Source organism: Acomys minous (genome assembly GCF_964271855.1).
Source record: "Acomys minous genome assembly, chromosome: 6".
Taxonomy (NCBI): domain Eukaryota; kingdom Metazoa; phylum Chordata; class Mammalia; order Rodentia; family Muridae; genus Acomys; species Acomys minous.
The window spans coordinates 65,446,504-65,562,787 of record NC_140487.1 but is presented as its reverse complement, the minus strand read 5'-3'; the positions used below and the strand labels follow the sequence as shown (position 1 = coordinate 65,562,787).

General features: G+C 47.3%; 4 protein-coding genes across 14 annotated transcripts; 2 read left to right on the top strand and 2 right to left on the bottom strand.

Moving 5' to 3' along the window:
- Positions 1–4,030: 4,030 nt before the first annotated feature.
- Positions 4,031–33,151, top strand: CLCN1 (chloride voltage-gated channel 1). Of its 2 annotated transcripts, none has more exons than XM_084784850.1 (23): positions 4,031–4,289; positions 7,099–7,219; positions 7,688–7,819; positions 8,411–8,539; positions 8,742–8,875; positions 9,937–10,014; positions 11,094–11,172; positions 16,871–16,996; positions 17,314–17,398; positions 17,613–17,714; positions 17,981–18,065; positions 18,306–18,455; positions 23,076–23,145; positions 23,320–23,430; positions 24,853–25,066; positions 25,297–25,430; positions 27,758–27,993; positions 28,341–28,461; positions 28,721–28,800; positions 29,024–29,062; positions 30,927–31,031; positions 31,108–31,194; positions 31,692–33,151. In XM_084784850.1, exons 1-23 carry the CDS (start codon positions 4,110–4,112, stop codon positions 32,058–32,060), a joined length of 2,967 nt encoding a protein of 988 aa, XP_084640976.1. In that variant the 5' UTR covers positions 4,031–4,109; the 3' UTR covers positions 32,061–33,151. The 2 variants fall into 2 exon arrangements, with proteins under 2 accessions (XP_084640976.1, XP_084640975.1); XM_084784849.1 differs by having other exon boundaries at positions 27,758–28,005.
- A 110-nt stretch (positions 33,152–33,261) lies between these two features.
- FAM131B (family with sequence similarity 131 member B) lies at positions 33,262–70,493 on the bottom strand. 4 transcript variants are annotated; one of them, XM_084784861.1, is made up of 7 exons: positions 70,180–70,493; positions 39,993–40,102; positions 39,669–39,704; positions 39,304–39,397; positions 38,845–39,042; positions 36,818–36,961; positions 33,262–36,581 (listed from the first exon to the last, which is right to left on the bottom strand). In XM_084784861.1, the coding sequence occupies exons 2-7, from the start codon at positions 40,044–40,046 to the stop codon at positions 36,109–36,111; spliced, it is 999 nt and encodes a 332-aa protein (XP_084640987.1). In that variant the 5' UTR covers positions 40,047–40,102; positions 70,180–70,493; the 3' UTR covers positions 33,262–36,108. The 4 variants fall into 4 exon arrangements, with proteins under 4 accessions (XP_084640987.1, XP_084640985.1, XP_084640988.1 ...); XM_084784859.1 differs by lacking the exon at positions 70,180–70,493 and adding an exon at positions 42,525–42,681; XM_084784862.1 differs by lacking the exon at positions 70,180–70,493 and adding an exon at positions 42,585–42,602.
- Positions 69,045–78,660, top strand: ZYX (zyxin). 6 transcript variants are annotated; one of them, XM_084784853.1, is made up of 10 exons: positions 69,045–69,263; positions 69,813–70,032; positions 70,506–70,708; positions 70,865–70,957; positions 71,069–71,596; positions 76,060–76,180; positions 76,303–76,472; positions 76,580–76,758; positions 77,540–77,660; positions 78,108–78,660. In XM_084784853.1, exons 2-10 carry the CDS (start codon positions 69,825–69,827, stop codon positions 78,210–78,212), a joined length of 1,728 nt encoding a protein of 575 aa, XP_084640979.1. In that variant the 5' UTR covers positions 69,045–69,263; positions 69,813–69,824; the 3' UTR covers positions 78,213–78,660. The 6 variants fall into 6 exon arrangements, with proteins under 6 accessions (XP_084640979.1, XP_084640983.1, XP_084640982.1 ...); XM_084784857.1 differs by lacking the exon at positions 69,045–69,263 and adding an exon at positions 69,366–69,382; XM_084784856.1 differs by lacking the exon at positions 69,045–69,263 and adding an exon at positions 69,368–69,382 and having other exon boundaries at positions 69,810–70,032.
- A 167-nt stretch (positions 78,661–78,827) lies between these two features.
- EPHA1 (EPH receptor A1) lies at positions 78,828–94,013 on the bottom strand. 2 transcript variants are annotated; one of them, XM_084784852.1, is made up of 18 exons: positions 93,852–94,013; positions 92,861–92,928; positions 88,057–88,338; positions 86,309–86,603; positions 85,841–85,996; positions 85,205–85,549; positions 84,954–85,081; positions 84,565–84,715; positions 84,180–84,276; positions 83,910–83,968; positions 82,908–83,033; positions 81,995–82,180; positions 81,815–81,876; positions 81,522–81,728; positions 81,234–81,383; positions 80,769–80,962; positions 79,203–79,358; positions 78,828–79,111 (listed from the first exon to the last, which is right to left on the bottom strand). In XM_084784852.1, the coding sequence occupies exons 1-18, from the start codon at positions 93,931–93,933 to the stop codon at positions 79,033–79,035; spliced, it is 2,823 nt and encodes a 940-aa protein (XP_084640978.1). In that variant the 5' UTR covers positions 93,934–94,013; the 3' UTR covers positions 78,828–79,032. The 2 variants fall into 2 exon arrangements, with proteins under 2 accessions (XP_084640978.1, XP_084640977.1); XM_084784851.1 differs by having other exon boundaries at positions 78,829–79,111; positions 86,201–86,603.
- Between the last annotated feature and the right edge of the window lie 22,271 nt (positions 94,014–116,284).

Here is a 116,284-nt window from a genome sequence, read left to right as displayed (position 1 = left end):
GTACCCATTTTCAAGATGGCAAAGACACAGGAGGTGTGGTGTGCTGGAGGATGACGGCAGTGCCAGCCTGAGCTGAGGTCCATGTCCTTCCCACCCGCCCTTGAATAAGGGTGTCAGATTGAATTTCACAGCTCTCCTCCCTTCCCCCACTTACCTCTGCCAGGGGATTCTCTTCTAAAATTATCCCCCTCCCTGAGGTGGGGGCCGTCCTCTGCTGCCCTTCCCCATCCTGTTTTCTCAAACAGGAAAGGAAAACAGGAAGCAGTGAAAGCACTGTTGAGGAGAGCAAAGCAATAAGAAGGGGAGGAAGTGTCCAACAGAGGAGGAAGACGAAGCTGAGTGTTGCAGGCACCAAGCTAGGAACCTTTTCTGTCTTCTCTGGGGTCCCATAGGAAAGTCACTTCCCGCTGTTTTTCCATAGAAGACACAATAAGACTCAGAGAATTTGAGCTGTCAAAGAAAGAAAGAAAGAAAGAAAGAAAGAAAGAAAGAAAGAAAAGAAAAATGCAGTGTTGGGAGTATGCCCTCTAAGATCACATAGATCTGACTTTATGATAGAGCTGCATTTAGTGATGCTGAGACAGTAGGTAACAGTCTCCATTTGCCCTTACCTAAAAGTAAGGAAAGAGTTTTGTCTTAAAGAGTCATTGTAATGGTTAAAAATGATGAATGCCGGGATAATACTGTGCTCAAAAAGATGGAAACGAGGTGTGACCCCTTTGGGCATTGCCTTATCTGCCCTTGAGAGTGCTTTGGTTGTAATGAACTGCCTGTCTCATGCACAAACAAGTGATGGTTGAGAATAAAACTCAGTAATAGCATGCTTAACTAGCATGCATGAGGTACTGGGTCAGCCAAACCAGCAGAGGTTGGAGTTGGAAAACAAGCATAAGCTGGAAAGAAAATCTGTTCTTAAAATTTAGGGGTAAAGATGCCTCAAGATAGTCTGATACACCACTACCTGTATCCACATCTTGTATAATACGGCTTTTAATCTTAGTATCCTGGAATATAGACTGTTTAAAACTTTCAAAGAATACACATGCATGCTTGCTTATGAATTTCCTTTCCAAGTTTAAGACCTTTGTAGGACTCCCCACAGCCCGTCTTAGGGCCTTAGGGCCGTCCGAATCAGAACCTAAGCACTGCGCCCGGTGAGATGCTGGAGTAAGGGGGGCGGACACGGTTAACGTGTAGTACTCCTGTAAAACGAGAGCCCAAGGGGTTCGACTCTTAAATCCTCCAGTCTGGGACTGTAGCCTGTATACGTTGATGCTTCTGCTTTGAGAACCTGGGTGTCCTAGTGGCAGTTGGTGTGCATACATTGCCATCCCTGTTGGTCTCCACTTTCAAATCTCAGTCCATGACCACACTGCCCTGTTTGGGGGCACTAAAGTGCTCGGGAATACTTCGGAAGCACCAGTCACATCTGTTACTTGTTTCTGAAAAGTGTCCTAAGAAGTCAGTTACCTTCAGAGAGCCAAGCTCCACAAATGGGGAAAATATGTCTCTGAAGCCCTTCAAGAATACAGTCTCTGTTCTTAGTAGGAATCCCTTGATCCCCGATTTCTGTTATCTTCACCTGACCTCTCCTGTCCCACGTTTGTAATCTTCATGAGTGGATGGTAAACCTTGCAATCTCAGGGCTGATTCTAGAAACGGTGTTTTTTACTACTTAGGTTTACTATATATTATTAACAATTAGAAATGGCATACAAAGTGAAAGTATAGGACCTGGTGTACTGGCATCTAGGTGTTGTGAAGTGATCCCCAGGATCCAGATTCTTTCTGTCACCTCACATTACCTATATGTGTATATGTGGGGACACTTGAAACCTACCCTTGGCACATGTCAGGTACACATTGCAATATTGTTAACTGTAACCACCATGTATGTTAGCTCTCTACAACTCAGCTGAATAACTGAAGTGTGCCCGTGACTAGCATCTTCCCAGAACTCCCAAAGCCCACTCCCATCTCATGCATGGCCTTGGACTCTGTATGTATTCCACTATTTTTATTCTGCATATAAACAGCATGCACAGTATTTGAATATGTCTAACCTCTTACTTATTAGCATTGCCTAAAAGAAAGTGTCATTTTTGCCGCTGAGTCATGGGTGTATACTTCGTTTATGCCTTCACCTGTTGACAGCCATGGAAGTGGTTTTTGTATTATGGCTGTTGTGAATATGCCACAGTGAACAGAAGAACACAGATACCTGAGAGACAGTGGTTTGTTTTCCTCTCTCTAGACAAACAAGAATAGGACTGTTTGTTGTATGCAGTAGTTCTGTTTCTAACTTACTGTTTCCCATAAGGACCATGGCAGTTTCTCCCTCAGTACCTAAGGGTTCCCTTTTCTCTGCATCCTCACCAGTGCTTCCCAACCTTGTCCTTGGTGTCACTCATTGTAACAGATGGGAGGTGATATCTCACTGTGGTTTTTATGTACATTTCGCTCTGATAATTGATATTTAACACCTAGAAAAGGCACTGTTGGGCCAGCAAGTCAACTCAGAGGGTAAGGGTGCTTGGAGCCAGTGACCTGAGTTCAAGCCCCAGAATCCACATGGTGGAAGGAGAGAATTCCTCAAAGTTGTCCCCTGACCCTCACAAATGTAGACTATACACACGCACATGAACACGCGCGCGCACACACACACACATACACACACACATTAAATGGTTTTTAGTTTTAGTTTTTAAAGGGTCCAGAGAGATGGCTCAATACTTAAGAAGTTACTGTCTTGTAGAGGATCCGCCAGCGTCCATGCCACTCATAATTGCTGTAAGTCTAGCTGCACAGCATCTGACACACTTCTGGACTCCACGGGCATGTGTACTCAATTGTACACACACACACACACACACACACACACAAGTGCACATACACAAAGACGTAATTAAAATGATAACAAAAATTAAATCCTTTTTTTTTATTTTAAAAGAAAAGGTAATTTTAATTGTGTCTGCCTTACTTTGAGCAATCCCAGTTATCACACTGACCAGATATCCAGTGTCCATACCTTTCAGTCTCTGAACTTGGGCTTCTAGAAGAGACCCCTCTTGATCAGTTTGCCTCAGTTTCTTCTATAATGAGTTCATACAGAAAGAATGTCTTAGAAAAAGAAAAACCAATGGGAAGAACACACCTGATGGAGTACTTTGTCCTTCATCAAATGTAATTTATTGACGAGGAAACAGAAGGCTACTTCTCCATCTTGGTTATAAGGTTTCCACTCTCACCTTCCCCCATGGCTCTAGCCTACTTCCTCTTCCCACCTGTTATCTAACCTCCCTGGTAGAGCTGTCATGGGCATCACAGTCCAGCTGAGAGCTCAGTTCCTTCCTATTGATGTGCGCTGGTGGTGGGGCCAACACGTATGCCTGGGAAGTGAGAGGCATTACAGAACCCAGGGTTATTAGCCTGGCTTCCCACGGCATCCACACCCAGGGAGTGATAAGAGTGGGATGAAGAGGAAGGCAGAGAGCTGAGGGGGAAAGCTTGAAATGGGGTGCATGTGGAAAGCTGACCACAGAAGAGTTCAGGGTCCAGAAGGACTGAACTCTCAGGAGATACTAAGCTGAAAACATCCCAGCAGGGCGAGATGGCAGAGCGGCATCAGCTACTCTCCCAGGTGAGTTGCCTTTCTAATGGTACCAGAACTCTGAGTGGCTTCCTTCAACACTATCTCTCCCCTTATTTTCCACGAGGTCTTCAGGGTAGGCTCAGCTCTACACACAGCCTAGAAATATCACTAGGGAAATTTTCCTTCTGATCCTAATGACATTTATAAAAGGACCAGTGACCCGGAGCTGTGAGCTGCTGGCTGGCAGAGGGAATTCCCTGTTGGACTGTCCCACAGGTTTTCATCCTAACCCCCACCCCCACACTGCACTCACACCTGCTTCGACCCCAGAAGGATCAGATGTGGCAGGGGGGGGGAGGTGGTCATGTGATGGAGAGAGACAGCTATAAATAGCTGGAGGTGGGCATGTTGCCCCAGACGCCTTGGGGACAGGCGAAAGCAGAGGCTTAAGGAGCTACTGGGGGGGAGATTGGGAGCAAGCAGGCCAAGGCCTGGCTGGGGCTTGGGGGAACGACACATGGAGCGGTCCCAGTCCCAGCAGCATGGAGGTGAACAAAACTGGTGGGGCAGCGCCCCCCAGTACCAGTACATACCCTTTGAACACTGTACCAGCTATGGACTGCCCTCAGAGAATGGGGGGCTTCAGCACCGGCCGAGAAAGGACATGGGTCCGAGGCACAATGCCCACCCAACACAGGTAAAGTCCTGGGGTATGGGGAAGGGAAGCAGGAGACGTGTCTGTGAGGCCAGGGGTTGGTGAAAATTGGCTGTTAGGTGAGAAGTGGGGGGCGGTATTTATTGTGAACATTAAATGGTCAATGTATTAAAAATATGAAAACCTTTTAAAGATCTGTCTACTTAAGAATTGCATGTACGTTCACGTCGTCTTTACTAACAATATTCGAACCATGTGGGAAACCAGCAGAGCCGTACTTAAATGAAGAGTGCATGCTCCCATGCTTACATAACCAGACTGGGTCTTGCAGGAGCTGCAAATGCTGAGGACCTCCACCTTTACTCACATGAAGGCACCATGGGCATTTTCCACACAATGCCCTGTAGAATGTATGCACGCACACACACACACACACACACACACACACACACACACACACACACACACACAATTATAAAACAAAGCTTTCTGTGAAACATAAGACACTTAGGAAAGTACAGAGCTGTGTCCAAAGGCAATTACCCTCCAGGGCTTGAGGCTCGGTAGTAAATGGACAACTAGAAGAGAAATAGGATTGGCACAAGACAGGGAAGGTAGAGTCGCCTTGGGAAATTTACAGGTTAATTTACTTATTAACCTAAGTAAGTGTACCTCTTAACTGCAGAGGATGTAGAATAGAACAGAATGGAAGGAGAAAGAGATGATGAGACTTTAGAATTAGAGTTTTGCTTCCAGGGCTATGGCTCCTAGAGTCAGACTAGGAACCTGGGGGTCGGCTACGTGGGTGATGGCAGCACAAGGGTCCTGAGAGTCTGTTCTCTGAGCAGTTGCTAAGGGTAGGTACACAGTCAGGAGGGAGCTGTGTTAAGCAGGATCTGAATGTTAGAGCCAGCTTATTCTCACCCTAGTTTCTGGAGAAGGCTGACTGACCAGTGAGCAGAAGTACAGTTGGAACTTTTTTTCTTTTTTCTTTTTTTTTTTTTTTTTTGTGGTGGTAGTTGGTTGGTTGGTTGGTTGGTTGGTTGGTTGGTTGGTTGATTTGGCTTGGTTTTGGTGTTCATTGGTTTGGTTTGGTTTGGTTTTCATGACAGGGCTTCTTTGTGTAGCCTTCCTGTCCTGGAACTTGCTCTGCAGGTCAGGTTGGCCTCGAACTCATAGAGGTCCACTTGCCTCTGCCTCCTGAGTATGGGGAATAAAGGTCTGTACTAGCAAGCAGCTAATTAGAGCACTTTCTGGTGACAGGACATTTGGCCAAAGGAAGAATAGCAATTTAGGTTGGGAATACAGTCCATCCAGATTCCAACCTGCCTTCAAAGCAAGCAGGAATGTAATGTTTTCTTTGTGCAATGCTTGTGAGGGAAAAATACTATACTTACTTACACGAACAATAGACAAGCGTAATGACCTCCCAGGACACAGCAGTCACCAATGTTTTGCCAAGGTAGTTTTGTCCCCGATTTCCACCTCAGTCCTGCACACACTATAGGACTCTCAATACTTTGCAGACAGTTCATCACTTATACATTTGGATTTGGATTTCTTCCTCCCCTCCTCTAAGCTTGGGATAATGTGATAGTTATCTTGCACCAGCAGGATACATATGGCTCTTACAATGTTTTCCCAGACTGAATGTTGGAAGAGAGCACACCATTTCCTCATTTCTCCCAGTCTGCAACTCAGAGAGCTGAGGCAACCCCAATAGTTGATCTTCAAGGGAATTATTTTCTGGTGTTTGTTTGTTTGTTTGTTTGCTTACTTGCTTGCTTGTTTTTGAGATAGGATTGTATTATGTATCCCTGGCTGGCCTGGTATTCTATGTAGACTATGTTGGTTTCAAACTCACAGAGATCCGCCAGCCTCTGCCTCCTAAGCACTGGGACTAAAGGTGTGCACTACCATGTACAAACTGGATGTATTGTCTATCTGGGTTACCAGTAGAGTTCGAAGAAATAGGCTTTCCTCAGTCATTAATCTCTCATTAGTCTGTGCCTGCTCAGGACCAAAACATCAAACTACTGCTCATATTGTGAAATAAGATCTCTTCTACAGAGAGGCTCTCCCAGAATCAGCCACATGGCCTGGCCTGACCCCAGAGGATGAGTTAGTGTAGGGTGTGTGGGGCTAGCACGAAGCGATTAGTGCTCTCATACAACTTTCACAAGTGCTAGCATGGGGACAGATCTGCCCTCTCCACTTGCTGGTGGGACCCAGTTAACTCAATGTGGGAAGCAGATTAAACTGCCATCGTGAGCCCAGTCCCTGTTTGTGTCTACAAGCTCTGGAGTGTGGCATGGAATGGGCTTTGTGCAACGTTAATAAAGAAGTTGAGTGTCCCAAGACAGGCAAGCACATCACGGTAAAATGCAAGCAGGCACCATCCGGGCTTGTAATTATATAAAGTCAATTGCTAGCTGGATTGGTGTGGCCTCTCTTCATCTAAGTTGGGATCCTGAGAAGGTAAGTGAGATGTGCAGAACACAGAGTGATACATGAATGCCTGCCTGATACCGATGAGTAATTCTCACACAAGTCTTGGTACCTTAACTTCCAAGTAGAAGTTAACTCCCCTGATAAAAGCTAACTATGGACCAAGACATGTCTAGGCTGGGAAAAATGATGAAACCGGATCAGGGGTGGAAGGTCAGTGGAAAACACTAGACAGTAGAGAGGTGAGAGAAGGGATGACCATAAAGTCCCCTGCATGCAACCTTCAGTGCCCAGGATTTAAAACAGCTCTCCTTTTCTCTGTACCTCTACATTTATGGCATGCCTTCTGTATTCTTTTTGGCTCTCCAACAAGGTAGACACTGACCATTCTTTATCCATACAGATATATGGCCATCACAGAGAGCAATATTCGTATAAGGAACAGGACAAGGACATGCCCAAAAAGATGGGCTCCAGTTCTACCTTGGACAGCTTGGATGAGGACCACTATTCTAAATGTCAAGGTGATGGGGACTGAGGAATAAAGGAATCTGGAATAGGAGGTACAGGGATTGGGAGAAGAACTTAGATGCCCCGTTAGACAGCTCCCAAGAAGCTTGTGCATGTGCGCATGCGCGCGCGCGCACGCACGCACGCACACACACACACACACACACACACACACACACACACACACCACTAAAGCCCTTAAGGGAAGGAAGTGAAAGACACCTCTCCTTCACCTTTGCCTTCCTTTTTTTTTTTTTTCCAACCAGAAGAAATGAGAGTTTTACATGGACACTCATGTGTTAGTGGAGAGTAGGGTTGTTGTGCTTTCTGCAATGACAAGGGACAGCAACAACAGGCAGAGATGAGACGAGCTGTCCACTGATTTAATAATACACAGATGACTCCCGCCTTCCCTCCTCAACCTGCTCCCAAAGCAATGACCAGCGCTGCTTTGTTCCTTGTTTACCCTTACCTCTTCCTAGATTGTGTCCGCCGCCTGGAACGTGTGGTCAGAAGGAAGCTGGGGGAAGACTGGATCTTCCTTGTGCTCCTGGGCCTCCTGATGGCTCTAGTCAGCTGGTGCATGGACTATGTTAGTGCCAAGAGCCTTCAGGGTAGGTTCTCCCTTGACTGCTTGCCTTCTGTCTTCTCCGTCTGGAAACTGTTTCTGAGCTTTTTTTTGCCTAGAGTAGACCAGGTGTGTTTGGGCTGAGCGAGTTGCACGAGTGGTCAGCTGTGACTCTGGCTCCAGATAAAACTAAACTTACTGAGAACCAGATCAGCCCCCATGCCTTTCCTGCCAGCTGTCACCCCAAACTATGAGTGCCCCCCTCTAACAGGGTGACTGACTTGAGCAGCTCTCCCAGTGTTCCTCTCAGTTTTACCACTGAAATTCCCAAGCCTCAGGAACCCCTTTGGTTGTCAGGGGTCACCCTATGGCTTCTAGCCAGGTGCTACAGTCTCCTTACTCAACCATGACTTGTCCTACAGCCAGGAGCTACCTCGGCCAGAGGGCACTTGCAGAGATAGCCAACCCTTTCAGCTCAGAGTTCCTGTGTGTGCAGTGAGAGGAGTGCCCTGGGGGCCAGGCAAATAAGATGCCCAGGGCATGGAGCAAGCCAGCGTGCTGTCAGGTGGTGTGAATGCTAAGATGGGTCTCACTGTCAGCCTCCACTCTAACTGACCCAGGGTCTGTGTTCCTGCAGCCTACAAGTGGACCTATGCCCAGATGCAGCCCAGCCTCCCTCTGCAGTACCTGGCCTGGGTCACCTTCCCACTTATCCTCATCCTCTTCAGCGCTTTGTTTTGCCAGCTCATCTCACCCCAGGCTGTGGGTGAGTGTTTTCTATAGGATGACACGGACTGGTTTTTGTGGGGAGTTTTTCCTTTTTTTTAATAGACCTTCTACTCTAAACTCCATCCTCCAGACCCCCGTGAGGCCTCAGCATGGTTACCTCCCTCCTATCTCTACTGTCCTCTCCCATTTAAACTCTACTGCGAGCCTGTACTTACGCCATCCTTTTAAAACCCCTTTAGGCTCTGGAATCCCTGAGATGAAGACAATTCTCCGTGGTGTTGTCTTGAAGGAGTACCTCACAATCAAGGCCTTTGTAGCCAAGGTGGTGGCCTTGACCGCTGGGCTGGGCAGCGGCATCCCTGTGGGAAAAGAGGTAGGTTTGCATAGCTGAGGGAATGGCCAGCAGAGCTGACTAGAGTCAGCCAGGGCTGGAAGCCCTGGGAGTTCCTTACCCTGAGTTTGGTGACACAACTGTTGCTCTGTCCTGTGAGATGCTAGCGTTATCCTTGACTTTTAGCCATAAGCAGTAGTGGCAGGCCTGAGTTAGTGACAAGAAGAATGTCCCTAGAAGATGTCTGCCCACTGCATAATCTGAACCAAAATTCTTGTCATGCTTATTATTCATTTATTTATTATTTTTATTCTGTGTTTGGTCATTTGCTTGCTTAAAATAGTCATATTCTGTAGCTCAGACTCACCTGGAATTTATCTGTAGCCTAGGCTAGCCTCAAAATGAGCCCAGTCCTTGGGTTTCTCCCTTATTTTGGCGTGAGAAAACTGAGACCTAGAGTAAGACATGTTTTTTCAAGGTGACAGCGAGGCTCCTCCAGCTTCGTCCTCTGGTGCACACTTGTCCCCCTCCCATCACCATTCTGCACAGTAGCCAGAGCATCTTTCAAAAAGGAATCAGACACCTCTGGCCTCTAGTCAGGAACATCCTGAGAGTTTCCATATCACTTAATGTAAGATCTGCACCCCTCCCAACCGCGGCCAGCCCCACAGCCTGCCTGCTTCCCTCTGCTTGGACCACGAAGCCATGCCGTACCATGCTACCCACTCGGGCCCCCTGCAGCTTCTGTTCCTTCTGCCTAGAACACTCTCCCTCTGATACCCATGAGGCTCATTCACCTAACTATCACTCAAGGCACTTACTCAGTGGTGACAGCCCAGGGAAGGCCACCTTCTCCAAGTCTTTGTCCCCACCTCCCCTCTCTTGCCTAACTCCTGTTCGGTTGCTTCCTAGGCTCGGGCACTATCTGATAACACATGTTTATCACCTCTTCCCTCCTGAAAGGAGGCTCCTTTAGGGCAGAACTTTTGCCTGGCTTCTCCATTTCCATCAACCAGCCCAGGGTCTGGAGCAGGAAACCGGTTCAGTGACGTCTGCAGGCTTCTCCTCCACCGCTGAGCCCTGTCTCTCCTAATCTCTTCCAGGGTCCCTTTGTTCACATTGCCAGCATCTGTGCTGCTGTCCTCAGCAAGTTTATGTCCATGTTCTGTGGTGTGTATGAGGTAAGGCTGAGGCAGTACAGCGCAGCCGGGGGCCAACTGATAGAAGGCAGCCCTCAATGTGCGCAGGGAGCCGGGGAGGGGTGCCTGCTCTGGGCTGGCCTTGGTGCTGAAGGCGGCATCTCACTAACCCGTGCTCCAGTTCCCCCACGTCCCCGCCTGCTCACCCTAGCCATATCCTTCCCTCTGTCTAGCTTCTGTCTGTTTCCTAGTGCCTAGCCCTTCCTGACCTGTGTCCCTCTGTGGTGACCTGAGCCAGCCCTTCCCCATGTTACCTTTCTACCCACACGAACAGTGTCATTTCCTTCCCGTGTTCCCTCCTGTGCTGCTGCCATCCTTTTGTAGTCCCCGACACCCACCCACCTGGTTTACGTGCCGCTTGTCTTTCCCCCTCTGCCACCTGCCTTGCCCGTCCTGCTTCTCTGTTGCAGACCGTGCCTGGGCAGCTTGATCTCCTGGTGCCAGCCTGTGCGGTGGGCGTGGGATGCTGCTTTGCAGCCCCTGTTGGAGGCAAGTTTCACTTCCTCCCTACCTGGGTTGCCTGAGCCAGACTTGAAGGGATGGGTGGGTGTCTGCTGTAGCTTGGGTTAGAGGGGCCATGCTCAATGAAGGGACTGATGGGTGGGCCACCAGGGAGTGACTGTGGATTGCAGCCCCTGCTTTCCAGGGACCCATGTGTTTCTGCCAAAGAGCTGAGTGTTCTTTTGACGCAGGCTGCCCTCCACTGCAGGCTTTACTGCTGCTTTTCCTGTTGGAGTAAAATCCGTGCTGCCTCTTCCTACTTCTCCTCAGCCTCTTTTTGTTTGGTCATTATTTGTTCATTTGCCTGACATCTATTTACTTACTAAGCATTTTCCTTGGTTGATTGTTGGCCTTGGAGCCTATAAGGTCACTTCCTGGTTGCCAGACTCACTGAGTTTCTCCTGGCCTGGGAATCACAGGGATGACGGGGCCATGTTCATTACTGTGACGTAGGCCTCTCATTCTGTTTTGTTTCTCATCCCTGCTCATTCTCTTCCCATTTCTCTGCCCCTCCCTTCTCCTCCTGTCTGTCTGTCTGTCTGTCTGTCTCTCCCTAGTAGCAGCCATACTATTACACTGACATCCTGACAGTGGGCTGTGCCGTGGGGGTCGGCTGCTGTTTTGGAACACCACTTGGAGGCAAGTCTGCCCCGTCCCCAGTGCATGGGCCCATTTGCCTGGTCTTGTTCACCGGCTGGTTCTTGCTTCACCCAGTGCTGCCATTAACCATTTCCACTACAGTGAAAACTGCCACTCTTAGGCAGCACCTGCCTTGCACCTTGTTCTAACCATTTTACATGGATCCCCACCAAACACTGCGAGCGAAGTGTGACAGAACTGCATTATAGAAAGACCAGTGAACAGGGGCGTGCTTGCAGCATGTGCGGAGCCAGACATTAGAACCACAGCCACTCTCCTGGTCCCCACTGATGCTAAAGCCTATTTGCACTGCCAATCCTTTTGCTTTACCCACACTGCCCTGTAACAGGAGATTCCGTGTACTTCCTTCTCCAAGGGAAAACTTACCTCTTGTGATTTACTAAAGACACTGGGGTTTCAGTAGACTGCATATAGATAAATGATGAACTTTAGAATGTGAAGTACTTATGGGAGCTTAAAAAAAAAAGGTGTTTCTTAGCCAGGTGTGGTGGCATATGCCTGTAATTTCAGCACTCGGGAAGGCAGAGAAACGAAGATCTTTGTGAGTTCAAGGCCAGCCTGATCCTCAAACGAGTCCAAGACAGCCAAGACTCCACAAAAAGCCCTGTCTTGAAAAAACAAAAACAAAAACAAAGCTGTTTCTTGATATGCAAGCAATTTATAAGTCAGTTTAGCTCTTTCTATCCATATAAGGAAAATAGTGATATTATCATGGGTTAGTAATGACAGGGCGTGGTCACAAAGGGCAGGCCTGTTTATTCCGTTATCAGAGTTGAATCACAGCTATGTTAACAGGGCAGGGAATATATGGCTCGTTGACTGACGTCACTGATGATGAAATTCCACGTCGACAATTGAATAAATACAGTTATAGGAAGGGCGTATGGTTCTTAAACAACCAGCTGCTAGATGCCTCTTTTTAACAATGAAACTGCAGTCTTTTCAAGAGGAGTTTCCCAGGTGTCTAAGATGGCTTGGCTCAGAAGTGATGTGTGGAGGACAGTTTAAAATCAGTGAGCGCATGCCCGGTACATGGCGGAATGATGGTCCATAGGGTTTCCTGGAAGCGTGTACACCGTTGGCGGGCCAGGCACACTTCTTCCGTAAGCTCCAGTCACTAAAGCCAGCCAACGGTGGGGTGTTTGAGTTTCTGCTCGCTAGACACTCACACCTATGTTTTTACACGCACTGCCTTTATTTGCCCCTTAGCCTTCCAAATAAAAGGCAAATTTGTGTTGTTTCAGTTTTGTTAGAAACATTTTAAAGCGAAGGGAACCTGCGTTCTCTTCCTGACACTGCGGCTTACAAGGAGGCAGAGGTTCTCTCTGGTCCTGGGACCGGAACCTCACCTTAGGAAAGTTACAGGAACGCATTGCTCTTGACACAAGACATTGCTAAACACTTGAATGTGAAGGGAAGGGGCTGTGCTCAGGCTGTTTGCCTTATGCAGCCAATGACAAGCCTGCCTGCAGGTGGCAGTGCTTGTTTCTTTCTTTTTTTAATGACTACAGGATACCTGAAAAGAAAAAAATTGTAGTGTTCAGATCTTTCACCCACAACATAAGCAACTCCTAACTCCTTATACTAACCAAAGTAATATAATTCAGCATCCTACTAAAGCAACCAAAGCTGTTTTGCTCCCATTGTGTGCCAGGTAGTGAGGTTGGTCCTGCGCTCTCAAGGGGCTCAGGGAGGCAGGCAACACAGACCATCACAAGCTGTTAAGTGACCATGTGACATTCCTAGGCAAAGTGCAGTGAACCTTCAAGGCAGCCTGGGGGAGCCTGTGAAGCTTTATGAAAGACACAGCGTTTGTCATGGGCATAACCAGTAAGTAGGAGCCTGCGAGGAGGAAGGGAACCCCTGGCAGAATGGACACTATCCAAAGTCAGTCGCTGCTGCTACAGTACCAAGTGGCGCTAGGAAAATGAGAACAGACAGCTGTGGCTGAGTCGTGAAGGCCTGCAGAAGTCACGCAGAATAACACAGGTCTCAGCCTCTAATGTAGGATTTGCCCAAATACGTTTTTTCGGAGCACAATTCTTCCAAGTGTTTATAGGTGTAATGAGTAAAAACCAATGCAAGTTCCAGTTGGTTAGAAAATGAAAGACTAATAGGAATAAATAAGTAGTTAAAAACAAATGAACTGGAGCCAAGCGTGGTGGCGCACGCCTTTAATCCCAGCACTTGGGAGGCAGAGGCAGGTGGATCACCGTGGGTTCAACGCCAGCCTGGTCTACAAAACAAGTCCAGGACAGCCAAGGTTACACAGAGAAATTCTGTCTTGGGGAGGAAAAAAGCAAAAACAAAAACAAAACAAAAAACAAAAACAACAACAAAAAAAAACAAAAAACAAAAAACCAACAACAAAAACACAAACAAGCAAACAAAAGAAATGAACTAGAAAGGTTATCAGAACATCTGAGACATTGGAATGCATTGTGAATACCCAGGGTAGCTGCAAACAGCATTTCCTACCTAGGCCTCCTTGCAGAGACTGTCATAGAGCTTGTGTTATCTCAGCGGACTGACTTGGTGAGGCATTGTCATCTGTGAAGTGAAACCATGGAAGGATTTAAACAAGGAAGTGGCATGGTTAGCTCAGCCTTCCCATCCAATCCCTTTGGCACATGTGAGCAGGATAATATTGGCTGTGGCTTAACAGGATTGATCTAAGATTAACAAGAAGACTATTGTCATCGTCCTGGTACTACACAATGACAGACAGAACTGGGCAGCAAAGGAGGTAGAGGGAGGGGCTGAGAAACCGGGTGGTATCAAGTCAGACCGATGCTGCCTGATAGCTGGTTTTATGTGAAGATAGGACAGAGAGATCGATGCCAACACCCAGGCTCACAATACAAGCAATGCAGTAAATAGTGCTATCAGTGACCATAGGAGAAGACATGGGAAGTGAACAGATTTTACTTAGAGGATACTGAGTTTAAAGTTTCTGTGGCCTGCCCAAATAGTATAAAACAGGCATCTAGACTGATGAGTCTACCATCCAGGAATTGAGCTGAACCTAGTCAGTGTCCATGGCTAATGCCACAGGCATAAGTGAAACTGAGAAAGACGCTGTATCTGTGAGTAGCAGGAGATGGAGACCGCGAGCAGCGCCTTCCCTGGACAGAGGTGTTGCCATGGGAACCAGAAGAGTAAATAGAGGAGGACCAGAGTGGAAGGAGAGAGCAGTGTTCCACACCTGAGGCAGCAGAGTTTCTAACAGCTGCTCATGGTTTTAAAGCTCTGTTTGCTTTTAGCAGCATATTTTATGTTTGTCTCAGGCTAATCGGAAAGTTAGCTCTCTCTCTCCCGAGCACACTGTAATGTTACACACCTGAAATCCCAGCACTCAGGAGGCAGAGACAGGCAGATCTCTGTGAGTTCGAGGTCAGCCTGGTCTACAGAGTAAGTCCAGGACAACCAAGACTACACTGAGAAACCCTGTCTCAAAAAAACAAACAAACAAAAATCCCCCAAAACAACCACAACCGAAAAAGTCTCCCAGGTCTACATCATGGAGGACATTCGGCTGGAACATGCAATTGTCAGTTGGAAAATTCCACCCAGGAAAGCAAAGCTGGTTTTACTTTTATTATGGCAAAGGAGTGAGACCCGTTCCACCTGGTTTCTGTTGTGGACTTCTGCCCTTAGATTTAAAGTGCAGGGCAGGAATAGTGTCTAGCATAGCTCAGCATCACTGGCCTCCATTCTTAGACATTCCCTCTCTGTGTTTTTGTCTTCCTCCGTATCCTCTCCTCTCCTGTCCATCCCAGGATAGTCATTGAACCCCAAGTTGGTGCTCACTATTGCACCAGGGCTTAGTTTCTGAGGAACCTCCAGTCCCAGGACTCAGCAGTGTGAACAAATAGCTACATCTGAGAGCAGGAAATTCAGGGAGAGTGGAGTGTGAAATGGATAGTTTCTACTTGACAAGAAAGATAGGTGACACCAGGTCTCCTCATCCAGGGGACGTGGTCAAATACGAGGCTCCAAAGTTCATGAGAAAGTTATACCCCACTCTCCACTCAACTGTGGAGAATGTCCTGTCCATTGGCTAGATCTGGGTAGGGGTTTGAAGTTTACGGCCTGTATTGTCCTTGGCTGGTGCCATAGTTTGAGCGGGACCCCTTGGCCCAAATCTGCCTATCATAATTTTCTTCTTGTAGATTTCTAGGATCCTCTGGATCCTTCTACTTTGCCATTCTCCCATGCTTGTCTCATCTAGAGTCCCAGTGGCACTCAGAGGAAGGATAGCCAAGAAGAGACTTGATACCCTATGAGCATATACAGGGGGAGGAAGTCCCCCTCAGTCATAGTCATAGGGGAGGGGAGTAAGGGGAAAATGGGAGGGAGGGAGGAATGGGAGGATACAAGGGATGGGATAACCATTGAGATGTAATATGAATAAATTAATAAAATAAAATTTAAAAAAAAGATAGGTGATGGCTTTCCAGGGAAGGAGATACCAGAGAAACCCTCTGCCAAAAGCAGCTGTGGCTCCAGAAGAAAATAGCCTCATCTATGTACCGTCTCCTTGGTACATACACTCAATGTGACTAGTCACTGACCCCTGCAAGAGAGGTGGTGGAGACCATGAGGGGTTTGAGAGATGTGACTTTTAAATAGAGGATCGGATTGAGAAAAGAGAATTCCTATTGTGTGAGCTGCTGTCTGAAGCAGGAGGGAATGGCCAGCCTTGAGCAGACCAACAATGTACACCGCGAGAAAAGGACAAAATTGTCCTTGTTTGTGTTTTGTTGTGTTTTCCTGTTGGACTAGTCCTCATCCCCATCTATTCTCAGGTCTCGGTCCTGTTTGATGTGCATGAGGCTGGGCCAAGGTTTAGGTAGTGTTACTAAAGATCAACCCTCCTATCCTAAAGCATGCAGTCTTTTCTTTGTTGTTTTCAATGGTGCTTTTCTGGCTCGTGTAGCATTGCTTCCTTTAGCTCAGCACTCCAAGAGAGACAGACAGACAGACAGACAGACAGACAGACAGACAGACAGAGAGTGTCTGCTTCTCCTCACTGTACTTGTACCGCCCTCCTCAGAACAGGAACTAGTGACTACTAGCCGCCATTTCCTTTTACCTCCCTCACCTTTCTAAGCCTATTTTACCTTCTTCTCACCATGGTTGTCCTCCTGGCTCTGGTTGGTTCTTGTGAGGCACATTTCATAAGTATCATCATGACTTTTAGGAAGGCTTCTCTGCCATCTTTTCTGGAAATATTAAATCCTGTAGACATGCATAATGCCCTATCCTGTTTTTCTAATTTCTCATGAACTTGCCCTAGGGAGTATCAAGGAACATGCAAATCCTGACCTCGCTTTGGCAACAGTGTCTGCTCTGGAAGCTTCTTCCTTTCTTATAATTCAGCAGAGCTGTTTCACCTGTCCATAAGTCCCCATGGATATTTGACTGTTGTGAGCCCCATTCCATCCTATAACTTAAGTACACAGATCCTTGAGCTTGAAGTTGAGGGCAGTAAGAGTCTATCCACTTCTCATTGTCTCTGTATCTCACTGGTCCACATTCTTGGGCCATAGGTCGGCGGGGGGAGGACGGGGGCATAGACAAGTTTATAGTAAATATCACTTCACTGTTGCTCATGGGGTCCCAGCAGAGGGAGGTGTGGGTGTGTGATCGCCTGACCTCTCTCCCTGCCCCACAGGAGTGCTGTTTAGCATCGAGGTCACCTCTACCTACTTCGCTGTTCGGAATTACTGGCGAGGCTTCTTTGCAGCCACATTCAGTGCTTTTGTGTTCCGTGTCCTGGCGGTGTGGAACAAAGACGCTGGTAACAGGGGACATCTGGGGGGAAGGGGGGAGACGGGGATGGTGGTGACATGGCGGAAAGTGTAACTCTGGAGCACATCAGAAAAGGACTGGATGGTGCATGGGAAGCAAGGCCAAAGCTCAGGGTATAGGGAGAAGTTGGGTCATGGAGTAGAGAGTGTAGCCATGGAGAAATGCTGTAAGAAAATGAAAACTCAGTGGGAGAAAAGAGGTTGGGATTTAAGGAAGGGAAGATACTTTGACACGACTTCTCGTCCTCTCTCTACGACTGTGGCTTTCTGTGAGCTCCTACCCTAACGCTGCCTTTCCATCCTACAGTCACCATTACTGCTCTGTTCAGAACTAATTTCCGAATGGATTTCCCCTTTGACCTGAAGGAACTCCCAGCGTTTGCTGTCATTGGGTCAGTGGGACCACTCCTTCTGGGTGCGGGGAGCAGGGACTGGGGTACGGCCTGGACTGGAAGGGGCTGGAGCCATGAAGAAGCTGTGGAGAGCATACGTAAAAGCATGAATTAGCTGTGAGGCAGCTGCGTTGAAAAGAAAGGGGGAGGCAGCTTGCTTTCTCCCCTGCACTGTCTGGGTCAGAGCTTCCAGCCTTGTATCTTGCACCCTCAGGATTTGCTGCGGATTCTTGGGAGCTGTTTTCGTTTATCTGCATCGCCAAGTCATGCTCGGTGTCCGAAAGCACAAGGCTCTCAGCCAATTCCTTGCTAAGCAGTGAGTCATTGCCCTTCCCTTGCCCCGCCCACTTCTTCTGGTTTCCTCCAGCAGTTCTCGTTGAGGTGAATGCCTTTAGGTGGAGATGCTGTGTGCAGCTATGGGAGGCTCTGTGTGCAGGCCCAAGTGGTCATTCTCTTGGCAAAGAGAATATGCTTTGCTGAAAGAACAGAAGACTACGGGAAACAACAGCTTGGAAGCTGAGTTGTGGATGCGTTGTGGACTGGCTAAGTAGGGGAACAGGGTTAACTCTGTTTCTCTTGCAGCCGCCTGCTATATCCTGGAATTGTTACCTTTGTCATCGCCTCTCTCACCTTTCCTCCAGGAATGGGTCAATTCATGGCTGGAGAGGTCAGCTCTAGGGGGCGCCCGAGAGCAGCGGGGTTAGCTCATCTCTGTGGCTGTGTCTCTAGGCCAAGGGTGGGGCAACTGCTCAGACTGGGAGTTTGCACGGTTTTGCCCAAGGATAGACTTTCTCTCAGAGAAAAGAACAAAAAGCGTCCTGGACTAATAAGATGGGGATGAGCTCTCTAACACTGGAGGTACAGTGCATGCATGGAAAACCTGCCTCCTCCACTTCTTCCCTCACAGCTTATGCCCCGTGAAGCCATCAGTACCTTGTTTGACAACAACACATGGGTAAAGCACATAGGTGACCCCAAAACCCTGGGCCAGTCAGCCGTGTGGATTCACCCCCAGGTCAACGTGGTCGTCATCATCCTTCTCTTCTTCGTTATGAAGGTACCCTGCCCCGTTACAGCCCCTGTAAGCTTCGTCTGTTCTCAGTAGGGGAGCCCAGGCCTTGTACAGGAAGGGTAGACTTTCATCTGGACCGTGTCTACCTAGACAGAAGTCATGAGGAAACCATAAGTTGCCTGTCTATCAAAAGGAATTAGGATGTAGCTTAATTGCTCTGCTCGTGACCACTTAGTGGTGTTTGCTATAATTACAATAACCCTTCTAATAGTTCCATTTGTTATCTTTTTAAGGCATCAGAACAGTCAAGTAAATTGGAGTAAGACAGAGTTTAGCAATATAGATAACTGTGTAAAAGCCTCAGACTAATTAACCAAATTCCTCCCACGTGTTAGATAATGAGATATTTAATCTCCATGGATCCGTTATTCACTTTCAGGTGATTTGCACACAAACTCTCTCATCACTTTTCTGGAATTTTGAAGGTGATGAAATAACCAAGTCAACCTTATTAATGACTATAAATAATTTTTACAAATGTAATTATTCTCCATGCAGGCAGTGAGAATATGAGGATATTTCTAGACTAGTGTTTCTTAACTTTAATTAGGAAATAAAAGTTGAAGCCTTTACATTCTTTCTTGTTCAGTTCTGTCCTTGTTCTTTTATTTCCAAACCTGGCTGTTATTCCTTTATAGATGATGATTGTCTCTTGTTTCCTTTGGTGATTTCTCTTTTACTAATAGCATGCCTTAAGTAAGCAAACCAGTATGCCCTTTGTGGGCTAGGGTTCCTATAGGTATCTCTGTCCAGCCTAAACTCTCATGCTTTTCAGTACCTTGCTGTTATTTATAATGCTTTCATGATTCTATGTTCTACAAAATGTGAATCACTAATTTATATTGGTATTGTTCTTAAAATACAGCAACTGTCAATTTTTTCAACAAATGTTATGATATGCCATGTACCAAGTACATAGTTCTTGGTCATTGGCTTTTGGGTAATTTGACATTTCCTTATTCGCTGCTGCTGCTTGTTAATGTCCTTTTCAGTGATACTATTATTAAAAATGCCAGCCATGTCACACACCAGGTCTCAGACCCCAAGCTTGGGCTCCCAGGGTTTGCTGTGGCTTCCTTCTCCCTCACCTCACTCGCTGAAGGTGGACTAAGCAAACACTTCATTTATTTTACCTTTTCTGTTTCTTCCTTCAAATACGTGCTAATTTTCCCTGAAGACATTTTCAAGAATCTTGTTAAGGATTCAGTGTTTAGACTTTCATTTATAATTTTCACCTTCTCTAATTTGTAAGTTTTGGATTTGGTCGAGCCTACTTTACTTGGGAGTAAATTAAGGTTTTATTTTGTATCCCAGCCTAGCCTTGAACTTGTCCTCCTGACACTATAGTGTAAGCCACAACACAGTAACTCTGAATTGACTGTTCAGTCTATAATCCCATCTGCCATAACCCAGCCCATGGTTTGATAGTATTTCAGAATCTAGTATCCAGTAATCATGCAGCTTGGTGCAAGCTATATGTTGCCTTTGGGGTCCTGTAGACTGTTAATATGTCAAGATTTTGAAAAGTTTTCTAAAAATAAAATATTTTTTAGTACTTACTCCTTACCTTATCCACATCCCCATATTTACAGTTATATGTCTTCACAAAGTCAAGCTTATTTTCAGCACCCCACTTGGATGATATAGAAAGACTCATCTGTATGTCACTATAATTAACTTCTCACTGAATTATATCCTAAAGAACACTCATATTATAAGTATATAAGAAAAAACCACATTCTGGGCTATATTTCAAGCCCAACAGTTTGCAGAAGGTCTACAATATTTTTTAATATTTCTAATTACAAAAGTATTCCTTGCTGAAAATTCAGTTTTACCAATCACTGCTTTCCAGCATTTTTATTGCCTATTCATTGGATTCATAACAGTACTCCTATTTTCTTCAAATGGGAAAAATAAAACATTAGCCAAATTAAAATATAGAATAAGTGCTTATATTCATCTTGGGTTTTTTGTTATTCTAATTAAATATCTGAGGTAAGCTACCTGATAAGGAAAAGAGTAATTTTGACTCACAGTTCTGGACATCCAAGGTCACAGAGTCACACTAGCCATGACACCTTTGCCAGCTGTGCTGAACATCACATAGCAAGCAACAGGAAGTTCGGGTGTATCTATCTGTTCTCCCTTCTCAGAAAGTGGCCAGGAAGCCATTACTGATGTCTCATTGTGCCTTGTCTAATCCTAGCAAATTTCAGAGGCTTCATTTCCAAGCCCCACAGCTGGGTTAGGTCCTTACCCCTTGACATCTCACAACATCCATGAAATTTCCAAATGGAAGCCTGGGAGGCATCCAAACTGTGTTCTGCTCAAAGTAGGGACTAGCACTATGTTTCTGCAATTGGATTTAAAATCTAATCCTTGTGGCCTCTGGCAGGTCACAGGCTCAGTTCAGCTGTTCCTTAATATTGGTGAAAGGAAGTCCCACCTCTCCAACTTCCCCATTTTTAAGGTATGCAAAGAATCATCAGAGATTTTCCAAGAACATGAATATAATTCTAACATCTCTGTTCCCTTTTAATGAGGCTAACAGCATTGCCTGGTGGTGTTGAGTTTCAGCAGAGCCTGAGGCTCCGTGGGAGGCTTTATATTATTTCTTCTTGTGATGGGTCTAAATATAATTAAGTCAGTGATAACAGGTTTCTAGTTTCTCAGTTCTTTAGAACTGGGTCTTTAACATTTTAGAAGTTACTTCTGTGCCACATCACTCTGGGTTTTTTTCCTTTCATGATCCAATAACTAAAAAAGTTTGCTAATCTCAATCACCCTACTTTGTGCCATGGGAGTTGATAACTTCAATACCCCTTGGCTTGGTCTTGGTCTAGTTGTTATACTTACGTGGGAAGATAATCTGCTTTACCCTCCAAAATTAGCCCTACCCATCACCCATCGTCTGGATCATTGGTACTTTCGGATCATCTGAGCCTACAAAATTCCTTATGACTCCCATGAACTTATTCCAGACAATACATGGGAGTGCATGGATTCTTGATGTGTTAAATGGCATCACTTAAGAAGTGTAAGCGACAGGTGCCTGCAGATTGTCTGATGTGCTTGCCTCCAAAGGCATCTGCTCATCTGCTCATCTGCATTTTCTGTGGATGACCACTGCTTTGGAATGTCTTAGTGACTATGAAGCTTTGAGGGACCTCCACTGTTCTGCATGAATATCATGCCACCGATGGGTTGTCTTTCTTTGTTTCCTACCTACATTTATGGAGCACTGTGCCACTGTAGAGGAGGCAAAAATAAGAAAGTTCACCCTCTTCCCTCAAGAAGTCATCAGTCTGTGTTCTCTTCATTTTGAAGATTTAACTTGGCAATTCTCAACCATCTCTATGATCTGGCATGAAGAGATATTTTGCTTCATCTCACACTTCTGGGGCAAAGTTCTCTCTTCATTGCCTTCATTTTCGCCTCCTTGGCTTAAAGTGATGCTCCTTAAGTTCCTAAAATTAAGAAATTTATTTTTCAATTAATATATCATACACATGGTTCAAGGAATTTCAAATACTTTAATCTTAATAGGTTGCTATACTTTTGAGCTGCTTTCGCTGTGTACCTAATTAGTTGGTAATCCTTTCCTAAAATTTATTAACTTACATTGAAAGACTTTGAAAACTACGTCTCAACAGTTTTTTTTTCTTTAGACTTTAATGTTCAGCCATTATTCCTGTTCTGCTCTATGTCTCAATCCTTCTGCATTCTTTGCCTCAGAATGTACATGCTGCTTTTGCTATAATTGCCCCAATTTCTGTTGGAATAGTGCCTTGCAAAGTTGACCTTGAATATCTTTTCTGTTATATTGAAAGACTCATCCAGCTCTCAGTTTGCCCTTGTGGTTCAGCCAAGACAGATCAATGGTTTGTTTTTTTTTTTTTTTTCAGTACTGGGGATTGAACACTGGGCCTCACAGAGTCTAAGAATACATTCTATCATTGTATGTCCCCAGGATCCAGATACAATTTTCCTCTTTGTTTAAGGTGGTCTGATATCAAAGACAAAGGCTAGCAAAGGCTCTAGCGGAACAGTCCTCCCTTCTGGTCCCCTGTGAGGCTTACCTTCTGTATGGCTTTGTAAATGGTCAAATCAAAGCTAAATTAATCATACAAAAGTTCAGTAGACGTTAAGGTATCTACTGCATTGTCTGGAGCCGTGTTATAGAAGTGTAAGCTGAGCAGGAAAAAGCCTCTTCCAGCTTAGCATCTCAGACTACTCCACAGAGGTAAACTTCCTAGGCTGGGTGAGGGTCTTTTTGGAACAGTGAAAGGGGATCCCCTGGGGCTTCCTTGTTCTGGATTGCCAAAAGGAAAATATAGTCACTCAAAGTTGGAAGGGTTTGTGTTAGCCATCTGGAGGAACTTTCTTATCCTGATGTCTTTGTCGATCTCTCAGCCTAAGAATGCCAAGTTTTTCAGGCTCTGGAGAATGCTGACAGACAAGAAGGCTTCCAGAAGGGTTGGCTATCCCAGGATGCTTCTGTTATGACTCTTGAAACAGGAGGGAGCAGGGCAGAGAAGAGAAAGGGGCTTCCTTGGGGGTACTTTTGGAAACAGTACTCTAATGTTTCTTTTCTGACCCTAGTTTTGGATGTCCATTGTGGCTACCACTATGCCCATCCCCTGCGGAGGCTTCATGCCTGTCTTTGTGCTAGGTAAGGGTTGATGGCATCATACTGACAGCTGCAATCTGGGTGGTTGGTGGGAAAACAAGGAAAAACCTAGGATATCAGGAGTTTGTACTCTTAATGCCTCAACACAGATGAGGCTGAAAACATAGAGACAAAGAAAATGCATGCTAATATTTTTCTTCTTTATCTTCCCTCTAGGAGCTGCATTTGGAAGGCTGATAGGAGAGATCATGGCCATGCTATTCCCTGAGGGTATTGTATTTGATGACATCATCTACAAGATCTTACCTGGGGGCTATGCAGTAATTGGTGAGACGTACTCCTAACCTCTATAACCAGACATTGAATATCCCAAGTACCTATAGTTAAAGTCTGTTAATACATCTTCTTTCAATGTACAGCAATTTAGCTTAAATACAACACTAATTTAATTCAGTTTTTGATCGAACAACAAGCTTTTGGCTCTGCCTCTCACTGTTTCTTTTTTTGTAAGCCTAAGTTTCCTCCCGTGGAAAACAGACACAGGAATCAAATGAGAAAATAAGGAGAGGGTACTCTGCATTGTCTTTGCATGTTCAGAGGCTCTTTCTTCCCTGAGAATCATGGAGCCCATAGCCCAGGTGATGGCCCCAGTGCATCCAAACTGAGCTGCGCTAATGTTCATGGAGACAAATAATATGGGAGTAAGAGCTGGGAAACGTGAGCCCTGGACTTCTAAAATGACTTCTGAGGTAGACCCATGTATGGCACTCTACTGCCTGGTCATAGTCCATTTATAAATGCTTCCTTTGTCAGTATAGGAATCTTCCATTCTCTTCATGCCTCGCAAGTGCCTCTAGCCTTCCATAATGTACAGTTCCCAATGGACACATGCTCTGTAGTTTATGATTTGAGCTATGCTCTGTGAGTCACCTCCGAGGATCATACATCCTAATACTAGACTTCTATGACCTTTTATTGTCATATTTTCACATAAGCCTTCTCCTGTATCTTCCCACAGGATATTTACATCATTTTTAAAATTAGTTTTAGGGTTTGTTTGTTTTCTTTTTCTTTTCTTTTCTTTTCTTTTTTTTTTTTTTTTTTTTTTTTTGAGACAGGGTCTGTGCTGAAACTTATTATGTAGATTAGGCTGGCCCTTCTCTCATATTTGAATAAGAAACACAGTTAAAGCATAAGTGACTATTGAGTTGATAGAAAAACAACTTTTAAAATGTGTAAGATTGATTCTACCTTTGGCAAGCTTATAGAATCAATTATTTAGGTCCTAAGACTTTTAGAAGTTATTTAGTAGAGTGGATGAAACATGGTATCCCAGGGAAATAAACTTTGTTCGTAAGCAGACCATGATTCTTCAATTTTCATGCTTTTCAATCATAATCTTTTGACATCGACACGAGTGTCAAAATAAGACCATTGAGTTTTTAAATGTTCCACTGAAAAGCAAAGAATGGGTATGATAGATATCACTCTGTTCGCATTATAAATGAGAAACTCTGCATGTACATAGATTTTGTGACTTGGTAATATTATATATAAATTAGATCAAAAGGATAATTTTCGAATAGGCCAGCATTCTAGCCCCTACTCTTGAAAAGTAGTAACCCTGGAGTTGTTGATGCTGGCCAAGGTCCTGTCTCCTATTCTGTGCCCCACTCGTTCTATCTTCATGTGTTACCCCCATGCCAAGAAAGACAACTCTAACCCATTAATACATTCCTGTCATTCCAGGAGCAGCAGCTTTGACAGGGGCTGTTTCCCACACAGTCTCCACAGCTGTGATTTGCTTCGAATTAACTGGTCAGATTGCTCACATCCTGCCCATGATGGTGGCTGTTATCTTGGCCAACATGGTGGCTCAGAGCCTGCAGCCCTCCCTCTATGACAGCATCATTCAGGTCAAGAAGCTTCCCTATTTGCCTGACCTTGGTTGGAACCAGCTCAGGTCAGGGCCACCAGCTGGAATTAGTTTAGATATGGTGGGGTGTGGGAGGTCCTGAAGTGGAGAGCCAGGCTAGCATCAGCATTGGGAAACACTTTTAGAAATTATTTTCATGTTTACATATATGTAACAAATACTGTGAATGAAAGAATGCGAGGCAGACCTTTGGGGAAGAAGGAAGGGCCAGCATAGGCCTATAACAGGCTAACCTAGGATGCCTTCTCCCTCCTCAGTAAATTTACAATCTTTGTCGAGGACATCATGGTACGTGATGTGAAGTTTGTCTCAGCTTCTTGCACGTATGGGGAACTGAGAAACCTACTCCAGACCACCACAGTCAAGACTTTACCATTGGTTGATTCCAAAGGTAAGTGGGAAGCAAGGAAGCCAGCCAACTATCCAGCTGGTGACCAGCAGGGTTGTACAGTGGCAGAGAGAACCAGCATTACTTTACTTTATTACACTGATATTAAAACACCTAATGTAAACTGAGTAAGGGAAGAAATGTTTATTTCAGCTCATGGTTTTAAGGAGTTCAGTCCATTACGGTGCAGATAGAATGTTTGGACAGAGCAACACACATCATGGCAGGTCAAGATCCCCAGGAAAAGGATGCTGGTACTCAGCTGTCTTCCCTTTTTTTGGTCCTATTTTTTCTGGGATGCAAAGCCAAGAGATCATGCTACATATATTCAGAGTCGATCTCCCTTCTTTATTTAATCTCTAGAAATGTCCTCATAGACACACCCAGAGGTGCCTCACCAGTCTCCTGGGTGATTCACAATCCAGTTAAGCTGACAGTAAGATCAGGTATAGACTCGAATTCAGAGCTACCCAAATACAAAGGGAAAGTCATCTTATACTTACTAAGGAGCTTACTCTCCTTCAGGAAGTGAAAAACAGCCATAACACAGGCACACAAAGGCAGTTAAACCGCAATTAAGGAAATACGGGCAATTCTTACTATTCATGGCAGCCGTGAATTGTAAAAGCTACTGAGCTTGGAATTAGTGAACAGTTTGGAGAACAGTGTTCCAAGGGGGAAATACAGTCACAACACTCTTGCCAAGCAGTCGATACATAGCCATGTTTTCTGTGTGGTTCTGTTTTAAGACAGCTTATGTAATACTCTTTTTCATTTATTAACCCTGAACTCATGGCCAACAAACGGCACTGTAATCTTACCCAGATGAAACTCACCTAAGGTATTTTCTCAACAAGGCAGAGCACACAGCCTTCCCTTCTCGTGCTTAGGAACAGGAGGCAGCACTTCGGCAGTACATCTGGGGGACATTTTACACCACAGAGTCACCGCACAAAGCACAGAGACTCAAAAAAAAAAAAAAAAAAAAACCAAACAAACAATGTGGTATTAGACAAACTGCTAACAGAACACTTGTTTACTCCGGCTGAGCTGAGAAGGCTGAGTGCTGTTTGTGCAGCCTCAGCTGGGAACATGAGATTCAGGCAGCTCACTTTGTTGTTGCTCTGTGCAAGGCTGTGACTCACAGGCAGGGTGCCGCTGGTATTGGGATTACAGACACAGTCTGGTGGGTAAGGGAGTTCACAGGTAGAGACTTCATAGACGGTGGGGGTCAACTGTAAATCTTGGACCCCCTTCCTACTTAACTAAATTCTGTCATTAATGGTCTTTAATGGCCAACCTAGAGAAGAGTGAAAACTAGCCCTGCTGGAGGAGCAAATGGCATTTGTAAATGTTGATTTCACGTTTCCTTTCAGTCACCATACTTCCTGCCCTCCATTGGCATTTCACTCTGGTGTGCATCTCTTCTTACTGTAGTTTCTCTTTTTTATTAGATTGGGTAATCTTTGAATGTAGAGACCATAATCTCTGTATTTTTAGAGTTCTGTGTATTAATTGGACCTTCAGCACTCATATCTCTAGTCTGTGAATTACTGCAATAGAAAATACACATGAGGGGCTATTTGGAGTTGGGGATAATGCTAGTTTTCTACTTCAGATATAAAGACTATGCAAATTTCTCAACCTATATTAGTTTAGGCATTCCCCCTAAGTTTAGCGACCTTCTCAGGAGCTCCTGAAGCCACGACTCTTTCTTAGAGCAAGGATGCATCCAGCAGGGCACAAGGCTGTCACGACGATGACAAAGACTTAACAGTATGAGGTGCATCTAAGCCCTAAGTGTCACTGAAGCAGTGCTATAGTCGTTAACGTACAGCACTGTAGCAGAATTTCTATAAACACATACAGGACCTCGTGAAGGAACATTTTGCCTATATCCTCTTAGGGCCTAGGTGCTTTAAGGGGCAAAACTTCTTCCAGAAGACAGGACACAATGCTAGTGTTTCTCATAGGCTTCTTTCAGGGTGTGAAGGAGTCTCAGGCATTACTGTTGCCTCTCAAGTTTCATTACTATTGGATCAGGGTGATCAGCCTATTTTGGTTTGCATATTTGCAAATATTATATTAGGGCACCGTACAGATAAATTCAGATTAGCACCAATTAGTGTGCTGCCAATTGGGTGCATAAGTGGTGTTAAATGTGTGACAATAAAGCGATCAAGTGAGGCCACCCTGGAGAAGTTTAAAATGAGTTCTTAGTGAGGAAAGGTAAGAATGGAGTAAGGAAAGGTTCTGAGCTCTGGCTGCTCCTGACCTGCTCACCGTGAAGGTGTGGACCAGGCCTTCAGGAATACGCGATTGTCCCATAGATTCAATGATCCTGCTGGGCTCTGTGGAACGCTCAGAACTACAGTCCCTCCTGCAGCGCCACCTGTGTGCTGAGAGGAGGTTGAAGGCTGCCCAGGACATGGCTCGCAAGTTATCAGAGCTGCCCTATGATGGCAAGGCACAGCAGGCTGGGGAATGGCACCCTGGTGGCGGCCGACCTGAGTCCTTCGCCTTTGTAGATGAAGATGAAGATGAGGACCTCCCCAGGAAGACAGAGGTAGCCAAGATGGTAGGGTAAGGGAAGCTGACAGAAGGGAAAATGTCAGTGACATTGCCAGTGGTAGCTCAGCTGGCCTGGGGTGGGCTTTACTCTGATGGGCTGGACAGAAGGAAAAGGGAAGGCAAACACTGACAAATGAGAAAGCGACTCCGTGTGGGTGCGCGCGCGCGCATGTGTGTGTGTGTGTGTTGCAAAAGAGACCAGTGCCAGGGTGATGTTTAAAAAGGAAAAAAGGATTTGGGGTGGGGCAGGGTGGGGACAGGAGCTAGTTAGATATCCCAAGGTGTCATGTGATATGGTCTCCTCTGAGACTGAGAGTTTTTCTTTTCTTTTTTTTTTTTAAGCTTCCACTACCTCCTCCTCCTCCTCCACTTCTGCCCTTTCCTGCTGCTCCATCATACCCTGAAGAGCCTAATGGGCCTCTGCCCAACCACAAACAGCCACCTGAAGTCCCAGATCCTGCAGGTAAAGACCTCTTAACATGCCTTAGAAGTTATGTTGGGACTCACCTTTACCTAGCAGCTACTCTTTGTAAGGAGATGTGAGGCTAGGTGATATTGAGAGCTGACTCTCACTGATTAACCCCCATAATGCTGTCCTCGGGAGATGGGACAGAGGTAGAAAAGAGGAATCCGTTGAGGTGTAGCATTGAGGAAGTGCAGTTCTTTAGTGGCACAGTGTCAAACCCTGGCCACTTCCCCCATCTTCTCACTTCTCCTTTCAGGTCAAAGATCATCCGTCTTTCAGCGCCTGATGCCCTGCTTACTGGCCAGAAGTCACTCCACAAAGAAGAAAGCAGCCCAGGTAAGGACCGTTCAGAGGAAGAAGGACAGCCAGAAGATTGTCTTTGAGGAATGAGAAAGCAGAGTCCTTAGTTAGACAAGTAGAGGTCCCACCAAAGATGGTGGTTTGAAAAGGTGGCTGCTTGGGACCTGCCCAGGAGGACATAGTTTTTGCTTCACTGAGAATCATAACTAGTTTGAGAAGAGAAGGGAAGAACTTGGCCGTCTCTCTCTTTCTTCCCTAGGACTCAACAGACATAGTGGATAACATGTCACCTGAAGAGGTAAGAAAATCCACATCCTGCAATGGATTGTTTCATCCAATGAAGGTATTGGGTTTTGTTTGTTTGTTTGAGACAGGGTCTTACTATGCAGCCCTGGCTGGCCCAGAACTCAATGGCCTCAAACTCACAGATACCCATCTACCTCTGCCTCTCATATGCTAGGATTAAATGTGTGCACCTCCATTTCTTATTGTACCAAGAAGACTGAAAACCAGCCAGTCAATGAATATGGCTATTTAATGCCTGTTCTAAATAAAGTGCATCCAGGTACAAAAAGATTTCTAGATAATAGATTTCTAGTGTATATCTTTCCCAAGACAGACATAGAGGAGACATTTTTCAGGAAGAAAGTCCAATAAAAGTAAAAATTCAGAATATTTCGAGAGATGACAACCTTGACAATATCAAGGTGTTGATTTTTACAAAATCATATTGAGCCAATACAGAAATTATTGAAAGAATTCCATGTGTAAAGAATTCCCCTCTGTCCCTGCTGTGGTTTAAATCTCACATAATGAGAGCTCTGGCTTCTAACTGGTACTGAGCTCTTTGTAAGACCCTGTAGCCACCTCCTCCTCCCCCTGGACAGAATCTGGAGTGGAGTTGTATCTGGGATGTGCTCAGCGCACAAATAGTAGAGTCCACCAATCGCTGCCTATGGAGCCCCTGGCAGACTTAGCACGGTGTGACTGTACTTAATCTGCAATATGTAGATGGAGACAGGGTTGTTAGGAGGATTCAATGAGCTAGGACATGCACAACAATTAGAATTATGTCTGGCACAGAGGAAGTTCTTGGCAATTGTTTTCTGAAAATGTTGCTACCACTGTTACCGGGAAAAGGCAAAAGCAAACAAACAAAGGATGCTGAAACCTCTTGATATGATCGCTGAAGGAGCAAGAGAACAGATCCTATCAAAATCCTCTAGCCCCGTTCTCTTTGCAACAATTCGGATAAGTGTCCTCTTATGCAAAGAGCCAGTTAGGCTACACGTGAACCTTTAGTCGGGACCTGAGGAGTTTAGAGGATGCATGGCTGTGTCCAGAAATTTCAATGAGGCATAACACATGGAGGCAGCTTGACTGTGGACTCCATACTCAATCCTAGGACAAGGAGCTCACTAAGCTCTCCTAATAGTCTCTGAAGGTTAGAGGGCAGATCTGGACAAATCGGGGATTGTAGTGTGGCCTCACTTAGAAAGTAGAATGGAACAACGTCTTAGATTTGTTTATGAATGCTGAGGAGAGTGGTTTATCTGGCATCTTGAGGGTGTGGGTGTGTCGGTCGAGAGGAGAGCTGGCTTTGTGCCTTAATGGTTTGGCTAATAGACTAGAAAACAAAAACAGGCAAACATAGACAGTTCAAGGCAAGTAAATACCAATTGGCACAGGGAGTCTGCTGAGATCAACAAAAACTCCCTCTGCTCTACACATAAGGGGCAACTGCCAGCTCCCTTGGTCTCCCACTGTTGATATCGCTTAACCCTCTGAGTGACTGTTCATGCAGTAGGGCAGAGGAAAGGCAAGTGGCAGCGTAAGGCTGAGAACAAGCCATGACTCGCAAGGTGTCATGTCTGATACGAGTTATTAGACAGAAAGACATGCCTGACTGTGAGTGTCAATAAGACGCACAATGAAGGTTGGAAATAAATGTTTGGAGACCCAGGGGGACTTGGAAGACTACAAGTAGGAGCCATGTTCTGGGTACCTGAAGGTGAAGGGTACAACTTGAGGCTAGGAAACAAAGGAGAAGGAAGCTGCGGCTCTCTGAGGAGAAAACGTTTGCCTGTTGATCAACAGTATCTATGATGGTTCCTGTGGGACGGCGCTGAGTTGAAAGGGTCTCTATGATACTCTGTCAACAGATTGAGGCCTGGGAACAGGAACAGCTGAGCCAGCCTGTGTGCTTTGATTGCTGTTGCATCGACCAGTCTCCTTTCCAGCTGGTGGAGCAGACAACGCTGCACAAGGCAAGCCCTTGTTGACGGCTTAGGGATTTAGGGAGGGCACAAGTGGGGACATGCTGACCTGTGCTTTCCCCATCAGACTCATACACTCTTCTCACTTCTTGGCCTCCATCTTGCCTATGTGACCAGCATGGGGAAGCTCAGAGGTGTCTTGGCACTAGAAGAGGTAAGGATGGATAGGCCCAACTTGACTAGAGAGAGGGAGGAATAGACAAGGGAAAATGGTCAGGGAGCAAACATACAGAGCAGATTTCCCTCTAACAGGCAGAGACTGCAAAGCATGTTGTGTGCAACAGTTCTATAGGTGACTACAGAAGGGACCCCATGTGATCTTCTCCCAGATGGCCTGGCTCGGGGAATGGGCTTTAAGTGTGAGCTGTGGGGAGGGAGGTGGGAACATAAGGGAAGTGTGAAGCCATCACTAGGAGGAAAGGGGTTCCTGGGGGTTACTTTCTCAGAGGGAGCTGGGAAACAGCTGCTCTGTAGGGATGCCTTTGTCCTGTCTTCACCTGTGACTGTCCCCTGTCGGCCTATTTCTCCCCTTCTTACCACTCTTTCCATTTCTGTGTCTTCCTGTTTTGTGTTCTTGCAGTGTCTCCTCCATTGTCTTCCATCTCGTTTCTCTTCCCCATGATCTATCTCTTTCCTTCTCTTCCTCCCCAGCTACAGAAAGCTATTGAGGGCCACACCAAATCTGGGGTGCAGCTCCGCCCTCCGCTTGCCAGCTTCCGGAATACAACAACTCGAAAAAGTCCTGGGGGACCACCCCCTCCTGCAGAGGGCTGGAATCTGCCTGAGGGTGGAATTGGGGCTCCTGGAACAGAAGCCATGATTCCTACCATGCCAGAGACTCCTGTCCCACCGCCATCTCCAGAGACCCCTTCTTGCCCAGCGCCAGCCAGAGAGGAGGGGGAGCTAGAGGAACTGGAGCTGGTGGGTAGCCCAGGGCCCGAGGAGGAACTGGCTGACATCTTGCATGGCCCCAGCCTGCGGTCCACTGATGAGGAAGATGAGGACGAGCTAATCCTTTAAAGAACCCCCTCTAAGCTTTCTTCATAACAACTGTAGGGCCCATGCCAGAGAGTGGGCTTATGTATGATAGGGGTGCCCTGAAGTTGGGGAGGCCTCCATTTCATCTTGCTCCTACCCCGCAACTATGATGATCTTAAGGAGAACTTGATCTTGGGCAGGGAAGAATTTGGGTCCATCAGGCCCCCTCTCCCATTTCCAGGTGGGGTTCAACACCCCATGCTTAAAGGACCCCTGTGTTTTCCTGCTGGGCAGGTTCGGTCCCTGTTACTCTTTAACTCGCACACACACACAGCCCCGCCACAGTTCCCAGTGTTGTTCAGTCACCATCCTGGCCTTGCCTACATTTCAGTGTCCACATGGAGAGAGTGAGTGGAGGCCCAGATTGACTGACTCTGCAAGTGTCACCTTGGAAGGGAATGTGGGACCACAATATTGCCCTGTGGACTGACCGCCCTACAGTGTGCCTCCAGGCCTGCCAGCCCTACTCTCTACCAGCCTGCTCCCCTCAATCCGTTCCTAGACCCCTGCCACAGCCTGTTTCCAGGCCATGCCCTTTGTCAGGGCTGAAAAAGCCAACTCTTGTTTCCAGGGAACCAAGCGCAGTTCCCTGGAAAAGAGGTTGATGAAGGCTCTGTGTGGAGAGGCCAGTGTCATGGCCCCGTCCAGGTGTCTGTCCCCTGAGGCCAAAAGCAAAAGTTCTTTTTTATTCCAGGCTCTCTGCCTGGTTTCATGTTACCCATAGAGCATGCATATTCCCTCTTGCCCACTGCAGTCGCTGACTTAGCCTGCTAAGAGTCAGCTCTGCCTCGGGGGCCACTATTACTGTAGCTCCTCCCAGTGCACACCAAGTGCTCCAGCAATGGGTCATGCAGATTCCAGACCTTTATAATGGCTCCTTGGGATCTTCCAGCATAGACTTGGGGGCACCCTTGGGTGGCAAGCTTTCATTCACCCCACCCCTCCCATCTTTTTCCTTCCAAACCAGCAAGAGCTTGATAGTTGTACTGCCTGTTTCAGTTAGGAGATGCTAGGTGTTCTGAGCACCCTCTCACCCCGGTTCTGCTCATGGGCTGTTCTTCCCTCACTGTATGCTGTTAGCTCAGCAGCTGAGCACTCAGGCATTCTCACTCTGCCCCTCCCTCTTGCCCAGGTCTCTTCTGTCGTCCCCCCCCACCCAAATAAGACACTCATAGTCAGAGGATGCCACCACATTCTGTTTAGTGTCATTGAACACAGCCTCTGCCTTCTTCAACATGGGTACCTTCCACCACCCCAGGCCAAGAAAGACAATGAGGCCTAGGTAGGAGGATTAGCAGGGGGCATCCAAGCCCACGCCCATGTATATATATAATCTATAATACTTATATATATTTATATATTTATATAGAATTCTCTCTGTAACATTATGTCATAGAATCCTTCCTGGGCCTGGGACGAGAGTTTCACATTAAGAAAACATGCTAAGACTGACCATAAAAATGGGTATTTCTCAGACCTGGAAGACAGAGTGTAGGCTATATAAGGACAAGGGTAAGAACTTGTCCTTCAAGATTCCCTCCTTAACACAAGGAAAAGAAGGGGGGTATTTCAGCTGGGGGAGGGCAATGGAAGGGAAGGAATGGAAGGTTTGGATTTTCATTTAATAAAGTCAGTTGGAAATGAAAGTGTCCGCCCCCCCCTAAAAAAAAATCATTCATTCAGCAAGAGCAGTTTCATTCACAAGAATAAAAAATAAAATAAAAAGTCCTGCTCCCCAGCTGCTGTAAAACGTGCTGCACAGCCTTAACCCCAAAGGAAAAGCAACCCTTCCCACCCACCCCTAACAGCCTCTTCCTTGCACATGCCCCACCCCTCCCCTTAAAGTAGGCTAGAAGCAAACCCCCATGCACCCTGCCCCAGCACCAGAGAGATGGTCTCTCCCTCCAAAAGAGTTCAAGATGGTTCTGGGCCATCTCCTCGAGTCTTCTCTCTTCAGAGTGGGGTGGGCCTCACCTGCCTCTGTGGCAGTATACCAGCCTCCTGGGGAATCCAAGCCTCTGCTCGGGTACAAACCCTACTAGGTTCCTTCAGGTCTTTTGTGGTCTTCCATTAGGGACCATTTGGCTTCCTTGAGGAATGGAAGGGGCAAAGGAAACTGCTGTCGTTTACTCTTCCTAACTCTCCAGGGCCCTGAGCAAAAGGGAACTAAAATGAATCAACCTGATCTCTGGACTCGATGTCAGTCATCTCCTGGGGGAAGAATACGGGGCACTGAGATGAGACAAACGTGTTGATAGAGCAGGACAGACAAGGCAAAGAGACCCTGGGAGTAAGTTAGCTTGGACATGCAAATTCCCAGGGGGTTAGGACAGGAGACCAGGGGTTAGGGGCTGTTGCCCTTCCTAGTCCTAGAAATGAGGTCCCAATATGCTAAACCACAATACACGAACAAACACGAGGTATCTTCTCCCATTCAGGCAGCATCAGATGAGTTAGGTGACTGTTCACCTACCTTAGCTCTCTAGGTTTATTCCCATGTTTCCTACATTAACAGACCCCAGGACCGCTTGCTGCCTCCTCCCCCGCAGGATGGGGGACACCTACTCTCGTTACACTTCAGTGTATGGATGTGGTATACAGGGTGGTATCTCAGGTGAACAGAATCACTCCAACACTGAGCCTCATCATTTCTGTGGGTGAGGGAGTAGCTTAGGACCCCTGGCATTATAGTAGGACAAAAGGCCTTGGAACTGGAGCCATGGACAGACAGGAGGAAGGAGAAAAATGAGGTGACAAGCTTGGGCATCTCCTATCAAAATTCTGCTTTATGCCAAGGGCCAGATTGCAGCTGCAGCACCCTCATAGCAACACCGCACTGACTCGCTATTGCTCCCTGTCCCCATGGTCTACTACAAATCAAAGGGAAAAGGAGGTGTGGGTGGGCAAGCTTATGTCCTACCACAACCAGTCCTGTAAGGAACACTGGATTGAGGACCCCTGGGGATAGCTGACAAGCAGAAGCAACCAGTGTCCACCCTGGCCCTCAGCCACCAGCCCAGCCCAGCCAAGGCAGTGACAGCACCAGACTTCCCACTCCACTCTGCTCAACCCTGAGTCCCCAAGAAGTTATAAAAATGTAGAAAAGGCAAAGAGAAAAGTGTAAACAGCTCCAGAGAATTAGGGGAAGGTAGAGGGAGGCCCGGCCCCCATGATACTCCCACTGATGAGGACACTGCATCCTAGGTCAACAATTTGAGGCGCTCCCTCCCCGCCCCCCATCAGGGCTGGGCGCCAGATGGAAGAAGGCAGAAAGGGAAGGCAGAACTGGAATAGCGACCCCACTGGGCGTTCTCCCAGATCCTTAAGGTTCTCCTTCCAGCCACAGGACATTCAAGTGGCCTTTGTCTTATCGGTGACCCTCTTGTCTCTGGGTGGGCCTTGGGATAAAGAATGATACTGCGACCCCTATCAATCCCAACTGCCGCATCCACCTCATCCTTGGCTCCTGATCCCAAAAGCCAAAGGCTGCCTGAACAGGGCCCAGTGTCTATGCTGAGGACAGAAAGAGCCCTCAGGCCACTCTGTTGTACCCGCCAAGCCATGTCCAATAGCCCCCGAAGCCTGCTTCCCGTGGTGGGGATGCACTGGTGCCATGGGCAGAGAAAACAGAATCAGGAAAGCAAGAGTGAAATGGAGAAAGGAGGCATTCAGACAGCACAGCCAAGGCTCCTGGAAGACGAAATCAGGGGTGTAAGAACTGAGATTCAGTGTTCAGCACAATGGACCGAGGCATGGACCCAAGAGCCATAGTCATGGCCTATCTCCTGCCACCATGCCACCTAATTGCCTGGGTCCAAGTTCCTGGAATGATGGTTTCTGAAATGCAAGCCTAGATAAAAAGCCCCTGCTGGTCCTTCCCTTTTCATGGCTGCTAGCGGCCTGATGAAGGCTGGAAGCTCCCGGTTCCGGTTCCCTGCTGTCTTCTGCCCAGGTTTCATCTGTGCTGCTGGAGCTTGGGAGGGTATGAGTTGCAGCCATGCCCCTCAGGTCAGAGTAGGGCGGGAAGAAGCTAGTTGTTGGCATCCCCATCCTCCTCATCAAAGGACTGCACACCTGAGGATGTGACGTCAGACACTTTCCGGCTGAGAGCAGTGGACATCTCTGGATCCTCTCGTGGGGAAAGTGACTCCAGATCCCTGCATCCTGCATCCTCTTCCTCCTCAGGGGCCAGCAGTCTCTTCTCTTCCTCTACAGGTCCCCTGGCCAGGTCCACCCCACCAACCTCTGGTGCCCAGTCAGTGTCCACCCCCAACAAAGGTGGAGGCTCCTGAGCAGAGTATCCTGAAGCAGGTTGGGAAGGCCCCATGTCGTGCAGGCTGGGCTGTGAGTCATCAAATGCAGGGCCAAGATAGGATCCTGTAGCTGGAGATGCGATGAGGGACTGATCGCTTGCTTCCCAGGCATCCGATGACCCCAGACAGTACATCCCCTGTGACACATAGGAGTGAGGCCATCCATCCATGGGGGCTTGAGCTAGTGCATCTGTGAAGAGAATAGGGGGGAAATGAGCAAGGTGGGAGGAGCCACTGGACACCGTAAGCAGGAAGAGGAGCTCACAGGCCCCCTATCTCATACAGTTATGACACAGGTGCAGGGGCCCTGGGGAAGTGGAGACAAAAGGGAAAATCCTAAAAGAACAGAAAAGGGTAGAGGGAAGGAATCAAAGTAGCTGGGAAGCCTCTTGGGCTTCAGGGTTTGACTCTAGAACCGTCTCTCACCCTGACTCTCCATCAGCTCCTGGTAGTTGTCACTGTAGTTGCAGTCCAGTGGCTCCTGGGTAGAATTGACACTCATGTCCTCACCATCCATGGAAGACCAGGCCATAAGTGTAGCCTCAGAAATAGCAAACTGTTCCATGACACCTAAGAGGAGAGATGAAATTATCCTACGAGTCTCAAATAACCCCTCGACCAGTGAAAAGTGTATGGTGGGAGCCATTGCGCAGCACAGCTCAGTAGAGGTAAAATAGAAACCATATGTGAGATCATTTAAGAAAAGTCAGGAACAAGTAACATCACTATTAATAATAGCACTTACTTAAGTGTAACATATAAGATTCTCTTTCAACATACAATCAATATAAACATTATTAATGAGGTGTCTTAAATTCTTTGTATGAAGTCTTTGAAATTTGGTTGGTACTTTACTTACAGCCCATCTTCACTGAGACAGGTCACCTTTCAAATTCTCAACATCCACAGGTAGCCACTGGCTACTACTCTTTTAGTCTGAAACAAGGCTAGGCCATGGGGGATTTTCGAAAAGGTCACTCTTAGGATTTGTAGGGTTGGTGGGGGTGGGGGAGGGGGGAATTGGGCTCTTCTGGTCAATTAAAGTTAGATGTCCCAGAAGCTTGCTTTTGGATCTTTTTAGAATTTGACCCTGGAGTTGCAGAGATGGCTTATCAGTTAAAGAAAGCTCACTGCTCAGGCAGAGGACCCGAATTTTGGGTTTGAGCACCCATGCCAGACAACTGAAAATAGCCTGTAACTGCAGCCTCAGGGGATCCAACACCCCTGGCCTCCACGGTCTCTTGTACACACGAGGAGCAAGCACATAAACTTCAGGCAAATACACAGGAACATAAATAAAAGTATATCTTTAAAAGTGCTGCCCTCTCTGCCTGCTGATCCAGATGTAGGACTCTTAGCTCCTTCTCCAGTGCTATGTACACCCGCATGCTGCTGTGCTTCCCCACATGACGATAATAAACTAAACCTCTGAAACTGTAAGCCAGCCTTAATTAAATGTTTTCCTTCATAAGAAAAAAAAATAAAAATAAATAAAAAGAAAAGGATAGACATTGGGCCTAGTTTCAGGTGGTCTAAGAGACAGGAATCTAGACGCTGGGTTTCAAGATCAACGAAGAATCCCCAAGGGAGCATCATGTGAACGTGGACCCCCCAGTTACATACGACACTCTATGAAAAGACTAGAAGAAGGTAGGGCGCGGCAGTGAGGATCTGAGGATCTGGCATTGCAGGGCCCCCATTCTAGTTAGAGCCACGAATCAGCTGCAGCTCTTACTGCAATTATCTTGTCCTCCCTCTCGGCCCCTCCACGTCGATCACCCAGCCCCACCCAGACTTCCTCCAAGCATCCACCACCCCACACCAACAACACTAAACTCCTCCCTTCTCTTCAGACCTACCCCTCTTCTTGGCCATGGTCCTGACACCGGCCAGCACGATTAACTGACCTTTGTTATGTATACCATATACTCATACTTGTCGCCGGACCTATACTACTTTCCTGGACCCACGCCACCATCTCCAGGGCCGTTCCCCTTCATCACCCACCAGCTGTCACAGTAACGAGCACAGTAAGTCGATTCATGAAAGCAGACGTCTACGAACACGGCTACAAGAAATTCCCCGGGCCTCTTTCATTTTTAGAAAACAAATATAGGCAAAGTCATTTGAAGCCCAAGGCCTCTGTGGTTTTCTCCTATTCTATGAGAGGCTGGGGAGAAGACAGTACCATACTAAAAGAAAAAAAAAAACATCTGGGACACATGGACTTACACATTTCATCCGAGTCCCAAATTTTAAAAAACCACGTTGGAGAGCACTTATTAGAATGAACCAATCAAAAAACACTTGAAATCAAGGCCGGTGGAAAATGTGGGCCAGTGGTCAATATGCAGGGAGACAATTTTGCCATAAAGGAGCAGACTGGAGGGGCAGCCTCTGACCATGCAAACAAACAAACAAACATATCCTTTGACGGCTTTGGATACAAGTACCTGCTAGGAAACGTGCCTCCTTCTCGCCATCGCTGAGGTCTGAGTAAGCATCTGTATCCCTGCGCACAGCCTCATGGCTATGTTGTGGCTGAATTGTCGGGGCCTTCCCCCAGCCCTGCCATTCAATCATGTGGGCCACCCGGCCTTGCCCCATGGCTGTAGGCTTTGTCACATGGTCTTTCATGCTCCTCGAGATCCCTATGGAGTCAAACAATACCAGTACCCTTCAGAATATTACACAAAACATAGCAGATCCTCTGGTCCTCCCCACCCAGGTCCCTTGTGATTGTGTGCACTGAGGAAAGTATCTCAAGGATGCTATGGATGATACCCAGGACAAGAGAGTCTCAACAGAGAAGCAGATGTCTCAGGGTTGTGGGCCTGAACCCCATAAGGCTTGAGGAGCAGGGGCATGAGGAGAAATTTGTCATAGTCCCATTTCCTGGTTTGGAGTCTCACCTGAGAATGATGACTTGGCCAGGGCCCCAATGCCATAGGCGTTAGAGTTTCGCTTAAGCTTCGGAAGGATGGAAGTGGTGTCCTCCATGGAGAGCTAGGACAGGGAAGGTTAAGAGAGTGGGCAGAGGAGTAAGAAGGCCTGGGGTGTCTTACATACAGAATGGCAATTTTTGGCTCCCAGAAAGGCAGATACCCAAGGCAACAAGTCACAAAGAAAAACCAAGGAAGTGTATACCTGCTACACCCCTGAAAACTGGGGGAGGGGGGCATTGTCAGCAGAACAGCCTGTCTACAGAGGGTCCCAAGGAACATAAGAAAAGAAAGGTCAGGGTAGATTAAGGAGGGCTAGGGTTGGCTGCACTCACATTGATGCCGTCCCAGGAGAAATCTGTTCGTGTTTGCTGTAGGAGAGAGGAGAGGGAATGGTATCTGGGTACCTCTAGGAGTGCAAAATAATCCTGCCTTCGTCTGATGGACTTCGAGCTATGCATAGAGAGGCTGAGAAAATGTCAGTGTGAAGCATTTGATGTGTGTTTTGGGGAAGCAGGGAGAAGTGGTCTGTTTCAGTCTAAAGGAGTGTTTGGGATGTTGCCATAGAATTCATGGGATGATGAAATGGGCCAAGCAGCTAGGAACCTGGGGAGGGGAGGTTGTGGTAGCTGGTGGGCTTCTGAAGCACCCAGCCTTACCTCCGTAGAAGGCCGATGGAGGCTGCTGCCATGCAGTGAGCTGGTGCTGTCCATGTTGATCTGGTCCACATCCTTGAGGCCTTTCCAGTCCACTGCAATTACCTCGTTCCCTGAAGCAGGCAGAAGGTTAGCTACTCACTCCTGTACCCCGTACCCCTGGGTTTCTGCTCCCTTCCCATAATAGGCAACAGCCACAGCCTTTCTACCCCAGCCTTCTGACTATTCATTTCCTTCTATTTCTCTACTGTCTCCAAATTTCTGGAGAGAGAAATAAGTGAAGCAAAGCACTCCTTGTCAGCTCAATAGGGGAATAGCACACTTAGGGGGAAAAAATGCTTCCTGGCTCTATCTGGTGCTTACACAGAGAGGGAGGGGGTCAGAGGTTGGGTTGAACCAGGAAAACCATTCTCTATTCTGTGCTGGGGAACCTTTGAACTTGTCTTGCTTGACTGGATCCAGACTTCTCACCAACTACTGCCCTGAAAACAAGGACACATCCTTCTAGGGGGAAGTTACTCCACTTTGCAGCTGCCTTTGATATTTTGAGGGCTGAGAAGAATGTGGCTTCCCCCTTTGGGCCTTCCTAATAGTCAGGGAACTTGGTTGACAGGAAAAGATACCGTGGGCATAAAGGCAGGTAGTAGGTGAAAAACGTGAGACTGTTTCCCCTGGAGCCAGAGGACTCCAAGAACTGGGCTTTGAGCCCAGTTCTCTGGGGGGGGGGGGGGGAGACAGGAAATGGATTCAAAAGGAGAGAAGGAGGCAGGAACAGGAAACAAGAGGGGTTCGTGATTTCAGAGCAAAAGGAACAGAAATTTAAGGTGAGAAGACAGAAAACAATGAGGGAGGTGGACAGGACACTTGGAGACCTGGTGCAAAAGTAAGGGATCAAGAGGAGACCCCTGACCTGAGTGCAAGGTGGTATCTTCAGGAAGTCTTGAGGCACAATTACTTGAGTATTTATAAAGAGGTTCAAGAATCAGGAGGCAGCCAGAGCCTTTTGCCCTAAAGCCATTGCATACTTGAATCGTTGCCTTTGGGGTTTAGCATCCTAGGTGCCTTCTCTGGAAGAAGTGCACTGGCCTGGTCTTGGGCATAAAGAGGCATCCAGCATGCAGCACTACAACTGGTGAAAAGGGGGACGGTGGTCCCGAGGATTGAGAGGTAGCTCTTTCCATATACCCCAAGTTGTTTTGCTCTCTCTTGGGATCTTGTGAAACGCGATGGGTGGGACCAGGACCTGTGGCTAGGTCAGAAAGGAATGACATCTAGACCTAGCAGTAATGGGACAGGCAGAGCAAGCTCTCTCAGAGAAGAGTGGGAGCAAGGGGAGCTGGGGGAGGTGGCCTTTGAGGAAGAGGGGGAGCTGAGTCAGAGCCTTAGGGGGCAGGGAGATGGAGGGAAGGAGAACAGGGAAAGAGGTGAAAAGCAGAGGAGGGTCGCCATGGAAATAAACTGGGTCTCAGAAACCAGGCTTCCTGAGAGTGAGTTTGTTTGTAATAATAATACGAATTATTCTCTCAGCCTGAGGTCACTAGGGCGTGTAGGCGGGAGAAATTGGGAGTTAGGAAGGGGAAAATTGGGGGGTTTGGAAAAGGACTGTACTAACGTGCAGCCCTAAAGTGGAATGGATGCGTGGGGTGGGAGTAGAGGGGGCGGTAGTAAGGCAGAGGCTTGAGGGAGAGGATCGTTAAGGAAGCGCCTTTCTTCCCTTCCCTGTCAAAGGTAAATAAAGAGCCGGCCCAGCCCCGCCTGCCCCCGCTGACAGGTGCAGGCGGGTCCCGGGGTTCCTAGGTGGACCCCACCCTTCTGGGAAGCGGACTCCCGATCCCTCTTGGGGCAGTCAACCTCCATCTCCTCCCTGAGTCCACGGCTCCTCGGGAGCACTCCGGCCCAAGCCCATTCCCTCCGGGCGTGGAACCCGTTCTCTCCCGATGGCACAACGCTCTTCCCGCCCCCGCCCCAGAGGAAAAATGCACGTGAACAAAGCAAATCGGGGGAGGCAGGAGCGACGGAAAAAGGCTACCAAGAGGGAAATGGTTGGGGGCAAAACACACAAGCCATATGGAGTGGAAGGTGAAATGGGAGGGGGCTTGCGGAAGAAAGTCAGGGCTGAGGCTAGGGAGGAGGTTCTGAGAAGAAGGGCTGCTCGAAAAAGAGGGGCTTGGGGAAGCGCTGGTCACAGCAGAGTAGACGCGGATGGCCTGGAGGTGGAGGGATGGGGCCACCGGGAGTAGGGAACAGCGACGGAGCAGCTAAGGAAGCTGGTGGAGAAGCTACCAGGGAAGGACCGCGCCTGCAGGAGGGCGATGGAGAGAAGGCTATGTAGGAGCCAAGAAGGATGGAAGCCCTGGAGGCGCGAGGGCAGAGGGATGGAGGGACCACAGCGGATGGAGGGAAAGTGTAGGCGCGAGGCAGGGCCGGGCAGGCACAGAGGGAGGTCCCCAGGGGCAAAGATGGGGATGGGGGAGGGGGCCGGAGGAGCGCCCCAGGCGAGCTAGCCCCTGACCCGTGCCCGGCCGCGGTACCCACCCACAGTCCGGGAGCCGATGCAGCCCATGGCTCCGGGGGCCGCCGGGGCCCGGCCCTCACCGACTCGGGGCGCGCGCCGGGGGGAGCACCGGGAGCCGCGCCGCCGCCCCAGCCGCTCTGCAGCGCCGCGGCTGTCTCCGCTCGGCTCCGCTCCCCCCTCCCCTCTCCATCCCTCCCCACGGCAGCCTCCGTCGCCGCCGCTGCTGCCGCCGCCGCCTGGTTCCCCCGCCCCGCTCGGCTTTCGGCGGCCTTGGAGGGGGCTGCTCGGGGATTGGCTGCGCGCGGCGCCTCCCCGCCCTGCCCCCGACCCGGCACCGCGCTCACCGCGCCCCTCGCCCCTCGCCCCTCGCTGCGCTGCAGCCCCGTCCCTCTGCTTGTCCTTCGCAGCCCCCGCCCCTGGGCTCCTCTCTCATCCCCGCTGTGTGCTCCCGGGAGATGCTGGTGGAGAATGGATAACAAGCCGGCTTCGGTCTCAAGAGCCAGGTCAAGAAATCAGAGCCCACCCTTAGGATCTGCTTGATGGACTTTGAGGGCTGCGTTATGAGAAGGCCGTGAGAGAAAGTGGGGCGGAGTTGAGAGGACATCCTGCCGAATGGCCTTGGGTACTAAATTCCGCAAACATTTGTTTTCTTCCTGAGGCTGTATCTGGGACGCACGAATCGGGATTGGATGCTGTTCTGGCCCTGCCTTTCACGTGCGTTGCTTTGCCCACCCAAACAGATCGTGAAGTCTTTGCCTGTGGATGTTGTGAGATGGTTCCCTGTCCTCTGGTTGTTCTGGGATGGGTGTGGGGCTGATGCAAGTAATCTAGCTCTAGGCCTGGGCGCGGATGGAGAGAGAATAGGAAGAATTCTATTGCAGCTATAGGGAGATTAAAACATCAGGACCCGAAACTGGCAACAAGACATGATTTTAAATCAGATTTAACTTTTCTGAGCCTTGGATGGATGTACGGAAGCAGCAAAGGGAGAATACTGCCCCCTGCTGAGAAGGATCAGCACTACATCAAGGGCCCTATGGGAAAAGAGGGAGAGCTAAGTTGCAAGAGTCAAATGGGGCACTGTTAATCACAACTGGCAAGAAGAAATGAGAAGATCCACTAGAAAGGCTTTGTATTAGCCAAGCAAGTAGCAGCAAACTGTGAGCAAGCAGGTCGGAGTGGTACCACTGAAGAGAAGCAAGCATTAATTCGGGTCAGCTTGCTCTCCAAAGGTTTTTTCTTTATCTTTCCTGGGGCTAGAGAAGGCGAGGACAGTGAATGGGCCAGGGGCCTTTGTGGGAAGAACATGTCTTATAGATGTAAGCTTGTGAAATTTAGATTATGATTGAGGAGTTACATCCCATGAAATCCCGGATGAAGGTGTGGAAGAGAATACTTTTGCTCATTTTCTGGTGCCATAACAAAATGCCTGAGACCAGAACGTTTATAAAGACCAGAAGTGTATCTGGAGGCTGGGAAGGCCAAGAGCCTGGTGTTAGTAATTGCTGCAAGTGTGGTAATGGCCTTGATGCATTTTAACACATCCTATGGTGAGACAGGATGAATATGTTAGCTTCAGCGTCTTTCTCTCACACAGCCATTAATGCAGACTCCTGTGACCGGCTCTAATCCTTATGATTGCTCTAAAACCCTGCCTCCAAATACCATTAACATATGAATTTGGGGATTAAGTCCAAGTCACGGATTTGAAGGGCCACTTGCAAACTCTATTGGGTACTGGCATTAACCGTATGTAGGTCTGGGAGGTAGACTTAGAACAGAAGGTTAGGATTAGTCCTGGCCGGGTTGCTTTCTAGTCCCTGCAAAGACAGTCACTTCTTAGCACTTAGGGGCATTCTTTCCCGTCCTCTGACGCTTTTGAGCCAAAGCTAAACTGTTCCAGTTCTCAGAACCAAAACAAGCTTCCTGGAAGATAATTTGACAGTACTAAATATATATATATATATATATATATATATATATATATATATATATATTTTTTTTTTTAAATTGCATCTGCTTTTGGAGTTGTATATACCTTAACACAAGCTGTTCAGGAGGCCTGGTGAAAAGAGTGAAAGTTCAGGCATGGCTAGGCTACAAGAGTGTTCAAGGCCAGCACTAATAACTTTGTGAGACTTTTAAAAAAGGTCTGGGTGAGCACTTGCCTAGAATATGCAAGGCCCTGGGATCAATTCCCAGGAACACAGCCATGCCTAGTTTGCTGTCTATTGCTGTGATGAACACCATGACTGAAAGCAACTTGGGCAGGAAATAACTTCTTTCAGTTTACAGCTTGTAGTCCATCATCCAGGGCAGTCAGGGCAGGAGGAGCTCAAGGCAAGGACACCCAGGCATGAGCGGAGGCAGAGGCCCGGGAAGAATGCTGCTCCTTGGCTTGCTCTGTCCACTGTCCTAAACAACTCAGTATAGCCTATCTACCCAGAGACAGCACCTCCCACCGTGGGCGGGATGCCCAGAAGACTTGCCTGTAGGCCAATCTGTGCAAAGAGGCATCCTCTCAGTTAAGGTTCCCTCTTCTCAGATGAGTCTAATCTGTGCCCAAGTTGACAAAAACTAGCACGCACATAAACTCTCTCTCTCTCTCTCTCTCTCTCTCTCTCTCTCTCTCTCTCTCTCTCTCTCTCTTTCTCTCTCTCTTTCACATGCACTTCTTAAATCCTTATCATGTGCATTGTTCTTGTAAATTATTTTACAATTATTCTTTTTACACAAATAGTCTATGAAAATAAAACATACAATATAGACTACAGCACAGTTTACATTATACCTGAGATTAACCAGGTAAATCGTGCTCCATATCTGTAGCAAAATACTATGTGACTCTTAATAATGTTACATTAGTTGGCATGAAAAATCATTCATAACAGATCTTAATATCATTAAAAAGCAGGTTTTAATGTAAAATTACTAGTTTTTAGTTTTTATTTAAAACAATGAATATCCTTCCTACCTTCTATCAGTCTTTCTATCCAAGTAATTGATGGAGTTTCCTGAGAAATGCTCATGTTTTACACAACTCCAACTCAACCAGACCTTACAGTTTAACCCTCAACAAAGCTAACATCAGTTAGCTCATTTCCAAAGTCTTAAAATACAAGGCGCTGGCAGGGTGCACCCATGTGGTACCTCCTAACTGGTTTCTTTTGGGACAGAATCTCAACGTGAAACCATGCCTCCCCTTCTCTTCTCTTGTTAGTAAATGCCTGTGGCCCCTTAGGGTGCCTCTTGGACAGAAGGACACATCAAGTTCGATGACAGCACTGTGTATTGTGCAGATTCTTGTCCTAGGATGCATGGACAGAACCAAAAAAATCCATAACTTTGGTAAAAAAATTTTTAAAAAGTCTATAATCACTAGCAGGTAACTGAACTTCTTCACTTGCCTGAGCAAAAAGCCAGTAGTGTTCCAGAGAGTGTGTCCTCATCACCAGTCAAAATCGCAGATGCTTATATTATAAAACAAGTCCTTCACTTGCTTGATTAGAGTTACTCTGCGATATTTTATATTGCTTTTGGCTATCGTGAAGGGTGTAGCACAGTCATTGGAGACTTTTTTCCTAGGGTATTTTTTTATATTCACCACACCCCTTCTTTGAAGTCAATAAAAAAATTAAAAATATTTAAAACTACATCTGCCTAAAGCCTTATATTTAATGATTTTTTATTGAGAAGCAATGAGATCGGGGGTATAAAGCAGTGACAGAGCACTTGCCTGGCATGTATGAAGCCCTGAGTCTTAATTTGTTTTTATTTAAGCCAAAGATAATATTTATTTATTTTTGAGAGTTTTATGTACATATACAGTGTACTGTAATTACATTTAGCTCTCATTACCCTCTATTACCCCTTTGAATCCCTTCTTCTCCCTAGAACCCCAGGGGCGATATCATTGAAGAAAATGGCACTCTGCCCCCAATCTAGTAACAATTATCAGTCAATAGCTCCTCAGGAAAGACCCTGCAGGTACCTTCTCTATCTGTGATAGGATGCTGAAGGGCCAGTCTTTCTCTTTTTTCTTTTTTAATTAATTTATTTGTTTACTTATTTATTCACTTTACATCCTAATTGTAGCCCTATCCTGCCTCCTCTTCTCCTCAGAGAACAGGATGCGCCCTACCAACCCACCCCGGCAAACAAGGCAGATGAGGCCTGAGCGAATCCTCTTCCCCTGTGGCCTGGCAGGGCAGAGACACCAGGGGGAAGTGACCAAAAAGCTGGCCCCAGAGTCCACCTTCCCTCCCCTCACCAGGGGTCCCACATGAAGCTGTAGCTGCCAATCAGCTACATCTCTGTAGAGGGCCAGTCCTTTTCTAGTTATCCATAGCTGCTGTGCGTTCATAGTGCCAGCAACCATGGAAGGCAGCATTTCATAGAACTTGTCTTCTTCTTCTAGCTCTTGAATCCTTCGTGGCCACTCTTTCCCAATATCTGGTGCTGGGTATGGTGGCAAAAGCCTGTAATCCCATTTCACTGGAAGAGGCTCAGGAATTCAAGGTTAGCGTTGGCTATATGGCATGTTCATGGTTATCTGGGCTATATGAAACCCTATCTAAAAATAAAGAAGCATCTGTATTAGGGACCAAGGGCATTAAAAAAAATATGAAGCCTCCTGAACCCTAACTAATATACATAGTGATGGATTCTCTTGTTCTTTGAGATTTTATCTGATTAAAAGTCAGAAATGGAATGACCAGGTAATTCCCAGTGGGATTTTCTGGGATTGGTGGTATGTACTGCCTTTCACTGGGAGTACTGTGAGAGGACTCAGAGGTTTAAAAGTTCCCACAACACACATACCTTCCCTGCCCCGCCCCTGCCCCTGCCCCTGCTGCACCACCCACACCACTGCCACTTGATGTGTCTTTGTTTCAATGGGAGACATCCAGTTATGTTAAAGGGCTAAGAAAATTAAAGCTCAGAAGGAGACATTCAAAGTCCAAGGACAGGCAAAAATTTAGTTCCCTGCGCAGGTAAGAAGGCTCATGCAGAGGGAATCTTCACTGCTTTCCTTCATCCCAGTAGCGGGGAAAGCAAGCCAATGCTAGCAGGTCACATGGCTTTAGCTTTAGGAAGATGAGGGATACCATCGGGTGGCTTCCCTTCCTGAGAAGCAGAAGACAAGCTCACTCATAAACTGAGCCAGGGTGTGGGAGTGGTAGGGGTAGAAGATAAATATGCAAATAGCACTGTGCACCTGGGAGAGATTTTTCTGTATATATTTGCAGAACCCTTAACAGGAAGACATGATAGCCTTATGCTCAAGCCCCCTGCGTATGTGTATTCTTATTCGTGTGTGTCCGTGTGCATGTGTGCAGAGGACAGGAGTCAATATGGGGTGTCCACCACTGTTGCTGTTCACCTTATCTTTTCTTTAATGTTTATTTTGTTTTCCGTGTATGAGTGTTCTGCCTGTGTGCACTTTGCTTGGTTGGTGTCTGCAAGGACCAAAATAAGGTTTGTCAGATCCCCTGGAACTGAAGTTATAGACAGTCACAAGCTACCATGTGGGTCTTGAGCCAAGGTCTTCTGGAAGAACAGCCAGTGCTCTTAACCACTAAGCTATCTCTCTCCTGCTCCTCAACCTTGTCTTTTGAGGGAGGTTCTCAGTGATTGCATAGCCTGGCCAAAGAGTTCTGGAGAATTAACTGCTTCCACCCCTCCCCTTCACAATCCCACTAATGCCAGGCTTACAAACACACACCGCCACACCCAGATCTTGTGTGGGAGGAGCCAGGGGTCTGAACTGAGGTCCTCCAATTTGCACCACAGGTACTTTACTCCTCAAGCTATCTTCCCAAACCCTTCAATTGACTTTCATGACTCCAAGATTATATAGCTAGAAGACAAGAAGAAGATTGCACACTCCCTTTGGATGGGAACTACATCTTAGTATTGCAGGAAAGAGATTTGATTATGTTTATTTGCTTTTAAACAACTAGTGTGAATGAGTAAATAAACAGTATTACTCATAACACTATGGTGACTGAGCAGATTATATTTAGGAATATATGTATGTACATGTAACAATAATTAATGAAAAAAGGTCATGACTTTGAAAGAGAGAAAGAATGGGTATATGGGAGGGCTTGGAGGGAGGAAAGGGAAGGGGGGAGGATGTAATTATTTATAATACCAAAAATTAAAGAAAAAAATTAAATAAAGAGAACATAACATTGACTAGATAGGGAGGTGGGAAGGATCTAGGGAGAATTAGGGGAATGAAAACAATGGTAAAATATATGGTATGAAAGTTTTTTCAATTAAAATAAATAAAAACACTGTTACTCAGTTATAGGGATTTTAGTTGATAAGCATTCTTTCACTCCTGACCTTCTTTAATTAGGGAGAACTCATAAGCTAAGAAGAGGTGCATCTACTTACAGTCCGAGTTTCTGGAATAGAAAAGCAATCACTTTTCCTTAGGGAGGCTTGTAGCAAGAGGTCTCAGGTGCTGCCATATGGTACTCATGACTCATGTCCCACTTAAGATTTATGAAAAGAGTTTGTATCTTGGGGCATGAAGGAAGAGGTTCCGAAAACCCCCTTGCTGAACAGCTAGCTGTTCACAGGAGCTCTGCTTGCTTAAGGCACGGGGAATCGTAACGATGCCACGGGAAAATCTCGTCTGAGTGGAAGTCACAGAGACTGAAAACTAGCAATGACAGCATAGTTATTCAATCTGTTTGAGTTTTTCCTCTTTTGGGAGGAGGGGGTGATCCATGTTTTCTCACTACAGCCCAGCATGGCCTGAAGTTTACTATGTAGCTCAGACTGGCTTGGGGGTTATGGTATTCCTCCTCCTCGATGGTGGTGTGTGCCGCTTCTTTCATGACACTCCCGCTCTCAGCTAGGTGCTCAGAACAATCACTAGATGAGGTTCCCTGCCCGTGGCTGGCACAGGGGATCCTTCCCTGGGCAAGACAAGTCTGCCAAGGCAACAAGAGGCTCCAGGTAGTTAGCTCTGTAAAACGGCATGAGCCACCGCAGATGCTTTCTGCCTTCTATTGGCAGTAGAGGCAGAAAGGCCCAAACTGACCAATTTCAGACGTGCCAGACAGGGAGGAAGATAGAACTCTTCAGGCCAGCACTGATTGCTACTTTTCTGTACTCTGACACCTTTGCAAGGCTTGCAGCTCTAAGATAGACGCATTCCCACGTATACTCAAATAAGGAGGCTTACAGGCATGGTTCAGGGTGGTGAGCGCTCTCTTGGGTGCTGTTCCATGTCGCACATCTTCCTACGTGCAGAAGTCTCCCTCACAGGTGTGATGGTTTCTCTTTGTTGTCAACTTGGCTAGGTTTAGACTTAAATAGAAGACATATTTCTGGGCGTGGCCACAAGGGTGTTTCCAGAGATAGTTAAGTGATGAGAGAAGATGCACCCAGGTTGTGAAAAAAGAAAACAGAAAGCAAACTGATCGCCAGCACCCATCATCGTCCACTCTCGTATTTCTGTAGTCATGCTCTCCCTGACACGATGGACTGTTCACACTCAAATTGTGAGCCTTCCTTTAGTTGTTTCTTCAGGTATTTTGTCTCAGCTGGGAGAAAGCTAACAGGTACCATGGGCAAGTCAGCATCCCCAATCTGCATAGCATGGGATCCTGTGAGCCTGTCCAGCACATGCAGGTGCACAGACACATGCTTCCAGGAGTCGGTCACAGGAGCTGTGCCTCAGATCCTCCAGGAGATGGATTTACCTGTTTGCTGGTTTGTTTGTTTTTTTTTTTTAATCAGCTCTGAGTGAAAGCTCAGCAGAGAATTACTTCTGATTCAACTATTCTGTATGCTCCAGCTTAGATAGAGTTTGTCCAGTAGAGACTCTGGTGCTGGAAGTTTCTTTCCTCCGATAACAGTATTGAGAGATGGTGGATCCTTTAAAGGACAGTGGGTGGGCGGAGGAATTATATCCCGGATGGAACTGTCCACAGAAGAGATGAGTGCCCTTCTGGTGGGAGAGCTAGGGTTCTCAGGTCTGGACTCAGTATTGGAAAAGTGGGTAGTTATAAAGCCTAGCTCTCATTTTAGGCCTCTCCCTTCCCCCTTTACAGCTCACCCATGATTTCTTTGCTATTTGATGTCGTGCATCAGTCACTGAGCGTGAAGGGCCTACTCAAAATCTGTACTTACCTCCAAAGTCAGGAGCAAAATAAACCTGTTTTCCTTGTATGGTACCTAGCATCAGGTGTATTGTGATGGACCAAAAAGTGAACTAGACACTCTCTAAACACCCTGATGAGCAGCCCAAGGGCTCTGGGAAGAATGGAACGCAATTTCTTTTTCCACGGGTCTGGTTGGTGTTCTCTTGCTGCTTCCTGTCAGATCTCAAACTTCACACAGGGCGTTGAGATGCTGTCACTGTGCCCAGGTCACAAGCTCTAGCTGACCGATTGGGAAGTTAGGAAACGGGCCCTAGCAGCTAGGCAGCCAGAAGTCAGAGAGAGGCAAGGGATTTGTAAAGGCCTGATTTGAAGAAGGCCTGATGGTATTTTTTGAAGTCAAGGAATCTAAAGAGGAGGATTTGGTAAACAGTGCAGAGACTTACGTAGCTGCTTACACTAGGTTCAGTGACCATCCTGACAGTTTCATACCCCATCTTTCGGGGGGGGGGCGGTGGGAGACAAGTGGATTCTAGAGCTGGAAACCACATTTCTCACCAGGGCAGATTCAGTTCCTACACAGTTGGAGACTGGAGCAACAAACACCCTATTATGCTCTTGCCACCTCCCCTGGGGCACCTGTGCACCCTCATCTTTATGTAGGTTCTTCTAGAGGAAAGCCCCCCCCCATTTGTGCTGATAAGCCTGCTGGATAGAATTCCTCACTACCTGTCTGTCTTCCCTCTCAGCAGCTAACCAATGGCAGCTTCCAATTTTTGAGATGTAATCTCAGTTCAAATCCCTCTGTAAATGCTTGTTTGGGCGAGGATCTGCTGCAAAATCCACTTGCCTGATACTACTGCTTACATGAAGGATGCATGCGGCTTCTGCCTATCATGTCATATGCTAATCAAACCTGAGTCCTGAGTCCAGGAAACGGGGGCAAGAGGCATTTATTTTTGACAATTAAGAAACAGCTGGGGGCTGGAGACATGGCTCAGCGGTTTAGAACGCTGTCTGTCTCCACTTCCAGAGGTCCTGGGTTCAATTCCCAGCAGCCACATGGTGGCTCACAACCATCTATAATGTGATCTGATGCCCTCTTCTGGCCTGCAGGTGTACATGCAGGCAGAGCACTGTATACATAATAAACATATCTTTAAAAAGAAAAAAACAACTGAAAGCTGAGTATGGTGGTACATGCCTGTAATCCTAGTATTAGGAGGCTGAGTCAGGAGGCTTGCCATGAACTGGTGGCCAGCTTGGACTGTATGGTCCTGGGCTCGTCAGAAAGAGAAAACCAACCAAACAAGAAGAGATGGTCCAGCAGTTGATAGCCCTTGTTGTTCTTCCCAGAGGACCCAGGTTTGATTCCTAGCACCCATGTGATGGTTCACAACCATCTGTATCTCTAGTTACAAGGTATCTCTGGGCCATCCTCTGGTCTCCACGGGCGCTGCACGACAACAGCACACAGACATATATGCAGGCAAAATACCTATACATATAAAAACCAAACAAAAGGAAGAGTGAAGGCTGGGTGTGGTGGTGCATACCTGTAATCTCAGCCCTCAGAAAATGAGGCTGGGAGAATCATGCTTTCGACATTAGCCTGAGCTACATGGTCCATCCGAGGCTACCCTGGGCTACATAGTAATGATTCCATGTTGCAGACAAACTAAAGCTCAGACAAATGGGAAAACAAGCCAACAAAAGCACAGCATGCAGGTCCTCTTGTTCTTAGGCTGCCATTCTTTCCCCTAGCTTATTCCTCCCTAGTAGTTCTGTTAGATTTTTTTCCCCATGGTTCTTTTTTGTTTTGTTTTGAGACAGCGTTTCTCTGTGTAGCCCTGGCTATCCTGGAACTATGTAGACCAAACTGGTGTTGAACTCAGAGATCTACCTGCCTCCTGAGTGCTGGGACGTAAGTCATGCACCACCACTCCTGGCTTATGATTTTTTTCTTAATTGTAACATTAAACCCTATTGAAATAAACCCAGGCTTCATCTTCTTTTGTTCATGAGTTTAAAACATGTTTTGAGGAAACACACACACACACACACACACACACACACACACACACACACACACACACAGTTCACTTCCAGAGAACTAACTGCTCTTCTGTTCTGTGTGTTTAGGAATGGGGTGTAAGTAGGAGCCACTGCCCTACAGGCTTATGTATTATCTGAACACTTAATCCTTACATGGTGGTATGTTTGGGAGGATATGGAACCTTTAGAAGGCGGAACCCTCCTAGAGGAAATGGGTCACCATAGAAGAGCTTTCCGGCTCTATCTCAGCCTTCATCTACTGCAAGTTCCCTCTGCTTCCTGGCTAAACAGACAGCTGTGGAACAACCCCTAACTGCTCCAGACACATCACTCTGCAATGATGAGTTTTAAGCCCTTTGACCATGGGTTAAAAATAAACTCTCCCTCCATTAAGTTGCTTCTGTCAGGTATTTGTTCATAGGAAAGCAAAAATAACTAAGGCAGACAAATTGGCACCAAGAATGGGTCCATTCCCAGGGGCATCTGCCCAAACTACTGCACCAACCAAGGACAATACATGCAGTAAGCATTGAACCCCTACTCAGATCGAGGCAATGGACATGACATTCTCCACAGTTGAGTGGAGAGCAGGGACTGGCTGTGACATGAACTCTGGTGCCCCCTATTTGACCACTTCCCCTTGGTGAGGAGGCCTGATGGTACTCAGAGAAAGAATAAGCAGGCTGCCAAGATGAGACTTGATAGCCTATGACCATATAGTGGGGGAGGAGGTCCTCCTGGGTCATAGACCTAGGAGAGGGGAGTAGGGTGAAAGAGGGAGGGAGGGGGGATGAGAAGATACAAGTGAGGGGATAACAATTGAGATGTAATCTGAATAAATTAATTAAATTAAAAAAAAAAAAGAATGGGTCCATTGCTGGAATGAGCCTAACCATAAGGTTCATGCTAATTTGGAACTGGTTCATAAGAGTTGGATGGGAGGTGGGGAGAGTTTGGGATAACAGGTTACAGAAGCGCTAGGATGCTGTAAGTAACACTTAGTAGGCCATTCTGGTGGGAGTTCAGAAGACCCAGAATGCTGATAGAAATGTGGCCAGTGAACACTATGCTTCTGAGGTTTCAGAGGGAAACAAGGACCCTATCAGGAGACTGGCTAGAGGTCATTCTTGTTATATCCTGGAAAAGAATCTGGCTGCCTATGCGATGCATGTGGCCCCAAGATTTTAGCGAGGTTTAATTAAATGTACTGAACTAATTGATTCAGTGTAAGAAATTGTATACCATCCAGGCTATGATATGGTTGTTGCTCACTGCTCTTTCTTATGCATATTTTCAGTAGCAAGGACAAGAAAGTAGGAGCAGAAATATGAGAAGAGTTTGTGATTTGGTATGTAAAGGAGCGTGATGAAGTTTCAAGTATCAGACAAGATTGGTGAGGGAAAGGCAGCTATAGTTGTTAAGGACAGAGATGCAGTGAAAGAGGAACCAGGCACTTGGCGGTATGGAAGACTCACCCCAACCAACAGAAGGCTCCAGGGTATTAAACTGAAAAGCCATTTGAAACACGCATTAAAAGAAAGGGGAGTACCTGAAGGCTGGAGAGATGGCTCAGAGGTTAAGAGCACTTACTGCTCTTCCAGAGGTCTTGAATTTAATTCCCATCAACCACATTGTGGCTCATAACCATCTATAATGTGATCTGATGCCCTCTTCTGGGCTGCAGGGGTACATGTAGGCAGAGCACTGTATACATAACAGTAAAAAAACAAATCTTAAAAAAAAAAAAAAAGATAGAGCCTCTCCAGGGTAATTTGCCAGAAGGAGGCTATCTAGGAAAATGTCTTCAGAGAGGGTTAGCCACAAGCACTTGTAGCCATTGTCAGAAGAGGACATCTCCAGCTGACAGGAGGGCTTTGAACCATCAAATTGGTACTGGTTTTAAAGACGTGCAGGATGCAAAAATTAACTGGAACAAAGCTTGAGTCGAGGTTTTAGAACCATATAAAAAATTCAGTCAGTGAAAGCTAGAGAGTGTGCAACAGACTCACATTTCCTTCAGCAAGACTCCAAGAGGTTAATGTGTGAAACTTTGAGGGTGAAGCTTAAACTACAGTAGAGACCTTAAGATGTTGGAGATGAGAAAATGTGCCGAGGAAACCTACATGCAACAAGTGTAGCGAGTCCACCAGAAAGGTCACATAATGCTGCAGATGAAAGGGCTGTGGCTTGGTGCTACGCCCACCTATTAGAGCTCACACAATGCTACTACACACTCTGAATGCCTGCCTCATAGAGACACAGCGTTTGAGGTTTGACCTATTGAGTTTCAGTCTCGTGTTGGTCCAACCCTTTCTTCCCATTTCTCCACTCCTTCCTCTTCTTTGGAATGGGGATGGTCACTATTTGTCACTGTACATTGAAAGTATCTACTTCTCTTTTTCAGCTTTAGGTTTGATTGAGAGAGTCTCAAAAGTGCTTTGAACTTCCGGCTTTTCTTTTTGCTGCCCTAAGTACCTAATTGGGTATGAGTTTTACAAACATTAAGTGTATTAGATGGTAGACTGGATAGCACTGCCTTCTCTAGTCTGCTCAGTGAACGCCACCAATAACATGGGGAAGTTTGTGGCCCTAAGGTCAAGGCATCTCCTAGTGCTTGTGGACCAGTTCGGTGATCCACTGGGTGTCAAGATTTCTTCTGATAGCTTTGGAGAGTGGAATCAATGAAGATAATCCCAAAGAATTTATGAGTTGTGATCTTAGGAACTGGGCATGTGAAGCCACCACAAAGGATATGAATCCTATACATGACATAAGCTTGCTAGGCCTTGTATCCCAGCCTGCCTGTTTTATCTGGCTGTGTAGGGTGGTGCGCCCTGTGCAGCACAGAGAGATACCATCTGCGGACCCTCAGAAAAGCACGCATCATATTTGACTGCTTCTTCTGCTATAGCTCTTGGATGCATTTTTGTCACTTTTTACTTATTTTTAATTTTTTTATTTACTATAATTTATTCACGTTGTATCCTGATTGTTATCCCCTCACTCTTATTTTCTCATTCCCACCCTCCCTTCCCCTTCTGCCGTATTCACCTCCCCTAGACCTTGGACAGGGAGGGCCCTCCTTCCCCACCATCTGACCTCAGCCTATCAGGTCTCTTCAGGGTAGCCTGCATCGTCTTCCTCTGTGTGCCCACAAGGCCACCCTGCAAAGGGGCAGTGATCAAATCATGGGCACTAGAGGTCTTGTCAGAGGCAGTCCCCTCTCTGCTCTCCTCCATTGGCTAAGTCTAAACAAGAGGGTCTAGGTTCCCTGCTTGCAATGTCCTTGGTTGGTGTATCATTTTGTGCAGGCCCTTCTGGGTCCAGATCCACTAGGCTTGATGGTCTCCTTGTAGCGCTCCTGACCCCTCCAGATCCTTCCCTCCCCCAACTCTTCCATGCAACTCTCAGTACTTCACCCAGAGTCCGGCTTCAAGTCCAAGTATTAGTCCCAACTTTCCACTGGGTGGAGTCTCTCAGAGGACATCTATGTTGGGCTCATATGCACTTGTAAGTGAGAATATACCATGCGTGTCTTTCTGGGTCTGGGTTACCTCACTCAGAAAATGTTCTTGCTTTTGATAGCTGAATAGTTTTCCATTGTTTAAATATACCACAATTTCAGCTGGGCAGTGGTGGCTCAAGCCTTTAATCCCAGCACTTGGGAGGCAGAGGCAGGTGGATCGCTATGAGTTCGATGCCAGCCTGGTCTACAAAGTGAGTCCAGGACAGTCAAGGCTACACAGAGAAACCCTGTCTCGAAAAACCAAAAAAAAAAAAAAAAAAAAAAAAAAAAAAAAAAGTACCACAATTTCTTTATCCAGTTGAGGGCTCATCTAGGTTGTTTCCAGAGTCTGGCTGTTATGAATAATGTTACAATGACCAGAGCTGAGCAAATGTCCTTGTTGTGTGGTGGAGCATCTTTTGGATATATGCTCAGAATGGTATAGCTGGGTCTTCAGGTAGCACTGTTGCCAATTTTCGGAAAAAGAGCCAGATTGACTTGCAAAGTGGTTGTACGTGTTTTCACTCCCACCAGCAATAAAGGAGTGTTCCCATGTCTCCACATCTTGGATATATATCTTGGCTCAATTGATGGTTGCAACCAGACCTGGGCTTTTAACTTTTGAATGATGCTGAAACTATTAATACATTGGGGGCTTTTTTGGGTTTTGGGTTTTTGGTTTTTTGAGACAGGGTTTCTCTGTGTAATAGCCCTGGCTGTCCTTGAACTCTCTTTATAGAACAGACTGGCCTCGAGCTCACAGAGATCCACCTGCCTCCACCTCCCAAGTGCTGGGAATAAAAGCATGTGCTACCACGCCCAGCTACATTGGGGAACTTTAGAGTGGGATTGGATGCATTCTGCATTTTGAGATGACCATGAACCTGTGGGGACAGGAATAAATGCTATGGCTTGAAAAGAAAACGCTCCCACAGGCTCATATGTTTGAATATTTGGTCCCTAGTTAGAGGAAATATTTGGAGTACCTGGATATTTTGAAGGCACCAGGGCCCACCTGGAGGACATGGGTTAGCAGGGGTGGGCTCTGAGCATTCTAGCCCAAGCCCCATTTCTGAATCTAGCCCTTTCTGCTTCCTGGTTGGTACCATAAAACAAGTAGCCATTAAGCATCCCTGCTGCTCCAGACTAAGCCCTTTGCATGCCTTCCTCACCAAGATGGGCTCTTACCAACTGAGTCAAAAATAAATCTTCCCTTTCCTTTCTTCTGTCAGGCAGTATGTCACAGCAATGTAAAAGGAATACAGCTGATGAATATTGTGCTTTTGTTTTGTTTTGCTCTAGTTTAAATTGTTTTTGATGGGTGTATTTGCTAGGATGTTGTAGTAGAGCTATTTCCTGTGGGTGTGGCATTACTTTATCAGCTAGCATGAAGTGTATGATAATAACCCACAGAATATCTTGACCACAAGATAAACACAATGACACAGTGACAGCTAGGTCTATGGTGATGGTTACATTTCCTCACAGAAGAAATGGGGTAAGAGCAGTCACAAAGGCCCTTCCTGAGATTCTGATTACCTCTCTCTCTTGTTCTCTAGAAATGGTCTTGAAGGAGGAGTGCTAGAGTATATATTTGGGAAATTTGAACTTTGGGGACCAATTTTTTTGCAAGATATCACCTATGCCAGGGTTGGGATTTTAGGTGATAGAAGCTACCTTTGAGTTACCTATGTTCTGATAAGCAATACCTCCCTCATGTTCCTGTTAGTAACCCATTATAAATTCATTGGTTCACTAAAATGCACTTAGATGGGTTATTTTTCTTTGTTAGTGCCTATCTAGGGTGATCTTTATGTGTACCTAGGAAAAATCATATGATACAAGATTGCTGGCATGTTCTACCATGCATAGCTTTGTAGAAGAACAAACTAGATAAAAGAAATGTCAAGGACAAGGCTCCAAGGTAGGTGTGTATCTTGCATATGTTTTTTGGAACAGAATGAGTAGATGAGTCAAGAAATATGTCCGGCAGACACATGGGGAGGGGTGTGGCTAGGGAAGATCTTTCAGTTAGTTTGATTTCCTCAGTGAAAACCAGAATCAAGGCTATCAGTTGTGTATGAGGCTTCAGAACAATAAGTAAATTAAAGATGCAGTCTAGAAGTCTTCCTGGAGACTGGAAAAGTAAATGGAGAAATTGGGAGGCTTATGAGGAAGCATAATTACTTGCCAAGGGGCACTTGAAGTTCATTGTCGTGAATTTTCAAATGGGACTAGCCAGACGTTCTGTGTATTTTCTCCAATCCTGTTGAAATGCACAGGTGCAGGCATGGTGGTAGAGCGGGTGCAGGCATGGTGGTAGAGCGGGTGCAGGCATGGTGGTAGAGAGGAGTTTAATCTAGGATTGGGTTTAGCAAGCACCGAAGAGAAAGAGAGAGAGGCACGAGAGTCCTAAGAGCAGATTCAGGAATGACTTTCCAGTTCAGGGAATTTAAACTGATACGGAAACATGGCAATGGAAAACGGAATCATGGGTCTTGGAGTCCAAGAATTGTCTGAGCTAAAGTAAAAGAAGAGGAGGGGCTAGAAGGTAAAAGAGACTGTTTGAAGGGAGAGAAGGTTAGAATTTCAGAGCGAAACAGCGACACAAGGTTTATTTGGAACTGTTCTGTGGAATGGTGGCCACTCACAATGCATCAATAATGAACACCCACATAAAATGAGACTTGTCTCAATCAATGCGCTATAGGGGAGAGGAACACAAGACCCCTTTCCTAACTGAGGAGCTTTTGGCAGGTGATGGCTGCAGAGAGGGGGCTGACTCAGTTCTCTTTAGCACTGTGGCCTAGGGTGGGTTGCCCACAAGTCAGCGGATGGTGCTATACTCTTTCACATATAGGCGGTAGTGACTGTACTCAGTGGGTTATAAAAGGGAGGAGAAAAAGGAGGGGAAAGAAGAGGAAGAGGAAAAAGTGGCACGTAGCTTGAGGTTGTGGGTGTGGGTGTCCAGGAAGAGTTCAAAAGGGGATGTGAAAATTGGGTATGATCTAAATATCCATATTCATAAATGTCATTATCAAAGAACATATAATATTTTTTAAAAGATGTGCTATGGTGTAAAATACACAGAGAATTCTCATGAATTAGCATTAAGAAAAAAATATTTCACTAAAAATTTTAAAATGTCAGCTGTACATTGAAATGGTAGGAGTTTAACCATGCTCGTTTAAGAAAATATGTTATGGGGCTGGGAAGGTGGCTCAGCTGCTAAGAGCACTGGCTGCTCTTCCAAAGGATCTGGGTTTGATTCATCGGACACAAAAGCAGTTCATGGCATCGGTAACTCAAGTTCCAGGAACTCTCACACCTCCTTCTGGTCTCCTCAGGCACCAGGCACATAAGTGGTACACAAATGTATATGAAGCTGAGACAGCAAACACTACCACCAAACTAAAAAAAAAATTTTTTTTAATGTCTTGAAAGTATATTGTTAAAATTTTTTTTAAAGTTTTTCAAAAGCTATGGTTGTTGTTCACATTTTATTTCTATTATAATTCGCGAATGAAGTTGTACTTTTGGGTAAAGCTATAAAAGGAACAAAGCCAGTGAAGAGTCATCTACAAGGATATGAAAATGACTGGAAACTTCATGGTAGAGTCATTTTGTTTGTTTTTGTTGTTGTTGCTGTTGTTTGTCTGTTTTTTGTTTTTGTAGAGTCATTTTTGGAATGACTGACAGTGAACTAGAACATAGCAGTCCTCTAGAAATGAGGGTGTGTGGTCCAGGATGATAAAGGATTGTACAAGTACATGCAGTAAGTAGTTCACAGTTTGATGACATGATGTTCAAATCTGGGAGACATTAGGGAGGAACAAAGGGGAACTGTCTAGACATGGCAGTGAGGATGCAAAGAGACATTTGTTCCATGGCACAAAGTGCTCGTAGCACAAAGGCTGTGGTGGAAAGACATCACTGCTACTTGACAGGGCTACAGAGGATGTTTGTCCCCGGCAGATACAGCTTAGAGCAGGAACTTTTTTTTTTTTTTTTTTTTTTTTTTTTTTTTTTTTTTTTTTTTTTTTTGCTGAGAATAGTCTGTGAGTTCCAGATCCATCTGGAAGATTCAGTTGAGCCAGAAAGTGAGATGTAAGGTGAGTTGATCTAGGGCTTCTCAGGGGACTGATATACATGGTATTAGAGAGCTTAATAAGATGCACTGTGGTGTTTTCCAGGCAGAGAACAGAGGGAAGGTTGTGAGTGCAGGAACGTAGAGAGGAGAGAGCATCCTTTATTCTCTTCTGCTGGAGGACATGGGAAATGGGGGTCATACTTGAGTCTGAGAGAGGGGCTCTCTGCTCTTCTACTTAGTGAGCCAATGATGGTGTCCCTCCAGGACCACCATCCTAAGCGCTCTCAACTTCTCATGCAATGCTTGCAGTATTGCTTAAATGGTATAAACAAGTGTCAATGAAAGGTCTATATGCTAAAGGCTAGGCTGCCAGCTGGTTGCACCATCCTGAGGTGGTGAGACCTTTAGGAGGTATGGCCTGGTGAAAGAAAACTAGTTATAGAGATCTGTCCTCAAAGTGAGTACTGGCTCCTCCTTTCTTCTTAGCTGGTAAGAGGTAAGCCTTTCTGCTAATATCTCCTCACAGGCACAGGGTTACCAGGCCTGGTGACCATAAATTGCAACCATTTAAGTATATGTGATTGACAGGTCATTTCCTTAGCCAAGACTATCTTCGAATCACTATGCAGAGGTAGATGACTTATAAATTTGAAACTTGAATATAGTTCTATGTTCTGGATGAGGGTAGAGCACTATCCTCTGTGCACTGGTTTAGTCTGAGCAGGCCCAGAATGAAACAGCTCATATTTCCAGAGCCGTGACCCCGAAGGGAAAACCATAGCATGTAAAAGCCATGAAGCCAGAAGTTGAGCCAGGTCCATAATATCTTCCTCACTCCTTCCCCACACTCAATCCATCTCTAGTTTCTGCCAGAACTTAAGGTCCCTAAACTCTAACCCATCTCTTTGGTTCATCTGCACATCTCTCTTTTGGCCCCTCCTGTGCCCCCACAGCCGTTTGACGATACACACTGTCTTCGTTAGGGTTTTATTTCTGTGAAGAGACATGTTGACCATACAACCCAGTTGGGGCTGGCTTACAGTTGCAGAGGATTAATCCACTATCATCATGGTGGGAAGCACGGCATGGTGCAGGCAGACATGGTGCTGGAGAAGGAGCTGAGAGTTCTATATCCTCATCTACAGTCAGCAGGAACTCTTCAGTTTCAGAGACCTCAAAGCCCACCTCCACAGGGGCACACTTCCTCCAGCAAGGCCACACCTCTTAACCATGCCACTCCTACGAGCCAAACCTTCAAATATAGGAGTCTGTGGGGCTATAACCACCACACACATGTTCTTGCTGTTATTACCACACTGTCCTACGGTGGCATTTATGACACTGTGAACTCTTGTCATGCCATTCCATGGAATCTAAAACGGTGCCGTAGCTCCACGTTGTTCTTCAGATAAAGGCACAGCTCTTCCTCAAGCTCTGTAGTCCTTCCATCCCTTGCAGCCCTCCTTCAGCCTGCACTGCCTCTCCTTGTCAGATGCCCTGTGTGGCTTGCCTGTCTGGGGTCCTAGCATGGACCCTAGCTGTCACAGATTTGCGGGAGTTGCTCCTCCCAGTTAACATGCCTGTCTTCTGATTTCGTGTTGGGCATCCTTTTCTTGGGGCCCAGGTAATAGTGGCCTAATTCTATGGTCTTTCAAGTCTCTGGAACAGCTGCATTTTGCTTTTTATTTGATGAATATTCTCCCTGGTGCATCTCCTAAGGGTACAAATTGTCTATGAGGGTTGGGAGCACATCTGCTTTCACTCAATATTATACTAGGCCTGATGTTAAACAAAAGGGCTGAGAAGCAACTTTGTTCATATTATATGCCACCACAGAATGTCCTGCCTGGAGCAGGTGTTCAAAATTGTTCAATCAACAAACGAGTAAGTCAAGATGTCATGAAGATCTTGAAGCTTTTATTAACTAGTGGATCGACTGTTTACTATGGCGTTTAGTGGTTCTGAAACTCAGTGTCAGTCCACAGTAAATGCATATAAGGCCCTAGATTTGTGCCAGGCTTTGTGTTGGGCTTCTACTGTGCCACCTCCAGCAACTCAGCTGGAACTAGAAGGTTCTGTGGGCAGCACAAGAGTCATAGCTCATACGTACAAGACCTACAGCCTGAGAGAGTGGAAGATCTCAGCATCTGCTCTTCTGGGTAAATTCCTTTTCCCTTTCTGATACAGCAGCCATTTGCCACGTAGCTCTCACCCCTGGGTGTTGAGGTAAATAGCAACCAACCAGGTGGCATCAGCAAGCTCTGCTGGTTAATTCATGAGTAGCCACTTCCTGTGTCACATCTGCCTCTTGGGTGGGCTTCTGATGTTCAGCCCACATTACTGAAAGGAAGTGGTAGGGGGAAGCCACTCCATGGATGCACTTTTCATCTCCATAAAATTGTCTATCTGTCCATAGCCAACCTCGACTCCCTGAAATGTTTACTCCCTGTAATGACATCGCTATTTTCAGTGACAAATGCTGCAGCTTCTAGGCCAGGCTCTCTGGTTCTGGCTTCCTCTGGGTGCGGAAGACGGAAACAGCAGATGCCCCACTACCGGTAGCCTCTGTGCCAGCAATCTGCCTATGATGCTGTGGGTGCCCTGGGCCTCTTTCCTGTCTGCCCTTCACAGTTCCTGTGATTGCTGACTCTTTGCCATTTGACCATCTGCCTTGCCTGGCCCCCACATTTGTGCACTGACGCTTGCAGTGCTTTTGGGTGCCCATCTGGCCCAGGACTAAGGGTGGTGGTCTCCTGCCTGCCACTGCTCCTCTGACCTCTGTAGACTTGGCTCTGTTGATCCTTTCCCTGATACTTCAGACCTGACGGGATCACAATAGAGATTACATACAGCTGAGAAGGCCGCCCGGCTATTTTTTAAAAAATGTCTGTGCACTAAGAAAACACTATAGAATGAGTGGATGATTTTAAAAACAAAAAAAACAACGTAACTTTATCTTTCCCCAGGAGAGCAAGGACTAGGGTCCCTAGAATATGGAAGTTATTTGAAAATGTGAGTTGACCTGAGGTTGGGGAAGGGGAAGAGAACGTGCATATAAGAGGAGGCTATGACATTGGCCATCTGGCTTGGCCTGGAAGAATAGAAGCCCAGTGCCATTGTCACTGTCTGCTCTGCTCTTCTATTGGCAGAGTGGCCGCTGGGCAGAGCAGGAAGCTGCTTGGCTGAGGCCTTGCCCACAAAGCTCCACCTCCATTTCATTGCCACTGCTATCACCATTCTCAAGTCCAAGAGTCATTTGTAGTGACAAAAAAAAAAAAAGTGCCAGGGGAACAACACGTTTGGCTGCAAGTGGGAAACGCTAAAGCACATGCACGCAGCACGCAGTGCCAGGAGAACACCCCGCAAGAGCGATGGGTTTCCCGCCTCTCCTCTCTTTTGTTTCTTGGATTGTAAAAGCAATCCCTGTACATGGGACAACACAGCTGGAGACAAGCCTCTTGCTGTCCCTGTTTCTTTCTGGTTTTGTTTTTGTTTATGGAGATAGGGTTTTTTCCGGGTAGCCTTAGTTATCCTGGGATTTATTCTATAGACCAGGCTGGCCTTGAACTTACAGAGATCCACCTGCCTCTGCCTCCCAGAGTGCTGGGTCTATAGGTGTGCACCATCACACCTGGTGAGATACACGCTCTTTACTAGTCTATATGTTCCTACTTATTTACCACCTCCAGTCGAACTACCCCCAATTCTACTCACATCCTCATCTTTCATATCTCCTCTTACACTCCAGCCTGACCCTTCACAGACTTTTCAATTCTGCCTCCACGGGACCTCACTATTCTTTCTTTCCACCCTAGTACACCAGCAGATTCTGTCTGTCCATCTGTGCACACATGCATCAGTAAGTCATTTACAATTCCATTGTATAGCATCACATGGAATTGTTAGCATTAGTTAGTTTTTGAGACAAAAATCAGAGAAACCCTGTCTCAAAAAAAAAAAAAAACCAAAAAACAAAAACAAGAAAAGAAAGGAAGAAAGAAAGAAAAAGAAAAAGAACTCATATATCTTTTTTTTTCCATTGTATCCATAGTAGGGAGCAGTATTCTAACTAAAGGAGAGTTTTGTCTGCTGACGCTGGTTCATCTGGATCATATACCCATAATATGTTAGCAAAGAAAGAGCAAGCTGCTAAAAACAATGTACTTATTTTATTTTTTCTCCCCAGAGCTGAGGACTGAACCCAGGGCCTTGTGCTTGCTAGGCAAGCGCTCTACCACTGAGCTAAATCCCCAACCCCCAAACTCATGTATCTTGTTTTGCTTTCTACTGCTGTGATAAAGACCATGACCAAAAGCAACTTGGTGGAGGGAAGGGAGGGTTTATTTGGATTTTACATCCCAGATCAAGTCCATTATTGTTGTTGTTGTTTGTTTGTTTGTTTTTTATTACACATGTATAAGACAAACTACATACATCAGGGAGAACCATGTGACAATCATGAGCATAATGAATTCTATACATGTTACATTCATAGTGATTTGGCCATCTGCATTTGTCTCGTTTGAAGCAAGTGTTTTTCCTGTCTTGTTGGATCTAAATTTCCAAATGAGATTCAATATCTATCCTATCTCAACTCTAATAGCTTAACTTCTTTATCTTGATCTAAAATGATCCTGTCCCCTAACCAGCTAAACTTGGTTATTAAACTATACTATCTTGTCTTCAGTGCCCCTCAGAGACTTGAGAAGGAATAAAATTTAAATTCCTGAGTGAACCAGCAGTGTGGGTTAGCAGCTTCCAAAATGTACAAACTGACTTAAGACAGTTTACTGCCTCACCAGTCACCCAAAACACTTTTTGGCATTGGAGCCTCATCTTCAGCTTTCAGGCCCAATATCTCTGCCAGTGGGTTGTTGTTGTTGTTGTTGTTTTGTTTTGTTTTTGTTTTTGTTTTTGAGAGAAGGTTTCTCTGCATAGCCTTGCTGGTCCTGGACTCTTTGTAGACTAGGCTGGCTTTGAACTCACAGCATCCCTCCTGCTCCTGCCTCTCAAGTGAGTGCTGAGATTAAAGGCATGGTGTTGCACCACCACACTGGGCTTCAAAGTCCATTATTGAAAGAAGCCAGGCCATTCAAGATATGGAGGAAGGAACTGAGGCAGAGATCATAGAAGAACACTGCTTATTGGCTTGCTCCTCATGGCTATCTTGGCTTGCTTTTACACACACCTCAGCACCACCTGTCCAAGGATGACACTGCCCCTAGTGATCTGGGCCCTCCCACAGCAATTGTAAATCAAGACAATGCCTCACAAATTCGCCTAGAGACAATCTGATGGAGGCATTTTTCTCATTTGATGTTCCCTTTTCCAAGTTGACTTTAGCTGTCAAAGATAGCCAAAGCTGTCAAAAAAAAAAAAAAAAAAAAGGAAAAAAGAAAAAAAGAAAAACTAGCCAATATACTGTGTTACCAAAAAAGTAGGTAGCTTAGGATCTAAGAATCCAATACCTAGTTAGCTTTAGTTTCTCAACTGCCAAGTAGGATATTTATATGTACCCTTATAGATTTATTATGAATATTAAATGAGAGTAATATATTCCTACAGCTTAGAGTTCTGTAACAACCAACTGACACTGTATTCTCTCTCCCTCTCTCTCTCCCCCCCCCCCTCTCTCTCTCTCTCTCTCTCTCTGTGTGTGTGTGTGTGTGTGTGTGTGTGTGTATGTGTGTGTGCTTGCATGCTCTCACATGTGCACATGCTCCATTGCGAGCCTGTGCATGGATGTTCACATGTATGCATCCACGCATGCATGTGCAGCTAGATATGCTGCTGGAGCTCAAGCTCGAGGTGTGCTGCATGCTAGGCAGAAACTGTACCATTGAGCTGCACTTGTCCTGAACGTGAGCAATTACTGAAGTCACTGCTGATGTGTGCTGTGCTGGTGCTTAAGGTGGTGCATCATATAATTACTCCTTTGACTGCCTGCAGCCAGCATACAGAAGAAATCTGATAGGATCTCTGCTTTGGAATTCTTTCTTGGATAACTATGTTGTTTCTTCCATGAAGTCTTTGAATGCCATACTTCATACTGTATACCTTCGGGGGGAAAATACTTTTCTCATACTTGGTGAATATAAAGCTTTGGAGGTGTGTATGGATACTGTAGTAGCCAAGGTCAGTGGCTATTTTCTTGCTGCCTCTCCCTGGTCTAGTGTATGCTTGAAGTAGAGACGACATTGACTGATTTTCTACACATCACTCATACCAGCTAAGAACTTCAAACAGAATTTATCGCTTAGAAAAAAAACACCAAGAATTATTAGGATTATTTCTGCTTGCTGTCTGCATTTTAATAGCATTGACTGTAACCCCCACCTTAGACATCCTGGACCAGTCATTCAGACCCATTGGGAAATTCTGTTTTGCTTCTAATTTGTCTTTAGAATAGCTGGCTTACTAGCATAACTGCCTTCTGAGAGGCTTCATCGGGCAGCTGATGGAAACGGATGCAGAGGCTCACAGCCAAACAATGGGCTGAGCCCTGGGAGTTTTGTGGAAGAGTGGTGGGAAGGATAGAGGGAGCCAGAAGAGTCAAAGACACCAAGAAGACCTACAAAGTAAACTAACTTGGGCTCATGGGCGTTCATGAACCACTAACCAAAGGGCTTGCGTGAGCCAAATCTAGAAACACATACGCAGCAGCTGTGAAGCATGGTCATCATGTGGGTCCCCCTAACAACGGGAGTAGAGGTGGTCTCTGACTCTGTTGCCTGTCTTTAGATCTCTTTCCCCCTAGCTGGGTTACCTTGACCTGCCTAGGTGGAAGAAATGTGTTTAGTCCACTGTGACTTGAAGTGCCAGGGTGGGCTGGTACCACTTAGGGGGCTACCCTTCTCTGAGAAGAAGGAGAAGGGGGAAAAGGGGTGAATTCAGGACTGAGAGGAAAGGAGGGTGGTGGCTGGGATGAGGCTATAAAGTGATTAAATAAGTAAAATTAAAAAGAAAGAGGAGGAGGAGGAGGGCTGGTTTTAAACTATTAATTTGAGACAAGCACGGTGGCACATGCCTGTAATCCCAGCAGGATTACAGGAGGCAGAGGCTGTGGGTTTGAGGCCAGCCTGGTCTACAAAGCCAGTCCAAAACAGCCAAGGCTAGAAAGAAAAAGCCTGTCGGGGTTGGGGGGGAATCTTAGCTCTAATATTCTGCACCCTGAATGCTCTTAGTTGTCTGTGAAACTGAATCTGCCTACACACTCCTATTCTTGATTTATAAATAGGTTCAGCTGCCAACAATTACACATACTCCTATTTTTCGATTTTCCCTAAGGAGGCTTTGAGAGGGTAGGTGGCTTTTACTCTTACAAAGGTATTGGAAACTCTCCATTTCCCCACATGGGCATATTTGGAAGGAAGGTGATGACTCTTGGTCTGAAAAGCCCAAGAAAACAGTCTCCAACCTGCAGAGTAAAGCCAGTATCAAATTTCTAACAGATCTTCACAAGGGACAGGCCTAGGACTAGCTTCAGCATGTTAAAGTGTGTGCACCTGCGCACTTGATGTCATACATGGCCACACATGCAACGCGAAACAGTGGTGGTGGGAGCATTAAGATGACAGGCGAAAGAGAGACTAGTGGGGCATGGGAAGATGACGAATGTATAGTCATAGCTAGGATTAAAGACTGGGGGTTGAAGGATGGAAAGGGCGCTGAATGTACCAAGACACAGTAGACCTGCCTGGCAAACTTGAAGGGAGTGTGTGAGGGAACGCTGCCTAGGGTAACTGGCTGGGAATTTCCGTCTTCGCCAGCTTGGAACTTGTATGGGGGAGGGGGGCGGTAATACTGAGAACGATACAGAATTTTCCAGAATGGCGTGTTATTTATTTCTTCAAATAAAGCAGCAGATATTTATTAAACACCATCCCTTTTACAGATGGAGGCAATGAAATCGTAAGAAAGAAGAAACTCGTCCGTTGGGTTCGAAACTGGGCCCCCTGACCACACACTCTGTACTCCATCTTTGCCAAGGGGGCTAATTAACTCTGCCCTGAATGCACCCTTGAGGGCATCTTTTCAGGTTAACAACCCCATTTTCTCATCCTAAGTTCATGGGGTTAGTGCTCATGCTGCTAAAGCGTCGCTCAGAGTTCCTGGACCTTAGGCGCCGAGGTTTGGAAACTCAGAAGACACTGAGGGTTAGGAATGCCTCAGTCAGGGATTACAAGGTAAGCCATAGAAAGCGCCTGAGGGAGGATATTGGACTAGAGACCTAAACGCATAACTCTTATAAGTTAGACGGAGTGAATGTGCCAGAAGTTTCTGTGTGTAATTTTACATAAAAGAGCGAAGGGAAGGGAAGGAAGGAGAGTAAGAAAGTCAGACACTAGCTCCTCAGATCTTTCTTGTAGCCCCAGGCACCGTCTCAGGCTGAGGAATCCGGTTGGACCAGTGGGGGGCTCCACTGAGCTTTGTCCCAGGAGCCGCTGACACCCCCAAGGTTCCTGAGGGACCAGGGAAGGTTTCCTTAAGAACCCTCAAGGACTAGTCACCACAGGCTATTTAGGTCTTTCTAGGTTGTTAGTCCCAGACTGGCCTCACCCAAACTCCGTTCCTGGGCTCAAAGCACTGGATTCTCTCCCTGGGGCAATAGATTTGCAGGCGGGTCTAGGGCTAGGCGAATTCCTAGAAGCCCTAAGAAGCTGCCTAGCTCAGGAAGTTAGCATCCCCCCCACCCCCTCCCAAGAGCGCTTAGGCTTTCGCTCACACACCAGTGGGCTACAGAAGGCCGGGCTGAGAGCCCGAGGCCAGCAGGCTAAAGGTCTCCTCACCATCCCCACCCAGCCAGGAGCAGGCTCCCATCCCAGTCCTGCGTTCCCGGACTGACCCACAGGACACGCGGGAATTGAAGCTGGAGCTGCTGGGGGTGGCGGAGGTCAGTCAATAGCACGCAGGACCCGGGAGTGGGACAGAGCTGCTTCGGGACCTCTGGGATACTCGCTGGCCAGCTCAGCCAGGAGTCGGGACGGTGAGTCAGACCTCCAGCACCCGCGGGTCGGGAGGGAGGTGGGGGTAGGTGGCAGGTCAGGAAATGACATCAGAGGCCTGTGTTGGGGAAAGGGTGGTCTGTGCCCGGCGGGGGCGGTGGTGAGTAGGGAGGCCGCGGGCGGACCTTAACGGAGCCTGGAGCCGGGGGCAAGACCCGGGCCCCTTCCTGGGGGAGTTTCCTGCCCCGTCCGCCCTCCCTGGCCTCTTCCCGCCCCCTCTCCGGGCCGCTCCTTGTATGGTCTGGGCGCCGCTCTTTCCCCGCCCCCTCCCTCCCTTCCCTTGCGCGTTGTCCCTCCCCGCTTGGCTAGAAGCTGCTCCGGACCGGGACGCAGAGTCCGAGGACTCGGCGCCTAAGCGGTCGCTCGAGACGCGGCGCTCACGCTCCTGTGTCCGGTGAGGCGCGGGGAGCAGCTCCGCCGCCCCGGGAAGGAGACACAGGGAGGAGCGGGTGGGGTCACCAAGAGGAGCTTGGACCAAGGGGTGTCAGCTTGGCACCGCGCTGCGTAACCTGACGACCCACCCCCAGCAGCCCGGCCTGGCCATGGCGGCCCCCCGCCCGCCTCCCGCGATCTCCGTCTCCGTCTCGGCCCCTGCATTTTACGCCCCGCAGAAGAAGTTCGCCCCGGTTGTGGCCCCGAAGCCCAAAGTGAATCCTTTCCGGCCTGGGGACAGCGAGCCTCTTCTGGCAGCCGGGGCCCAACGAGCACAAATGGGCCGGGTGGGCGAAATCCCCCCGCCGCCCCCGGAAGGTATGCGGCTGGGCTTAGGGACTCCCGATCCTTCTCGGGAGCCAGGTGGGGGGTCGGTGGTGTGGGGAATTTGGGGGGTTTTGGAAAGGCTGTTGCGGAGGGGGCTGGGCGCTGGGTGGCTCTCCTGTCCTGAGCAGATGTTCTTACCTCATCTTGGAGCTCCTGGCCTGGAGCCAGGACCCTTGGGACTGTTCCAAGTCTCCCGCCTTGGGGGTGGGAGGCGGGAATGTGGGCCAGGAATCTTCCCCTCTGGATCCGTTCTCTGAAGTGTAACGGGAGCTGCATGGTTCCTCAGCCTAGCCCCGGCCTCTCTCGACCTGCTTCTCCCAGGGCATTCTGAGCCCCTCGTGATAGCTCGCACACACTCTTAGGGGTGCAGAAAAGAGTTCTTGGACTAGAGGGTTAGAACTGTTCTCTGAGGAGAGGAGGAAAGAAGGCCGGTACTGACAGCCTTCTCTCTACTTCCTACCCAGATTTTCCTTTGCCCCCTCCTCCCCTTATTGGGGAGGGGGACGACTCGGAGGGTGCCCTGGGAGGTGCCTTCCCACCTCCACCTCCCCCGATGATTGAGGAGCCATTCCCTCCTGCTCCTCTGGAGGAGGACATCTTCCCCTCACCTCCACCCCCCCTGGAAGAGGAGGGAGGGCCTGAGGCCTCCACCCATCTCCCGCCACAGGTAGGGAGGGAGGCCTTGGAGGGTAGCTTTGTGGGAGGTGGGATGGGGGATACCACCATGGACCAGAGAGGAGTCTTTTAATCCGCCCCCCCCCCACCATGGGATTGGGATGACAAGGAAAGACTGGGATGGGTGCTCTGACCCCTGACCCTCCAGCCTAGGGAGAAAGTGAGCAGTATTGACCTGGAGATCGACTCTCTGTCCTCACTGCTGGATGACATGACCAAGAACGATCCCTTCAAAGCCCGGGTAAGGAAGGGTCAGGACAGTAGGAAATGCTGAGGAGGGGATACAAGGAAGGAGTGACAGCCTCCTCTAAGTGCATCCCTCACCCCCCCCCCCCTCTGCTTCACCTTGCAGGTGTCGTCTGGATATGTACCTCCACCAGTTGCCACTCCATTTGTTCCCAAGCCTAGTACCAAGCCTGTCCCTGGGGGCACAGCACCCTTACCTCCTTGGAAGGCTCCTTCTAGCTCCCAGCCGCCACCTCAGCCACAGGCCAAGCCTCAGGTCCAGCCCTTTGTCCAGCCTCAGGCCAAGCCCCAGCCCATTGTCCAGCCGCAGGCCAAGCCCCTGGTCCAGCCACAGCCTGTGTCTTTTGCTAATACACAGCCCCGAGGTCCTCTTTCTCAGGCCCCAACTCCAGCACCTAAGTTTGCTCCAGTGGCTCCTAAATTTACTCCTGTGGCTTCCAAGTTCAGCCCTGGGGCTCCCAGTGGACCTGGGTCACAGCCCAATCAAAAATCTGTGCCTCTGGAAACTTCTTCTTCTTCTGTGGGCATGGGGTCCCCTCAACCTCCTAGCTTCACCTATGCTCAGCAGAAGGAAAAGCCCCTAATTCAAGAGAAGCAGCACCCAGTGCCTCCACCAGCTCAAAACCAAAACCAGGTGAGGAAGCCACAGGCGGAGGCCAGGGACTGGATGGGGTAGGACCGAAGAATAAAGGGCAAGTGGGGTGAGGGTAGGGTGGAGAACTAGAGGAGCCAGAGTGGGTGTGGCAGTGGGGGAAGTGGGGGGCGGTTATCTTGCAGGGCAGAGAGAAAGTTCTCCTGGAGGAAGTTTGGTACTACTAGCTGGGGCCTGGGTCAGCCGGGAGAATAGCTGGGCCTTACAGTGACGAGGATACAGCTCTCCTTGTGCCTCTGCCCCAGAAAGTTAAAGGGAAGAATGAGGTCACTAGCCTAACATTACCTTTCCCCTCCTCACCCCGGACTCTTGGCTTTGACTTAATGCCTAGGCTCCCCCTGCCGTTTCTGAACACTCTCAAGGCCCGAGGGCCCATCTAGAGATACAAATACAGTCCGTACCAGTAAACACATGCTGGGCCAGCATCAGCTGAGTGCCAGGCACTGTGCTCTGTGATCTGGAGGCTGGGACACAGACCAGAGAGATCACCCAAACAGGTTCAGCCTTCTAAAGTCATAGGTCTGGGGAGAATTTCAGGCCTGTCTGTCTCACAAGCTACTAGTCAAGTTGGATGAACTTTGAACCCTTTCTTCTTCTTCTTCTTCTTCTTCTTCTTCTTCTTCTTCTTCTTCTTCTTCTTCTTCTTCTTCTTCTGTCGTTGAAATAACTACCCACCGCAACACAGTGGTAAAGAGCAAGTGAGCTTTTCTTCTTCGTCTAGCACCTAAATGCTCAAAATAGAAATAGACAGTGGAGCTGTTGCCTGTTAGTTCGGAGGAAGAAATCTTCTGCGTTGAAGGGACCTGGTGGTCATCCAACTGATAACTGTAAATGTCTGTATATACTCAAACACAGTGTAGGAAGAAGGGTCACCGAGGCCCGAATCTGTGAGTTACAAGGATGTCAAACTAGGAGCCAACATGGGAACTGTCGAGTGAGCTTGGTCTGCCTTCAAGTACGTAAGGACTTGAGAATCCAGAAAGGATGGGGATAGCATTTAGGTAGGAAGAGCATGCACTAAAGAGTCAAGGGTCCAAACACAGGAGGGCTGCTTGGAGGACAGAAACCACAGGTTCCTATGGGATGAACTTTGGCCTGTATTTGAGATTGATGGGGACAGAAGTACCAGGGAAAGAAACCTCTACGAGGGAGCTTGTGCATAGTGGAGGATCACTGATGGTTTCTCAGGAGTGTGTGGTTTGGCCAAGAGGACTGGTGAAAGTAAAACTTTTTGGAAGCTTTCTACAAAGTTTTTCCAACCGAGATCCATCTTGGAGGTAGAGAGATCTGTGACACTGGTGAGTTCACTCCTGGGCCACAGTCGTAGTAGTTGCTGTGAGAAATAAGCCCCATGGATGAGAGCGGTTCCAAAAGAAGAGCCCATGGGAGGAGGCAACTGAGAAGCAGCTGGGATCGGAGCACACAGATGCCCAGGAAGGCTCAGTGCCTGGGGATGCAGGGGAGTAACAGTATTACAGACAAAATAGAGAAGTGCAGAAGGGGAAATGGTTTGAACAGGAAGAGGAGGGGTCCAGATGTCAGAGTGTTGAGCAACAGGCTTCAGGGGCACTCACTTTCAGCTGGCCTGTAGTTCAGGGGCAGGCCTCAAGCCAGAGGTGTGCACACAGCCGTGCATACCACAAGGTAGCTGACAAGTCTTCCAAGAACTCCATAGCCGGAAGTTACAAGCCTCAGAACCTTGAGTCACGCAAAGAGGATGGAGGAAGGTCCTAGGATGGGATTCGTAGATGTGGATGGGGTGACCTTGGGGTTCTTCGTTGTAGGCTTACGGAGTAGGGGGTCAGATAAGCCGAGATTTGACTCTGGGACTTCGTAGATGGCCTTGAGAGTTCATGCCCTTTGCTGGTGGCAAAGTTGAGTGAACAGTTGGCGAAAACATGGAAAAGAGTAGGGTAGCCTAAGCTCAGAGTTTGGCAATGAGGCTGAGTCTGGTGTGTAGGTCACAGCACATGGGAAGTTGAGGCAGGAGGATTGTTAAGAGTTCAGATCAGACTACAGAGTCAGTCAGTGTCTGTCTGTCTGTCTGTCTGTCTGTCTGTCTCTCTCTCTCTCTCTCTCTCTCTTTGTGTGTGTGTGTGTGTGTGTGTGTGTGTGTGTGTGTGTGTGTGTGCATGTGCATACTTGCCCATGTACGTGTGTGGGTGTGTTAGGAGTTTAAAGTTAGGGGAGGAGAGTCCAGGTACAAATTTCAACCAGGAGGCAGAAGCCTTTGGGGAAGAGACCAGACATCCCTGAGAGCGGCAGCTGACTATTAATGTTATTTTTATAAAACTGTATTTGTTTCTTAGCTTCTCTCTTACCCTACTACCCAGAGGCACTGGAGGGAGCAAGGACAGGGTGACACACACTGATTGGAGAGAAAGAACGATGAGGGAACTTACACTGGCTTGCTGCCAGGCATTTAAGGGGTGAGGTCATCAGTGAGTGTGAGGGAGGGGGCAAAGCTGCTGGGGGCTCAGAGAGATGGAAAAGGTTTGGAACAGCTGCTGTGGGGAAGGGCAACTGGAATTCTGGCAGAGCCAAATACCAGACAGAGACGATGGGGCTGGAGGGTGTGGCAGGTGCTGCAGTGTTTTGGGAGCTCTGCAGTGTTCAGCCGTCTCTCTCCGCCTACTTTCTGCAGTGTGGAGGCAGAAACAGGAAACAGGCGGTGGTGTGGCCCAGGGTTAAAGATTGGGCCGGATAGCCTAGGGTGGTAGAAGAGGCCTTTGTTGAAAGAGCTAGTGACGTAGCCAGTCTAGGGACTTGATTGACAAGGCACAAGGGCTGGTCCTAGGGTGCTAGAAAGGAGAGGTGGGGATAGTTGGGAAGGATCCTGGGACCAAAGCACTGATAAACCATAGGCCCAGGATGTCCTGAGGTGGTAAATAGGGAGGAAGAATATCTTGAAGCCTTGGGTGTTGAGCAGTGATATTGCTGCTGGCTGGCCGAGAAGGCAGCAGCTGATAGTGTCCTGCAGGAAGGACATGGGTACCCACAGGGTGGCGTGCGGTTGAAAAGTTTATCCTTCCAAAGATGGGAACAGCCATTTATAGTAGCATTTACTAGAGAGCAAGGGTGAGCTGAGTCTGTTTCCCTGTCCTCAGAGGGCAGAGCAGGGAAGTTGGAAGAGGGCTAAGGTGAAGCTTGCACTCCACTAGTTAAGAATAGGAGAGTGGGCCTGGAGGGATGGCTCAGAGGTTACGAGCACCTTCCAAAGGTCCCGAGTTCAATTCCCAGCAACCACATGGGTGGCTTGTGATCATCTGTAATGAGATCTGGCGGGCAGGCGCACATGCGGGGAGAATACTGTATAAATAATAAATAAATCTTATTTATATATAAAAAAAGAATAGGAGACTGCAGGAGTCAATCTTAGGGAAAGTGGCTCTGGTCTGGGGGAAATGAGACTTTTGTGCCTTTCTTGGGAAGGCACAGCATGGCAGGTAGAGCTCTGAGTACAGTTCTGGGCTGGAGGTTAAGAGGAGAGTGGCGGAGGAGGACATAGTGTGAAGTGCTCCAGGGGATGGAGGGATGGAGGCATCAGCAGGTGATGGGGGGGCGGGGTCTCAGTGACCTGAGTGCACTTAACCTTCCCCCACCCCCAATAGACTAGACTCACCCAGACACACTGGTGCAGGTCAGATAGCCCCTCTGCCAGTTCTCTGTTTTCTGAAGTGCTTGTCCCTACCCAAGGGCATCCTCTCCTCCCTATGATCTTTAGCCCTTGAGGTCCTCTACATAGGAAGAATGTGCTGACATAGGGCCTGGCCGATGGATCTCCCCTGGAGACTTATGGGGAAGGACTGGAATGAGGTAGATTACAACACCTTCATTCAGCCCCTCACTTAGGACAGGACCCAGCTGTCTGTTTGGAGAGCCGAGGGCTCCCTCCCAGAGCTTTTGAGTGTTTAACCTATGCTTCCTCCTGCCTGTGGTGCATCCTCATGCTGACAGGGGCTACTCAGCAGCAAGCAGGACGGGTAGGGGTTTGTGTGTGTGTGTGTGTGTGTGTGTGTGTGTGTGTGTGTGTGTACACGAGTGTGCGCACACAGTGTGGCACTTGTGTGGGAGGGTGGGGTTCTGTCTGAGCATGCTCTGTGAAGCCGGTGTGTGGCCTGGTGTGTCTGGTGCATCCGTGATCTGAGCTGCTGTGTTCGTAGTTTCCATTGCTTAGTTGTTCTGGCTGACTGAGTGCCTGGAGGTGCAAGGGTTTGAACTATATGGGTGAAGATGTCCCACTGTACAAGATGTAGACTGAAGTCAGTCATGCCCCTCTGTTGATATGTGTGGTGCTAGGGGTCAGGGAAGGGAGGGTCGAGAGAAGGTCGAAGAGTGCGAGCATCAAGGGCAGGAGCTGTAAGCTTATGTCTCAATGTAACAAGGGGGTCAGCCGGCCCGTCTGGGAGGATTCAGAGAACATGGAAAGCACATTGGGGTTTTAGGTGCGTTCTCCTGGAGGCCCAGGACCTTTGACCTTGAAGGAGGTGGAGGAGTTGGAGCAGCTGACCCAGCAGCTGATGCAGGACATGGAGAACCCTCAGAGGCAGAGCGTGGCTGTGAACGGTGAGCCCACCGCCCTCCTTTCCGGAACACCTCCCCTCTTGGCGTATTGGCTGGGTGTGGACTTGAAAGAGCTCTTGGTGAGCTTCTGTCCTCGTTGAGGTGACATGGTTTGATCTTCCCAGAGGCCTGCGGCCAATGCAAGCAGCCACTGGCCCGTGCACAGCCTGCGGTCCGGGCGCTGGGACAGCTGTTCCACATCACCTGCTTCACTTGCCACCAGTGTCAGCAGCAGCTCCAGGGACAACAGTTCTACAGCCTGGAGGGGGCACCGTATTGTGAGGGCTGCTACACCGTAAGTCAGTGTTGGGGGCTCCTGGCTGGGGTGGGGCTGCATGGGTTTTGGAGGATACTTGAGGGTACTCTGGTTTCCCCTCATAACCTGCTCTGATGGTCTGCCAGGACACTCTGGAGAAGTGCTACACCTGTGGGCAGCCCATCACTGACCGCATGCTGAGGGCCACCGGCAAGGCCTTCCATCCGCAGTGCTTTACGTGTGTGGTCTGCGCCTGCCCCCTGGAGGGCACCTCCTTCATTGTGGACCAGGCCAATCGGCCCCACTGCGTCCCTGACTATCACAAGTGAGGACCCTGTCATGCCTCTTTGACTGTTCTGTCCATGTTTTATTTGGTAACCAGGCTGCCACCTGGCTCTCCAGGTCAGCCACAGGCTGTAGATCTTGCTTGCTGGTCACAGTTGTGGCCTCAGGCTGTTCCCACCTCTTAGCCTTGGCTTCCTTGGGCTTCCTGGGGTGTGTGTGCCTTGTGTTCAGCAATTGATCCAAGAGTGGCTGTGTTCATATTGCAGGCTGGGCTCTCTAAGTTTCTTTGGAGCTCAGCCGTTTGGAGTACCAGCTTCTTTCTGGAACTATAATAGTCCTAGACTGGCTGGCAGCACACCAACCTGGAACTACAGGATGGAGAAACTGAACTTTGTTGCACCTTGGACAGTATGGATAGGGGATGAATATATATATCCCCTCCTTTCTATGGGGTCAGGCTGGGGGTGTGCACATGCAGCGGGAGGTGTCTGGGGTCCCCCTTTGGGGTTCCTGGCAAACTGCAGTATGGGTGGGGCAAGGGTGTGAGAGTGAACACCTGTGATAGGTGTGGGAGATGGAGCATTGTGTGAGTGGAGAGGCAGGAAATTCTTCTTGATAAGGGCTTGCTGTGTGTGTGTGTGTGTACGCGCCACTTGGCCCTTTGGCCTTTCTCATGAACTTGCTCCACCCAGTTCTGTGGAATAAGGTGTTCCCTGTGGCCACCCAACCTGTTCCTCCTTACCCTGTGCCCTCCTAGGGGGCTAAAAGCCTGAGGTGTCTGGATCCGCTGAGCCCTCTGGACTTGCTTTCTGACCCTTTAGGCAATACGCTCCGAGGTGCTCCGTCTGCTCAGAGCCCATCTTGCCGGAGCCTGGCCGGGATGAGACAGTGCGAGTAGTCGCCCTGGATAAGAACTTTCATATGAAGTGTTACAAGTGTGAGGTCAGTTGGCCCGTCTGGTCTTGCAGAGGTCACTTTGAGCCCTGGAGAAATGGATGGACTTCCCAATGGGAGGGAAGAGTCGTGGGTTTGCTCGTTCGTGTGCGTGCGTGTGTGCATGCGCAGTCATGTACACTGCCATGGGAGTGTCTGGGGTTATAGCAGTGAGAAGCAGTCAGAATGAAGTTCGGATATAGGATGGGTTAGGCCCCAGATCTGTAGTGGGGTGGAAGCCGGGAGGTCCCTGGAGAATGTCTACTCCCACCTCTCCTGCAGGAGAGACCTGGTAAGGAGCAGGGAGGGTAGTATGGTCGGGAAGACATGCAAGGCCAGGACATCAGCCCCAAGCCCATGAAATGCTTGTTTCCTACTTGAGGTGCAGCTGTAGTGCAGTCAGGCGAAGCAGGAACCTTCGTGGGCAGCAGCTCTCATACCCTTCCTCCTTTCTAGGACTGTGGGAAGACCCTGTCTATTGAGGCAGATGACAACGGCTGTTTCCCCCTCGATGGCCATGTCCTTTGCCGGAAGTGCCACACCACTAGAGCCCAGACCTGAGTGGAGGATGGGCCTCCTTCCAGACCACAGGTGTCCGTCCCCCCACCGTGGACCACCTACACTGAGACCAATCCTTGCCTCCACCCTCCTGCATTCCAAACCCCTCCCCGATGTCTCAAGTGCCCTGACCCAGGGCCTCAGCATGGCCTAGAAGTGCTGAGGCCCCCCGTCCTGGTGCTGAGGCCCAGCCCTGGGCTCCAACCTTTGCCTCTCCTGCAGGGATTTCCCATCAACCTGAGGTCCCCAACCCAAGGGTCACATTTAGTGCTGCTGCTTTCACTGCTGCACCAATGCCCTTGGCTGGCCTGAGCCGCCTATGCAATGTGCTTGCTGAGGGTAGAAGCTCTCACCCTCCAGGAGCCTGGCTCCAGCAGCGTGGACACCCACCTTGCCCTGTGCTGCTAGGTTGTGGCCACAGCTAAGATGATAAAACCTCATTTTTCCAGAATTCCTGGCAGTACTTGATTTTTTTGAATAATAGCTCCTGGGGTTGAAATAGAGGGACTAGGCAGGGGGGAAAAAAAAGGCCAAGGATAGGGATGAAAACTCAACTCCTGTTTATTTACAAAAATAGATAATACATATGTAAGTATATATATTAAACCCTCCCCCAGCACCCACCCACCCACAATCCCCCTCACTTGTACCCTCCCCCCTCTTATAAACAAAGGCTCCTAGGTCCAAAGGCAGAGTCCCGATGGAATGGGCAGGAGCAGCACCAATAGCCTACATCTGGTAGGCTGAGGGAAGGTCCAGGAAGTGACCCTGCCCTTGCTCATGGAAGTGGGCAGAGGGGCTGAAGCATCTTTTCAGTGGCCACTCAGTCCTTAAACCCTTGAATACTGCAGAGAATGCGTTTCTGGTGCCCGGGCAGTGTGATTCCCATCTGCGTCAGGTCCCTACGGAAGAAGGAAGGGAAGGCCTTAAGTCCAGAGGCTCAGGCCTCAGCCATCCTCCCATACCCAGGGTGCTTGGCCCCAGAGTCCTCACTCAGCTGTCAGCTCCAGCACACACTCCATGGTGTCTAGCCCAGCCGAGCGGAAGTGCAGGATGTAGCGCTTCATGCGTATGGATTCAAGCCACTCGGAGACACTTCGGTAAGGGATCCCATCAGAGCCGCTCAGGCTGGGCAGGCGTAGCGTCACTCTGTGGGAATATGATGCCATGTTTGTTGGCCTGGGCCACCACACTGCAGCCAACACTTAGTTCAGATACTTGTGTATAGCTCCTCTAGGCTCCGCACATAAATCGGCTGTTATCTGAGTCTACTTCCTGGCCTGTTTCCTGGTTTGCTCTGCTCCAAGGAGCAGGTTGAGCAGCTGAGTGACCTGTTCCGTGGGCAGATCTAGGGAGTGGGGCTGCCGTGGGCATGCCTAGTGAAGTGAATTCTCAGCCTTTTAGACATGAATGCATCACTGACTGAGATAAATCGGAAGGCAGGAGACAGGGCCTGCAGCAAGGTGCTGTCTCGCTTTCTCCTAAGATGGCCACCTAGGAGTAGCCCTCACTTGTCACATTTCAACCCCTACCCCGATAGCCACAATACAATGAGTGTTCCTGTAGGAAAGCCAGCCAGAGCCAAAAACCATTAGCAAAGTAAATCTGCTGGAGGAAAAATATCCAACATTCCAGAAAGATTAGCACACACAGTCTCCAGCGTCCGAGGGAGTTGTGCTCCAAAAGATAGTCTCAAAACAACAACTTCTCCCAGGAACAAGGTTATATATGGAGGGTTAGATAGAGAGGCCAGTACACCAGGCTGCCGTTCCCGATAGAGTACTTGAAGTCCAGCCTTGCCTGGCTCCCCACCTTGACCCCCTCCTTCCACTTGATTCTTTACATTCTGGCCATGTTTCTGACGAAGTACAATTTTGGTAAAGCTGGTCAGCGTCCCTTGTTCTCACAGAGTCCTACCTTCTCAGCAGGACTGGTCCCTCCCCAGTCTCAGGGCAGCGGTCTCTGAACCAGATGTCGCCATACTCTCTGTGACCGGTCATTCCTCGCCTCCTGACAGACTGGCCATGGAGTCAGAGGCCTCCTCAGACCCTCTCCTGTCCCTACCCGAGTCTAGCTGCCTAAGCTCTCAGGACCAGGTTCCAGGCTATAGCAAAGAGCTTGGACCAGCATGTCCTTCAAGATTTGTCAAGTCTCCACATGTAAGAATATATGTGTGGGGAAAAGAAAGTACCCTAAGTTTCAGATGGCCACAGGAACACCAGAAGTGGGGGTCCCAGTGACAAAGCACGAGTGTGACTCTAAAGGTTCCCAGGAAATAATGTGTATATGTATGGAGGGGATAATCTAACTCCTTAAATCAAACTTTTAAAAGCTCCAGGTGTTCAGCCTACCTAGCATGCTCTCTGCTTCTTACCTTCCATCAAGTCACCACCATGGTAGATGGACCGGGCCTCTGTTTGCCTGAGCTTTCCCCAAGTGCATGGACTACGTGCTGTCTCTTATCCCAGGGCCTAGCACCCGGGACAGGATGGAATGGCCATTTTTGTTTTTTCCAGATTTGACCTCCAAACTCCCATCCTTTTTGAATATAGTAGTTACCTGGGGTCAAAGTTGGCAATGGTCCTTAGGGAATGGGGGTCAGTAAGCAGCTGTTCCAGATGTGCTTGTAGCTGGAGGAAGTGGGGCCGACGGGCACGGTCATAAGCCCAGCAGTTCTTCATGAGTTCATACAGAGGGGCAGGGCAGTCCACAGGAGGGGGCAACCGGTACCCGTCTTCGATGCTTTTCATTACCTGTATAGCAGGAGACAGGGAGAGAGATGCCTAGGCAGGAAGTAGATGTACCAGAAAACCACTTACACAAGATGAGTGAGATGTCACCTCTGAGCAACCCTGACCAGGGTAGCAAAGAAGTTACAGCGACAGGAACAGAGGAAATTGTGCCCAAAATTGGAGCTGAAAGAACTAGTCATAGGAAGAGACCATGGCGGGTGAGGGGGGGGGGTTGATTTAGAGGAGACAGGAGGTGTATCAGGGATGACATGGGGAAACAGTCCAGGCTTACCTCTTGATTGCTCATCTCTCCATAAGGCTTGTCACCAAAGCTCAGCACCTCCCACATTACAATCCCAAAGCTCCACACGTCGCTGGCTGTGGTGAAGATCCGATGGGCAATAGCTTCTGGGGCAGTCCAACGGATGGGGATCTTTCCTCCCTAAGAAGGTGTTACATAAGGGAGTGATGTTTCAGGGCACAGATGAGCACAAAACAACGTGGAAAGCAATCAGAGGTCTCATGCTTGCGCATGGGTCGTCGGATGGCTTGCACATGTAAGCGTGGATGGGGCTCTAACCTGGGTTTCGTAGGTGCCATCAAAGTCATCCAGGAGGCGAGTTAGGCCAAAGTCAGAAACCTTGCAGCACAAGTTCTGATTCACCAAGATGTTCCTGGCAGCCAGGTCTCTATGGACATAATTGTGGCCGCTGAGGTAGTTCATGCCGGACGCTATGCCCAGCAGCATAGCCACTAGCTGACCAGGAGCTAGCTGGTCCTCCCGTTCCTGTCGTAGGGTGAATGAGCACATGAGAAGATGAACAGCCCCCACCAGGGAGACCCCCTCCCGAGCTGGCCCTCTGCCCATCTCACCTTCAGAAAGGCGTCCAGGGCTCCATTTTCCATAAACTCCGTGATGATCATGATAGGTTTCCCTGAGACACACAGCACACGCATTACAGCCAGACCTGGGTTCCCTCCTCCATGGCTCCCACCTCTCGTCCACCTTCCCACGCATTCCACTCTAGTTCTTGGGGACACCACTGCACATACTTTTTGTAATGACACCTTCTAGGCGTAGAATGTGCGGGTGGTTGAACTGGCCCATGATAGTTGCTTCTCGAAGGAAATTCCACCAGTGGCCTTCTGGGGACGCGTCTTTCAAGGTCTTAATGGCCACAGTCTTGCAATCTTGGCTGGGGAGTCTCAGGGCTCCCCGATACACTTCCCCAAACTCTCCTAGATGGGGAGAAAATAAGGTTGTGGCTTGATGCAGTTGGACTATCCCATGATCAGGCAGTGATATCTTCAGTTTTCCAGATTCTCCACACTGGGAATCTGAGGGAGGAGAGAGCTTAGGTTGCCCTTCTGTGGATGCGACAGTCTGGAACCTAGCCAGCAGTGTCTTTCATGCCTAGCATGCTCCTTGGCTTGTGTTAAGTACTCACTAAATGCACAGGGGCTGAGGCTGTGTTTATGAAGGACAAGCTAAGGCCAGGGCGAGCGCCCAAATAACAGGAGGCCTGCCCGTCTCCTGTGAGTGAGCTCCCTGGTCACAGCTCTCGCTGGCTGAGCTGCACCATTGACAAGGACACTACCAAGCTTTGTTCTCTATTGAGATCTTTTTTCCCTGGTGACCCAGGGGATTGGGGCAGCACAAGGACACTGGGCCCCTGATGGGGTGGAAAGCTCCGAATCTCTCCTGTTTTGGGAACCCTCTGAGAACAACCTGCCCCCTGGCATGGTAGCACCTCTATGGGTAGAGATGATGTGTTTAACATTCTTTTATCAGAAAGCCCATAACCACAGAGCCAAGTGTGTGGGAGGCAGAGGCTGCTCCAGGGCATAGCAGTTCAAGGATACAGGATAGAGCAGGCATCAGCAACTCAGGCTCTAAGAAAGCAACCTGCTCTCAGCCATGTGCTACCATACAGAGGGGACCAGCTCGGGTCACAGCAGTGCTTACCTTCTCCTATGACAGTGTCCACAATCAGCCAGGCTGGGTCCAGTTCCTGGGCAAAGTCTAAGGCTCCCTGTGCAGGGTCCTCATAGGCCTGGAGGTCCACGTAAGGTTTTAGCCACAGCTTGTCCTCTGGGGAGGACAAGAGGGCTCAGCCAGTGTGGCACATACTTCAGGGATCAGAGCATGGGGGGAAGGGGAGGAGGCTAGGAAGAAAGGCAGACAGCTGAGCCCGTTCTCAATACTTCTCTGCTCTCCGGGTGAGCCTGGCGTTAGCTCAAGCAGAGAAAAAGCTCTATTCTTAGCAATGAAGCCTCCACGTGGATTCCAGCCTTTTCCTCGTCTATGCTCCAAGCTCTTCTGCCCTACTGCTCAGGGTCCACAGTGGTGGCCAGAGCTCAGACACTGGGGTAAATTCCCTGCCCTGATTACCCAATCTTCCTAGGACTTGTGGCCCAGCTTCTGTCCCCGTGCTGCCCAAGTCACTTAGAGTTCCTTCACTCCCAGATGAAGCCTCCCTTCAATGCCAGCTACTCAAATAGACAGCAGATGTTCCCTCTGGCAGAGACACCTAATGAGGTGACAAGCAGCAAGCCCACATGCCTCAGAGGTCTTCAGCCTCTTCCTGGCTGGTCTTAGCCCACAGACCTGGCCACCGGGATGGAGAACACTGCCCATCCAGACAGAGCCCAGGATGGCTGTGCATTCATACCAAGAGCGAGTAGATAATTGCATCAGAGCTACTGACAGCTATCAGGGCAGACTTAATTAACCAAAATTAATTAGGTGGCAAACAGAAGATCCCTAGGGACAATATGCCCCACCCACATTCCAAGAGTTGACCTGAGCATCTCTCTCTCTGTCTATCTCTCTGTCTCTCTCTGTCTCTGTCTCTGTCTGTCTGTCTGTCTGTCTGTCTGTCTGTCTGTCTCTCTCTCTCTCTCTCTCTCTCAAACACACACACACACACACGCGTGCGCGCACACACACACACACCTCTTGCCTCACCTCGATCGACACTGGTGGCATGTTCACGCTGTCTCTGCTGTCTCTGTCGATGGCCTCTCCTGTGGAGACAGGGCAACTTCTTCAGTGCCTCAGGGAGACCTCAGTGGCCCCATGAGCTGTGGCTGAGTTTGCTACAGACATAAGAGCTAGGTGTGGGGTATATCTGAACTTAGGTTTTTAAGGGAACAGGAAGATTATCAAGGGTGCAGCCTTCTAACAAGGCAAAGGGATCTCAGACGAATGGGTTGGTGGTGAGGGCAGAACCAGCACCTTGAACGAAAGACATAAATCCCGATCAGCAGAGCTAGTCCAAGCAGCAACCCAAAGATGATGGCCACAATCTCCCCTCCGGTTAGGCTCCTGGAAACTGAGCAGAAGAGTCAGAAGTCTGGGGGCTCAAAGCCCTTAGGTGTGACAGAGACTAAAATGTAGGGTCCTGAGTATACTCAGCGTCAGTTTTTAAGTGGGCATTGGGTCTGTGGCTCCCTTAGTAGAGACTATTGAGTGGCCACATGTATGTGCATGTATGCAGAGAAGAGCAAGGGCCATTAAAAAGTAGGAGCTAAAGCACCTCCGTGAGATGGCAATTGTGTATGTTTGGGAAGGGGGGGGGTGGCGGCTGAGGGGGTCGGGGAAGGAGAGCTAGGTAACCTACCTGGTGGGCTCGTGCGAAACTCATGGTCAGCAGAGAAAGGCCCAGGGCCCAGTGGGGTCAGTGTTCTCACTCTCACAATGTATGTGGTGTCTGGCTGTAGTTTTGTCAACAAGACTCTGGGTTCCAGAACCATTTGGTGCCATTCTTCATCCTGTGGGTGGGACTTAGATTAATGAGGCTGCTGTGCTGAGCCAGCCTCCTTGGTGGAGAAGCTGCAGGGAAGGGCCTGGACAGAGTAGGCTGTCCCAGTAGGGTCCAGGACCTTTGCAAACATTTATCCTGTGAAAGCCAGTTTGTTTTGGATGTTGCACCCCATGCTATATCTCAAGTTAGGAAGGTGAGGGGGAAAAAATGAAATACTGAGTGGTACCTCCCAGTAGCTTTCTGACCTGGTTCAGCACATGCAGCTCATAGCTCAGATTCGCTCCAGGATTTCGGGGTCGGGACCCTGCCCACGTCAGCTCCAGCTGCCTCGGCTCTTTCTTCACCAGCCTCAGTGATAGGCCGGAGAGTGACTCTGGACCCCCAGAATGACAGGGTTGAATTTGGAAGGAAAGTAGGAATAACTTTACGTTGCAGCTCCATTGTTCCCTGCCCAGCACTCATCCCTGTGGTCTCAGGATTGTTCCAGGTGCCTCACCTGCATGCCCCATGTTGATGCTGAGGGAAGCGCTGCTAGGGCTGGCACTGTCCAGACCTGACACTCTGTTTTGGGATTTGATGGTAAATGTGTAGTTGGCATAAGGCTCAAGGCCTTCAACTTGCACAGTGGATGCGGTGAGCCCTGAAGCCCCTGGGGAGAAGCGCACGCCTTTTCCACAGGGTTGGCAGGGACCCCCATCCTGTGCAATTCCCCGACACTGCAAGCACTCCACACTGTATCTGATATCATGGCGTCCCCCTGTATCTCTGGGGGGCTCCCAACGCAGGGAGAGCTGAGTCCCTGAGGCAGAGAAGCTCAGATTTTGGGGAGCCGATGGGGGACCTGTGGGAGAAGAGGAACCATCAAATAGGTGCCCATGTCGCGCTCTCACCTGAGCTACTGACCCCTCCTTCTGTCCATCATCCCAATTACTGATGTTCTCCAAAGCCCGCCTGAGAGGAAGCGGTGTGTAACCACACCTCTGCATTCTGGAGAGAACAAAGGGCACAGAGGGGCTCCCATCAGTGCCTGAATACTGGGGTCTCCACTACTTGGTAAACTCTGGGAAGCCTTAGCCCTCAGGAAGACCTAGCACCTACTGCCCGATTGCCAGGCCCTGGCTGCAAGACTTACGTGTGCACGCTACTTGGGGGCCCTCCCCAGGGGCTCGGTAATGTCCAGTCTCACAGGTACAGATGGTGGCCCCCTCAGACTTCGCTGTGCTATGTGGAGGACACTTGAGACAGTGGAGGGTCCCCATGTCTATTCTGTAGGTACCAATAGCGCAGGCTGAAAAGAAAAGGCAGAAGCTCGGTTTTCGTTGTTTTGTCTCTACTGGAAGAACTAACTCTACACATTTTTTACCCCACTCCCTGGAATTGGACCATCCTTGCAGACATGTCACCCAGGTTATAAAATCACAGAAATGAAGCCCTGTTTATGGAAGGCCCAGCCAGATGGTCCCCCGGGGTTGCCCACCACCCCATTTCTTACCAGTGCATCCCACACTGTCACTGCTTTCCTCATAGCCAGGCTCACACTGGCACTGGCCCACAGGCACCAGCCACTCGCCATCAGGGCTGCAGTGCATGCGTGGTGTACCTGAGGAGCCCGGGCTGATCTGGGCATGGGAGAGGCAGGTTCCGGCTACTTCTACCAACCCTCCAGGTCCAGGGAGAGTGCTGGGGAAGTGGGCCAAGCCATGCACAGTCTCTGCACAGCGCTGGTAGAATACTCTGACAGACACTAGCGCCACACAGGAACCTGGGTTGTGGAAAGCGAGGTAGAGGCCGCGGCGGGTGAGGTGGCCCAAGGAGCAGCGCTCTGCGTTCAGCTTCACAGAGCCAGATGCCAGGTCTCTGACGGTGAAGCTCTGGTCGGCCGCCACGGTCGTTACCTAGGCGGGAAGAAGGAATGAGGGCAAGGCTTCATCTCTGTATAACACACATCTCCTGGTTTAATATAGGCTGACTACTGCTAACCCGAAAATCGAAAGCATCTCAAAGAGTTCCCAAACCTGACAGTGCCTCTAACATGCCACAAGTGGGAATTTCCACATATGATCTCATGTGATGAGTCACAGCAAAAATACAATCATACTAAAAAAAAAATCGTATACAATTCCTTCAAGCTACATGTGTAAGGGTATATGAAACAAATGAATTTCATAATTAGAATTGGGTCCCATTCCCCAGTTCCCCAAGATATATAAATATGTATAAATATTCCAAAGTCTGAAATCTGAACCACTTCGGACCCCAGGCATTGTAGATAAAGAACACCCAATTTATATAGCCATGACGAAAAAGCTTCTGATGTTTAAGGTCCCAGGGCAAGCATTTCCTTGGAAAGAAATGAGAGCACATCCAATTAATAATAAGCTCCAGACTGTTTTGTTTTCTAGTATGTTTCCATGCTAGGAAAGAACAGCACGGTACTAGTGATTGGTAGCCAGGAACTGTTCTACTATCTAGTTATAGCAATATTTTTGGGGGCATTGTAGGTAAGGAACACCCAATTTATATAGCGATGATGAAAAAGCCTCTGATGTATAAGGTCGCAGGGTAAGCGTTTTGTAGACATATTGCGTAGCTCATGTAATAACCCTATGAGACAAGATGTCTTACCGTCTTACCTTGCAGAAAAGGAAGTTAAGGTTACAAAGAAATCAGTCCTTCTAACAGAATGTACAGCTACGACATGATGGAGCTAGGGTTGGACCTAGATGGTGGAATGCTACAGACCATAAAATTTCCACTACTGGGAGGTGTTCCCAGGCCTGGTGCCAGTGAGGTGATCAGTTACAGAGTGTGTCATAACTAATTTATTGCCAATAACAAACTTTACAACCTTTGCTCCTTGGAAAGAAATGAGAGCACATCCAATTAATAATAAGCTCCAGACTGTTTTATACACAGGTATGTTTCCATGCTAGGAAAGGACAGCACAGTACTAGTGATTGGCAGTCAGGAACTGTCCTACGTAGTTTTAACAATACTCTTGGGGGCATGTCACATATGAAAATTATGGTCACCAAGGTAAAATGTTTGAAAAGCTCCACATTGCACCTTCCCTTTCAACCATAGCACTAAGCTATATCAATGAGTGTAAGTAATAAGGTTATCCTATGACGAGGTAACGGATGCTCAGAGAGGTCAAATGATGCCAGGGCATGACCAGTGGTCCTCAGCGCAGCCTCCCTGGTATCCTGGCCTGCATTTTTTCCCCTGTACTACATTCCCACTTGTTTCCAGTTTCTGCCCTGTTTCTCCTTGGCTGAGCTGGGCCATGGTGAGGATCAGAGTAAGGATCTATATTAGGGATGGATCGGCATGGAGGGGCGCTATCACCTTTTGGAACAGAGGCCGTCGGAGCTGAATGCCCACATCCTGGTCACTCTCCATGTAGAAAAGGTTGAAGGTCTCCTTGCATCCCAGAGGCCCAGCTCCCCCTGGGAAACTCTTACAGTCCCGCACAGTGAACTGCAACTCGACGTGGACACGCGAAGCTTCCTCCCCTCGGTAGATCCAATTGGAGCGAAGCCAATGGTCAGTGTCTCCACTCTCCTGGAGCGGGCAGTCCTGGTACATGTACAGGGGTGTCTCGTTCAGCATTTGTTGCACCTCACTCCACTGCAAGAAAAGAATCAGACTCAGTGGCCAGGGCTGATGAAGAGGGAGCAAGAGTCAGCACTCCCAGATTAAGGAATCCCACCTCACTGGACCTTCCAGCCCCAGGACAGTGGGATGAATGTTTCAAGGTGGGGAGGGGGCGGCGTTATTTGGACTTGGGACAGATAAGACAGCAACGCCTTAATATCCTAGCCAGCCCTGGTTGGTCCCTTAATTTCATCTGCTTCAAATACGGGCAGAACGGTCAGGTATCCACAAAGGCAAAGCTCATTCAAAATTCATCTTCCTGCTTGTTCAGAGCCTGATTTTTCGAACAGTAAGGACTCTTGGCCCTGGGAGGACAGGGACAAACAAAGAACTGTCTTCAAGGGGATCCCACTCTCTCCGAAATTCAAACTTCCTTACACTTACAGCCATCACGAAAACCTCATCAGTTAGCTGGACTTCCAAGCATCATCTAGTCGCCGACTTTTTTTTTTTTAATCTAGTAATTGTAATGACTGGCACTACTTACCACAGGCCACTGATAATAAGAGCCAGTATGGAGTGGCCTGCCCAGTATCTGAGGGACTTAGGTATTAAGAGGCAGAGTTGGCATATGAAGTCAGGTACTTCAGGTACCGAATGTATGCTCTTCCTCGTCACATCTAGCAGGTTTAGGGACTGACTTGCAAAGGTTAGGCCTCCCCATCCTCCCACCTTTATTCTGAGAGGCAGCCATTCTCAATCATTTAAAATAAAGCCGTCAAGACTGTTTCCAAAAACCTCCTGAGAAATAGCCTAAATGGTTCTGTGTTGTTAGCATAAATGTCATACAAGGGTTATTCTGTAGCCTCTTTTGTTGTAACAAATAACAAATGTAACAAATGCCGTGGAACTATGCCTATAGAACAGACATAGACCTGTCTCTTGTTGTGATACACAAACAAACAGCGTCCCCTCATATGGATGCACCACAGTTGTTTAACCATTCATCCATTGTTGGGTAATTATTAAGGTTCTAGCTTTTTTTTTTTTAATTTTAGGAAAGCAGACTAATGAATGTGAGAGTTCTATAGAGTTGCTGAATCAACAGGTAGATCACAAATGTTATAAAATGTTGCTAAACTGGCCTCCAAAGGCTTGATCAGTTGACACTTGCACAAAAAGTAGGAGAGAGTTCTTTTTGCACATCACTCCTTTCTTCTACTGATCTGGAAAGGTTTAATTCTGAGCCCACACGGCAGGGTCAAGCAGCTGGGACATGATTCAGTGAAAGACAAAACCTTGAACATGAGCAAGGGGCCCTTTACCTCTACAGCACAAGGCAATGGCATCCTAACATGGCAAGAAGCATCCTGCCCCTTGAAGACAAGTTTAGAGAGTTCATTTTCTAAGAAGCTCATCAGAAGTGATACTAGGGCTGGAGAGGTGGCTCAGAAGTTAAGAGCACTGACTGCTCTTCCAAAGGTCCTGAGTTCAATTCCCAGCAACCACATGGTGGCTCATGACAATCTATAATGAGGTCTGGTGCCCTCTTCTGGCATGCAGGCTCACATGCTGTATAAGTAATAAATAAAATTTTAAGATAGTGATACTAATGTTTTTTGTTATACACACACACACACACACACGCCTATAACCAAAGCAGCTCCTTAGCTCTTCGAGTCACATTTCTTTGAAGGAGGGAGATTGTGTGTTTCTCCTTTGTTCAATACTTTTATTAAATTCTGTTACTCACTAGGGCAAGCTTTAAAAAAACACATTATAGATACTAATTATTTGCTTGTTATATATGTTTCAAATATTCTCAGCCATGCCACATTTTTGCCAACGGCACCTTTATGTGAAAACACATTTCCATTTTTGCATAAAACATCATGAGTTTCGGGGCTGTGTGTTTTGGGTGAGATCATAAATTTCTTCTTATTTTTTTGGCTTGAAATTTTTGTAGGTTTTTGCTTGTTTCTTTGTTCTGGTTTAAACTTTATTCTAACCAGAATTCATTTTTTTGGTCTGTGCTCATAGAACATGGAGAGGTGTCTTTTCTTTCATTATATCATAAAAATTACAGACATCCAGTTGGCAGTAGGGTGACTAATTAATACTTTTGGGTATCAGTGAACACCCCAAAATATATTTATTTGGTATTGCTTGTAATAGTTACTTGGAAAAAACTCTAGATACACCATTAGCTCATACAAGCTACCCTTTGGTGAATGAAACTTAAGTCTGGAGGACTTAAATTAGTGACCAATAAGTACCAGGAAGAAGGCTGCCTAGAGAAAACTTCTTTTACTGCAGAGACTTTTAAATGGGCACAGTGGGACGACAGCCTTTGTTCCTTTCACACTTAGGCCTGTCGCCACCGCCCCACCCCCACTCCTTTCCAAAGCTCAGGGCAAGACACAAGCTCAGAACCTTCCAGGAACTTCATCCAGTGTGAAGGAAGGTAATTAAAACAGTGCTGTCACTTTCCCAGGCTCCCTCAGGGAGTGGGTAGGAGGTAGCTCTGTCCCTGGCAACGTATTCCACATTGACTTGAATTTCCAAGCTCATCCACATGAAAATACCGTGCATATGGGTTTGTGTTTGGACTTTCTATTCTGTTCCATCGCCTGGCGTTCTTGTCATCACTCCAGGCTTTAAGTGCTGCTGGGGTTCTGATTATCTGCTGGGGGGACAGATATGGTACTTCATCAGGAACATTCCTTCTCTAAGTATTTTCTCCGCCAGATAGAGTGAAGAAAGCACAGATTTCACAAAATATTTTGCTGCTATTTTGGATGCCATCCCATAACTTGATGGAGAAGAGGCTGAGGCCCCAAGAAAGTTCACCCTGAGGTTTTATTCCACTCCAGTGAGTGGGCCCTCATGACTTAAAAAAAAAAAGTATCACTAATTAAGAATTGGTGGGGCGGGGCCATTTAGAAGCACATAATTCTGCATTATGTCACATAGTTCAAAGATCAAGAGGGGTGTCCAAAGGTCACAAAGCTGGGATGAAAGGGCACTTGGAGTCTGTTGTGGGGAAGCGCTGCTGAGGAGCCTAAGAGGAAGGCATAGAGCCCAGGCAGGTGGACAGGGTGGTAATGTGGGCAGGTCAGCAGCCAGACTGCCAAGGCTACAGCTGGAGCCTAGGGAAACAGCTGTTCCCAGCTGTAACTGCCTCTTCTAGTTCCAGCGGTGACAGATGGGGTACAAAGATGGGGCCAGGGACAGCAGTAAGGATACTTTCCTATGGTACTCAGGAGCTGCGGGGAGGGGGGGTATCACAGGGGTGTATTCTGGGTGGGGCCAAGGAAGAGAGTACTGGGAGTACTGTTGCTGGCTGTGCACTGCCCTTCTAGCACATAGAAGGGGCCTTCCTTCCACTGGGACTCAGTTAGACAAGAGTTACTTGGGTGGGGCTGATGGGGCTTAAGGAAGGGCCAGTGGCAGCCAGCAGATGGTCCTGCTGCCTCGCTGGTAGGTGATTAGCTGGTTTATGAGATGAGGCAGCTATTAGAGCTGGCCTAATCTGGGATTTTCCAAACGGCCCCTCCTGGAGGATATATTATGGTTTATTCTATTAACTCTAATTATAGGCCACTCTGTGGAAGAGCTCGAAGGGGTGCCTCGACCCACCAATCCTAGAGAGAAAGAAAACAGTAACCCCAATGTCCCAGAATCAGCAGCGGCACATCCCTTAGGTACTGCAGTAAGGAAGGAAGCCCAGAGACTAGGTCTAGGAGCAGTCAGTCTCCAACCCCAGAGGTTTTGTTCTGTGGTTCTAAGCTGAGCTTTCCTGGGTTGCAGCAAGGGCGCCTCTGGACTTTGGGTCTGAATGCATTCTCTGTGACACACTAACAATCTACCTCTCCTTACCGGATCTCAGGGATCTAAGGGCGGAGGGAGGACTCAGAGCTGCCTTTTCCCTTTTCAAGCAGCTGGAATACATGGTGTCTGTGGAGCCTGCCTGGGAGGGACAGAGAATAAGCAAATGCTCTGCGGCCTTGGGGTGGGGGGGCAACTTTTAAGTTTGAAGGAGTCAAAATACCTTTGAAGACTTTGATGAAAGTTTTGGCTCCCCTCTTCAGAAACAAAACAAAACAAAACAAAACAAAACAATCCATACATCATAACTTACACTTTTATGGAGCTCTCTAATGTTCTGAAACCCGTCCACACAACTCCACTGCAAGGAATAGAGCTGAGACTGGGGGATGCTTTCCAGGTGCCTCTCTCTCTGCTTTCATGCAGCCTTCCTTAGCTTAGGCAAGCTGTCCCTCGGGTTTATGAGCTTACTCCCCCCATCTGGCCCCCCATGGTGGTAAGAGAGTGAGGCCGGAGATAGGCCCTGCTGAGTGAAGTTTGACACCACCACCACCTCCCCCCCTCCACAAGTACCATTCGGGAGGCTCTGACTCAGCTTCCCCTCCCCCTCTTAAGGAGACACTTCCAGTTTTTCCTGCTCATTTCTGTTCCTCCACCCACCTCTCCACCCCATTTCCCACTGGCCTTCAGACCTGAACTTTCCCAGGTCCTTCAGACACTCACTTACCCCATCTTCTGGGGGATCCAGAAGCCAGCCCAACTCTCCTTGTGCCTTGCTTGTGTCCATCAGAGTGACTGAATGGGGAGAAAGGGAGGGCGTCACCTCTAGGGGAAAAGGTGCCCAACTCCCTACATTGGGTATTCTAGGACTTCCCAGCCCAAGGCTGCCACAACCTCTCTTCCAATGGTGTGACACCCTGAGGCAGAGGAGCAAAAGGGTTTAGGAACGAAGAATGGATAGCTGCAGGAATTACATGTATTCCTTTAGGATCTGAAGGGAGCAAGGCAGAGTGGGGCAAAGGCTGGGGGCTGATGCTTCAACAAGCGTTGCAAGAACAACCCCAAACATTGCCACAACCGGGCCCGGGAGGAAATAGAGTACCCATCTGCTGCAGGGGTGCCCTGGGCTGACGTCAAAGAAGCTAAGCCTTTGTGGTTCTGAATGGGACCCCGGCAGCGAGTTTGACTCCCTCCCGCTGTCAGAGGCTCTGGGAGGTGAGGGTATAGGAAGGAGGTGGGGCGCTAGGCGTAGCTCTGATTTTGGGACGTGGGAGGGGCCCGGTCAAAGGGTGTGCAAAACTTTAGGTGTAAGGTTGGCTCCTACACCCGGGAATCCCTGAGGCCCCTAACCCTTTCATCAGTGGTGGCCTGGTTAAACCGGCAGGAGGCTTTCCGCCTCAGACTTCTGAGTGCTGCAAACCCAGGGGTAGGCACATGGAGGGTCCCATGATGCTGCAGTGGGAGTGCAGCTTCCTGTGGTTAGGAACTCCCTCTCGCCCCGCAGCAAATAGTGCTGGCCAACAGAGGGTAGGGGTGACTGATCCCGTGGGCAGGAGTCTGGGGTTAAAGACCAAAGATTGGCCAGGCCAATCGATCTCCCCGCTACTAGGGCAAAGCCAGGAAGGAGTGGGGCGCGGGGAGGAGGGCCTCCTCAGGAATGCCTGTTCTTGCAGGCTGCTGCCCGCCAGCCGGGAAAGGGAGAGGGTGGGGGTCTGTACCTTCCTCTGCGCTCGCCCCCGGGGGTAGCTGGGCCCAGAGCAGAAGCAGCAGCGCGAGCCCCAGGGGCCAGCGCCGCTCCATGGCGCCGGCCGGGACCTGGGACCTGGGCCCCGACGCCTGGGCCAGATCGCAAGGGACTGGGCCAGCTTGGCCAGCCTGGCGGGGGCGGGGGGCGGGGCCATATAGGGGGCGGGGCCTCTGCCTCACCTGGTTCACCTTCTTAAAGGGATAGTAGGGCAGAAAGAAAACTTGTTAGACAGGTAATAAACTTTAAAACCGGAGGCGTCCTGGTGGGAATGAGACTGCGGGCGCCGCCTAGTGGGTGTTGCTAGGAACTGGTTAAACATTCCTTTTTTTTTTTTTTTTTGACTAAACATTCTTAAGTGTAACCTAAACCTAACACAGTCTTGATCCAGCTTTCAACCTGATTCCTCTTGACTTGAAAGAGATCTCCCGTATTTATTCCTTTTCTTTTTCTCAGACTCTAGACTTGTCATAGTCACTAGGGAGTCTAGGAGTGGGAGACACTCTTTCAGCCTTTTCTGCTTCAAGGACGAACATACAAATCGGTACAATCTTTAGCAAGTCCTTGAGGAGTCTAAAGAGGGAAGCTGGCGTGACTAGGCTGTTTAGCAGCAGAGATTGAGAAAGGCCTAAAGGCAGGGAGCCTCAAGGTGCACTCAGGGAGTGGCAAATGGACCAGTTTGACTGCTGGGGTACAGCATTTGTCTTGGGAGCCAGGGCAGAAAGACAGGTGCAGACCAGAATCAGGAAGGTCTTGGTAAACACGCAGAGGAGTTTGAACCCTGCCATGCATCCACAGAGCAGACATGGGGACCTAGGGAGCGTTCCCAGTATAGTTTTGGACAAGAAAGGAGCTAGCTTGCCCTTAGTCTTAGTGGTGGCAGCTCTGGGTTCCCCTGTTCTTTTGGGATTGCTTCCCATCCTACTTAACTGATGTCTGTTTAGCCTTCACTATCTATGTGCTTTAAGCCTAGGGACACTAACACAGTTCTTATGCTAAACAAACTACTTGTCTGAAGAAGGCTAGGGGTAGGGGAAACTGAAGCTAGCGTGCAGATGACTAACCGGAAAGCAGGACTAAGCCCTGTAGAGTGTCAGCCCAGGCTGACAGTGTGAGCTATGCAGCCACTGATGGCTCCACTTCCCTGGGCCCCTCTTTTTCATCCCTTTCTGCCTTCATCCCATTAATGTGACTCACACATGAGTTTCCTATCATTTAAATTGTTGCGTATTTTGGTCGTTGTACGGGAGAAGTGGTAGATTGTACTTGCTTAATTTTTAGAATTAATGCTTCTCATTATTTCCCATCTAAAAAAATACAAGTACTGCTAGATAAATATGGCCCCTAATTTCTTGGCTTACCCTGTTCTTATCGACATAAATAAATAAATGTAATACATACATACATACATACACACACACACACACACACACACACACACACACACACATATATATATATTAGAAAAATCATGTTCTAGCCAGGCGTGGTGGCACATGCCTTTAATCCCAGCACTCAGGGAAACAGGCAGGTGAATCACTGTGAGTTTGAGGCCCAACTGGTTTGCAAAGCGAGTCCAGGACAGCCAAGGCTACACAGAGAGACCCCCCCCCCCGTCTTGAAAAACCAAAAGAAGAAAAAGGAAAGAAAAATCGTATTCTACAGGGGGAGGGGAAAACCCTAAATGTGGAATAGAGCTCGTTCTCCTTCCTCTACTTTTTAAGTGCTCCAAGTTAATCACCGTCTACTGCTTTTTGCGGTTCCTCTCGAAATCCCCTCACCTCCCCATACCATTTCATACTTCCTCTGCGTCCCTGTTTCCACTCCACAGACATGCATTGAAACTGTGGGCAGATGGTGATGGACAGAGGACACGGGAGGATCTCTTTCCTTCAGCATCTGGGAAGGAGGAGGAGGAGGCTCGCGCCTGCTCTCTCTCTCTAGGCCGAGCTTTGTGATTTCAGCAGGGAGGAATGGATGAAGGGTGCACAGCCAGCAGAAGGGGGGGGGGGTTGGAGCAGCATTGGACGATCGCTGCTAGGAAGTAAGCCAGACTCTGGTGAGGTAATGCCTGGGCTGCTCTGTGGGGTTTGTTCAAGTCAGAAGACCCTTGGGACTCCAGGGGATGAGGGAACTAAGGCGTGCAATGGAAGATGGAGTGTTGAGGTCTGGAAAGGAGCCCTGCCTTCGTTGTAGGATAAATTGTCTATCCTGGTGTGCTCTTGTTTGTTTTTTTGTTTTGTTTTGTCAACTTGACTCAAGCTGTAGTTTATCTGGGCATGGGCAAACTCAGTTGAAGAATTGCCTCCATCAGACTGGCCTATGGGCAAGTCTGTGGAAGAAATGTCATAATTAATGATGTGTGTGGAAGGGCCCAGCCCACAGTGGGTGGTGCCGTCCCTAGGCAGGTGGTCCTAGGGACTATAAGGAAGCAAGCAGAGCAAACTTTGGGATGCAAGCCAGTAAGCAGCATTTCTCTATAATCTCTGCTTCAGTCATTGCCCCAGGTTCCTGCCTGATGACGTCCCTTCGTGATGCACTAAATGAGCCCCTTCCTCCCTATGGGACCCGAGTCCTTTGCCTTCATTCAATGTGATCTCAATGTGACATTTCTTTCTAATGCTTGGACTCTGTCTTTAGCCAGCAGTGTGACCCTGTTGAGATATTTCTACTCTCTAGGCTTCGTATCTGAGGCCATTTCCAGGGCCTTTCCTGGCTGATGGAAAGCCGTCAGGAGGGAGAAAAGGTAGGCCGGTTCCCTTAGTTTTTCTGTTCTTTGGTTTCCTTGCCTATAAAATGGGATTTATCAGGCCCATCTCACAGATTGGCAGTGACAACCAGAAGGGAGAAAGTCCTTCCTGATCTGCTACATCCTGAGCAAATGCTAATTTGCTAGAAGAACAGTGGTTATGTGGCCCTTGGAACCTTCTCCCATAGGCCTCTCGCCTTACTCCTGAGCTCAACAACCTTTGTGACTAAGATATTCTTTTTTTTTTTCCTTTTAAAATTAACTTTATTAAGGCATCACAGGAGTGAAATAAACTGTACCCGTTATGAGTGTATAGTTCAACGGGCTCTGACAAATGCATATGCCCTCATTAAGGCCGCTTCAACCCAGGCACAAACTTCTCCCAGTACTTAGAAATATTTCCTTGTGCCCCTTTGAACAGCCCGCTTGTGGCCCCAGGCATCTGTCAATGTAGATAAGCATGTCCTTTTCCAGAATTTCATTAGTCTCTGGGGTCTGGCTTTTGCTCTTTGGCAGGACGTTGCCAGGATCCCTCCCCGCTACACATGTGTCAACTGTTGGCACTTGCTTCTAAGCATCACTCTTTGTGCGGATGTTCTAAGACACTACTTAACAAATCAAAGTGAAAACTGACAACTCTTCCTCCACTCTGATTCCCTAGTGGCTTAGGCCTCTGGTCCTAGGACCTCCCACATGGGCTGTGCTCCTCCCTTGATGAAATTTGTCTGGCTTCATCCCTACCCAGCAGTCAGGAAGGAGCGCTGTGGTCTTTGTAGCTGGGCCTTCCCCTGACCTCTTCTTGTTTGTTCCTGTAGCCTTGAGCTGCACAGTGTGTTGGTTATTTCATCCCATACTTCTTTCCCTGACTGGTTCCTTTCTAAACCCACGATAAGGTCCAGCTTTGGCCAAGGCCTTGTACTTCCATTAAGCTCTGGTTAAAATGCAACTTCGATCCCTAGAAGCCATTAGGCTGCTAGTGACCACCCTGAAAGCATTCGTACAAATTAATTTATCAGATCATTGTCAGGGTCCGTGTAGATGGAACCAGAACAACTTTGCTAGTTACACGGGGCCGGCCCACACATGCAGAAGCAAGATTTAGGAGATTGTGTGGGCCGTGGGAGGGAAACCTAGCTCAAAGCTGTGCAGCGTTGGAGTGGATTCTGCACAGCTTTGATCATAGCCTGGTCTGGTCCTTCCCTTCCCTTCTCAGCCGTGTGCTTACCTATCTCCCCTCTGATCCTGGTTTACTATCAGGCACAGGGGCGGGGATAATAATAGCTACCATTTATTACAGCACCTACGCATGCTGCTGGGCACTTTACATATATTATGTCTCTTCTCACACCAACCCTTTGAGCAGCATATTATTAGTCCATTTTATAGATGTAAAAAATCCAAGGCACAGACAGTGGAAGTCACTTGTTAAAGTCACTCAGTTGTTGTAGAACCAGGATTAAACTCAGTTTCATAGACCCTTTGGTGAGTGCCCCTAACTCACGGTTTTCCAAAGCAAAATCTCTGGAGTCGTTTTAATTTGGCCTTACACCTCCCACTCTTATGCGCTCAAAATTAACAAGTACCATAATGTGAAGTACTATCAAGTAGATGTTCCTATTTTTGAACTTCATAAAGTGTAGTCCCCTGGAATGTATTCTTTGTCATTTGAGACCTTTGGTTTACATTCTAGGTGTGAGATTTATTCACATGGCTGTGTGTTGATTTGTTCTCAAAGCCTATGATTCACTCTCACTCACTGTATGAGGACCATCTTGATTTTTAAGGGCCTCTTGCTGTACAGTTAAATGGTCTGCACTTGAATTGGCTGCTACATTGGGTGACTCCCATGGTGCATTGTGCTTGTCTGCGAGGCTTTCAAGCAAGTTTAATCCCACCAAAAGGCACTTCCATCTTAATGGAAGGTTGTGCTAACCTTACAGTCATTGGCTAAAATATACTGGGGCAGCCGGTGGCCGTACTCTTCACCCCAAATTTTTTTCTCTTGATCCACACCACTTTGCTAAGAGGGAGACACTCAAGTTGTTGAGGCCTCTAAGTCTTTGTATCAGAAACAGGTCTATTCTAAGACAGTGACAGTTTGAGGTCTCTCTAGGATCTCTTGGGAGGTTTTAATAGTCTTTATTAACAGCTGTTTGATATTATACACACTACATGTTTCTGTAGCATCATCTTTCTTGTGATTAAAAAGAGGGGGGTGGAGATGCTACAGTTTGAACGTGCTCCCTGTCCAACTTTACGTATTAGGGATTTAACCCCCCCAGTTTATGTGCCATGGTACTTGGGGGTGAGGCCTTTGGGATTAGATGCCATCAGGTGGGTAGGTCTGATGAAGGCTTGGCTGGCTTTCCACAAGACAGAAGAAGCTCAAGTTTTCACCCTGGCTCTGTCTTGTCATGTTGTGATGCAATCAAAGGGCTCTTAGCTCAAAAAGGGCCTTTTGCTAAGATGCTCACTCCATACTTTCATCTTCTCCAACTCCAGAACCTAAACCAACTCCCCTTCTTCATAAACCACTCAGTCTCGGATATTTTGATACAGCAACAGAAAAAAAAAACTAAACTAAAAAGGGTAGCAATAATATTGGTCATAGGTAAGGCAAAGACAATAGGATGATATATGGGCATGAGAGTTCCTGTAATTAGTATGTGACTTAAAGACACAAACATTTCATGCCTATGTCCAGGTATATTTATGAAGTGGGTTTGAGAGAGCCAATGGAGAAGTCTGCTGAAAGAAAGGAAGACACTGATTAAAAGTAGTCTTTGGGTTAAAGGGGATGTTCGACTGAAGCTCAGCTCCAGACCAGACAAGAGAAACTAAGAGGAATCACTCAATCCACCTACTTTTAGAAGCATCAGGCAACCAAGTACCTATCATGGTGACACTTACAGGATGTGCTGTATTCTCTCTGTGTTTATTTACTGTGTGAGCTCCCTATATATCTCAGAAGTATTACAGTTCTCTAAAGCATTCTCTTTTTCCTAGGGGGAAGCAAAGAATGGAGGAGCTGTGAGCCAGTGTTGCTTGCTTAGCCTGGTTTACATGGAAAAGGAACCTCAGGTTGAAAAATGGGTAGAAGAAGCCACAAAAGGGGAGCTGATTGTGAGGTTGATGGAAGAGGAAAAGGGAAGCAGGCTGGTGTGGGAATTAGCTTGGAGTTATGCCTCACATCCAAGTATGTATTTAGAGAGGAGCCTTTACCTAAATACCTTCTTACCTCCATTCTTATCAGATCTCACTGCAAAGTAAAAAAAAAAAAAAGAAAGAAAGAAAAGAAAACAAAAAACAAAACAAAACATCGCTTTCATATCTCAAATCACTTCTGTGTCAGTGGAGTGTAAGAGTGGATAATATTTGACAATATTTGTGTGTGTCTTGGGAGAATCTGTGCCTTCCTACCCTGACTTGTTTGCATGACTGCCTGAGAAGACAGCAGTGCCAACCCGGGGAATTAGAGTGTGGTTTTGCTAACACCCAGGCAGGCAGATGGGCGGGAGGGAAAGGAAGAGAGCACATGTCTTAGTGAACCGAGGCATGTCAAAAATTTAATAAGGGCAGGCTGAGGCAAGTGCCAAATACCATCCCCCGGGAACATGGTGAGATCTTGGTCATTGTCAAAAGTTTCCTGGTTAGATCCTGGGAGGGGAAAAGAAAACAGCGAACTGATCATGCTTTAAAGTTGATTGTTAGTTTAGCAACCATGGAAGGGGAGAGGGCTAGAGTAAACGGCCAACTATGTTGTCCAGGCTGGTATGGTTTACTTGCAGAATGTAGTGCCAGTCTAGGCTAGAATCTCTAGGGAGTTCACTTCTACAAATAGCCAGGAAGAAAACTGGCATAAGCCACGCTTGTTTTTAAAGTTAAAAATCCCTTGGTTTTAAAATCTTACTCTTTTGTCTTGTCAAAGAAGTACTCCCAGCACTCTGGAGGCAGAGGCAGGTAGATCCCTGAGTTCAAGGCCTGCCTGGTCTACATAGTGAGTTCCAGGACAGCCAGGGATACACAGAGAAATCCTGTCTCAAAAAACCCAAAACCAAACCAACCATCCAAATTGACTTAGCAGTATATGACCTCTCATCTGAGCATAGATTGGATTTCTTTCAAATTCTGGTCTGAAAAAGTTTTTTTTATCAAAGAATTCTAATAGATAACTTGAAGTTTCATCTTGGTTACCTCTCTATTGTCGTGATATGAGTAAGGCCACGTACAGAGGAAAGGGTGTATTTGGGATTTACAGTTCCAGAGGGTAGAAGAAGTCTATGATGGCAGACCAATGGTAGCAGGGAACAGGCAGCTGGGGCAGCAGCTGAAAGCTCACATCTTGGACACCAAACAGGAAAGCAGAGAGCAAACTCAGAATGGTACGAATCCTTTGAAACATCAAGTCTGCTCTAGTGACTTCCTTCCTCCAGCTGCACCGCCTAATCCCTGTCCCAAACAGCCACTTGCAGAGGACTTACGTATTCAAATGCCTGAGACTTAGGAGGGCTGCCTCATTCAAACCACAACTTTCTTAGGAAATTATCACTATTATAAGTTATGGTTGTATATACTATATATCATATATACATCTTACATACTGTTACATATGCATCATATATATATATATATATATATATATATTCCAAATATTATTATAAAGTTACTACTACACATAGTATAATTACATATATTCTATATACATTTTTAAAGTTACTATCTCATAGACACACCGATGCATACACATTTGCACGGAAAAACTATAACAACTGATGGCAAGAAACTAATGTACACCTCTGTAAATCTACCCCTGAATTTGAGTTCCCCTTCCCCAACCCCCAAACCAGACCATACACTCTGATAGCCACCTAGTGATCAATGGTGGTAACTGCATCTGCTCTTTCACATTCCGAGTATACCAGCCAGTGAAATTTGTTTACGAAAACATAGAAAACTCCCAAAGACCATCGAGGCTGGCAGACCTGGACCTAGGGGGTCCTGCACAAACTGCTGTACCAACCAAGGACAATGCATGCAGTAAACCTAGACGCAGATCTAGCCAATGGACAGCACATTCTCCATGGTTGTGGGGAGTGTGGGGACTGCCTCTGACATGAACTCTGGTGCCCCCAATTTGACCAGTTCCCCTTGTTGGGGAGGCCTGTTGACATTCAGAGGAAGAGGAAGAAGGCTACCCGGATGAGACGTGATAGACTGGGGTCATATGGTGAGGGAGGAGGTCTCCTTCTGTCAGAAGTCAAAGGGGGCCGGATAGGGTGAAAGAGGGAGGGGAGGACAGGAAGATACAAGTGAGGGGACAACAATCGGGATGTAATCTGAATAAATTATTTAAAAGCAGAAAAACAAGAAAAAACATAGAATACCAGGTGAATACTTCTCAATGTGATGTGTCACTTTCACATATTATCATGATTATAAAGATGGGTAGGCCGCCAGGCAGAAAGTTTTCTTGATTGCTTCATCTCAGTAAGAATGGCCTTCCAACCAGGCCAGGAAAGAAAGGAGTTTGCTCTGAAATGGTTAACTCTTGAACCCGCCCTGCTTCAAGTGAAGCAAAAAGCAGAGAACAGGTGGTCTAGGAAGTGCCTGCTGAGAGAAAAGGGCAGTCACCGTTGGCTGTGTGAGCTGTTCTGAGCTGCAGAGAAGGTTTTGCACACTTTGAGTATTCTTATGTTAACCTCGCTGCAGGACACCAAGGAACAGAAAGTGTGGTGGTCTTTCTTCTTCTTCCTATACCCCTCCCCCACTACTTCTTTTTCTTACTCATTTCCTTCCCTTCTTCCTCCTTTCTCTTTCTCTTTTTCATTCCTTCTCTTCTCTCCCTCTTTGGGTATATATTAGATACCCACTACTATAGGCCCAATACCCACTGTACTAGGTATTTAATGTATTCTGTTTTTTAATAGTTTATTTTGAGAGATAGTGGGGTTTGTGGAAAGGGTGTTAGGCCCTGAACTAACCTCCCTGAGTCTGACAGCCTTTCCAGGTGGATTTCATAGATTTCTGTGATCTGCTACCTCTATGGCTAATGGCTGCATTCATATGAAAAGCACTTGTTAGAGGCAGAAATGGAAGATGAAAGAAGCCCAGGAAGCCGACTGCGGGTATATATGTGGAAACACTGATATTTATGTTCACACTGGCAGTGTGACTTCAATGCTGCAGTTTTTGCTCATTCATTCAACAGAAATTTACTGACGTCTTCCGGCAGACTGGACTCTGTTATCAGCATTGCAGACACAGCAGCAAAGAAGAAAATAGAAAGCCTTACACATGTAGTCTCACTGCTTACCTGTGAGGAGGAGGCAGAGACAGGCAGCACCTTAGTAAGTAGCAGGATACGTTTTCCAGTTGGTAAGAAACATTAGGAGAAAATTAGAACAGCTGCATGGGAAATTGGACTGTTGGAGGGGGTATCTGTGATGTAGAGAGAGTGAAGCAGAGTTAAAAGTGGGAAGAAGCTGTATCTGCTATCAGAGGAAGAGCCATTGCTGAGGGCCAGCCAGGAAGCTGGGACACATGAGGAGCCTGGGGTAGCCTAAGCCCAACAGGAGAGCGGAAGCCTCAAAGCAGGTAGTCAGCAGAGCATACTGGGACTGGAGACAAGCCGTTTGGATACAGATGTTGTTTCAGGGCAGGGCAGGCGAAGCTTGTGCACACTGGAAGAGCGGCGTCTGCCCAGCAACTGGTGTGCAGTGTGCTGCGGTGGGCTCGGCTGAGGTCAGCAAGGCGAAGCAGTGAGAAGCTTAACACTGTGGGCTGGAGCTGGTCCTGGGGACCAGCCTATGGAGTTTAAACATCCTACTCTGTAAATCAGAGCCAAGAGTGATTCAGCGCACAAATGGAAGCCGTTTGTTTATACGTGTCTTTCTTAGCCTTAGTGGCTGAGTCACGGAGGAGGAGGTGGAGAGCAGAGTCAACAGTCCAGGGAAGAGATAGCAAGGGCTCACATTTGGCTCGTTTGCAGAAGGATGGATGGGGAAAATGTGACATTCACATACAGAAACACAGGGCATGTTGGCTGATCAGATGTGGAGGTGAGGGGTGTTAACAATTTCCTGGGATCAAACCTGACAGTTGTGGCGTTTATTTAAAAGCATGAACCTGAATGTGAAAGTAGGACAGCTGGAATGACTCCCCCCCCCCCCCCCGCCTCCCTGCCCCCCCCCCAGGAAAATGCTTTAAAGACAAGACTGAGGGAAGACTGAAGAGGATTTCTGTTCTTGCAGGGACCTGAGTTTCACTTCTACAACTCAGGAGGCAGCTCACGAGCATCTGTCACTGCAATTCAAGGGTATTTTACACTTCTTCTGATCTCTGTGGGTTCTGCACACACACCGCATGGACACACACACACACACACACACACACACACACACACACACACACACACACACACAAGAAGATGATGAGTGTTGTTTGTCCAAGCAGGGTTTGATATTTAGGTAGTTTTGAGAAACAGGGTTGGTTGACTGGGAAGATCAGGGGAAGTGAGCCTTCTAAAAAGGCCTGGAAGGGACAGTTGAGAGCAGAACATTGTTTTAAGACCAGAGAGATTGTTAACGGACCTTTGTGAAGGTTTGCAGGGCAGCATGAATTGAGAGGGAGCTTTCTGCTCCCCACAGAGCTATTATTCAACTGTGCAGTTAGTGTTTGTGTGACAAGGACAGGGTGGAAAGAACAGTGTGACAGGCAGCAAGGGCAGGCTTTGCTCTCCACTGCTGCTTGTCATCTGGTAGGAGGACAGAGCAAGTAGACATTGCAGCCAAATTCTGACGTTTTTCTCCCTCTCCTTTTCTCCTTTTGATGTGTCACATTCCAGCTGGCTGCTCTTCTAGCCTTGCATTTTGCTCCGAGCTTCCACTCTGTGATTTGAGTCCTGTTTGGATCCTGTAGCACGGCAGGAATTGAAGTAAAGGGTACTGTCTGCGAGCTTCCCTGCATCTTTCTGGTTCCTTTCTTTCAGTGCCAGCCTCGCCACTGACCCCCCTGTGCGTCTAGGCCTCTGCCAAATGGTGATATTTGTACAGATGGGGCTCTTAAGTCTACCCATTTCTTTTCTCGTCTTTTATCTCCTTAGGAGAATTGATTTTCACCTTCTTTTATTATCTTTCCGGCTTGAAATACATCCCACACTGTCTTTGCGCAACTTTGAGAACTGAAAATAAATCAAAACATTGACAAATCCCTTACTGGAAAAACAGCACACCTTGTCATTATCATAACTATTTTAACCTTTGTCACAGCTCCTTACAAAGCACCCAGCTGCTGCTGGCTGAGAAGGAGAACAAGACCCAAGCATATGTCTAGTATGAGGAGGGAGCTCACTTGGTCCTTGAAGAGCTGAGAGTATAACACCAAGATCCATGGACTCTCATACACAATCAAAGCAACCAAATGTCTCAGATGCCAATCCTACTGTCTTTAGCCTTTGGTCTTCATCTATTGCTAGCTATGGGCAAATGTTTTGAGTTCTCTTATCTTTGCGAGGAAGATCTTACCTGAACGCTGGGGCAGGACTCCAAGGTCTGCTCTAAAGGCCCTTAAACTTTAAGATTACTAATTAGAGAATACTGTCCAGTTAGCTGTCAGAAACAAAGTCGCTGGGGACCCACCACGATTTCAGAATAATCTCCCTTTCCCATGGAATATTTCTGGGTCAAGGCAATATGAAAGAAATGAGGTGCTGAGCCAGTCTCTGACAGACATGTGCACAGTGCTGTGTGGGGACGTTTGAAAATAAGGACATCCTGACCTAGAGCAGATAGCATCCGGGCTCATCTGAGCCATAATTGTCCTGAATGCTCTCTATTCACTGCAGTTCGATCTTACAAGAATTCATGATTCCCTTGCTCATCTATCTGATGGGTAATAAAGTGTAATCCAGCAAAGCCTGAGAACCTGGCTCAAGGTTCTGTCTGCATCTGGTCAAAACAAAGAGGACCTGCAAACACAGATGGGCTGAAACCAGAACTGAGAATAGCGGTTGCTTTGTTTGGCTCTTGTTTGTCTGTGTGGACAGCAGGGACCTAATTTACGTGAGGATCTTGGTAGGGGTGCCCAGATTCTCTGAGACCCACAGATTGAGAATATTCACAAAGTGAGGAGATAGAAAAGAACATTGGATGTCAGGGAATGAGCATCCAGGTCTGGAGAGAAAGAAGCTAGCTGAGCCACATGGGCTGCTGGTCTTTGGATAAAAGCTTTGGTGGGTGTGATGCCCGTCTAAGGTGTGTCTCCTGGGGCTGGAGAGGTGGCTCCGTGGTTAAGAGTACTTGCTGATGCCGGGCGTGGTGGCTCATGCCTTTAATCCCAGCAGAGGTAGGAGGATCACTGTGAGTTCCAGGCCAGCCTGGTCTACAAAGTGAGTCGAGGACAGCCAAGGGTACACAGACAGACCCTGTCTCGAAAAACAAAACAAAACAAAGTGAATCCAGGACAGCCAAGGCTACACAGAGAAACCCTGTCTGGAAAAAAACAAAAACAAAACAAAACAACAACAACAAAAAACAAACAAACAAAAAGCACTTCCTGAGATTGTGGAACTATTCTCAGGACCCACATGGTGGCTCGTAACCACCCACAACTCCAGTTCCAGGACTCAGATGAGCTCAGAAAGAGAGTGATCCATGGTCATCTCAGAGCCCACCAAGCAATTATAGGACATCGTTATTAGAGAATTCTCTGCCACTGGTAAAGAGGTAGCTAAGCCTACCTAATATTTTTTGTTTGTTTGTTTGTTTGTTAATGCAGAAAATCTATGCACACAAATGTAGGTGTATGAATCACAGCAGTCTCGAGGTGATGGAGCAACCAAAAGCATCCCTTTCAGAAAGCGGAAGGGGATGTTGTCAATGTTAAGGATACCAGAAAACTAAAGTCTCACCCTGGGACAAGGCAGCTTATGCAAATACAGAACACTTAACATCGCTCAGTTTGAAGAAAGATGTTTTACACTTAAAAGATTAATTTATATGCAGCCTGGGGCGCTGATGACACATAACAATGGCACTAGACTTTGTGCACCCCACCAACTTGTTGTGTGGGTCTCCAGCGCAGGGGTCCTCCCTTTGTGGGCTTGCCCGCCCCCACACAGCTGCTCAAGCCGCTTCTCCCACAGCTGTTGTGTTCCTGCTGTTGCTGTCCCTCTCAGCTGCTGCTTCCTGCCCTTGACCTCACCTCACCACCAGCTTCCTGCGGCTCGCACGAAGAAGGCTTATCTACAAGGAAGATGTTCTTCTCATCAACTTTGGATGGATGGTTCTTTAAACGATCACTGAGACCTGTTTTTCCCACAGAAGACATACTTTGATTTCTCTGGAAGTTCCATTTAGTTCTCTGCATGCTTGTATGTCGGTGCCTGTGTGAGGTTTCTATGCATGCCTGCAGAGGACGAGGAGCATAGATCCCCTGGGACTGAAGTGTCAGGTGCCACAAGTACTCTTAACCTCTGAGTCACCGTTACTTCCCCAGGAGGTGCAGTTTATTTTTGTGTGTGTCTGTTCTTTTATTATTTTTTTTCATATGTATCCATTTTATTTTGTGTTTATGAGTGTTTGGCCTACGTGTATGTTTGTGTGCCGGATGTATGTAGTGCCCAAGAAGTTCAGAAGAGGGCATCAGATCCTCTGGGACTGGAGTTAGGGATGGTTGTGGGCTGCCATGTGGGTGCTGAGAGTCAAACCTGGATCCTCTGTAAGAGCATCCAGTGCTCTTAGTCACTGATCTTCTGCTCATTTGATGGAAGAGGAAGTTGAAACCAAAGGGTTCAAGTAACTACCTCCTTCCCCTTTCCGGAGCAGACCCTCTGCTCTGGTATGAACATGGACCTCCCAAGGCCCACGTGTTAAGGACTTGGTCCCAGGGTGGAGCCGGCTGAAAGGATTGTACGCTTTGGGAGCTGGACACTGGCAGAAGGTTTTAAAGCCATTGCAGTTACGTCATGAAGAGATTAAGGGACCCAGTGTCTGTCGTCTTCTCATTCTTGAGCATTTCTCCTGGAGGCTATCCTGTTATTTGTGGGCACCATCTGCTACCCTCATGAGGTCCGACTACTCATGAAGTAGGATTTTGGAACTCTAAGGCTGGGAGCTAAATTAAGCTTTTGTTTTTCTTTTTTAATCACATATATTACTGTACTTGTCACATAGCCTTCTCTCAAGGAAAATCTTAGGGGATGACCACCATACACAATTGAAATTAAATTAATAAATAATTCGGTTTGTCTTAAGAATGATTAAAACCCCCAAAAGGTCTTAATTATGACATAAATATATAAAGAAAAATCTTTTTATAGTAAATACATACTCATTTTGATCACTTGGCGTAGCCACATACAGCAGGTGACATAATGGGACAGACAGTTGCTTGACCCTGTGTGTAGTGTTCAGATATAAATATAGGCAGATTAATGTTGTATATTGCTAATTTAAACACTGTGATAAGTTGTTACCAATTCTTGGCTTTTCTCAGATGATCAAGAACTCATGGGAGAGGTTCAAAACAAACAAGATTTCAAAATTCCTGAATTTATTTGGTTGTTCTATTTCTGGAAAAAAATCATTACATCTTAGAGCAGTGCAAAAATTACTTTGTGTTTATATTTAGTGTAGTTAAATTCTTAGCACTGATATTTTTCACCCACACAGATGTCTGGTTGGAAACGCAATGTCATTTCTGGAGGTGGGGGGTATTTTTTTTTATTGTGTGGGACAGGCACATCTTGGTTCTAACCAATGAGTGAATAAGTGCCAGTAGCAACCCACTCCCCCAACTGATGACAACCAGAAACACCTAGATGAATTTCCTGAGAATCTCTGAGGGGGTGGTGTTGTCCTCATTTAGCAGAAATTCGTTAATCATGACATTTATTGTTTTCCATGTCCTTAAACTTTTGTTTGAAAGAGAGTATCAAGTAGCATCCTTATACGTCAGGAAAATCTTGGGGAAAGATGTGGCTGATGCCATTTTGACCAAGAGACCTTATGCTTATGTTAGAGCATGAGATGTGATTTCTACAGAGTTTTCCTCTCTTGCACTTTCCCTTTCTCCTCTCTGTCTCACTTGGAAAATCCAGAACCCTGAGATCCTTCCCTTCTCTTGGACTCTAGCATTTTGAGTATACTTTTCTCTGCATGGGGGCACACTCATAATTTAAAAGAGCGTATTCTACTCTGCCCAGAATGGTCCCCTCAGGTGTTCCGACTCATCTCCCATAATTCAATACATGAATTCTACAGAGAGGTTTAATCCTCGTGGGGCACTCCTTTAGTGGGCACGTGATGACTTGGATAAAAGTCAGGTTCAGCATAGGAGCAAAAACAGGCGGAAGCTAATGTTTTTAGGCTGCCTTTGATGAGCAAGGTAACTTGATTGTGCATATTGAAGATTGCAGATACCTGGAGGCATTTCTTGGAGAGACAATACTATGGTTTGGACATGTGCCCAAAGTCTATGTGTGGGAGCCTCACTCTCTAGTGCATTAGCAATGAAAGATAGGACTTTTGAAATGTGATTAGGTCATGATGGCTCAGGCTTTATGAAGAGATTTTTGACATTTTTGTAATAGTGCACATGATGTAATGGTGGGCTCTGTTCCCCCTCTGTCCTCTCTAGCCCATCCACCTTCTGCTATGGGATGATACAGTAAGGAAACCCCCTTCAGGTGCTGGTGCCATTTTCCTGCATTTCCTAATACCCAGAAATGTTAGACAAAAATTTCAGTCAATCTCAGAAATCCTGCTTTGGCAGAGCAATGGGACTGTGACAGGTGGTAAAGTTGGACTTTTTTCTTTTCCAGAGAGCCTGATGAAAAGGAAAGAGATTAAGGTTCCTAGACAGTAACAAGAAAAGAGAGAACAGCCAGTATCCTGGAGCTGCAGCTGGCAGGATGCTTTGAGGATTTGTCTTGGGCTTTGAATGCGATGCCATGAAGGGAGAACCTTTTAGAATACCACAGACGAAGGACAGAGCTACTGAGTGTTCTGAAAGGAAGAAGCAGGACTCCAGATTATTGAAAAGATGTGCAGGAAAGACTGGAGATTCATTTATATATCAAAACATATAATCCTTTTTTGTTTAACCTAAAGAAAGTATATTGGCGAGATAGCTCACTGGATAAAAGGTGCTTGCTGCCGAGCCTGATGACCCAAGTTCAATCTCTGGGAGCCATGTGGTGGAAGGAAAGAACTGACTTCCACAAGTTGTCTCTGACTTCCATCCGTATGCCGTTGTATCCCTCCATCCCGTACATATACAAACAAAATACACATTTAAAAATTAACAAAAATGTTTTAAAAGTACATTGGTATATGAATGTGGTGAGAGCATTTCCCTCCAGAGAAGGGGAAAACCACAGAAAGCATTCTAGGCTTGCATTCTGATTTTTGTGGTTTGTATCCACAACCTTTTTGTTGTGTGGTGTCTGTCTTGCCAGTGACTCCAAAGTGCTTAGTGATGCACAAAGCACAAACTTTTCTTTATCTACTTATAATACTTAAGACAGGGCCTCACCTACTTTTTATATAGCTGAGGATGACCTTGAACTTCTCATTTTCTTGTTTCTACCTCCCAAGTGCTTGGATCCAGGTGTGCACTGCTATCCAGATTATTCAGTGATGGAGATGGAGCCTAGAGCTTCATGCATGCCAGGCAAGCACGCTACTAACAGGGTTGTAGCTGGATTCCCCTACTAGTATGTCAATTGCATGGTCATGACCTTTTCTAGTGCTATTACTACAATGGCTTGAGGAAAAGACATCTTAGATTCGAATGAGAAAGCAACAGATACCAAGCTGGACGCAGGTCAGAATTTGAACGCCATGTTCCTTCACCACAAACCGGGTCTAGGTTAATTTTATTCAGAGACTGTCAAGATGAGCATTGCTGTTTTGCAGCTTTCTTTGGAATGGCATGCTATTTTCTTAGACTGCTTCTAATGTTTGCCTGCCTGGGCGTATTTATTCATTGCCACCTGGTGGTAAACAAGAAATATTATGAGGAACAAGAGAAGCAAGAAGGTGAGAAAACAGTTGTTAGTGACTCAAAATGGCAGTTTTGTTCAGAAATGTGAAATGTAGTCACTGAAAAATGGCAACAAGATGAAACCTGTTTGTTCTGGCTGGAACAGGCAGTAGGGAATACAGGGGAGCCCTGTGGTTTTAAAGATGCTCAATTCAGGGCAAAAGCTGAGTTGCAGAACCTTCCCTGTATTTTTCTAAGAACAAGGTGGAGCCACAGGACCATGTATCTAATAATAAAGAGCAAGAATGGGCCATGTGTGACATTTAAAAATAAGATTACAGAAGGAGAAGATGATCACGGATGAGCTTAATACCATGCCAGCCATACTGGCTTTCCAACCGGGTGAGTCAGTTTGAGATCAAGTCTCTTTCCTAGGCCCATTTAATACCTTGTGATTAAAATTATTTTTTTTGTCGTTGCTGCTGTTCTACCTTTAGTTTTGTTTCCCTGGCATGATGGGAGGAACTGAGGTCATCCACCAGCTCACCTACCTGAGAACACAAAGCGTGTCTACTGTTAGTTCATAGTGAATATACTCGGTGTGTGTGCAGCTACTGGCAGTCTTCCTCTAAGGTGCCTGGTTTAGCCACACTGGAATCTCCCTTTTTATCTCATGCAGATAAATACAGAGACTGGGATTTTTTTTTTTTTTTTTTTTTTTTTTTTTTTGGTAAGGATTGTCAGAAAAAGCTGTACTATGGGAATCTTCCTTCCTTCCTTCATTTTTCACTTAAAAAAATTTTTTTTCTCTACTCATTTCAAGGGAAATTGTGGGAGTTTCCACATTGTTTTGAGGAAATAGTGAGCCCCTCCGCTTCATCCTCCGGTTCCCAGCAGTACCTCAGACTGGTATGTAGGTCATCACGTTTTGGTCTTACCCCAAGAAGACATTTCATCACCTGCTACCACCAACACTCCCCTCAGACAGACCTGTACCTGCAGGAAGGGATGCGGCGAGGGGCTGTTTAGAATTGGAGGAGGGGTAAGGAAGAGAGCAGAAAAAAATATCAGGAGAAAATTACAATTTGGGGAATGGAAATTTTGGATTATGTTTTTTTTCTCTGTAAGCAAGAAGATTAAGCCATTTCAGCAAATGTGACTCACATTGCTTTCTGCCCCCTTTCTTCCTCCAATGCTTATGAAAAACACATACTTGGAAGATTTTAATGAAATTATGAGTATTAGATGATTATGCTTCTTATTCATGGAGGACAAAGTCCAAAGTTTACTTCAAAGAAGAAAATGAATCATTACACTCAGGAGCCATCACCATTGGTAAACACAGAAGGAAACAGAACTTAGCTAGTTTTTGTGTAGCCCTCACTCCATGTGCTGCTTTTCCCCATTTTCCCCCTGAGATTTTTGTCAAAATTACAAAATTACAGCTGTTCCGAGCAGTCAGATGTTCATGTCAAATTTATTTTGAAGGAAACAAAACAAAAGGAAAAACCCCCCAAACTTCCAAGAACATTGATTTTTTTGGTCTCATACTCTTCATCTTTTGTTGCTTTAGAGGAAGCTGTTTTAGCCACTTTTAGCATGTGTGTGTGTGTGTGTGTGTGTGTGTGTGTGTGTGTGTGCACATGTGCATGTTTATGCCCATTCATGTGTGTGTGCCTGTGCATGCATGCATGTGTATGTTCATGCATCATGAACGTGTGCACGTGTATGTGCGTATGCACTCGCACTAATTCTGGTTTTTCAGTTATGAGCATGCTTCCCACTGTGAACAATGAAACTTGAGTTCTTCCTCACCTCCATCCTGGTATACCCTTCCTGTATCCCACTCTTCATTCTAGTTCTCCTGGTCTTAAGTTAAATATGCAAAAAATAAAATAAGATAAATATGCAATATTTAGCTCTAACAGTAGAAATGCTCTTTATATTGAAAACATGTCCTAAAATAGGCTACTTCTCCCTTTATGTACATGATTTGTTTTCTTTCGGCTGAACAGTTGCTTGTTCTGTGCTTCACTCTTAAGCCCGTGTCTTTCCCAACAATTTTGTACGTGCGAGTGTTGTGGTTAGTTTTTATTGTCAGCTTGACACAGTAAGAGACACTGGGAAGATAGTCTCGACTGAGCCATTCCTCAGATCAGATTGGCCTGTGGCCATGTCTGCAGGGAACTGTCTTGGCTGTTGAGTGATGTGGGAGGTGCTATCCCACTGTGGGCACTGCCACCTGTAGGATGGTGGTCCTGGGTAATATAAAGAGAAGGGCCAAGAATGAGCCAGGGGAGAACAAGCCAGTGGGAGTGTTTATCCGTGGTCTCGGCGTGCGTTCTGGCTCTGACTTCCCTTGGCAATGAACTTAAAATAGGCACGGGAAAAAAAAAAACCCCTTTCCACAGTGTTTCATCACAGCAACAGAGAGAAACGTAGAATAAGCAGGAACAACAGAATTTCATTTGCTTTGGATCATCCTCCCCAAACCTCTCACTCTGCTCCAGCTTGGACTTGTCCCCAACCCCTCCCCCACCCCTCAGCCCTAACCTTTTCCTCTATCTCATCCCTGTGCTGGCCCCTGTTTCTCCCACGTCTTAGAGCATGTATGACTGTATCCATGTTTTCCGTGGCCTCAGCACATCCTTTAACATTGGAGACCATGTTCTCCAGGGGCTCCCAGGAAAAGTGGATATAGGATAAACTTTTTCCATATTTTAATTTTTACAACATCATAAAACGTAATGGATTTTGTCAGAGTATATAATATTTCGTTGTTAATCTTCTTCCTTTTGTTCTGTCCTTCCCCCCCCTCCTCCCCTCCATGCACTCTTTTCTCCCTCAAGGTCTTTTCAATCTCTTTCCACAGTTTTCCTTCTATTTTCATCTGGATGCACATGTACACACACACACACACACACACACACACACACACACACACACACACACCCCTCGAACTTTTGTATAAGAAAACGCATGCGGTATTTGTCTTTCTGGGGCTATTTCACCTCATGATCTTCGGTTGCGTCCATTTTCCAACAGTTATCCTGATTTCTTTCATCACTACAGAGGAGTGATTGCATTGTGTTTATTTATCTTGGAGAAGATTAATATCTTTCTTTGAGAATTTGTCTTCAAAGCCTGTAGAGCTGCTCCTTGACCTACATGTGACCACATGCCAGGAAAGACATTGTCAGTGGAAGATAGTGTTAGTCAAAAGTGCAGTTAAAACATCTAACTCCCAGAGTAGCAAAATTTGACAGCCCAGCAAGCTGCAGAGGGTGGGATGCCCCCTCCTCTTGTGACTGAGTCCTTGTCTAGGAGCTGCCCAGCTCCTTAAGTGTGTATCACTGGCCTGAGAAAAGCCAAAACCCATAGTGTGATTTTGACCAAATTCGCATAGCTTCCCCTCAGGTGTGATGTCAGAAAAACAGTGGTTTAAGCTTGTAGGTGAGGAGTAATTTCCCCTTGCACCTGAGCACCCAGGTAGCGAGTTCCAGGTTAGCGCCAACTTTCCTTTAGCGAGGGAAGCAGATTTGTTTGTCTAATTGCCATGTTTTCAGTATGCCCTCTTGTTTTTACTATGACAATGCCACCCAGAGAGCTTCTCTACCCTTTGTCGAGACAACACCTCACTCTTTTCCTAGGACGAGGGACAGGTGGAGGCCCCAGTTATGCACAGTGGGGGAGATGGCCCGGGAACTGGAGTCTTTCCTCTTCACTTCTTCCCATCTTTTCTCCCTTTCCTGCTGTGACAGATCATCAACCTTGGCCCTTCAGCATGCCAGGCAAAAGCTTTACTACAAAACTGCGCTCTTGGAGTTGCCATTTCTAAATTGACTCTTCACGTTCTTCCAGGGTAGCTGGTACCATTCTCCCGGAGTACAGGTCAGGTACATCCTTGACTCTCCTTTCTGCTCATGAAGGATGCAGTTCTCTCAGAGGGGCTGTGCCTTTGACCTCTGATCCATCGACTTTTCAGCTTTCCAAGCAAGTTTTGTTTTCCATTCTTTTTGTTATTATGGGTTGATACCCTAAAATAATATTTTAAAAAACCCTTTGTGGTATTTTAAAAGAGTTTTGAGAAATGGATGAAACAACAAAAACCCAGATCCCACCTGCCCTTGTCCATTTGGTTGTGTTTCAGACAAGGACAAGAGTTTTAGATTTATGTTTTGCAGTGAACTGCTGATTTTGACATCTCTTGTGGAAATCCAGTATATAAAATATAAAATATAAAATTTAATAATTGCCAGTAGATCAGCTCTGTTGAATGAGAACTCCAAGCTTTTCTTTCTCTGTTTCTTTTCACTTGTAGCCCATGAGAACATCCTGGGAACAGAGTCTGTAAACCACTGAGCCAGAGGCTCTGAGCATTATCATCTCTCCCACAGACATAATGCACTAATGAATGTTATGACCTTAAAGAGAGGCATAGAGCTCTGGTATTTTTTCCTGGTTATTCAAATGGCGTAAGAAAGTGAGAAAGAGGGCTCAGGAGAGATGGCTTTGTGGTGTTTAAGATCTTGTACTGTCCTTGCAGAGGACCTGAGTTTGCGTCCCAGCACTCATGTTAGGCAGCTTATAGCTATAAATTCCCTTCCATGGGATTGGACTTCTTTGACCCCCTGAGGCATTATTCTCATGTGCATATACCCATCTCCAATGTACACATAATTAAAAATGCTTAAACATTAAAAAAGAAAGCAAAAAAAGGTACCATTTTAATAATTAAAATAAAAGTGTATGAAGAATCCCCCTACAGGATAATCTTATAATTATAAAAATAACCTGAAAGTTCTGTTTTTCAGTGGAAAGGAAAAATGTAGAAATTTATTTGAATATTAACAGTACTAACCATCTGTAGATAGGCTTTTTGTGCTAAGTTATGACTTTTGATATTCTATTTTTTTTACTTTAAAAATTTTTAATGTATTTTAAAATATTTATTCACTTTACAGTCCAGTAGTAGGTCCCTCTCTCATTTCCTCAGGTTCCACCCTCCCTCCTTCCCCCCTCCGTATTCCCCTCCCCTAGTCCTCAGAGAGGGGGAGCCCTTCTCCCCTACCAACTGACTCCCGCCATCAAGTCTCATCGAGACTGCTGCACCCTCCTCCTCTCTTTTGCTTTTTAAAAAAGATTTATTTTTTAAAAAAATTTTACATATGTGTCCCTGTATGTTGATGTCAATGTAAGTGCTAGTGCCCATAGAGGCCAGTGGAGAGTGCCAGATCTCCTGGAGCTGGGTTTATAGGCAGTTGTGAGCTATCCAACATGTAGGGAATTGAACTTGGTCATCTGCAAGAGCAGTACCCACTTTAACCTCTGAGTCATTTCTCTGGCTTCATCCTGCTTTTGAGTCAGGAGCATGCTGTCTAAACAGTATATGCTGGCACTAGAAATCCTCCTTCCTGTTGAGTGCTGGGATGGAAGACCACTAGTTCCACACCCAGTTATGTATTTTGATGAATGAGTTTATTGACATTTTCCAGATTTGTTTTCAGGAAGCTAAAATTCTCTTTTATAGTGGCATTTGATCAAAATCAATGTTACAGTCTTAAATTATTTACCTAAAGAGGAGAAGTTGTTAGGGCCAAAGATGTTTAGGACATTTTTTTAAGAAAACAATTCTTAACTCTATGCATGGTGTGGCCTAACACTTACGTGCTGCT

What these genes read in the sequence shown, in the direction of transcription:
- CLCN1 (XM_084784849.1), top strand. Translation starts at nt 4,110, where the DNA reads ATGGAGCGGTCCCAGTCCCAGCAGCATGGAGGTGAACAAAACTGGTGG. An exon ending in CCAGCGTTTGCTGTCATTGG is followed by an intron (nt 17,399 to 17,612) that starts GTCAGTGGGACC and finishes TTGCACCCTCAG; the next exon opens with GATTTGCTGCGGATTCTTGG. An exon ending in GTCAATTCATGGCTGGAGAG is followed by an intron (nt 18,066 to 18,305) that starts GTCAGCTCTAGG and finishes CTTCCCTCACAG; the next exon opens with CTTATGCCCCGTGAAGCCAT.
- ZYX (XM_084784853.1), top strand. Translation starts at nt 69,825, where the DNA reads ATGGCGGCCCCCCGCCCGCCTCCCGCGATCTCCGTCTCCGTCTCGGCC. An exon ending in CCCCCCGCCGCCCCCGGAAG is followed by an intron (nt 70,033 to 70,505) that starts GTATGCGGCTGG and finishes CTTCCTACCCAG; the next exon opens with ATTTTCCTTTGCCCCCTCCT. An exon ending in ACGATCCCTTCAAAGCCCGG is followed by an intron (nt 70,958 to 71,068) that starts GTAAGGAAGGGT and finishes TTCACCTTGCAG; the next exon opens with GTGTCGTCTGGATATGTACC.
- EPHA1 (XM_084784851.1), bottom strand. Translation starts at nt 93,933, where the DNA reads ATGGAGCGGCGCTGGCCCCTGGGGCTCGCGCTGCTGCTTCTGCTCTGG. An exon ending in GACGGCCTCTGTTCCAAAAG is followed by an intron (nt 86,604 to 88,056) that starts GTGATAGCGCCC and finishes CTTCCCGCCTAG; the next exon opens with GTAACGACCGTGGCGGCCGA. An exon ending in AGAAGGTGTCATTACAAAAA is followed by an intron (nt 81,877 to 81,994) that starts GTATGTGCAGTG and finishes TGTGTGTCTCAG; the next exon opens with GGAAACCTATCATGATCATC.
- FAM131B (XM_084784859.1), bottom strand. Translation starts at nt 42,552, where the DNA reads ATGGGCTGCATCGGCTCCCGGACTGTGG. An exon ending in TCTCCTGGGACGGCATCAAT is followed by an intron (nt 39,398 to 39,668) that starts GTGAGTGCAGCC and finishes TCCCTGTCCTAG; the next exon opens with CTCTCCATGGAGGACACCAC. An exon ending in GGCCAAGTCATCATTCTCAG is followed by an intron (nt 39,043 to 39,303) that starts GTGAGACTCCAA and finishes TTGACTCCATAG; the next exon opens with GGATCTCGAGGAGCATGAAA.